Source organism: Erinaceus europaeus, chromosome 4 (genome assembly GCF_950295315.1).
Source record: "Erinaceus europaeus chromosome 4, mEriEur2.1, whole genome shotgun sequence".
NCBI lineage: Eukaryota > Metazoa > Chordata > Mammalia > Eulipotyphla > Erinaceidae > Erinaceus > Erinaceus europaeus.
In genome coordinates this window covers 83,109,378-83,253,556 of record NC_080165.1, presented here as the reverse complement: position 1 = coordinate 83,253,556, position 144,179 = coordinate 83,109,378, and positions in this window count along the sequence as shown.

The window sequence follows — 144,179 nt, the reverse complement described above, 5'->3', positions numbered from 1 at the left end:
TGCATGTTCTAGCATGCTAAGATAAATAAATAATATATAATATATAATAAATAGTTAAATAAAATATCTGTTAATCACTTCAATAAGTGATAATTTCAATATTAAATTACTAGATGCATAGCTTGATCTCTACATGTGTATCCTGTATGCACAAATATATAGGCACAGAAAAAGTCAAACTCATAATAGTAACCAAATATAGTCATGTAACAAATGCAACACAGAACAACAGTATGATAGGTGATGTTTTCTTTACTTTTTTTTCCTTAATTTTATTTATTTATTTATTTTTTAATTCTATTTAAGAAAGGATTAATTAACAAAACCATAAGGTAGGAGGGGTATAACTCCACACAATTCCCACCACCCAATCTCCATAACCCATCCCCTCCCCTGATAGCTTTCCTAGTCTCTATCCCTCTGGGAGCATGGACCCAGGGTCATTGAAGGTTGCAGAAGGTAGAAGGTCTGGCTTCTGTAATTGCTTCCCCGCTGAACATGGGCGTTGACTGTTCGGTCCATACTCCCATTCTGCCTCTCTCTTTCCCTAGTAGGGTGTGTCTCTGGGGAAGCTGAGCTCCAGGACACATTGGTGGGGTCTTCAATCCAGGGAAGCCTGGCCAGCATCCTGGTGGCATCTGGAACCTGGTGATTGAAAAGAGAGTTAACATATGAAGCCAAACAAATTGTTGAGCAATCATGGGCCCAAAGCTTGGAATAGTGGAGAGGAAGTGTTAGGGAGGTACTCACTGCAAACTCTAGTGTACTTCTGCTTTCAGATATATATTTTGCAGTAGTTTATGGATACGTGTGAACATAAGCTCTGTCTCACAGAAACTGGTGTATATCTAGGTTATGGGACTTTGTTAGAAAGTGAACCACCTGAGATGAAATTAGAGTGTACTATGAAAGGAAAGGTCTCACCCGAGTAATGAAGCTGAAGGGTTGTCATTCCACACGTGAAGTCTCTGGACACAGTCTGAGGTGAAGCATGTTGAGGTGGCAATCGTTGCATTGATTAGGTTGTGATCGGCGGATGCAATATTATTTGGTATGGATTGGGAGAGGCATACAGGAAAGTGGGCCCTATCCAAGGGTTCCAGGACTGGGGGAAGTAGGGGCTCTATAGTGGAGATGTGAGGTTCCTGCTGTCTTAGGGTTCAAAAAGACAATCGATAGTTAATGTTATCATCACATTATTTGTTAATTGGATTAACTTTGAAAAGTCCTTTTGTTATGGTTTGCTGTACAGTATCCAGTATCTTGTATATAGCTGTGGTATTGGCTGCTTCTAATCTACTTGGTCTAGGCTTTTTAATATATAGGCTGTGTATTTGATATGTTTTCTTTTTTTTATTTGATGTTTTCTTTTTTCTATTCTTCTCATTGTGATTCTGTTGGATATCAGGAAGGATATGAAATTGTTCCTGATACACAGAGCAAAGGCATAAATAAAGCAAACAAAGAAAAATCAACATCTCTCAGAAGATCAGTTTACTACAACACCAAATTTTTTATTCATGAAGTTTGATCTAATTGCCTCAGCACTAAGTATATTATTTTTATGGATGTATAAATGTAAATATATTAGTGATTTTCACATATTAGAAAAATAATGTCTGTCTTTAACTGTGAGACAGTGTTTGATTACTTTGAAACACAACCTATAAATTTCATACACATTAAAATTATCATAGTTGCTTCAATTGTGTATGATCTTGTTACAAGTATAAACTCTAAGCATTGTATATATTGTTTTCATCATATGTAAGGTTTCAATGTGTATAGGTAAATATATAGTTCATATACTTTATGATTAACATGACTTAATTTTTGTTTCCTTTTCCATAAAGTTTTTAAATTTGTTAAAATTATTTTCATTCATTTATTGAATAAAGACAGCCAGAAGTTGAAATAAATGGGGGGGAGACAGAGGAGGAGAGAAGCTGAGTGACACCTACAGCAAGTTAGGGAGGAAACAGACCTCTAGGAGTATGGACCAAAATTATGGGGTCCAAAAGGTCTGGATTCTGTAATTGCTTCTCCACTGGACATGGGCATTGGCAGTTCAATTTATAATACCAGCCTATTTCTATGTTTTCCTAGCGGGACAGGGCTCTAGAGAAATGAAGTTCCAGGACACATTAGTGAGGTCATCTGATCAGGTTTAGAATAAAATCATAATAACATATGAAACTTGTTGGATGAAAGGCAGTAAGACAGAAAGCAGGGCAAAATGTTTAATAAACATGGACCAAAAAGTAGAAATAGAAGACATGAGGATAAGAAATTTAGCATAAAAAGAAGCTAGGAAGTCTATTTTAAGTATGTTCCTAGGGGTCCATGACTTTAGTAATTTTTGATGGAGCTTGATAAATAACATGGAGGAGATCTAAAAATATTGTCTTGGAAGATGGTGGCAGAGTAGGATGACCCAGCCTTCATTTGGAGAGTAGGGCAATCCTTACAATAGTGATGGTCTGGTCCTGAAGAAGCCCACAAGATGTTACTGATGCAAGTGACCAGTGATTGTGGAGAAAATGTGTATTAAAGTTCCAGGCCCACTGAAACTATGGGAGACCTGACTAGGGCCCTAGGTGTTGTGGTGGGCTGGCGGTAACCAAAGACCATTATTAAATTAGTATACAGCTATATTCATAGCAATACAATTTATAATAGCCAAAAGTTGGAAGCACCATAGGTGTCCAATGACCAATAATTGGACAAGAACATTAAATTCAGTATTTGTCCTTCTCCATTTTGGCTTATCACACTTAATGTCTTCAAGTTCCATCAAAGAAGACACAAAGGAGATACCTTCATCATTTTTAACAGCTGAGTAGTATTCCATTGTGTATATAATCCACCCTTCTTTATTGAGAAAGAGTAAGAAGGAAAAAAAGCATCACCCTGGCCTATACAATGCTAGGAACTTGGTTCTACTCACCAAGCCATCTTCCTAGTCACTAAAGTATTATTAACTTCAAAAATTGTTAAAAAAAATAAATAAACATCTTAGAAAACACTTAGAATTGCCAAAAACATCTTGAGGAAAAGAAACAGAAATGGAGGCATCACACTCTTAGATCTCAAACTATATTATAAAGCCATCATCATCAAAACAGCATGTTACTGGAACAAAAATAGGCACACAGACCAGTGGAACAGAATAGAAAGCCCAGAAATAAATCCCCACACCTATGGACATCTAATCTTTGATAAGGGGTCCCAAAGCATTAAATGGAAGAAGGAGGTTCTCTTCAATAAATGGTGCTGGTAAAACTGGGTTGTAACATGCAGAAGAATGAAATTTAACAACTTTATCTCACCAGAAACAAAAATAAACTCCAAATGGATCGAAGACCTGGATGTTAGAGCTGAAACAATCAAATACTTACTTAGAGGAAAACATTGGTAAAACACTTTCCCACCTATACCTCAAGGACATCTTTGATGAAATAAACCCAATTGCAAGAAAGACTAAAACAGAAACAAACCAATGGGACTACATCAAATTGAAAAGCTTCTGCACAGCCAAAAGAAACTATCACACAAACAGAGACCCCTCACAGAATGGGAGAAGATCTTCACATGCCATCCATCAGACAAGAGACAAATAACTAGAATATACAAAGAGCTCAGCAAACTTAGCACCAAAAAAGCAAATGACCACATCCAAAAATGGGCAGAGGATATGAACAAAACATTCACTTCAGAGGACATCCAAAAGGCTATAAAACATATGAAAAACTGCTCCAGGTCGCTGCTTGTCAGAGAAATGCAAATAAAGACAACATTGAGGTACCACTTCACTCCTGTGAGAATGGCATATCAAAAAGGACAGTAGCAACAAATGCTGGAGAGGCTGTGGGGACAGAGGAACCTTTCTGCACTGCTGGTGGGAATGTAAATTGGTCCAGCCTCTGTGGAGAGCAGTCTGGAGAACTCTCACAAAGGCTAGACATGGTCCTTCCATATGACCTAGTAATTCCTCTCCTGGGAATATACCCCAAGGATTCCATAATGCCCAATCAAAAAAATATGTGTACCCCTATGTTCATAGCAGCACAATTCATAATAGCTAAAACCTGGAAGCCACAATGGAATACTGGAATGGAATACCTGGAAGCCATACACAATGGAATACTACATAGCTATTAAGAACAATGAACCCACCTTCTCTGACCCATCTTGGATGGGGCTAGAAGGAATTATGTTAAGTAAGCTAAGTTAGAAAGATAAAGATGAGTATGGGATGATCCCACTCATCAACAGAAGTTGAGAAATAAGAACAGAAAGGGAAACTAAAAGTGGGATCTGAGGAAAATGAGAGTAGGGCACCAAAGTAAATACCCTGTGGTGAGGGGGAGGGTGGACATTCAGCTTCTTGAGGCAGTGGGGGGTGGGGGGTGGGTGGGTGGAATGGGACACAATCTTTTGGTTGTGGGAATGCTGTTTATGTATTAAACTATTAAAGTGTAGTCATATAAATCACTAATTAATATGAGAGGGGAAAAATTGATTGTATGTCTTGAACTTTTTAAAACACAGACTGAGTCTTTTTAATACATAGGTTGAGTCTTTGATATGTAGACTCTCTCAAAATCCTAGACCAGGTAGAACAGAAGCAACTGGTGGCACAGCTATATACAAGATGCTGGGTATTGTAGAGCAAACTATAACAAAGGGACTTTTCAACCCAATTACCAAATACTAAAATTAGTTAACCCAATTACCAAATAATGTGATGATAACAATAACTATCCATTGTCTTCTTGAATCCTAAGACAGTAGGAACCTCACATTTCCACTAAAGAGCCTATATTTCCCCCAGTTCTGGAACCTTAGGGTGGGGCCCACTTTCCTGCATGCTTCTCTCAATGCATATCAAATAATATTGCATCCACCAATCAGAACCTAATCAACATAATGAGTGCCACCCCAGCTTGCTTCACTTGAGACTGTGTCCAGAGACTTCAGGTGTGGAATGACAACCCTTCAGCTTCATAATTTTATTATACGATCCCAAACAGCCAGGCTCTTTTCACAGTGCTAGTTGGAATAAAGACTCGTCACCCGACCTGTGCTGGATTAGCACAGTCAACGGCCAAGCCTTTCCCGCTACGAGACAAGTTCTCAAGATCTTCCCGCACAGTCATCACCGCCCAGCTATCATCCACATTGTTCTCCAGCTCCTACTGATTCTATGCTCGGAGAAACTAAGATGGAACTTTCGGAAAGCAAACTGGCGTCTGTTCAGTGATCTTACCAACAAATCTATTCCTGCAATTCCAATTAACTCTATCCCCTCTGAAGATTCCTACAGGTGCTTCCGCCAAGCCATCTTCAAAGCAGCTTCCCAAGCCATTACTCGTGGGAGACGTGCTAACTATATGCCTTGTCTTGATGCTGAATGCGAGCAACTACTAAAGCAGTATGATGAGTCGGGCGACCCAGATGTGGCTGACCATCTCATTGCCTCCCTGGATGCAGCACACCAAACACGCTGGCAACAACTCATGGAAAGTCTGAACTTCACCCATTCAAGTAGGAAGGCCTGGAAGCTTCTTCACAGACTGGGTGCCAGTAGCCAACCCCCTCCCATCTCCCATCCTCCCGTATCTCCAAACTCAGTGGCCAGTCACCTAACTCAAGTTGGATGTGCTAAGATCGACCCAATCTGGAAAAGAGAAATTTCCCATGAGTGGTCATCCCACTTCCGCTTATCTTGTCCATCTCCAAAACTCTCTCCCTTTACACTGTCTGAACTGGAAGACGCTTTGAAGAGGGTTAAACCGGGAACACTGCTGCCTGTGATCACATCACCCCAGAACTCATTCTTAACTTGGGTCCCGCGGCAAAGAAGTGGCTCACTTCATTCCTGTCCCACATCTTGGAATCTGAATCTATGCCCAAAATTTGGCGTCGTGAGAAGATAATAGCAGTTTTGAAACCAAAGAAAGACCCAACACTGGCCACCAGCTATAGACTAATTTCTCTCCTCTCCGTGTGTTACAAACTCCTTGAGAGGCTGCTTCTGTCACCTATTTCTCCTCTTACAGAGAAATTCCTATCACCTGCCCAAGCTGGTTTCCACCCAGGAAGATCTACCTGCGAACAAGCCCTGGCCCTCTCAACTTACATTGAAAATGGATTCCAGAAGAATTTAAAGATGGGTGCTGTCTTTGTTGATCTCACAGCAGCCTATGACACGGTCTGGCTCCGTGGTCTCCTAGTCAAGATCTCAAGATGTCTGCCTCCATGGGTGGCCAACACTATATCGTTTCTTCTCCAAAACAGAAGATTCTGGGTGCATCTAGGTGACAAGTCTAGCAGATGGAGACTTGTCTCAAGTGGCCTCCCCCAGGGCTCTGTTCTGGCTCCTACGCTATTTAATATTTACATCAATGACCTCCCAGAAACTTCTTCAAGGAAGTTCATCTACGCCGATGACATCTGCTGTGCAACTCAGGCATCCAAGTTCGACATCCTCGAGGAAACACTCACAAAAGACATGTCTCTGATATCTGATTACTATAAAAAATGGCGACTAATCCCTAGCACTGCAAAAAACGGTATCATCTGTTTTCCATCTACGCCATGCCTCGGCCTCACGTGAGCTTAATGTGCAGCTTGGCAATATGAGAATCCGGCATGAAGCCCAGCCAGTCTATCTTGGCGTTACTCTCGATCGCACTCTGTCATCTCATAAAAACTGCAGCAAAGGTGGGCGTGAGGAATAACATCATTGCAAGACTGGCCAGCTCCTCATGGGGCACGAGCGCTTCCACACTACGATCATCATCTCTGGCATTATGCTATTCCACTGCAGAATACTGTGCCCCAGTATGGATCTGTAGCCTCCATTTCCACTTGGTCGATTCCAAATTATATTCCTCCATGAGGATAATTTCTGGAACCATCCGTTCCACCCCCGTTCCATGGCTGCCAGTTCTTAGCAACATCGCCCCGCCAGATATTCGTCAGGATGTGGCATCATCTAAGTTCATTTCCCACGTCTACGCTCTAACGGACCTGCCAATATACGTGGATATCTTCGCTCACCCTGTCCAATGCTTGACGTCTCATCACCCAATCTGGTCCCCTAGGCCTACACTGAACTTCTCTGTTCCAGACTCTTGGAAACAGAGTTGGCAGTCAGCTGAGGTAAAGAACAAACACCTCATAACAGACCCCTGCAAGCGTCAACCCGGCTTTGACGTAGCACGTTATGATTGGGCCCTCCTCAATTGCTATTGAAGGGAATGAATGTAAAATAGAAAGAGAAAAGTAATGAGAATTTAGTTGTAGGGCCGACCAATATTAAGACATGAAAGATGAGGGAATCAAACTATCAGTAGTTTTGAAATGAATAACCAATAACAAAAAATAAAACAAGAATGTGTGGTATCCTAAAAGTCAAGAGAAGAGAGTCTGTAGATAGGAAGTGTTGTTTTCGATGGGCTGGCTTCACGGGCAGGTAACAGACGACCAGGGACTCATGGTTGAGCTGTACGCAGTATCTCTTTATTCGTGCAGGACACAGCGCAATCTATACCAAGCTAGACTAAACTAAAACTAAAAACTAAAATAATATACTTGCCAAATAGGGTGTAAACAGGATGTGACGTAGAGAGGGTGGAGAGAAAAGTGACTGGTGAAAATCAGGGTATGACAAGGAGAGGGGGCGGAGCAGGCAAGAATTCTACCACTGAACCACCAATGCCCTGGAGGGAGGGTGGTGCTTTATGTAAATGAAAAAGTGATTTATGTAAATAGACGGCAGCTTTGAGTGCGATCAAACCAATCCCTATACAGGCAGTGGTTATGTAAATAGAATACAGTTGTTATGTAAATAATATACAGTGTTAAGTAGAGGGTATTAAACCAATGAAACAGAAGGGGTTTTTAGAAGCATACCAACAAGGAAGAAATGTTTTCAGTGTGAAATACTGCTAATGATTTAAGTAACACAGCTGAGAAATGAACATTAGATTCAGTAACATAGTGACTATTGATGACTTTAAAGGTCTGGAATATCTGGTTCTCCTGTTTTTTATATACTTAGAGTATCTGATTTTGTGTTATATGCCTCCAATTTTGATTTTTCTGATCTACACAGTAGTATTTTCATCAGTATTTATACTTTCATTATTCATAGGTTCATTCATATAAAAAATTCTTGATTAACGTTTACTATGTAACAATCATTGTGTCAAACTTTATAGATAAATACTGCACTGAATAAGGAAATTATTTGCCTTCATCAAAATTAGTCTATGGGAGAAATTACTCATTTACTGTCCAAGTGCAATTCACTTCTTATTCCTTCCATTGAGCATCTTTAATTTTCCAGATATTGAGCAATTTTACTCTGGACTTATTCCAAATCACAAAGGAATACTGTCACCATTCACATGACAAAACTGTCCCTCTATATAATTGCTAGCTAAAGAATTGGCATGTCAATCACCCATGCCCTGTGAAATCTGAGAAAAAGTCTATGAATATACTTCCAAAAAGATTTCAAGATTTTAAGAAAACTATTAATGAGAGTAAATAATTCTTTTAAATTATTTTCCCTTTTTTATTATCCATTTTCTACTTCCCATCTTACCCTTCCACTACAGAGTATCATTTTAAAGTATTTTTCTTCTTTATTAGAGTAGCTGAGGTTATATAGATTATAGCACTGCTGTTGACACATGGCTACAATTTCTCATCTCCTTGTGAAAGGTGTCTGTAAAACATTTTCACCCCCAAGTTAAGTCCTTCTCCACCGCCATACATCATAACTTCAACAGCATGCAGCTTCTTCCTTTCCTCTTCTAGAGTCCTTTGCTTTGATTCAATATACCAAATCCAGTTCATGCTTTATTTTTGTGTTTTTCCTTCCTGTCTTTATCTCGAGTTAACATTTTTAATTGGCTTTTTTTGTTTCTCCTTCCATTATTAAAAGTAATACAAAAATATACATTTATAATCCTCCTTTTTTACATGGAAGATAACATGCTGTACATGTTACATAGCATTTTGCAGAGTTCTTTTGCAATGACATAAGACTTCATCATTTGGGTGTACCATTATTTATTATACCAGCTCCTTATTAATAAACATTGTAGTGGTTTTCAAAGTTCTAATATTAAGAAAAAACACTAAGAAGAATAACCTTTTTCATGTGTCATTTTGTATTTTTCCCCTGCTTATGATACATTTATAGGAAGGTGATTGAAATTTCCTTGGTTTAATGCTTATGTAATTTCACTAGATATTCAAATTTCCCTTAAACATTTTTATTTTTATATGCATGACCAAAGCTCTTACATGCACAGCTTCTTCATTCCAGATGATTTTTTTTTAGATAGGGAAGGGCAAAAAGGCTGAATAAAGAGAGACAATCACAGAGAGAAAAAAAAGAGATATGCAGAAGCCTTCTGCAATATCATGACACATCCACTGTGGAGTGTGAATGACTTGAACCTGGATTGTGCTTATGACCAGGTTTCCCCCCTACCAGATTAACTAATTTTCAGCACAACTGTGATATCACTTCTGGATTCCCAGCAGTGATGTATGAAAAATGCCTGTTTCTAAGATCTTTGTGCTTCAGAATTAAGGATAATGATGGGAAAGAGGGAATACTACACAAAACTAAGGCACACTCGTATGTGGCGTGTTTTTAGCTATAAAATCTTGACAAAAAAAAAGATGGAAGAAAATTCTGATCCTCTATTCTATTTTTTTTAAACATAATAAACCTTCAGATGAAATATGCTGTCCCAATTCCTGAGGAGAGGAACATTTTTTATCTCTAAGGAAAAATGACTACTAAAAAACACTTGGTAGAACAGATCTTGCTAAGTTTCCTCCAGTATACTTATGGCATCTGCTTAAGCTATAGGGTCCTGTATACATCCATTCATCATCAAGGCTACCATTAAAATGCTCAGTATAATTGTTTCATCATATCTTCATTTGCTTCATTGATTCTTTGTCACCATGTCATGTAAAATTATATTTATATGTTTCTCTTCTTTTTTTTTTTACTTTTTAAAAAATATTTTTTATGGGAGTCAGACTGTAGCACAGTGGGTTAAGTGCAGGTGGTGCAAAGCACAAGGACCGGCATAAGGATCCCGGTTCGAACCCCGGCTCCCCACCTGCAGGGGAGTCGCTTCACAGGCAGTGAAGCAGGTCTGCAGGTCTTCCCCTCCTCTCTCCATTTCTCTCTGTCCTATCTAACAATGACAACAACAATAATAACTACAACAATAAAACAACAAGGGAAACAAAAGGGAATAAATAAATAAAATAAATATTAAAAAAAAGATTTAAAAAATATATATTTTTATTTACTAATGGATAGAGACAGACAAATTGAGAGGGGAGAGACAGAGGAAGGCAGAAAGAAACTGAGAGGGGAGGGAGAAATAGGGAGAGATACAGATACCTGCACTACTTCACAGCTCATGAAATTTCCCCCTGTATATTGTTTCTCTTCTAACAATTGTGCTATTACCAACAAGTCACTGTAGGAAGGAAAACTTAAAAAAATTATGAGATAGAAACAGGAAAAATTAAACTGAGGTTATTCAGACAACTTGTAACTTTTTTTTTACTGAGACAATAAACTTGTTATTGTGTGAATACTATTCAGATATGTCTACTACTGTCAAATAAATCATGACATCAATTTTGTTGCATAAATAAAAAATGACCAGTTCATTGGAGAATATCTAGAGAAACTATGAGATAAGGGAAAAGTAATGAACTTAGTGGTTGAAAAAAAGAAAGTAATTAAAATAAAATAAGATGTATTGTAGTTTTTTTTTTAAAGGGGGGGTAATGAAGAAAAGCAGAGGGAAATAGTGAAGTCAGTTCTGAAAGAAATAAAATACTCCCAGAGGGTTAAAGAATAGGAAAGCTATCAGGGAAGGGGATGGGATACAGAGTTTTGGTGGTGTAAATTGTGTGGAGTTGCACCCCTCTTATTCTATGATTTTGTCAGTGTTTCCTGTTGGGAAATTCTGCAGATGTGGTTAAGTTAGGCAGGGCCCGCAAACCACCCTATGCTAGTATGACCAGTCCCTTTATCTACATAGGAATCTTCTGCTTTATTTTATAAATGACTAAAGATCTCCTCCCCACCACATTATCTCCTCAGGGTATTGCTAATTCCTGCCAGCTAAAACCACAGTAATGGTAGCTAAGGAAGTTCCCAGTGTGCCTTTTTTTCTCTACCCCCTTTCCTAGCCATCTCCATTCTGACTTGCCACTTTCAGTTTTATCCCATAAAACCTGCTTCTGTTCCTGGTTTTGCTCTCTTCTCTTCTTCTTTTTTCTCTCCCACATCCTGACCTGGAGAAGGGCTGTCGTGCAGAGCAGGAGGTAGCCATTTCGGTTTGGCACCATGTGCCTTAACCCACTGTGCTCACACCAGACTCTGGTGCTCCCGCACAAATAAAGAATTGTATTACCATGACACCATGAGTTCCTGGTCTCTCTCTGGTGACTCTAGCCTGGCAGTTTCCTTTTTATAAATAAAAATTAAAAATAAAGAAAACAACAGTCACAATTTTTTTTTACTATTCTATTAAGTGGTTAATAGTTTATAATACAGACGTTGACACCTGGGTACAATTTCTCATCTCCCCATGCTAGGTGTATGCAAAACACTGTCATCTCCAACTTTGGTCAATTTTTTAAAAAAATTTTATTATTATTTATTTTCCCTTTTGTTGCCCTTGTTGCTTCATTGTTGTTGTTGCTGATGTCATCATTGTTGGATAGGACAAAGAGAAATAGAGAGAGGAGGGGAAGACAGAGAAGGGGAGAGAAAGATACCTGCAGACCCTGCTTCACTGCCTGTGAAGCAACTTCTGGGCAGGTGGGGAGCCAGGGTTTGAACCAGGATCCTTATGCCAGTCCTTGCACTTTGTGCCACGTGTGCTTATCCCTCAGAAATACTGAATGACCCCCAACTTAGGTCCATTTTTACTTCCATCCACCCCGTCCTCAGCCCTCTTTTTTCGGAGGCCTTTACACTGGTGCAATACATCTAACTCTAAGTTTTATTTTGTGTTTCCCTTTCTGTCCTTATTTTTTAAGTTCCACCTATGAATGAGATCAGCTGGTATTCATTCTACTCTTTTTGGCTTATCTCACATAATTTCTTCAAGGTCTATCTAAGATGAGGCAAAGGAGATTATTTCATCATTCTTAGCAGTTGAGTAGTATTCCACTGTATATATGTTAATAAGACTATGATAGCTGAATTAGTAACACAAATAAATTATATAACTCACCTACTGGTCATTTTTCCTCAAAGAAGAAATCATATATTGGAGATCTCTGTCACACAAGTAGACTATTTGCAGAGTGAATTCTAATATTAACCTAGAAATACAAATATAGGATGAAAAGAGTTTGATAAATCACAAAACTAGTGTCTCTATTTACCAAGAAATACCACATACATTCATTTACAAAGTTCTTTCAAAGTTTGTGTGGTTTAATATAATTTCAAGAGCTGATTTAGACAATGAAATTGCATAGTCTTCTTCAACCTAGTTAAATTAGGATTTACTAATTCAAAACTTATCTGAAAAAATCTATCCTGGACCTACAAAACAGTGTGAAAACATTGGAAAGAGCACTTGCTAAAAGTGAGTATATATCGAGGTGCAATAAATAAAGCAAAATGGAAGAGGTAGAAATTCACTTGATCAGGTACTTATAATTATCTTTTAGCTATATAGAAGCCTAGACTGAGACTTTTAAAAAAATGGGAAGTGATTGCTTTTATGCCATTCAAATTCTGGTTTGAGGCTCTATATTTTAGCAAGAACTTTTTTTGTGTCACTATTAAGAATCCTTCAAAAGTCTGTCAATCATCTATTCTTACTATAAAATAAATTTTAGGATAAGGAATCTTACAGATTTTACCCTTTAGTTTCACTGGATTTGACTTCCATCTTCATTGAGTTAAGAAAACAATAAAATCATATTTTTGGACATTGAAATATTTTTAATCCTTAACAACTTGAAAATGGTTTGTAACATATGTCAAGTTTATAGCAATGGGTCACACTATTTAATTGTTCACAGGGAAAAATCTACCATGAGGAAACAAGGAATGTGATAGGAAGAGATGCTCATTTCAAATGGTGTTGTATTTAAAGCTATCCCAAGATTTGATATTTTTGGGAAAAAGAATTTGAGATAATTTATGATTTAATGATTCAACAAGAACACTTTACATATGGACACCTTATTTGATTTTCAATTTAATCAATTTTATTAACTACTTCACATAGATGAAGACATCTCCCCCTCCTTTATTTTTCTTGGTAGTTTCCAGAGTTTTAAGAGTTTCACCTCTCCAAGATGAAGTTTTGTTTGTTTTATTTTATTTTACTATTTTAATTTATTTATAAAAAGGAAACACTGACAAAACTATAGGATAAGAAGGGTACAACTCCACATATTTCCCACCACCAGAACTCCATATCCCATCCCCTCCCTTGATAGCTTTCCTATTCTATTTTTAAAAACTTTCTTAAAATTTTATTTATTTCTTTCCCCTTTTGTTGCCCTTGTTGTTATTATTGTTGTCATTGTAAGATAGGACAGAGGGAATAGAGAGAGGAGGGGAATAAATAGAGGGGGAGAGAAAGATAAACACCTGCAGACTTGCTTCACCGCCTGTGAAGCGACTCCCCTGAAGGTGGGGATCTAGGGGCTCAAACCTGGATCCTTACTCTGGTCCTTGCATTTCGCGCCACATGTTAACCCGCTGCATAGCCACCCAACTCCCAGCTTTCCCATTCTTTAACCCTCTGGGAGTATGGACCTAAGGTCATTGTGGGATGTAGAAGGTGGAAGGTCTGATTTCTGTAATTATTTCCCCGCTGAACATGGGTGTTGACAGGTCGATCCATAGTGCCAGCCTTCCTCACTCTTTCCCTAGTTGGGGCAGGGATCTGGGGATTCAGAGCTTCAGGACACATTGGTGGGGTTGTCTGTCCAAGGAAGTCTGGTAGCATCTGGAACCTGGTGACTTAAAAGAGAGTTAACATATAAAGCCAAAAAGGTGTTGACTAATCATGAACCTAAAGGCTGGAGTAGTGCAGATGAAGAGATGGGAGGCTGAGTTCTCTGATTTGTAGCTAACTAATAGGCATATTAAAGTTATATTCCAAGGGCCTAAAGCTATACTAGTTTTTTTTTTCCCTTGAGCCTGAAATCTGATATGCAGATGGATCCAAATTATTGTCTTGGGAAATGATGTCATGGCTGGAAAAGGATCAGAAAGTTGGATCTGGGAAGAGAGTAGCTCCCTAGTATGGGAAAGGTGTTTAAATATTTACTGTAAACCCCTTCAATTTGATGTGATCTGAGGCCCATATTCAACTTAGGAGCCTATATGACCTCTGTATCCCTGTAGATCTGAGCTCACATTCTGTAGTCTTGAGTATGAACGTTCCATACAGCCCCAATATCAGGACCCATCTACTTCAGGTGTAACATAGAGTATGTTGTTCATCCTCCCTTCAGAGGATGGAACATTCTCTACTTTTGTTGATCCAAGTTGAGGGCAAGGTCCTATGGGAGTCCACAAAGGGGTCTGTTGTTTTGTTCCTGATGCAGATGACCAGTAACAATGGAGAGAAGGATTTATTCAAGGTCTTGGCCCATTGTGTCTGTTTGGGAATCTCAGGACTCTCCGAATAGGGCGTCAGATGATGGGATGGGCTGTTAATGACTAAAAAGTCATCATTAAAGTATACCAGTCTCTTGCCCTTATTAAGCTTTTGCAGTCCTTGCTTTGATAAGTATAGCTTAGGAGTGAGTGAGGGAAGTATAATAGGGAGTAGGTGAGGAGGGTATCTAAGTCTAGGAAGACACTATTTCATTATGAACTTCACACTGACTCACTGTAGACTATTGTGCACTTTTGCTTTCAGGTATATATTTTGTCCTAATTTATGGATACAAGTAAACATATGCTCTATCTCATGGGACCTGATATATATCTATGTTTTGGGACTTTGTTAGGGAGTGAGCCACCTGGAATGGAATGAGAGAATGCTATGAAAGGAAAAATCTCACCTGAGTAATGAGGCTGAAGGATTGACATTCCATGCCTGAGTCTCTGGACACAGTCTGAAGTAAAGCATTCAAAGTTGGTATTCATTGTGTTAATTAGGTTGGGATCAGCAGATATGATATGATTTGGCGTGATTTGAGAGACAGGCTAACATTTTAAGGTGAAAGAACTAGACAGAAAGGCAGGGAAAGAAACCATTTCACTAAAGCTCTCTTCATGTAAGTACCATTCGCTAACTGTACTACTGGAGCTCCTCAAGTTTCCTTCAATGCTGGTGTCAGGCTTGATTGAACCTGGAAAAGCTGTGTACTATGCGGCCAGAAGCCATTTATCTGCTTGACAGAAGCTAAGCCTTGAAACAACAGAAGCCCTCGAGATAAGTTTCTAATTCCCGTAGGAAGGATGCTTGCCAGAAACTAAGTGACATACCATATAGTTATAATGACATACCATACAGTTATAGTTTAACAGAAATAGTTGTAAGGGACCCTCCACAGCAATCTCTCCCCCTTCCCAGTATGGTCCCCCTTCCCCAAAGCCTTAAAATGCCTGTGAACACAATAAAAATTTGCAGCTTGATCAGAGTCCTGCCTTGCTGTCGTTCTTTCATGTCTCTTGTCCCTGTCATTCCAGGTCCTGAGGTTCCTAGCCCCTGTTCACCGCCCCGCTGGCCGGGGCATTCTGGCGCCTGAACATGGGGCGAAGAAGCCTTCTGGACCTAGGAACACCGCTGATTGAGAGGGTAGGCCTACCCGAATTCACCGAGTCACCACGGCCGAGGGGGTAATGCAAAGACTCGCATAGATCGCATGGAACTACCCGACCGTGAGTTGCATCAGGAGGAGTGTCACAGCAGCTGAGGTAAGCAATACCATGGGACATGAATTCAGTAAACAAGACTTGTTCATTAAAGGACTCAAGGAGTCCCTCAAGACACGAGGAGTAAGGGTTAAGAAAAAGGATTTCAAGAAGTTTTTTTAATTTTTATTTTGTGAGTGATGTTTGTCCGTGTTTTCCCTTAGAGGGGACCATTGATGAAAAAAGATAGGCTAGAGTAAGAAACTGTTTAAGAGAATTTTATGAGACCTTTGGTCCAGAAAAAGATTCCAGTCCAGGCTTTTTCTTATTGGAATTTAGTAAATGATATACTCAAAGTCAATAAACATTGTCCTGATGTACAGGGAGTCATGAGAGAGGGAGAAAAAGTCTTACAGGGACACTCCCGGCCACCTTCTGTTTGTGAGTCTGTCTCTATTCCCATGCCTGATTCAGGAGACTCGCCCCTGAGGCTGCCTGCTAAGTGCCCTCCTGTTAAGATTTGCCCCTCTTTGACAACCTTAAGACCCCCTGCCAAAGATGGGCCTGATGATAGTCTTTCTCCTAAAGAGGCCTTATCCCTTGATGAAGAGATGGCCAAATATCATAATCCTGACCGGCCACCCCTACGCTCTTCCTTGTCCAGACTGCCTCCCTACACCACCGCCCCTCCGTTTTGTGCTCCGGTCCTTGACTTGGCCAATAATACTGATTAGACCACCAAGGCTAAAACTCAACTAGCACAAAAAACAGCTTCCCTTAGAAAATTAATAGAAGAAAAATGAGAACATTTACAATTAGTTAAAGAACTGTGGGCTCTTGATTTGGCATTATCTTAAAACTAGCCAGCAAAAAAAAGATCCAGGTTTTTCCCTCTGGCTTCCCTCAGAGCTCTCAGAAAGCGTTAAACCAATTCTGAGTGAGATCTTATCTGGCTAGCAAGCTATTAAGAGAAAGAATGAAATCAATCAAACAAGACGTTCTCTTTAACTTAAAAGCTATTAATCAGAGAACCAGTACACACTTTTGATAGAAATTTAATGATTTGCTTCTTTAAAACTGTAAAATGTACCTTAGCCTAGAAAAAGAACTTTCAAAGATTTTTCTCCGTGCTTCTCCGTGTGTGGCGGAAAACTAAGCCCACCTGTTCTGCCCGCACAGCCAATCACTGCACAGAGCTCCTGTTCCACAGATTGGCAAACACTTCAGTCAATCATTCTTAGCCACAAACACCCCTCCTGGGAGGCTGTGAGTTAGAAATCCAAAAGCCACTTTTCAAAGGGAAATTTTTTCTTTTCACCAAGAATGTCTGTTTTAAGTCTGTACCTTGTTTTCATTAATGTGTGTTAACCCCTAAGTAACTAAAGTTTGTTTTAAGTTTTAAATAAGATTTAGTTAAGCTAAATGTGGTTTTAAAGATCCCGACTCATAGAGTTGGCACACCTTTACCAAAGTAAAATATAGGACAGTTTCGTCCTTCTGATAGCTAATATCAGCATCAATTCATTAGTTAAAAGATTTTCTGAGATCTCTAGGCATGGTAAAATGCCTCTGCAGTCTCTCTCACTCTTGTAAAAATTCTAAATATTACCAGCACCCCAATACCAACTGCCACTGTTTGTTAATTTGTTAATTCCATGCTTGAACTGGCTTTCTAATAACCCAGTCAGTGTAGAGCAGTGGCCTTGCCAAGAAAAAAAGGGTTAAACATGATATTCCTGGCCTGATAAAAAATTTTTATTCAACAGATGTGATTCAACAAAATTATTTAGTGTAAAATGGTCATCTAAAAGAAATGTTAACAGTAAAAAATTATTTTAAACATTTCAGCTATAAGGTTTATTTTAGCTTTTTAAGTTACCTATCCAAATCAAAGTGAAAGATCATTTAAGTTGTGTACCCACCCTTGTTCATAGCTGCCCTAAGGGTGTGATAGCTTTGTGATAAACAAAGATACTAACAAACAAAGTTTAACATTTTACTTAAAATTGTTTAAGACTGGCTTGGGTTAGTAAAAGATAACACAATGGTTATGTTAATTATTTACATGCCAGAGGCTTCTGCTCTGGTTTTCCTCTTTATATCTTTCTGCTTTTAATAATTATCTGGTTTGTTTTAAGATGCTGTCAGAGATTTATTCTTGGCAAATGGTGTTTTTGGTCTGATAGAAGATTTGTTTTGGCAAATCCTGATGTAAAAAATTATTATTTTGAACATTTAAGCTATGAGGTTTTATTTTAGCCTTTTAAGTTGCCATATTAGAGTTCTAAAGAGCAAAATCTATTAAGAGTTTTATATCTATGCTTACTCATGATAGCCTTGTGATGAGTAAAGATCTTATTAAACTAAAGGTATAATAGTGTGCTTAAACTGTCTAATCAGTTTAAAATAATCCTAAAAAATGGTAAACATTTTATCATGTCAACACATTAGGTATTGACTTTCTATAACATATTGGTATATTCTAATAAAGAGCCTTCTAAAATCATATGAAAGAACTCAAGCCAATTCTAACCATTAGATCATCAATTAAGTTGGTACAAGTTCTCTCCCTAAGTAAATAATTATAGGTACATCTGCACATGAATAACTGACTGCTCATATGGTAAGATTTAAAACTAAACATTTTTAGTTTTTTATTTATGGGTGTGTGATGACTCCTAAAGTCACTCATATCCTAAAATTTTTCTCATTTTTTTACAAGCCTCTTAAAATTTTAACGCTTGACCTGCCATAGTGACAGCACTTTACTGGCTCCTGCATTGTTTAATTAATATCTTGCTATTCAGACTTTTAAGATTAATCTCCATTGATAAAAGCCAATGCTCTCTGGCAGATTGATGTAATTCACCTGCCCATGTTTAGTAAACAAAAACATTTTTTTCTTCTCAGTTGATATTTTTTCCAAATTTATGTGGGCTACAGCTCAAACAAGAAAAACTAAAACCCTTAAGGTCAATTAATTAAAAAAAGGGGGAATGCACCCCCCAGTATTCAGTTGGCTAAAGTGTCAATGAAGTAACTATACTAAACCTTCTTAATATTTACAAAAATTCGAATTGTCCATTTATTGTATTTCATTGACAAAGCCACCCACTTTTCCAGTCACAGAGTCATATTCTTTTTCTCTTTTTAAACACTGGATGTCCATGTTTGTTTTCCTTTTATTATGGTGGATGACATTATTGCTCTTACAAAATCCACAGAGTCCCTGTTGGCAAGTCCTTACCACAAAGGACACCATGGCAGTATATACTCCATCTAACCTCACCAGCCTATCCAAGTCTTCTCTTTATGCTGACCTACCACTGCTGACTTCATCTTTGCATGTTTATTGACTGCTCACTTTTCTCAAAATATTCCTCATGTTCAAGGAACCTCACCTAATGTGTATGTACCTCCTCTGTATTTTGGTACAACACCATCCTATATTTTCATGTCAATTCTTCTCTACCTGGTCCTTGCCTCCTAGTTTTGCTTATTCCACAGCTGACACTCTGTGAAGAAGAAAAATTTCACCACCAGAGGACCAGACGTGCTATGTTTCTTAGGACCCTTTATTTTTAATAAGATTACTGATTTTATAAAACGGCAGATTGACTCCTTGGCATCAAAACCTTTGCAAATACATTATCATAGACTTGATTTGGCTGACAGAGGCTTGGCTGAACCTGAGGGTGAAAGACCTCCTTTTCGGATGGTCTTAAACTCAGAATTATAAAACTCAGAATTATGCATTGAGGCATCCAACCTTGGCAGGGCAAGGACACCAGTAAGGGGTGTAAGGCAAAGCACTGCAGGGGGAGGACCTTATAGTCCACCTCTGCGTCCCCCGTGAAGCAAACCTGATTTGCATGGAGGTTGGTGTCAGCAACAAAAGAACTTCTGCTTTGAAGTTGTCTGCACCCTGGAAACCATGGCTCTCCCTTCCCTCCCCAAAAAGTCACCAAGGGCCTTAAGATGCTGGAAGATTGTTTTTACAGTCACCCCACGGGAGGAATCGGGTCAATAGTTCTCCCCTCTGGTTATGCCCACCAAACCTGCTGTTAAGGTCTCTGCCCCTCAGCCGCAATAGCCTGCCTCAGTTAAATTATAACGAAAGGAGGAGATGCCAGAAGTCATTTCTCTGCTTGACAAAAGCTAAGCCTTGAAACAACAGGAACCCTTGAGATAAGTTTCTAATTCCCGTAGAAAGGATGTTTGCCAGAAACTAAGTGACATACCATATAGTTATAGTGACATACCATATAGTTATAGTTTAACAGAAATAGTTGTAAGGGACCCTCCACCGCAATCTCTCCCCCTTCCCAGTATGGTCCCCCTTCCCCAAAGCCTTAAAATGCCTGTGAACACAATAAAATTTTGCAGCTTGATCAGAGTCCTGCCTTGCTGTCGTTCTTTCATGTCTCTTGTCCCTGTCATTCCAGGTCCTGAGGTTCCTAGCCCCTGTTCACCACCCTGCTGGCCGGGGCACTACACAAATGAATTTTTTTGCTGGGTAAAATTCCTCTTCTAGAGGAATTGACTGATAAATTCCATTTATTTTTAAAAATGTATTTGTTGAGCAATTAATGATTTACCGTTTGTAGTAGTTTGTACAAGCTTAACATTTCCCAGTTTTCCACATAAGAACCCTCCACTTCAGAGTAGATCCAAAAGGCTATCAAACATATGAAAAACTGCTCCAGGTCACTGCTTGTCAGAGAAATGCAAATAACGACAACATTGAGATACCACCTCACTCCTGTGAGAATGGCATACATCAAAAAGGACAGCAGCAACAAATGTTGGAGAGGCTGTGCAGACAGAGGAACCCTTCTGAACTGCTGGTGGGAATGTAAATTGGTCCAGCCTCTGTGGAGAGCAGTCTGGAGAACTCTCACAAGGTTAGACATAGACCTTCCATATGACCCAGTAATTCCTCTCCTGGGGATATACCCCAAGGATTCCATAATTCCCAATCAAAAAATATGTGTACTCCTATGTTCATAGCAGTACAATTCATAATAGCTAAAACTTGGAAGCAGATGAGTGGCTGAGAAAGCTGTGGTATATATACACAATGGAATACTATGCAGCTATTAAGAACAATGAACCCACTTTCTCTGACCCGACCTGGACAGAGCTAGAAGGAATTATGCTAAGTGGGCTAAGTCAGAAAGACAAAGATGAGTACTGGATGATCCCACTCATCAACAGAAGTTGAGAAAGAAGAACAGAAAGTGAAACTAAAACAGGATCTGAATAAATCGAGAGTAGGGCACCAAAGTAAAAACCCTGTGGTGAGGGGGAGGGTGGAGAGTGGGAAAGGGGGGGAAGGCTGGGTGGGATGGGACACAGTCTTTTGGTTGTGGGAATGGTGTTCATGTACACTCCCATTAAAATGTAGTAATGAAAACCACTATTTAATTAATATGAGAGGGGAAAAATTGATCATATGTCTAGAACTTTTTAGAACACAGACTGAGTCTTTTTAATACATAGTCTGAGTCTTTGATATGTGGACTCTCTCAAAAGCCTAGACCAGGGAGAAAAGAAGCAACTGGTGGCACAGCTATATACAAGATGATGGGTATTATACAGCAAACCCTAACAAAGGGACTTTTCAAAGTTAACCCAATTACCAAATAATGTCATAATAACAATAACTATCCACTGTCTTCTTGAACCGTAAGACAGCAGGAACCTCACATTTCCAATATAGAGCTTATATTTCCCCCAGTCCTGGAACCTTAGGGTGGGGCCCACTTTCCTGCATGCTTCTCTCAATTCATATCATATAATATTGCATCAGCTAATAGCAACCTAATCAACTCAATGAGTGCCACCCCAGCATGCTTCACTTGAGACTATGTCCAAAGACTTCAGGTGTGGAATGACAACCTTTCAGCTTCATCACTCGAGTGAGACCTTTCCTTTCATAGTATTCTCTAATTCCATTCCAGGTGTTCCACTCCCCAATAAAGTCCCCAAACCTAGATATAGATCAGGTCCCCTGAGATAGAGCATATGTTCACACATGTCCATAAACTAGGGAAAAATGTATACCTGAAAGCAGAAGTACACAAGAGTCTGCAGTAAGTACCCCCCCCCCCAATACTTCATCTACACTATTCCAGCCTTTAGGTCCATAATTGTTCAACAGTTTGTTTGGCTTTGTGTATTAACTCTCTTTTCAGCCACCAGGTTCTGGATGCCAGCATGATGCCGACCAGACTTCCCTGGACTGACGACTCCAGCAATATGTCCTGGAGCTCTGCTTCCCCAGAGACCCACCCTACTAGAATAAGAGAGAGGTAGACCTGGAGTATGAATCGACCAGTCAATGCCCATGTTCAGTGAGGAAGCAATTACAGAAGCCAGACCTTCCACCTCTGCAACCCACAAGGACCCTGGGTCCATGCTCTCAGAGGGATAGAGAATGGGAAAAGGGAGTGTATGGAACATAGAGATTGGGTGGTGGGAATTGTGTGGAGTTGTACCCCTCCTATCCTATGGTTTTTTTCATGTCTCCTTTCTTAAATAAAAATAAATAAATAAATAAAAATAATTCAACCCTCACTAGGTCCTCCTGATATATTCAATTTACTTGAAAGTTTCAAGTGAGTTTATATGTAGAGGGAGGAAAGTCTAGTCATCTTAACAGATACTTTCACTATTCTAGGTTGATTAAAAAAGAAACAAGTTTTTATTTCAGAACATTGAACTTCACACATTCCTTTTCATTTCATTTTTTAAGTTCTAAACTAAGTTTCAAGCAAAAATACACTAATAGCCTATATAAAATAAAACTGTACCCCACCTCTTTAAAAACATTTGAAATTGGAATTGAACTATAGCACAGCAGGTTAAACACACGTGGCATCAAGTGCAAGGATTGGAGTAAGGTTCCCGGTTCAAGCCTCTGGCTCTCCACCTGCAGGGGAGTGCTTCACAAGCAGTGAAGCAGGTCTTCAGATGTCTATCTTTATCTCCCCCTCTGTATCCCCTTCCTCTCTCCATTTCTCTCTGTCCTATCCAACAATGACGACATCAGTAACGACAACAATAATAACGACGACAACAAAAAAGGGCAACAAAAGGGAAAATAAATATAAAAAAAACACTTGAAGTTTCTGCTAAATAACTCTCAATTTATATTCTAAAAGATGAAAAGCAAGTATATTATTAGGTATTAGCAAATAAAATAGAGTTCTTCCCAGTGAAACCTAGATTCCAATGATTCAAGTTTCCAAGAAATTTAGACCTTGAAATAGACAGCACATAACTGTGATAAAGTGATTATCTAGCATGAAAATTTTAACAACTGAAAAAAAAAACCAAGTATTTTACAAAAGATTTGGGAAAGCAAACTGGCTTCTCTCAACCTTTTGTTACAGGAGGGCTAGTAAAATAGAAAAAAAAATAAGAGCAATTTTATAACATAATTCCAATGCAGCATTCATATAAAACTCATTTTATTGAACAATCTACATATTATGCCCAGAAATAGAATGAAAATATCTATTTAAATGGTCAATCCTAAAGACTAGTTGTAAAAGGAAAATGGAGAAAAATGCAAAGGTGGGATAGAATTCTATGTTTAGTACTTTATTCTTACCCACCAAAGAATAATTTTGAATGAATGTTCTCCAAATGTCTTATAGTTAAGAGGTAATTCATTTAGAAGAGGTCATAAAGGCAGACTCCTCATGATGGGATTATTGCCCTTACAAGGACAGAAAGAAAAAAAAATTGCTACTTGTGCACACACTGAAGAAAAGCCAAACCCATGATTGTTTATAAAGTAGAGCCCTTATCATAGACAGAATATACTGTTAAGGTTGAGGTTCTGGCTTCTGTAACTAGTTCTCTACAGGACATTGACATTTTTAAGTAGATTCAAAGCCCCCAGCCTATCTTTCTTTAGTGGGGTAAGGCTACAGAGAGGTGAGGTTCCAGGACATCTTGTTGAGGCTGTCTACCCAGGGAAGTCAGGATAGAATCGTAGTAGCATCTGAACTTAGTGGTTGAAAGGCAGTAAGATACAAATTATATCAAAATATTTAATAAACAGGAATTTAAAAGTAGGAATAGAGCTTATGGTAATAGGGATCTTAGGGTGGAAGGAAGCTAGAAAGTATATTTTAAAAATGTACATTGTTGTTAAAATTCGGTAGCTCTTGCTGGCTGGGCTAGCTTCATGACGGGTAACAGAGATGCGGAGACAATGGCTGGGCAGGGAAGCTGTATTTCTTTATTCAAGAACGATTCATAAACTAAGACAAACTAATCACCAAACAGAACTCTGCTGTCTCTTTGCGGCAGCGCAAGCACTCTCTCTTACTCTGGAACTCAGGAACTCTCTCTTACTCTCAAACTCTCAAACTCTCTGAACTCTGGAACTCTCGCGGGGTTCTTTCGGGGCAGGGCCAAGCAGGCCTGCGAAACTAACTGGACTGATCCAATTCTCTTGGCGGGGGAGAACTACCCAATGTAAAGCATACAACAATTCCCCCTTTTCTTTTTAACTAAATGACTATAGTATCAAGGGTGTGGGATGAACAGAAACCTATATCGTACAGGCATTTTTAAAAAAAGAAACTGGCACAAACATGGAGAAACATGTAAGCAAGTAACAAGAACCAGTGTGCTGCCAAGGGAAAGCCTGAGGGGGCCATTTCTGCCTCTGTGGGCAAAACGTTATCAGCTTAAAAAAACATTTCTTGCCTCTGGGGGGCGTACTTTCTTGCCTCAACGGGCATTTGCATGGGGGCGGGGAACGGCCTAGAGTCCCAAAGGCAGCTGGCTGCAATTTGCTTACTATGAAACAAAACTTGTTATTAGCATATTTCTAATAGAGAAGGAATTTGAGACTTTTACATATCAACAACGTCTTTTAACCTTTTGTTACACCCATTCAAGATGGAGTCAGGAAAGGAAACCTCAGGCATGAGAATAATTAGCATAGCCATTGTGCGATCTACCATTTCTAATAGAGAAGGTAATGGAGAGTTTTACACATCAACAAGTCTATTTAACCTTTTGTTTAGACCAACTTAGTTAAAATATATTGCTTGTTAACTAATTTTTACCTCAGATTTTAAATGTAAGTTAATTTTATCTTTATGAGAATTACGTTGAAAACCTTTTTCATTTAACTTTGTCTAGTAAGAATTTAGCCTTAAAGTTATTGTTTACCAAACTTTAAACATACACATAAACATGGTCATTAATACACAAGGAGAGAAACCTTTGTTACGAAGACATGTCATTTTAAACATGAATTTAAATCTGTACTGTCTTAGTTATTGGGGGGGGTTCACCATCCGGAGGTGGCTTCTCATGCAGCTTCACTTCTAGGAATTGTAGGTTGCGATCTCTGCACGAATCTCTGCGTACTCCAGCTTGTCTGCCTTCAGACCGGACTGGCAGCTGGAGATCTCATGTGCCCAGTTTCGGCAGGGAGCCCGGGGGTCCGGGAGGTCTGGGATCATTCCAGAATTCATAGCAAGAAGGCAGGCGGGCCAGTTTTGTAGAAGGCGTGGGCCTAGGTGCCCGGAGGTGGTGGCCATGATGGGCCGCTGCGGCCCTGTCCCATGGCCCTGCCATGTCTGCTGCCCTGCTCGCAGTGGCCGAGCAGCGTGGAGGGATCACGCATCCAGTGCCCTGCGCCACCGGTGGAGAGCCGGCTTCTGTGGGCTGGCCTGCGTGTTGGCATTGGGCTCCTGCGTGGTGGCATCGGGCTCTTGAGTGTTGGCATCGGGCTCCAGCGTATTGGCATCAGGCTCCTGCATGCTGCAGGGCTGCGGGGCTGCGGGCATGGTGCGCGGGGTTGTCTGGGTGCAGCCGGCTGGCTGGCTGTTTAACCAGGTGGAAACAGCATCTCCGCGCCTCGCCTCCTGCCCACTGGCTATTCCCGCTGGCTGTTCTGAGTTCTCCCGAGCGAGTGGAAACCACAGAGTGGTCCAGAGATAAATGTTCCAGAAACAGCAAAACAGTCTCGTGAAGAAAGAGCAGAGGCCTTTGGAGATCTCTTCACAAGCAGAAGAGAAGGCCATAGTGCATAGGTAGCCAAGTTGTCTTTACATATCTGAGAGACGTGCAGGTCAGGTCCACGTGGGCGCCATTTGTTGTTAAAATTTGTACGGCTCCTGCTGGGCGGGCTAGCTTCATGGGCGGGTAACAGAGACGTGGAGACAACAGCTGGCAGGGAAGCTGTATTTCTTTATTCAGGAACAACAATTCATAAACTAAAACAAACTAATCACCAAGCAGAACTCTGCTGTCTCTTTGCGGCAGCACAAGCACTCTCTCTAACTCTGCAACTCTCCAACTCTCAAACTCAGGAACTCTCCAACTCTCCAACTCTGGAACTTTCAAACTCTCTCTTACTCTCGAACTCAGGAACCCTCGAACTCTGGAACTCTGGAACTCTCATGGGGTTCTTTCGGGGTGGGGCCAAGCCGGCCCACGAAACTAACTGGACTGATCCAATTCTCTTGGCGGGGGAGAACTACCCAATGTAAAGCATACAACAGTACATGACTTTCATAATCTTTACTTGAGCTTGATAGCTAATGTGGAGGAAGTGACCAGTGATGGTAGAGAGAGTGATCAATAGAGGTCTAGGCCCCCATTGTATCTATGGGGAAAGCCAAGGAAATGACCAAAAAGGCCATCATTAAGTGAGCCAGTCTTTTGCTTCTTACCAGCTATTGCAGTCCTCTCTTTATCCGATGAGCTTAAGCTTTCTCATAGTTGTTAAAGTTTTGAGTGCCATTTGTTGTATCCAGATTGGTACTAGGTTTATGGGGTCTGGTCTCAATTTAGGGAGGAAATAAACTTAGGATTTTAGTGGAGCTTAAGTTAGCCAAGCTTTCCTTTGAGTTGCCCCTAATTTAAGATATAGGATCTAGCCTGTATCCAGAATCTGTAGCTTTGTTAGAAAATGTGTAATCTAAAATGGAATTTGGTAGCCCCATGTATTAGGAAAAATCTCACCAGGTTAAAGGAGTTGGGAGGTTGACTCTCAAGGTTTGTCCTCTTCCTCAGCAAAAAGACAGTAGCAGCATAAAGTCATATGTTGGCACTAGTTGGTTTTATTTAGTTCAAATCAACAAAGGCAACAGGGTAAGGAATCAGGAGAAGAAAGATTAAGAAATATGAGCAAGTTCCAGAGATTCTAGGAATAGGAGAAATAGAGATTTTAAAGAGAATGGGAAAAGCTCCTTGTAGTTTTAGAGTTTAAAATAGAAACAGTTAATTATTGTAATAACCAAGTTAATTATTATAACCAAAGATTTATTTGAAAATCCAGTGGTTAGAATTTACCATAATATACTTGACCTCACCATGTTTCATGTATTTAAAGATATCTACTAATAATAGGAACAGATACTGACAGACCGAATGGTTTTGATCTATCTGACCTAACATAGTAGGTAACTTGAGTATTAAAAATTATTTTTAGAATTTTTTAAGCAATTTAAGCCCAGTGCCAAAAAATTTGTTCAGCTTACATATCTGAAATAATACATTATATATACTTAGGCTGAAAATATATTACTCAGAAATAAAATCTATGTAGTTAAATAACTTGAAATATTAAATCTGTTTTTCTTGACATACTGAATAATGATTTACAATATTATAATAGGAGTATATTTTCATACCACACCCACCCCTCTATAATTGATACAGTTCTTCCACAGTCTTAAGTATGCTTTTTTCCCCCTATGTTCATGTGTACAATTCTCTCTTTCTCTTTGCCTCCAGGATTATCACTGGGGCTCAGTGCCGGCACTATACATCCAATGCTCCTGGCATACATTTTTTTTCCATTAAAAAAAAATATTGGATAGGACAGAGCGAAATTGAAAGGGGAGGGTAAGATAGAGATGGAGAGAGAAAAATAGGCACTTGAAGACCTGCTTTGCAGCTTGTGAAGAGTCTCCCTACAGATGGGGAGCTGGGGCCTGGAACCCAGATCTTTGCATGAGTCTTTGCACTTAGTACTATGTTTGCTTAACTGGATGTGAAAGCTTTCTGTAGTTGTCCTTTACTTTCTTACTAACTTCATTAAGCATAGTCTTCTCCAATTCCATCTGTTTTTATCCAAAAGAACATAATATCATCTTTTTATTTTATCCCATTAAGTATATGTCCTATGACTTTGTTTAACCCAGTCTTCTGTTGAAGGGTACTTTGGATGCCTCCATATTTTAGTTATTGTGAATGCATATATGAACATGGAGTTGCATGTGTCCCTTTGAGTTAATGTTATTATCTCCTTTGGGTAAATACCTAGAAGTGGAATTGATAGATTATAAGGTATTTCCATTTGTGATTGTTTAAGGAGTCTCCATATTGTTCTCCACAGTGGTTGCACCAGTTTGCACTCCTACCAGCAGGTATACATTTCTTCTTTTTTTTCTTTTCTTTTCTCTTTTCTTTCTTTCTTTCTTTCTTTCTTTCTTTCTTGGTACCTCCGGGTTACCAGTGGGGCTTGGTGCCTGCACTATGAATCCACTGCTTCTGTGGTCATTTTTTCTATTTTTTTTTTGATAGGGCAGAAATAAATTGAAAGGGGAGGACAAAATAAAAATAAAGAGAGAAAAAAGTAACACATGCAGACCTGCTTCACTGCTTGTGAAGTGACCACCTGTGGGTGGGGTCCACATCCTTTCCAATACTTATCCTCTACTATTTTGCTGATGAATGTCATTCTCACAGGTGTGAGGTGTAATCTCAGTTTGGTCTTACTTTGAATTTCTCTAATATTAAATAAATTGGAGCATTTTAACATGTCTGTGGGCCACGTGCATCTCTTCTTTAGACAACTGTCTATTCATATCTTTTGCCCACTTTTTATTGAGTTGTAAGATAAGTATTTTATGTTGTGGTCCAGTTTCAATAAATTCAATAATATATTGAAGATAATTTGTGAACATGTACACGTTAAGTGTGCATCAGTGTTATATAAATGCATGGCTTTTGCATTTTATTCATGAGTTGGCAGTATGTTGCAGAAGTATAAGATCTCAAAGGACTAATTTCACATCCACACAGTGTGTGCAAGTCACCATGCTCTTTACCAAAGTTTTGTGCAAGCATACCTACACCCCACCTACACCCTTATCACCATAGTTCTTTCAAAATCCAAGAAACAGTTTGGTTAACATTGCATTTTCATGAGTGGCTCCACAGTTTTCCTTATGGTATCAGTAGAGACATTGGGTACCACATTTTGATAAGTCACAGATACTTGGAAAAATTTTTGAATGATTAGACTGTTTATTTATTTTAATTGGTTTCTAGGAAAATTTTAATTTCTTCTTCTACCCAATAATTATTAAAGAGTATAGTACTGAGTTTCTATATTTGGGGGTTCTTTCTAGCATTCTGTTAGTTCAACTATACTGTTCTTAGAAGATGCTTGGAATGATTTTGATGGTTTTGAATATTTTGATGTTTATAAGTAGTTTAATGGTTATTTAATCAAGAATGTGTTCTTCTTTTGCTCTTTACTTCCTTATGTCATGCTGATAATTCTAATGTTTCTCTTCAGGGCATTACACATGCCCCTAGTGTTGTTTTCATTATTTCTTAATTCCTTCTCTAGGTTTGTCACTCTTTTGATAGTTTTTACAGCACAGTCTTCACATTTGCTGATTCTTTCTTTAGTCTCTGTTGTTCTGTTTGCAGTTTGCTCAAGTTTATTAAATTCAGCCATTTTGAACTTTTTTTTTCAGCTATTGTAGCTTTTGGTTTAATTGTTTTAGTTTTTACTTCATTTATTGTAAAGTCTGGCTCAACTATTGTGGCCTTTAGCAGATGGTGAAATTTGATTTTAAAATATTGAGCTATTCTATATGAATTAACACATATATTATACATATATGTAATTATGAGCTTATAGTTGATATTATATTTTATTTTAATGAGAGAGAGATACAGAGAGAAAGACCAGAGCCTCCCTAGCTCTGGCTTATGGTGGTGCTGGGGATTGAAACTGGGACCTCAGTGTCTCAGGCCTTTTGCAGAACTATTATGTTGTTTTCCCAGCCCATTAGGTCATATTTGAATATGCTTAGTGGAAATCTATTACAAGTTTTTTTTAAGTCATTGTGAAGAAAAAAGAAAGAATAAAAATATTCTATTTAATGCATTCAGATGAGATGCAACATGTAGCTATTTGTAAAATTCTAATTTCACTTATTTCTCCAGTTGAAAATGAGTTACATGGAACAATATATGAGCTACAGTTGAAATGAGGTACATGAGGCCCCATGTGCTGTGAGTCTACAAGTTTCATCAAGGACTCTGTGTATTTGAGGTGGGGCTCACAGATGCACAGTGGGATTATATGAATCTCATCTGAATTAAATCAAAAAGCCTTTTAATCCTAGTTATCTAAGTAAAATTTTAGGTTAAATATAATGTTTGAACTTTGAAGAAAATATTAATGTTAGTTCCTTGTGAGTTACAGTATCTTATTAAATAATGACTTTCAGGGTTAAATGATGAATCATTAGTTGGCCAGCAATAGAGAAGAAACAGTACTTTATTTGAAAATCTTCCATAACTATATTTGGTAAGAGTATGTCACAATTATTTGATATTTTACATTTTTCAGTAAAATTAAGTAACACTTATTATATTTCTGTAAAATCCTGTGAACAGCACAAACCTCAAGTCCTGTCAGCAAATATAGTTTCAGAAATGAGTAATTTCAAGTTGGCAAAATATATGCATCTTGGAAAAAAATGCATTATCTATGTCCCCAATCTGTCACAAAGACTTTTGTGATGAACACTATATAGTACCATGTTATACTACATGGGATAATTAGAAGTATAAATAAAATTTGATTACCATAAGTAGTGTATAGAACTGATTAAGCCCATGTTCAGTGGGGAAGCAATTACAGAAGCCAGACCTTCAACCTTCTGCATCCCACAATGATCTTGGGTCCATACTCCCAGAGGGTTAAAGAATAGGAAAGCTATCAGTGGAGGGGATGGTATACGGAGGTCTGGTGGTGGAAATTGTGTGAAGCTGTACTCCTCTTATCCTATGGTTTTGTCAATGTTTCCTTTTTATAAATGAAAAATTAAATTAAAAAAGAACTGATTAAAGTAATTATTGCTGCACCTTATCTTACTAAGTGCTCACATTTTCTGTAGTAATGTTTATTTAAAAAAATACTTAAGCAGAATTCTATAAACTTCCTATTTTAAGTAACAGAAGGGAAGTATCTAATTTTGAACAGTCTGCCTTTTTAGTATGATAGGAACAGGAAATAATAGTATACAGTTTGGATGATATATTCTTTCTCTCTGTTTACATATATGCATAAATATCTCATTTACATATATACATAAATATCTGCAATTACTTATTATCTGGGGCCTATGTAGAGGTTCTAAATTATAGAAACATTCAGAACACTACTAGTGAAGTAAAGACAGAAAATTAGACTAATTTAGGAGAATTAGATGAGGGACACAGAAGGTTTTCTTTTTATTCTTGCCATTTATGTGTAGTAAATAGTATCCCGCTACACCATAATCCTTATACCACTTTCTTTCTCTATACTTTTCTTTCTCTAGCTAATAAAAATTTGAGGTAGTGGGGCCAGGTGGTGGTATACCTGGTTAAGCACACACATTACAGTGTTCAAGGATCCCAGCCCCCTGGTCCCCACAGCAAGGAGACCTTCACAAGTGGTTAAGCAGGGCTACAGGTATCTTTCTGTCTCTTTCCATCTCTGTCTCCCTCTCTCATAACAATTTCTCTTTGTTACATAGCCAATAATAAGTAAAAATTTAAAAAATTGAGGTAGACTCAACAAAAGTAATGGAATGAAAATAACTTAGGCCTAATAATTTTATGTGCCTAAATTATACCTCTATAATGATTCTGCATATCAGAATGGCTTCAGTAAAATGTTAGCATAAGCACAAGTGTGTGAGCACATTCAGATGTATTCACACACAGGAAATGCACATTAGGAAGCAATGTTCAAAGTGTGTTGTGAGAGAATCTACAAGTTTCATCAAGGACTCTGTGTGCTTGAGGTGGAGCTCACAGAAGTACAGCAGGATTATGTGGATCTTTTCCCACCCTGTCCAACACTTGACGTCTCGTCACCCAATCTGGTCCCCATGCCTACACTGATCTTCTCTGTTCCAGTCTCTTGGAAACAGAGTTGGCAGTCAGCTGAGGTAAAGAACAAACACCTCATCACAGACCCCTGCAAGCGTCAACCCGGCTTTGACTTAGCACGTTATGATTGGGCCCTCCTCAATCGCTATCGAACAGGCCATGGCCGGTGCACCGCTATGTTCCATCGCTGGGGAGCCAAAGATAACCCGAACTGCCCCTGCGGCTACAGACAGACTATGACCCACATAGTCAACAACTGCCACCTCTCCAGATTCAAAGGAGGTCTTGAAACTTTACATCAGGCTCAACCTGACGCTGTTGAATGGCTACGGAAGAAGGGCAAACACTAGAAGAAGAATGTGGATCTTGCCTGATTTAAATCAGGAAGCCTTTTAATCCTAGTCAGCTAGGTAAAATTTTGGGTTAAATATAATGTTGGAACCTTGAAGAAAATTTGACAATTAGTTCCTTATGAGCTGTGTTAGTTACTAATAATGAAGTTCATATCCCATAAAGTATATGTGAAAGTGATGATGTATAGTTATTAAATGGCCTTAAAGTCTATTGTTATTTATAAGAATTTTATGATGTCAGGAATTAAGCCTAGGTATCCCCACATGTGAGCTACCAATGCTTTATAGACTCCAGAGACTACTATTTTTCATTCTTTATTTTAGAGGAAGAAAGAAGAGAAGAAAATAGGTGAGATAAAGAGAGAGAAAAGCAAAAGAAAAGAGGAGAGAAACCTTTATCATTCCTTCCACCATTCAGACCAGTTAGCTAGTTTGTCAGTGTTGTTCTGGAGGTAATTTCTAAAGACTACTTCTGACTTGTGCATTAAATCAAATCAAGATAAAATATGTGCGTGGGGGGTGGGGCACAGTATAGGGAGCAGTCGAGGAAAGATGAAATACACCATGTGAAAGCACACAATTTGCATAGATGAGGTTTCAGTGGTCCCATGTTCAACACTAGGGAACCAGCATGTTGACACAAATGACACCATGGTCCTGGGAAATGAGAACCAGTATGAATTCTAAAATAATGTATTCCTACTTTTCTGCAATCTGTTTAATGTCAGTGCTTTCTGACAATGGCAGTGGATCTGATAACATTAAAAAAAAAAAAAAAAAAAAAAACTTCCACTGCTTGAACATTGACTTGTTTTTGAGGAAATTCTTGAGCAGAATATAGAGTTTCTGGGTTAGAGAGCTCTTCACATCACTTCTCTCTCCTTTCTGGTTCTTAAAGACTGGAACACTCAGTCTACTTTTTAATTATCATGTATGGAAAGGGAAGAAATCCACACTTATACAATGAAAAGCTTGCAGGGACATTAAATTATAACATTGTTTCAGAGTGGGCACAGAGCCCAAGAGACTAAGACTCATTATGTTCCTATTAAAAAGTTATAACCAGAAAATGGAAACCTTCAAACTTCAGGATGAATACTTTATTTGAACTAAAAGTACTTCAGACTAAGAAGAAGGAAGTTATACATTAGTTATGATGGTTTCACTATTAAAAATAACCAGCCAGGATGAAATGAGTTGGATGTGAAAAAAAAAGTTACATAGACTCCATAAAATTTAAGGGATTCACTATGTTGTTGAAGGGCATTTTAAGTAAAGCTTTGTAGAAATAAATGAGTATTATTGTTTTTATATTAGAAAGAAAAATTTATAAAAATTCTGTCCACACATAACCTTGGGAATAAAAAGAATCATTAAAATGACTGTGTGTGTGTGTGTGTGTGTGTGTGTGTGTGTGTGTGTGTGTGTGTGTGTGTGTATTCTATTTCACATTTACTTCAAAGACTAAGAAATAAATGACATTTTAGTTAGGGAAAAAAACTCAACTGTATATCTTTATCCACTTCAAAAATACCAGTAAGAATGTCTTTTATTGTGCACTTACCTATGTAAATAGGTACTGAGAGGAATAGATGTCTTCCAAACTCAACATTTTTTTCATGTTATGATATAAAGAATTTATCATGGAATGGTTCAACAAATTCCTTAAAGATGCAAGTAGCTGGAGTAAACACAAGACTCCTAATTTGCAAATGCTTGAGTATTGGGACAAGTAATATATACACAATTATTAACTTCAGGTCTCTATGTATGTTACTTATCTATGCCATAATTTTTCATTTTTATTTTGTACAATTTCTTCTCTCCTACAGTGGTTAGTCAACAGAAGGGCAGAAATAAGAAAAATATGGATCATTGATTGATAAATTTGGGTTAAATTTCAATTTTTTGCTTTCAAAATATAAAAATTAATATAATTATTTAAACTTAATCTAGCAATGCTATTTATAAAATAGTGAAGTAGTTTATTACATTTATTTTGGTGGATGTCAATAATTAGTTTACCCCAACTACCTAATTATACGCAACCAATATTTTGTCAGTAATATTTTAGAATTATCTTTTAGTAGAGTTCAGTTTCAGGATAATTTTAAGGTATAAATTATCTTCTTTTGGATTATTCCTCTCAAATTTTTATGCTGCCTTTCTACCTGACAGATCAATCAGAAATGCAGTCAGGTTTTTGGCTTATAGGCCCTTTCTTTTTTATTTTAATTTTTCAGTATTCTGAGATGCTATAATTAAGTTAATCTTGTTTATTTATTTATTTTTTATTTAAGAAAGGATAAATTAAGAAAACCATAGGGTATGAGGAGTACAACTCCACATGATACTTACCACCCCATCTCCATATCCCATCACCTCCCCTGATAGCTTTCCCATTCTCTATCCCTCTGGGAGCATCAACCCAGGGTCGTTGTGGGCTGCAGAAGGTGGAAGGTCTGGCTTCTGTAACTGCTTCCCCGCTGAACATGGGCGTTGACTGGTCGGTCCATACTCCCAGTCTGCCTCTCTCTTTCCCTAGTAGGGTGGGTCTTTGGGGAAGTGGAGCTCCAGGACACAATGGTGGGGTCCTCAGTCCAGGGAAGCCTGGCCAGCATCCTGATGGCATCTGGAACCTGGTGGCTGAAAAGAGAGTTAACATACAAAGCCAAACAAATTGTTGAGCAATCATGGATGCAAAGGTTGGAATAGTGGAGAGGAAGTGTTGGGGGTACTCACTGCAAACTCTAGTGTACTTCTGCTTTCAGGTATATATTTTGCACTAGTTTATGGATACGTGTGAACATATGCTCTCTCTCACAGAACCTGGTGTACATCTAGGTTTTGGGACTTTGTTAGAAAGTGAACCACCTGGGATGCAATTAGAGTATACTATGAAAGGAAAGGTCTCACCCGAGTAATGAAGCTGAAGGGTTGTCATTCCACACGTGAAGTCTCTGGACACAGTCTGAGCTGAAGCATGTTGAGATGGCAATCGCTGTGTTGATTAGGTTGCGATTGGCAGATGCAATATTATTTGATATGGATTAGGAGAGGCATGCAGGAAATTGGGCCCTATCCTAAGGTTCCAGGACTGGGGGAAATATAGGCTCTATAGTGGAGATGTGAGATTCCTGCTGTCTTAGGGTTCAAAAAGACAATGGATAGTTAATGTTATCACATTATTTGGTAATTGGGTTAACTTTGAAAAGTCCTTTTGTTAAGGTTTGCTGTATACTACCCAGTATCTTGTATATAGCTGTGCCATTGGTTGCTTCTAAACTACTTAGTCTAGGCTTTTGAGAGAGTCCACATATCAAATACACAGCCTATATATTAAAAAGACTCAGTCTGTGTTTTAAAAACTTCGAGACATACAATTAATTACTGGTGATTTATATGACTACACTTTACTAGGATTGTACATAAACACCATTCCCACCACCAAAAGACTGTGACCCATCCCTCCCACCACCACCACCCCCCTGGCCCAGGAAGCTGTATGTCTACCCCTCACCACAGGGTTTTTACTTTGCTGCCCTACTTACAATTTAGTCAGATCGTGCTTTTAGTTTCCCTTTCAGATCTTCTTACTCAACTTCTGTTGATGAGTGGCATCATCCCATACTCATCTTTATCTTTCTGACTTGGCTCACTTAACATAATTCCTTGTAACTCTGTCCAAGATGGGTCAGAGAAGGTGGGTTCGTTGTTCTTGATAGCTGTATAGTATTCCATTGTGTATATATACCACAGCTTTGTCAGCCACTCATCTGTTGTTGGGCACCTGGGTTACTTCCAGGTTTTAGCTATTAGGAATTGTGCTGCTATGAACATAGGAGTACACACCTCTTTTTGGTTGGGTGTTATGGAGTCCTTGGGGTATATCCCCAGGAGAGGAATTACTGAATCATATGGAAGGTTCATGTCTAGACTTGTGAGAGTTCTCCAGACTGCTCTCCACAGAGGCTGTACCAATTTACATTCCCACCAGCAATGCAAAAGGGTTCCTCTGTCCCCACAGCCTCTCCAACATTTGTTGCTGCTGTCCTTTTTGATGTATGCCATTCTTACAGGACTGAGGTGGTATCTCAATGTTGTCTTAATTTGCATTTCTCTGATAATCAGTGACCTAGAGAAGTTTTTCATGTGTTTGTTAGCCTTTTGTATGTCCTCTGAGGTGAAAGTTTTGTTCATAGCCTCTGCCCATTTTTGGATGGGGTCATTTGCTTTTTTGGTGCTAAGTTATCTGAGCTCTTTATATATTTTGGTGATTAGTTTCTTGTCTGATGTATGGCATGTGAAGATCTTCTCCCATTCTGTGAGGGGACTCTTTGTTTCTTTAATAGTTTCTTTGGATGTGCAGAAGCTTTTCAATTTGATGTAGTCCCATTGGTTTGTTTCTGCTTTAGTCTTCCTTGTAATTGGGTTTATTTCATCAAAGATGTCCTTGAGGTATAGGTGGGAAACTGTTTTACCAATGTTTTTCTCTAAGTATATGATTGTTTCTGGTCTAACGTCCAGGTCTTTAATCCATTTGGAGTTGATTTTTGTTTCTGACGAGATAAAGTGGTTCAATTTAATTCTTCTGCATGTTAAAACCCAGTTTTCCCAGCACCATTTATTGAAGAGAGCCTCCTTTTTCCATTTAATGCTTTGGGCCCCCTTATCAAAGATTAGATACCCATAGGTGTTGGGATTTATTTCTGAGCTTTCAGTTCTGTTCCGCTGGTCTGTGTGTCTATTTTTATTCTAGTATCATGCTGTTTTGATGATGATGGCTTTATAATATAGTTTAAGGTCTGGGAGTGTGATGCCTCCATTTCTGTTTCTTTTCCTCAAGATGGTTTTGGCAATTCTAGGTGTTTTCCGGCTCCAGATAAATGATTGTAATGTTTGTTCTATTCTCTTAAAGAAGCTTGGTGGAACTTTGATGGGTATTGCATTAAATTTGTATATGGCTCTAGGGAGAATATTCATTTTGATGATATTTATTCTTCCAATCCATGAGCATGGGATATCTTTCCATTTCTTGGTATCAGTTTCTGTTTCCTTGAGTAGCGACTCATAGTTTTAAATATACAAGTCTTTCACTTCTTGGTCAACTTTATTCCTAGGTATTTTATTGATTTTGCTGAAACAGTAAATGGGAGTGATTTCTGGATGTCTTTTTCTTCAGATTTAGTGTTTGCATAAAGAAATGCCACTGATTTTTCTACATTGATTTTGTAGCCTGACACCTTGCTAGATTGCCTAATAACTACCAGTAGTTTTCTGTAGGATTCTTTAGGTTTTTCTATGTATACTATCATACGATCTGCAAATAGTGAGAGCTTGACTTCTTCCCTTCCAATCTGTATTCCTTTGGTTTCTTTCTCTTGCCTGATTGCTATGGCAAGAATTTCAAATACTATGTTGAAGAGTAATAGTGACAATGGACAGCCCTGTCTAGTCCCTGATCTGAGGGGAAATGCTTTCATCTTCTGACCATTGAGTATGTTGTTGGCTGTAGATTTGCTATATATGGATTTCACTATCTTGAGGAATTTCCCATCTATTCCCATTTTTTGTAGGGTTTTGAGCAAGAATGAGTGTTGGTTTTTGTCAAAGGTTTTCTCTGCACTTATGGAGATAATCATGTGGTTTTAGGCTTTGCTTTTATTGATTTGATAAATGACATAGATTGGATGTTGAACCACCCTTGAATTTGAAATCCCACTTGGTCGTGATGAACAATCTTTTTGATGTGCTGTTGCATCCGGTTAGCCAAGATCTTTTTTAATATTTTGGCATCTATGTTCATCAGAGATATTGGTCTGTAGTTTTCCTTTTTTGTTCTGTCCCTATCTGCTTTTGGTATCAGGTTGATTGATGCTGGCTTCATAGAAGGTGGAAGGCAGTATTCCTGTTTCTTCAATCTTATCTAAAAGCTTAAGAAGTATGGGTTCTGTTTCCTGAAAGTTTTGTAGAATTCGTTTGTGAAGCCATCTGGTCCAGGAATTTGTTGTTGGGGACATTCTTAATAACAGTTCCAATTTCTTTGTCTGTGATTGGTGCCTTTAGGTTTTGTAGTTCTTCTTGGTTCAGTTTTGGAAGGGCATATGTTTCTAGGAATTGTTGCATTTCTTCCAGATTCTCTAGCTTGGTAGCATATAGTTCTTCATAGAAGTTTTGCATGATTCTCTGGATATCTGTGGTGTCAGTTGTGATATCTCCTCCATTGTTTATAATTTTATTAATCTGAGTCTTCTCTCTTTTTTGTTTGGTGAGTCTGGCTAGGGGGTTGTCAATTTTGTTTAATCTTTCAAAGAACCAACATTTGGCTTCATTAATCTTTTATATGGTTGTCTTATTTTAGATGTTGTTTATTTCTGCTCTAATTTTAGTAATTTCTGTCCTTCTGGTTGCTTTAGGGTTTCTTTTTTCCTCTTCCTCTAAGTCCTTGTGGTGAGCAGTAAGGTCATTTATTTGAGCTTTTTCTTGTTGTTTAATATGTGATTGTATGGCTATGAGTTTCCCTCTCAATACTGCCTTAGCTATGTCCCAAATATTTTGATAGGTTGTGTCTTCATTTTCATTTGTTTCCAGGAACATTTGAATTTCCTGCTTGAGTGACTCTCTGACCCAGTGGTTACTAAGCAGTATGTTGTTTAGTTTCCAAATTCTGTGACTTTTAATAATTTTCTGTTTGTTGTTAAATGTTAGTTTTACTCTGCTGTGGTCTGAGAAGATACTTGGGATAATTTTGATGCTCTTGAATTTATTGATTCTGTCTTTGTGGCCTAAGATGTGGTCTATCCTTGAGTATGCATTATGTGGATTTGAAAAGAAGGTGTATTCCAGTTTTTAGGGGGTGAAGGTCTTTGATAATGTCCAAGAGGTCTATTCTGTCAATCTGTTCATTTAATTACCTTGTATCTTTGTTGACTCTCTGCTTTGTTGATCTAAGTGTGAGAGTAGGGTATAAAAGTCTCCCATTATTATTGTATTACTATTGATGTATTTTTGAAGTTCTTTCAGTAGATGCTTGATGTATTTAGATGGTCCCTCATTGGATGCATAGATGTTAATAATTGTTAAGTCTTCTTGGCTGATTGATCCTCTAATCATTATGTAATGTCCTTGCCTATCTTTTATTACTTTACTTAATTTAAAATCTATTGTGTCTGAGATGAGAATGGCTATTCCTGCCTTTATTTGTGGTCCTTTAGCCTGTATGATAGTTTTCCATCCTTTCACTTTAAGTCTGTGGTTAACTTGTTGTGTCAGATGGGATTCTTGCAAACAGCATATGGTTGGGTTGTGTTTTCTGATCCATTCCCCCTCTCTGTGCCTTTTGATGGGTAACTTTAAACCATTGAAATTTATTGATATTATGGACTTAATGTATTGTAGTGCCATTGTTCAACAAATTTTGTTTGCTCTGATATATTGCAAGTATTATAGTGATGTCCTTGTTTTTAAGAGGTCTTTTAGAACATCTTTCAGGGCCGGGTTTGTGATGGTTGCCTCCTTTAACTGCTGTATGTCTAAGAAGGTTTTGATGCCTCCATCTAGTTTGAATGAAAGTCTAGCAGGATATATTATCCTTGGTTTAAACCCTTTTTCATTCAGGGCCTCTTGAATCTTGATGTCCTTTCTATTATTCAGGTCTGGGAACTTTTCTTCTATAATTTCCTCTAGAATGTTTCCTTCCTGTTCCTCTCTTTCTTCCTCTGCAGGCCAATTATACAAATGTTACTTCTTTTGTGATCATCCCATATGTTTCTGTTGCTGTTTTCATTGTCTCTCAATCTCATTTTGAGCTCTTTCACCTCTTTCTTAATTTTCTGTAACTCATCCTCTGTCTGACTAATTCTGTTTTCTGCTTCTGTTAGTCTGCTTTCCCTTCCCTCAGCTTCTTTCCTCAGTTCAGCTATTTCAGCTTTCAGTTCTCTAATTGCCTCAAGATAATCTGTATTTTCCTTGGGGGTCTCAACTGTGGTTTTGCTAATACTGCCATTCCTTTCCTCCAATGTTGTTTTCAATTCTGTGATTAATAAGTTTATTATTGCTTGCATATTTTCTTATCTATGGTCACTTCTGGCTGATTTGTAGTTTCTTCTGGGCTCTTTTCTTCATTCATTGGAGTAGCAGTTTCATTTTTTCTTTATCTACACATGTTTTTATTTATGTGTGTCTTATTTTTATGTTCTATTGTTCTTCAGTTTTTGTGTTTCATGTACATGCAAAACTGTACTAAATACCTTTATGTAAATGCAATCACCAACCTCAGGAATTACAATAGCAACTGAAGCAAGGATTGAAGCAGTTTAATCACTACCAGTTAGCCCAACAATGTCTCCAGTCTGTGAAAAAATAGCAACCAAGTCTAAGTGAAGAAGAAATAGAAAGGAAAGAAGGGATAGCAAGAATACACAGTTATGCAAATCTACTATCCACTGTATATTCTAGGGGTAGTAAGAGGAGAGAGTGAAGTAGAGCAGAGATACACACATAGAGGGTCCACTATGAGTCATATTTCTTCCCCCAAATAATTCACAAATGAATATCAGTGAATTCAGAAAGACAAAGAATAAGGAAGGAAGAAATGGAAGACAAGTTAAACAAAAAAGAGAAAGAAGAGAGAGAAAAGAAAAAAGATAAGAAAAAGAGCTGTAATAAAAGAGTAGTAAAAGGAAAATTTTTAATTGATTAATTTATTTTTTATTTTATTTTTTTAATTAGATTAGAAGAGGGAGTATGGGAGAGTCTGTAGAAGAGGTACGAGTAGTGAGACAAGTTCCTTTCACAATGGATAAGATGCGCAGTACCCTAGCAATGAAAGATACCCTATGAGTCAATGCTTGTCAACCTAAAGGAGGGGGGGAAAGAGATACAACTTTATATAATGTCAATAATAAAATAACGCATGGTAAAAAACCTGTCCCAGATTGTCTCAAGCCTCCTGAGAAGAGGCAGCTGATTGTTAAAAAAAAAAAGAAAAGAAAAGAAAAAACCTCAGGACTAGACAAGAGTAGCAGGAATAGGCAGTTATACAAATCTACTATCCACTGTATATTCTAGGGGTAGCCAAAGGAGAAAGGGAAGTAGAGCAGAGATACATGCAAACAGAGTCCACTCTGAGTCAGATTTCTTCCCCAAAATAATTCCCTAAAGTGAATTCAGAAAGCTGAAGGAGGAAGAAAGAAAGGATGACATGAGAAAAAAAAAGAAAAAAAGAAAGAGAGAGAGAAAAAAGGAAAAGAAAAAGAACATTAATAAAAGAGCAGTGAAAGGAAAGAGTTATCTATTTATTTACTTATTTAATATTATTTAATTAGCTATGCGGGGGGGGAGAGAATGGGTAGGGGCAGTAGGAAATGTGAAACAAGTTATTTTAGCAGTGAATAAGACACTCAGTCCCCTAGCAATGGAAAATACACTAAGAGTTAATTCTGGTCAACCTGAAGGAGAGGGGAAAAGGGGTATGTATTTATCTTGTATTGATAATAAAATAGAACAGAGTAAAAAACGTGTCCTTTCTTCAGCTTGGATGGCTCCAGATTGCCTAAGGCCCTCGGAGCAGAGGCAGCTGATTGGCTACTTAGAAAGAAAAAAGGCCAAAGGTTTCAGAAGGGAATAGAATTGGAATGAATGACACCCCCTGGTGGGACAGGAATCTTGGTAAAGAAAGAAGCTCAGCAGGGGAGCCTGCTAGGAGCAGATCTCTGGTCCCCAGGGACTGGTTATGTGGGGGGAGGTGGGAAGGTGTGTGCTTTGGGAATAATAATTTAAAAGAAAAAAATTTTTCCCTTTCTTTTTACTCTACTTTCTAACCCAAATTGAGTTATAGTCACCTCATTGGTGTCACCGTTAGGACCTCTTATTGACTGGCCTACTAAAGGCAAAAAATCCTACTGTTTCCAGTAGATTTGGACAGAGCTCAAGCCACTAGCAGCTTCTCATTCCGCCATCTTCCGGAATCCCCCCTCATCTTATTTATTGTTAATCTCTAAGCCACTCTTTCTTTTTTTTTTTTTTAATATTTATTTATTTATTTATTTATTTATTCCCTTTTGTTGACCTTGTTGTTTTATTGTTGTAGTTATTATTGTTGTTGTCGTTGTTGGATAGGACAGAGAGAAATGGAGAGAGGAGGGGAAGACAGAGAGGAGGAGAGAAAGATAGACACCTGCAGACCTGCTTCACCGCCTGTGAAGCGACTCTCCTGCAGGTGGGGAGCCGGGCTTCGAACCGGGATCCTTATGCCAGTCCTTGTGCTTTGCGCCACCTGCGCTTAACCCGCTGCGCTACAGCCCGACTCCCTTTAAGCCACTCTTTCTTAGCTATATGTTTTCAGAATATTTTTTTAAATTTATTAAGGGGATTAATGGTTTACAGTCAACAGTAAAATGTAGTAGTCTGTACATGTTTAACATTTCTCAGTTTTCCACATAGTAATCTACCCCTACTTATGACCTCCTCTGCCATCATGTTCCAGGACATGAACACTTCCTACCCCATCCCTGAGTCTTTTTCTTTGATACAATATTCAGGATATTTTTTAACCTTTTCCGAATTCATAATATTCACCTTTAAAGTCAGAATAATAATAGTATTTGCTCATTGTTTATCAGAAAATAGTACTTGCTGGGAGTCCTGGGGTAGTGCAGTGGGTTAAGCACAGGTGGCACAACGTGCAAGGACCAGTATAAGGATCCCGGTTGGAGCCCTCAGTTCCCCACCTGCAGGGGAGTCGCTTCACAGGCAGTCAAGCAGATCTGCAGGTGTCTTTCTCTCCCCCTCTCTTGTCTTCTCCTCCTATCTCCATTTCTCTCTGTCCTAACAACAACAACATCAATAACAACAACAATAACTACAAAAACAATTTTAAAAAGGGCAACAAAAGGGAAAATAAGTAAATATTTTTTTAAAAAGAAAATAGTATCTGCTAGTATAATAAGTACTTAAGAGTTAACTATTTCATCATCTGAATAATGAATGTCCTTTCAACAAGCTCTCCATTGTAATATAAAGAAAATAAAACTGATTTATTCTTGAGGAAATTTAGCATTGAATATGTGAGTGTGCAATCTGTAAGGACATCATAATGAAATTTTACACCACTTACACAATAAGCCAAAGAAAGACTAAACTAATTTATTTGAGAGATAAATGCTTACTTCTAAAGAAAGATTATTAAATTAACTCTGAATATAAGGTCATTTTTCTGGAGATGATGAGGTCTATTAATTTGAAATATTCTCTATATTATAAAACTAGAGAAATTAACTTATATTCTAGAAAGTTACAATTAGGATTCAGTATAATTATAGTCTCAAGGACACCCGTGCTATCACCAATATCATAGTGATTATTTTAATCAAAGTTCAACATGTTACTTTGCAAATGATGTTTAGATGATAAGTTGTTATCTATTATTGCTTTGATTATGGAAAATGGAGGTAGAATTGGAAGTTCAGCTACCTTATTATTTATGTATGAGACTCTATACCATTTCTAGTTTGTGGCTGAGAATCAGTTGTTCATTATTAAAATGTGTTTTATTTTTGTTTATATATTCACCTATTTTAATGCAATGCTGGGGTCTCACATGTGGTGCAATGCCACCATTTCCAGGCTAACTTTTCTATTCCTTTATATTAGATAAGAGGGTGGGGTTGGGGGAGGGACACAACCACACCACTGTACCCTCTCCAGAGCTTTCCTTAGTGCTGGGTTATTGCCATTGGTGCCTGGATTCTATCCTAGGACCTCTTGTGTGGTAAGATGCATACTCTACCAGCTGATTCATCTCTCAGTTCCTTTCTTGCTTTAAAAAAAAGTATCATTGGGAACAGGAGCTTTATGAGCCATCTTCACTCTACATTTTACTTAGATTAAATTTTATTCCACTTGTGTATGTTATGTAACATTTAACACTTTCAATTAATCAAAAAAAAAAAAAAAAGAGAGAGACTGAGTATGACTGCTCTCATTTATATGTAAACAGTTACTTCAAGGGAAATTGCTGCTGAAAATACTTGGTAGTTGCTGACAGCATTCGGCTCTACCATCAACACTGCTGTGTGCTGAACATACAAGTGCTATTAAAAATGACCAATGCTGATGCATCCCTATTGAAAGCTATGGGATGCATATATTCATCTTATATAAAAACAAAAGGTAACTTGAGTGTCTAGTGTTCTGTAGTCAACCACCACCAGTTTTAAAACAACACATTTCTCACAGTGGTATCATACATTTAGGAGGGATGAAATTCTACAAATTAAGAATTCTACAAATTAACAATATGTCACTTAAAACTTCCAGCTTACTCTTTTGAGTTTTTCTCCAGAAGCTCATCTTAGTTTCTGTAATCATCACCAGAATGAATCACTTGGTCCTTGGTAAGCTTTTATCTCTATGAAGTGAAGGTGACAATGAAACACTTTTCTGTAAGACCTACTTGGCAGCTATTCCACAACAACTGCTCTCCTGTTTTCATTTCATTCAATATGTCCACAATTTAAATATAGATATGGTTCTGTAGTGAGCTATTCATACAAATTCATTCTAATGGAATGTGTAAGTGCAGTATCTCATAGAAGAAATCATTGTTGGATGGTGGAATGAGAAGCTGCTAGTGGCTTGAGCTCCCAACACAACTACTGGAAACAGTAGGATTTTTTGCCTTTAGTAGGCCAGTCAATAAGGGATCCTAGCAGTAACACTAAGGAGGTGACTATAACTCAACTTGGGTTAGAAAGTAGAGTAAAAAGAAAGGGAAAAAATTTTTTCTTTTAAATTATTATTCCCAAAGCACACCCCTTCCCACCTCCCCCACATAACCAGTCCCTGGGGACCAGAGATCTGCTCCTAGCAGGCTCCCCTGCTGAGCTTCTTTCTTTACCAAGATTCCTGTCCCACCAGGGGGTGTCATTTATTCCAATTCTATTCCCTTCTGAAACCTTTGGCCTTTTTTTCTTTCTAAGTAGCCAATCAGCTGCCTCTGCTCCGAGGGCCTTAGGCAATCTGGAGCCATCCAAGCTGAAGAAAGGACACGTTTTTTACTGTTCTATTTTATTATCAGTACAAGATAAACACATACCCTTTTTCCCCTCTCCTTCAGGTTGACCAGAATTAACTCTTAGTGTATTTTCCATTGCTAGGGGACTGGGTGTCTTATTCACTGCTAAAATAACTTGTTTCACGTTTCCTACCGCCCCTACCCATTCTCTCCCCCCCCTGCATAGCTAATTAAATAATATTAAATAAGTAAATAAATAAATAACTCTTTCCTTTCACTGCTCTTTTATTAATGTTATTTTTCTTATCTTTTCCTTTTTTCTCTCTTTCTTTTCTTCTTCTTTTTTTCATTCTTGTCATCCTTTCTTTCTTCCTCCTTCAGCTTTCTGAATTAACTGATACACTTTAGGGAATTATTTTGGGGAAGAAATATGACTCAGAGTGGACTCTGTTTGCATGTATCTCTGCCCTACTTTCCTTTCTCCTTTAGATACCCCTAGAATATACAGTGGATAGTAGATTTGTATAACTGTCTATTCCTGCTATTCTTGTATAGTCCTGAAGTTTTTTTCTTTTCTCTCTTTTTTTTTTTTTTAATTAGCTGCCTCTGCTCAGGAGGCTAGAAGCAATCTGGGACAGGTTTTATACCCTGCTCTAATTTATTCTTTATATTATATAAAGGTGTATATCTTCCCCCTCCTTTAGGTTGACCAGAATTAACTCATAGGGTATCTTTCATTGCAAGGGGACTAGGAATCTTATCCATTATGAGAGGAACTTGTCTCACTATTCCTAGCACCACTACAGACTCTCCCCTTCTCCCTCCTCCTAGCTAATTAAAAAAATAAAATAAAATAAAAAATAAACTAATCAATTAAAAAACTTTCCTTTCACTGCTCTTTTATTATAGCTCTTTTTATTATCTTTATTCTTTTCTCTCTCTTGTTTCTCTTTTTTATTTATCTTGTCTTCCATTTCTTCCTTCCTTCCTTCTTTGTCTTTCTGAATTCACTGATGCTCATTTGTGAATTATTTGGGGGAAGAATCTGACTCAGAGTGGACACTATATGTATGTATCTCTGTTCTACTTCCCTTTCTTCTATTGCTACCCCTAGAATATACAGTGAATACTAGATTTTCATAAGTGTGTATTCTTGCTATCCCTTCTTTCCTTTCTCTTTCTTCTTCACTTGGACTTGGTGCTATTTTTTCATGGACTGGAGACATTGATTGGCAAACTGGTAGTGATTAAACTGCTTCAATACTTGCTTCAGTTGCTATTATAATTCCTGAGGTTGGAGATTGCATTTGTCATAAAGGTATTTAGTACAGTGTTGCTTGTACTTAAGACACAACAACTGAGGAACAACAGAACATAAAAATAAGAAACACATAAATTAAAAAAATGGGTAGATCAAAACCAAATACAACTGCTACTCCAATGAATGAAGACAAGAGCCCAGAAATCAAGTCAGCTACAAATCAGCCAGCAGAAACCATACATAAGATAAGAAGCAATAATAAACTTATTAATCACAGAAATGAAAACAACATTGGAGTAAAGGAATGGCAGTATTAGGGAAACAACAGTTGACACTCCCGAAGAAAATACTTATTATCTTGAGGCAATTAGAGAACTGAAAGCTGAAATAGGTGAACTGAGGAAAGAAGCTGAGGGAAGGGAAAGCAGACTAATAGAAGAAGAAGACAGAATTAGTCAGACAGAGGATGAGTTAGAGAAAACTAAGAAAGAGGTGAAAGAACTCAAAAAGAGATTGAGAGACACTGAAAACAGAAACAGAGACATATAGGATGATCTCAAAGGAAATGACATTCGTATAATAGGCCTGCCAGAGGAAGAAAGAGAGGAAGGGGAAGGAAACATTCTAGAGGAAATAATAGAAGAAAAGTTCCCAGACCTGAATAATAGAAAGGACATCAAGATTCAAGAGGCCCAGAGAGTTCCAAACAGAATCAACCCAGACCTGAAGACACCAAGACACATCATAGTCACAATGAGAAGAAGTAAGGATAAAGAAAGGATCCTAAAGGCTGCAAGAGAAAATCAAAAAGTCACATACAGGAGAAAACCCATAAGACTATCAGCAGACTTCTCCACTCTAACTCTAATGGCCAGAAGAGAATGGCAAGATATCTATTGAGCCCTGAATGAAAAAGGGTTTCAACCAAGGATAATATATCCTGCTAGACTCTCATTCAAACTAGCTGGATGGATCAAAACCTTCTTAGACATACAGAAGTTAAAGGAGGCAACCATCACAAACCCGGCCCTGAAAGAAGTTCTAAAAGACCTCTTATAAACAAGAACATCACTATAATACTTGCAATATATCAGACCAAACAAAAATTTGTTGAACAATGGCACTACAATACATTAAATCCATAATATCAATAAATGTCAACAGCTTAAACTCACCCATCAAAAGGCACAGAGTGGGGGAATGGATCAGAAAACATGACCCAACCATATGCTGCTTGCATGAATCCCATCTGACACAACAAGATAAACACAGACTTAAAGTGAAGGATGGAAAAATATCACACAGGCTAAAGGACCACAAAAAAATGCAGGAACAGCCATTCTCATCTCAGACACAATAGATTTTAAATTAAATAAAGTAATAAAATATAGGCAAGGTTTCTTTTGCTGTGAAGAAGCTTTTTAATTTGATGTAGTCCCATAGGTTTATATTTGCCTTAGTCTTCTTTGTAATTGGATTCGTTTCATTGAGAATGTCTTTAAAATTTATGCAGAAAAGAGTTATGCCAATATTTTCCTCTAAGTATTTGATAATTTGTGGTCTAACATCCAAGTCCTTGATCCACTTGGAATTTACTTTTTTATTTGGTGAAATACAGTAATTCAGTTTCATTCTTCTGCATATTTCAACCCATTGTTTACAACACCATTTGTTGAAGAGACTCTGCTTTCCCCATGTAATAGTCTGGGCCCCTTTGACAAAGATTAGCTGTCCATAGGTGTGGGGCCTCATTTCTGGGCTCTCAATTCTATTCCACTGGTCAGTGTGTCTATTCATCTTCCAGTACCAAGCACTACATCAAAATAAAAAGCTTCTTCACAGCAAAAGAAACCACTACCCAAACCAAAAGACCCCTCACAGAATGGGAGAAGATCTTTACATGTCATACATCAGATAAGAGTTTAATAACCAACATATATAAAGAGCTTCCCAGACTCAACAACAAGACAACAAATAACCCCATACAAAAATGGGGGGAGGACGTGGACAGAATATTCACCACAGAAGACATCCAAAAAGCTGAGAAACACATGAAAAAATGCTCCAAGTCTCTGATTGTCAGAGAAATGCATATAAAGTCAACAATGAGATTTCACTTCACTCCTGTGAGAATGTCATACATCACAAAAGGTAACCGCAGCAAATGCTGGAGAGGATGTGGGGTCAAAGGAACCCTCCTGTAGTGCTGGTGGGAATGTAAATTGGTCCAACCTCTGTGGAAAACAGTCATGAGAACTCTCAGAAGGCTAGAAATGGACCTACCCTATGACCCTGCAATAACTCTCCTGGGGATATATCCTAAGGAACACAACACATCCATCCAAAAAGATATGTGTACACATATGTTCTTGGCAGCACAATTTGTAATAGCCAAAACCAGGAAGCAACCCAGGTGTCCAACAACAGATGAGTGGCTGAGCAAGTTGTGGTATATATACATAATGGAATACGATTCAGCTGTAAAAAATGGTGACTTCACCGTTTTCAGCTGATCTTGGATGGACCTTGAAAAAATCATGTTGAGTGAAATAAGTCAGAAACAGAAGGATGAATATGGGATGATCTCACTCTCAGGAAGAAGTTGAAAAACAAGATCAGAAAGTAGAACCTGAACTGGAATTGGCCTATTGCACCCAAGTAAAAGACTCTGGGGTGGGTGGGTTGGGAGAATACAGGTCCATGAAGGATGATAAATGAAATAGTGTGTATTGTTAAATGGGAAACTGGGGAATGTTATGCATGAACAAACTATTGTATTTACTGTTGAATGTAAAACATTAATTCCCCAATAAAAAATAATTTAAATAAAAAAAAACCAAAAAATAAAATAAAATATAGGCAAGGACATTACATAATTATTAGAGGATCAATCAGCCAAGAAGACAACAATTATTAACATCTATGCACCCAACGAGAGACCATCTAAATACATCAAGCAACTACTGAAAGAACTTCCAAAATACATCAATAGTAATACAATAATAGAGGGAGATTTTAATACCCCACTCTCACATTTAGACAAATAAACAAAGCAGAGAACCAACAAAGATACAAGATAATTAAATGAAGAGATTGACAGAATAGACCTCTTGGACATTGTCAGAGTTCTTCACCCAAAAAAACTGGAATACACCTTCTTTTCAAATCCACATAACACATACTCAAGGATAGACCACATATTAGGCCCAAAGACAGGATCAATAAATTCAAGAGCATTGAAATCATCCCAAGTATCTTCTCAGACCACAGCAGAGTAAAACTAACATTTAACAACAAACAGAAAATTATTAAAAGTCACAGAATTTGGAAACTAAACAACATACACCTTAGGAACCACTAGATCAGAGAGTCACTCAAGCAGGAAATTCAAATGCTCCTGGAAACAAATGAAAATGAAGACACAACCTATCAAAATATTTGGGACACAGATAAAGCAGTACTGAGAGGGAAACTTATAGCCATACAATCAAATATTAAACAACAAGAAAAAGCTCAAATAAACGACTTTACTGCTCACCACAAGGACTTAGAGGAAGAGGAAAAAAGGAACCCTAAAGCAACCAGAAGGACAGAAATTACTAAAATTAGAGCAGAAATAAACAACATCGAAAATAAAAGAACCATACAAAAGATCAATGAAGCCAAATGTTGGTTCTTTGAAAGATTGAACAAAATTGACAACCCCCTAGCCAGACTCACCAAACGAAAAAGTGAGAAGACTCAAATTAATAGAATTGTAAACGATGGAGGACATATCACAATTGACTCCACAGAAATCCAGAGAATCCTGCGAAACTTCTATAAAGAACTATATGGCACCAAGCTAGAGAATCTGGAAGAAATGGAACAATTCCTAGAAACCTATGCACTTCCAAAACTGAACCAAGAAGAACTACAAAATCTAAATGCACCAATCACAGACAAAGAAATGGAAACCATTATTAAGAATCTCCCCAACAACAAAAGTCCTGGACCAGATGGCTTCACAAATGAATTCTACAAAACTTTCAGGAAACAGTTAATATCCATACTTCTTAAGCCATACCATAAGATTGAAGAAACAAGAATATTCCATTCCACCTTCTATAAAGCCAACATCACCCTGATACCAAATGCTGGTAGGGACACAACAAAAAAGGAAAACTACAGACCAATATCTTTAATGAACATAGATGCCAAAATATTAAACAAGATCTTGGCCAACCGGATATAGCAACATATCAAAAAAATTGTTCATCATGACCAAGTGGGATTCATCCCAGGAATGCAAGGCTGGTTCAACATCAATAAGTCAATCAATGTCATTTACCACATCAATAAAAGCAAAGCCAAAAACCACATGATTATTTCAATAGATGCAGAGAAAGCCTTTGACAAAATCCAACACCCATTCATGCTCAAAACTCTACAAAAAATGGGAATAGATGGGAAATTCCTCAAGATAGTAGAGTCTATATATAGCTAACTTACAGCCAACATCATACTCAATGGACAGAAGCTGAAAGCATTCCCCCTCAGATCGGGGACTAGACAGGGCTGTCCAGTGTCACCGTTACTCTTCAACATAGTATTGGAAGTTCTTGCCATAGCAATCAGGCAAGAGAAAGAAATCAAAGGAATACAGAATGGAAGGGAAGAAGTCAAGCTCTCACTCTTTGCAGATTATATGATGGTATACATAAAAAAAACTAAAGAATCCAGCAGAAAACTACTGGAAGTTATTAGGCAATATAGCAAGGTATCAGGCTACAAAATCAATGTACAAAAATCAATGGCATTTCATTATGCAAACAATAAATCTGAAGAAAAAGACATCCAGAAATCACTCTCATTTACTGTTGCAGCAAAATCAATCAAATACCTAGGAATAAAGTTGACCAAAGAAGTGAAAGACTTGTATACTGAAAAGTATGAGTCGCTACTCAAGGAAATAGAAACTGATACCAAGAAATGGAAAGATATCCCATGCTCATGGATTGGAAGAATAAATATCATCAAAATGAATATTCTCCCTAGAGCCATATACAAATTTAATGCAATACCCATCAAAGTTCCACCAAGCTTCTTTAAGAGAATAGAACAAACATTACAATCATTTATCTGGAGCCGGAAAACACCTAGAATTGCCAAAACCATCTTGAGGAAAAGAAACAGAAATGGAGGCATCACACTCCCAGACCTTAAACTGTATTATAAAGCCATCATCATCAAAACAGCATGGTACTGGAATAAAAATAGACACACAGACCAGCGGAACAGAACTGAAAGCTCAGAAATAAATCCCAACACCTATGGGTATCTAATCTTTGATAAGGGGGCCCAAAGCATTAAATGGAAAAAGGAGGCTCTCTTCAATAAATGGTGCTGGGAAAACTGGGTTGTAACATGCAGAAGAATGAAATTGAACCACTTTATCTCCCAGAAACAAAAATCATGTCCAAATGGATCAAAGACCTTGATATCAGACCAGAAACAATCAAATACTTAGAGAAAAACATTGGTAAAACAGTTTCCCACCTACACCTCAAGGACATCTTTGATGAATCAAACCCAATTGCAAGGAAGACTAAAGCAGAAACAAACCAATGGGACTACATCAAATTGAAAAGCTTCTGCACATCCAAAGAAACTATTAAACAAACAGAGAGACCCCTCACAGAATGAGAGAAGATCTTCACATGCCTTATATCAGACAAGAAACTAATCACCAAAATATATAAAGAGCTCAGCAAACTTAGCACCAAAAAAGCAAATGACCCCATCCAAAAATGGGCAGAGGATATGAACAAAACATTCACCTCAGAGGAGATCCAAAAGCCTAACACACATATGAAAAACTGCTCTAGGTCACTGATTGTCAGAGAAATGCAAATTAAGACAACATTGAGATACCACCTCACTCCTGTAAGGATGGCATACATCAAAAAGGACAGCAGCAACAAATGTTGGAGAGGCTGTGGGGACAGAGGAACCATTTTGCATTGCTTGTGGGAATGTAAATTGGTCCAGCCTCTGTGGAGAGCAGTCTGGAGAACTCTCAGAAGGCTAGACATGGACCTTCCATATGTTCCAGTAATTCCTCTCCTGGGGTTATACCCGAAGGACTCCATAAAACCCAACCAGAAAGAGGTGTGTACTCCTATGTTCATAGCAGCAAAATTCCCAATAGCTAAAACCTGGAAGCAACCCAGGTGCCCAACAACAGATGAGTGGCTGTCAAAGCTGTGGTATATATAGACAATGGAATACTATGTAGCTATCAAGAACAATGAACCCACCTTCTCTGACACATCTTGGACAGAGTTACAAGGAATTATGTTAAGTGAACTAAGTAAGAAAGATAAAGATGAGTATGGGATGATGCCACTCATCAACAGAAGTTGAGTAAGAAGATCTGAAAGGGAAACTAAAAGCAGGACCTGATCAAATTGTAAGTAGGGCACCAAAGTAAAAACCTTGTGGTGAGGGGTAGACATGCAGCTTCCTGGGCCAGTGGGGGGTAGGAGTGGGTGGGAGGGATGGGTCGCGGTCTTTTGGTGGTGGGAATGGTGTTTATGTACACTCCTAGCAAAATGTAGACATATAAATCAGTAGTTAATTTATATGAGAGGGGGAAAATCAGTTGTATGTCTCAAAGTTTCTCAAAACACAAGCTGAATCTTTTTAATATATAGGCTGTGTATTTGATATGCGGACTCTCTCAAAAGCCTAGACCAAATAGATTAGAAGCATCCAATAGCATAGCTATATACAAGATCCTGGATACTGTACAGCAAACCCTAACAAAAAGACTTTTCAAAGTTAACCCAATTACCAAATAATGTGATGATAACATTAACTATCGATTGTCTTTTTGAACCCTAAGACAGCAGGAACCTCACATCTCCACTATAGAGCCCCTACTTCCCCCAGTCCTGGAACCCTTGGATAGGGCCCACTTTCCCATATGCGTCTCCCAATCCATACCAAATAATATTGAATCCGCCGATCACAACCTAACCAACTCAATGATTGCCACCTCAACATGCTTCACATTAGACTGTGTCCAGAGACTTCACATGTGGAATGACAACCCTTCAGCTTCATTACTCGGGTGAGACCTTTCCTTTTATAGTACACTCTAATTTCATCTCAGGTGGTTCACTTTCTAACAAAGTCCCATAACCTAGATATACACCAGTTTCTGTGAGAGAGAGCTTATGTTCACACGTATCCATAAACTACTGCAAAATATATACCTGAAAGCAGAAGTACACTAGAGTTTGCAGTGAGTACCTCCCTAACACTTCCTCTCCACTATTCCAAGCTTTTGATAGATGATTGCTCAACAATTTGTTTGGCTTCATATGTTAACTCTCTTTTCAATCACCAGGTTCCAGATGCCACCAGGATGCTGGCCAGGCTTCCCTGGATTGAAGACCCCACCAATGTGTCCTGGAGCTCAGCTTCCCCAGAGACACACCTTACTAGGGAAAGAGAGAGGCAGACTGGGAGTATGGACCGACCAGTCAACGCCCATGTTCAACGGGGAAGCAGATACAGAAGCCAGACCTTCTACCTTCTGCAACCCTCAATGACCCTGGGTCCATGCTCCCAGAGGGATAGAAAATGGGAAAGCTATCAGGGGAGGGGATGGGTTATGGAGATTGGGTGTTGGGAATTGTGTGGAGTTGTACCCCTCCTACCTTATGGTTTTGTTCATTAATCCTTTCTTAAATAAAAATTAAAAAAAAAATTCCCCTTTTGTTGCCCTTGTTGTTTATCATCATCGTTGTTATTGTTGTTGTTGTTCATGTCAGCGTTATTGGATAGGACAGAGAAAATGGAAAGAGGAGGGGAAGACAGAAAGAGGGAGAAAAAGACAGCTGCAGATCTGCTTCACTGCTTGTGAAGCGACCTCTCCTGCAAGTGGGGACCTGGGGGCTCAAGCCAGGATCCCTATGCCGGTCCTTGCACTTCATACCATGTGTGCTTGTATATTCTTTTTTATGTATTTTAAAAATTTATTTATATTTGGTATGAAGAAACAACTCATTTTATCAATGGTTACACATTTTTTCATAACACTAACAATTAACTTCAAATTCAGTCACAAAGATATTTTTTGTATTATAATCTGTTTTTCCTAAGTGATACATAAACTCATTCCAAAAATTGTTTTAATTCAAACCTTACCATAATGATAGCTATATATCTCAATGTCTATTACCAAAACAAATTTTAAAAATCTTATAGAGTTTATAGTTAAATATAAGTGGAACAAAATTATTGATTTATGAATATTAATTTAGTTCTAGCACATCAATTCTTTTTATTCTATCAATTTCCTAGGTAGCAAAAACAATTTATAAATATTCTTTTTAGCCTCTAGGTCTAACCCTGCTTGTGACAAATGTTGAGAATTTAATAAGTTCTGTTAAATTACTATCTAAAATAGATATGGCAAAGTTTTCAAGAAAACAACAAGCACAAAATCATTGGAGAGATTTTTTTTTTTAAAAAATGAAGTTAAGATACATATTTCAGCATCAACTTTTGCTACCACAATTTTATAACTGTTTAGTTCTTTGGCTAATTTTTAATTGGCTTATGTTCACTTCTTTTGTAGATCTATACAAGTTCTGCATAAATGTTTAACATTATTCATTTATTAGTTGTTTCATCTATAATTATCTTTTCCCATTTACAAGGTTGCCTGTTTATCCTTATGCAGTTTGCTTTTGATGTGTAGAAACTCTTTAGTTTCATGTAATCCCTTTTACTTAGTTTTGTTTTCATTTCCCATTCCCAGGGGTTTAAGTTTAAATATATCTTTGATGTGAAGATCTTGCAAAGTTTCAACAACATTTTATTCTATAAACTTTAGTTTCTGATTTAATATCCAGATATTTAATCCATTTTGAGTTGACCTTGGTGTATGGTGTTGTGTGGTGGTCTAATTTCACTTTTCTACGTGTGACTGTCCAATTTTCTCACTACAATTTGTTGAAGAGAACCTTTTTTCCCTATTGAGTAGTTTTGGCCACTTTGTTATATATTGGATTATTGTATATGTGTGGTCTTATTTCTGGGGTCAACATTTTCATGCAGTGAAGCAAGTCTGCAGGTGTCTTTCCCTTTTTTTCTCTGTCTTCCCCTCCTCTCTCCATTTCTCTGTCCTATCCAACAAAGATGACAACAATAATAACTACAACAGTGAAACAACAAGGGCAACAAAAGGGAATAAATAACTAAATAAATATTTAAAACAAAAAGAAAGAAAACTAAAGTACTTTCTGAATGTGGTATTATTGATTCACTTCATAGACACTTTTGCATCTGCCTTCTATCTTGTTGATAATCCAGCAGCATACTAGTCATGTTTTTCAAAACTGTACTGGAGGAATGCTAACTTATTTATTAACATAAAAAGTCTAAATGCCATTTTTAAAACAAAGAGTTTAGGTTCTTCTTTTTTTTATTTTGTCTGTACTTTATTCCTTAGGACACATGTCTGTATTTTTCTCTTTTTTATTTATTTAAAAAAGAAGACATTAACAAAACCATAGGATAAGGGGGTACAACTCCACACAATTCTCAACACCAGAATTGCATATCCCATTCCCTCCCTTGATAGCTTTCCAATTCTTTAACCCTCTGGTAGTATGGACCCAAGGTCATTGTGGAATGCAGAAGGAGGAAGGTCTGGCTTCCGTAATTGCTTCCCTACTGAACATGGGCATTGACAGGTCAATCCATACTCCCAGCCTGCCTCTCTCTTTCCCTGGTAGGGTGGGGCTCTGTGGAAGTGGAGCTCCAGAACATATTGGTAGGGTTGTCTGTCAAGGGAAGTCAGCATCCTGCTAGCATCCGGAACCTGGTGGCTGAAAAGAGAGTTAACATACAAAGCCAAACAAATTGTTGAACAATCATGGACCTAAAGGCTGGAACAGAGCAGATGAAGTGTTGGAGAGTCCTCCATTTTGTAGATAGCTAGTAGGCATATTTTAGTTATATTCCAAAGTGCCTATAGCTATACTAGCTTTTTGTTTTATTTTCTCTGAGCCTGAAATCTGATATGCAGGTGGGTCCAATTTATTGTCTGGGGAGGTGATTCCATGGCTGTAAAAGAGACAGAAAGCTGGATTAGGGAAGAGAGTAGCTCCCTAAAATGGGGAAGGGGTATAAATATTGCTGACTGTAAACCCCATTGATTTGATTTAGTCTGGGGCCCATATTCAGTTTAGGAGCCTATGTGACCTCTGCATCCCTCTAGCTCTGAGCTCACATTCTGTGGTCATGAGTAGGAACATTCCAAGCTGCCCCAATATCAGGACCCATCTTCCTCAGGTGTAGCACAGAGTATGTTGTCCATACTCCCTTTGGAGGATGGAACATTCTCTGCCATTGTTGATCCAAGTTGACAACAAGGTCCTATGGGGGGCCTACAAAGGGGTCCTTTTTGTTGTTCCTGATATAGATGACCAGTAACAATAGGGTCTTCTTATATAGCATCACAGTCTCTCTGTGATAAGTGTGAATGCTGACACTGAAGTGATAGATGGCACCAGTGTCTATTACACATAGTAACACAATCCATAACCTTTGAGTCACAGCTCAAGGTAACTTTCAACTCTACACATGAATTTTACTAATGAGATTACTCAGTATATTGGCTTTAAAGTAAGTTTCTACACTTGTATTTCACTGCTTAGATTTCTAATTCATAACGTTGTACTTTTATTTTAGCAGAGGGCAAAGCATATTCAAGGGAAGGGAGGAAGTCTATTCAAAAGTGAATGAGAAAAAAGAAAGGCTTGATTGATAAGTACTTCAATAAGCCTAGAAGGATTTTTATGTTTAACTTCTTCATCTTATAAACAGTTCAAGATGTCATACGACAAAAGTACACACACAATAAAACAAAAACCAAAGCAGCACAGGGAAAGTTTTAGAGATAAAAGTTGTAGCTACTGGAGAGTTGAACGGCAGCAGTGCATCAGGTTAAGTGCACGTGGCACAAAGCACAAGGACCTGCATAAGGATCCCAGTTTGAGCCCCTGGCTCCCCACCTGCAGTGGAGTTGCTTCACAGGTGGTGAAGCAGGTCTGCAGGTGTCTATCCTTCTATCTGTCTTCCCCTCCTCTCTCCATTTCTCTCTAATAACTACAACAATAAAACAACTAGGGAAACAAAAGGGAATAAGAAATAAATATTCTTTTAAAAAAGTTGTAGCTATCATTTTGATTATGGCTTATTAAGCATGCACATATTTCTACTCACCAAATTGTGTGCACCAAATATATTTATTTATTTACTTATTGCCTGCAGGGTTATCGCTAGGGCTTGGTGCCTGCACTACAAATCCACTGCTCATAGAGGCCACATTTTTTCTCACTTTTGTTGCCATTGATGTTGGATAAGACAGGGAGAAATCAAGAGAGGAGGGGAAACAGAGAGGGGGAGAAAAATATAGAGACCTGAAGATCTGCTTCACCACTTGTGAAGCAACCCACTTCAGGTGGGGAGCCATTAGCTCCAACCAGGATCCTTAGGCCTGTCCTTGTGCTTTGCACCATGTGCTCTTAACCCGCTGAGCTACCACCCGAATGACTAAAGATGTTTATTTTAATTTTATTTTTTTAATTATTTATTTAAGAAAGGAGACATTAACAAAACCATAGGATAGGAGGGGTATAACTCCACACAACTCCCACACCTGATCTCCATATCCCATCCCCTCCCCTGATAGCTTTCTCATTCTCTATCCCTCTGGGAGTATGGACCCATGGTCATTGTGGGTTGCAGAAAGTGGAAGGTCTAGCTTCTGTAATTGCTTCCCCACTGAACAATGGAGTTGACTGGTCGATCCATACTCCCAGTTTGCCTCTCTCTTTCCCTAGTAAGGTGGGTCTCTGGGGAAGCAGAGCTCCAGGACACATTGGTGGGGTCGTCAGTCCAGGGAAGTCTGGTCGGCATCGTGCTGGCCTCCAGAACCTGGTGGCTGAAAAGAGAGTTAACATACAAAGCCAAATTGTTGAACAATTATGGACCTAAAGATTGAAATAGAGCAGGTGAAGTGTTGGGGGGTACTCACTGCAGACTCTTGTATACTTCTGCTTTCAGGTATATATTTTGCCCTAGTTTATGGATACAAGTGAACATATGCTCTCTCTCACAGAACCTGGTATATATCTAGGATTTGGGACTTTGTTAGGAAGTGAACCACCTGGAATGGAATAAGAGAATACTATGAAAGGAAAGGTCTCACCTGAATGATGAAGCTTCTTCTACTTCTAGCGTTTGTCTTTCTTCCGTAGCCAGACAACAGCGTCAGGTTGAGCCTGATGTAAAGTTTCGAGACCTCCTTTGAATCTGGAGAGGTGGCAGTCGTTGACTATGTGGGTCTGTCTGTAGCTGCAGGGGCAGTTCGGGTTGTCTCTGGCTCCCCAGCAATGGAACATAGAGGCGCACCGGCCATGGCCTGTTTGATAGCGATTGAGGAGGGACCAATCATAACGTGCTAGGTCAAAGCCAGGTTGACGCTTGCAGGAGTCTGTGATGAGGTGTTTGTTCTTTACCTCAGCTGACTGCCAAGCCAACTCTGTTTCCAAGAGTCTGGAACAGAGAAGTTCAGTGTAGGTGTAGGGGAGAAGATTGGGTGACAAGACGTCAAGTGTTGGACAGGGTGGGCGAAGATATCCGCGTATATTGGCAGGTCCGGTCGAGCGTAGACGTGGGAAATGAACTTAGATGATGCCGCATGCCGACGAATATCTGGCAGGGCGATGTTGCTAAGAACTGGCAGCCATGGAACCAGGGTGGAATGGATGGTTCCAGAAATTATCCTCATGGAGGAATATAATTTGGAATCGACCAAGTGGACATGGGGGCTACAGAACCATACTGGGGCACAGTATTCTGGAGTGGAATAGCATAATGCCAGAGATGATGATCGTAGTGTGGAAGCGCTCGCGCCCCATGAGGAGCTGGCCAGTCTTGCAATGATGTTATTCCTCACGCCCACCTTTGCTGCAGTTTTTATGAGATGTTCGTGAAATGACAGAGTGCGATCGAGAGTATCGCCAAGATAGACTGGCTGGGCTTCATGCTGGATTCTCGTATCGCCAAGCTGCACATTAAGCTCACGCGAGGCCGAGGCATGGTGTAGATGGAAAACAGATGATACCGTTTTTGCAGTGCTAGGGATTAATCGCCATTTTATATAGTAATCAGATATCAGAGACATGTCTTTTGTGAGTGTTTCCTCGAGGATGTCGAACTTGGATGCCTGAGTTGCACAGCAGATGTCATCGGCGTAGATGAACTTCCTTGAAGAAGTTTCTGGGAGGTCATTGATGTAAATATTAAATAGCGTAGGAGCCAGAACAGAGCCCTGGGGGAGGCCACTTGAGACAAGTCTCCATCTGCTAGACTTGTCACCCAGATGCACCCGGAATCTTCTGTTTTGGAGAAGAAATGATATAGTGTTGGCCACCCATGGAGGCAGGCATCTTGAGATCTTGACTAGGAGACCACGGAGCCAGACCGTGTCATAGGCTGCTGTGAGATCAACAAAGACAGCACCCATCTTTAAATTCTTCTGGAATCCATTTTCAATGTTAAGTTGAGAGGGCCAGGGCTTGTTTGCAGGTAGATCTTCCTGGGCGGAAGCCAGCTTGGGCAGGTGATAGGAATTTCTCTGTAAGAGGAGAAATAGGTGACAGAAGCAGCCTCTCAAGGAGTTTGTAACACACGGAGAGGAGAGAAATTGGTCTATAGCTGGCGACCAGTGTTGGGTCTTTCTTTGGTTTCAAAACCGCTATAATCTTCGCACGACGCCAAATTTTGGGCATAGATTCAGATTCCAAGATGTGGGACAGGAATGGAGTGAGCCACTTCTTTGCTGCGGGGCCCAAGTTAAGAATGAGTTCTGCGGTGATGTTATCATAGCCAGCAGCCGTTCCCGGTTTAACCCTCTTCAAAGTGTCTTCCAGTTCAGACAGTGTAAAGGGAGAGAGTTTAGGAGATGGACAAGATAAGCGGAAGTGGGATGACCACTCATGGGAAATTTCTCTTTTCCAGACTGGGTCGATCTTAGCACGTCCAACTTGAGTTAGGTGACTGGCCACTGAGTTTGGAGATAAGAACAGGCCATGGACGGTGCGCCGCTATGTTCATCGCTGGGGAGCCAGAGATGACCCGAACTGCCCCTGCGGCTACAGACAGACTATGACCCACATAGTCAACGACTACCACCTCTCCAGATTCAAAGGAGGTCTCGAAACTTTACATCAGGCTCAACCTGACGCTGTTGACTGGCTACGGAAGAAGGGCAAACGCTAGAAAAAGAAGTCATTCCCTTGATGATCTTTCCTCCTTTAAACTTCCTTCAGTTGCTAATGAATATCCAAGCTTCTCCAAAAGGCTGATTTTTAAATACATTTTCCTTATTACTTGATTTTTATAGATGAAGGTAGAAAAAGACAAGAAAATGAAATAAAGTTGTTCATCTGATTATGTAATCCATTGCAGTCTTTGAAGAAACATATCCACTGAGAGATATGACACAATGTAATCCAGTAAATTTTGTGTTGTGCCTACTATGTGAATGACACAGAGCTAAGAAGTCAAATGGGAATAAGTCTCATTCTCAAATTCTTGTAACAGGATGTGAGGGTGATCTGGCTGAGACATCTATCACATCATTGAAAGCCAAGTTTGATTCAGCTGATCTGGCTACGTGTACATCCCTCCAGAAGCTGCTCTCAGTCTAAGAAGGACATCTTCAGTGGAGAGTATGCAAGTAGCTGGGCTCCCCTGCTAGAAACTTCAAACAAGCTCTCAAGGTTCAAAGTTCTTATAACAGTGTACAAATAATATCAAAATACAAATAACTATAACTATAATGAAAGCAAAATAATCCCTAGTTCCTCTTCTTTGTCTATAAGCTTAATTCTTGTCTTCTTTACCTTAAAAACAAAACAACAACAACAACAACCTGCAAGGGCACTTTCTTTTCCAGAATTGCTTTCTACACTATTCTTTGATTTGAAACCGTAGAAGGCATTGTTCTTACTTATTTTATTTATTTATTTTTTATTTAAGAAAGGATAAACTAACAAAACCATAGGGTAGGAGGGGTAAAACTCCACACAATTCCCACCACCCAATCTCCATATTCCACCCCCTCCCCTGATAGCTTTCCCATTCTCTATCCCTCTGGGAGCATGGACCAAGGGTCGTTGTGGGTTGCAGAAAGAGGAAGGTCTGGCTTCGGTAATTGCTTCCCCGCTAAACATGGATGTTGACTGGTCAGTCCATACTCCCAGTCTGCCTCTCTCTTTCCCTAGTAGGGTGGGTCTCTGGGGAAGTGGAGCTCCAGGACATATTGGTGGGGTCTTCAGTCCAGGAAAGCCTAGCTGGCATCCTGATGACATCTGGAACCTGGTGACTGAATAGAGAGTTAACATACAAAGCCAAACAAATTGTTGAGCAATCATGGACCCAAAGCTTGGAATAGTGGAGAGGAAGTGTTAGGGGGTTACTCTCTGCAAACTCTAGTGTACTTCTGCTTTCAGGTATATATTTTGCACTAGTTTATGGTGAACATATGATCTCTCTCACAGAAACTGGTGTATATCTAGGTTTGGGGTCTTTGTTAGAAAGTGAACCACCTGGGATGTAATTAGAGAATACTATGTAAGGAAAGGTCTCACCCGAGTAATGAAGCTGAAGGGTTGTCATTCCACATGTGAAGTCTCTGGACACAGTCTGAGCTGAAGCATGTTGAGATGGCGATCACTGTGTTGATTAGGTTGTGATAGGCAGTTGCAATATTATTTTATATGGAGTGGGAGGGGCATACCAAAAGTGGGCCCTATCCAAGGGTCCCAAACTTGGGGAAGTAGAGGCTCTATAGTGGAGATGTGAGATTCCTGCTGTCTTAGGGTTCAAAAAGACAATGGATAGTTAATGTTATCATCATATTATTTGGTAATTGGGTTAATATTGAAAAGTCCTTTTGTTAGGGTTTGCTGTATAGTACCCAGTATCTTGTATATAGCTGTGCTATTGGTTGCTTCTGATCTACTTGGTCTAGGCTTTTGAGAGAGTATGCACATCCAATACACATCCTATATATTGAAAAGACTCAGTCTGTGTTTTAAAAACTTCAAGACATACAATTAATTTTCCCCCTCTCATATTAATTATCTAGTGATATATGACTATAATTTACTAGGAGTGTACATAAACACCATTCCCACCACCAAAAGACTGTGACCAATCCCTCCCAACTACTCCAACCCCCCACTGGCCCAGGATGCTGCATGTCTACCCCTCACCACAGGGTTTTTACGTTGCTTCCCTACTTACAATTTAGTCAGATCGTGCTTTTCGTTTCCCTTTCAGATCTTCTTACTCAACTTCTGTTGATGAGTGGCATCATCCCATACTCATCTTGATCTTTCTGACTTAGCTCACTTAACATAATTCCTTCTAGCTCTGTCCAAGATGGGTCAGAGAAGGTGGGTTCATTGTTCTTGACAGCTGCATAGTATTCCATTGTGTATATATACCACAATTTTCTCAGCCACTCATCTGTTGTTGGGCACCTGGGTTGCTTCCAGGTTTTAGCTATTGGGAATTGTGCTGCTATGAACATAGGCATACACACCTCTTTTTGGTTGGGTGTTATGGAGTCCTTGGGGTATATCCCCAGGAGAGGAATTACTGGATCATATGGAAGGTCCTTCTGAGAGTTTTCCAGACTGCTCTCCAGAGGCTGGACACATTCCCACCAGCAATGCAAAAGGGTTCCTCTGTCCCCACAGCCTCTCTAGCATTTGTTGCTGCTGTCCTTTTTGATGTATGCCATCCTTACAGGAGTGAGGTGGTATCTCAATGTTGTCTTAATTTGCATTTCTCTGACAATCAGTGACCTAAAGCAGTTTTTCATATGTTTGTTAGGCTTTTGGATCTCCTCTGAGGTGAATGTTTTGTTCATATCCTCTGCCCATTTTTGGATGGGGTCATTTGCTTTTTTGGTGCTAAGTTTGCTGAGCTCTTTGTATATTTTGGTGATTAGTTTCTTGTCTGATATAAGGCATGTGAAGATCTTCTCCCATTCTGTGAGGGGTCTCTCTGTTTGTTTAATAGTTTCTTTGGATGTGCAGAAGCTTTTCAATTTGATGTAGTCCCATTGGTTTGTTTCTGCTTTAGTCTTCCTTGCAATTGGGTTTGATTCATCAAAGATGTCCTTGAGGTATAGGTGGGAAAGTGTTTTACCAATGTTTTTCTCTAAGTATTTGATTGCTACTGGTCTAACATCCAGGTCTTTGATCCATTTGGAGTTTATTTTTGTTTCTGATGAGATAAAGTGGTTCAATTTCATTCTTCTGCATGTTACAACCCAGTTTTCCCAGCACCATTTATTGAAGAGAGCCTCCTTCTTCCATTTAATGCTTTGGGCCCCCTTATCAAAGATTAGATACCCATAGGTGTGGAGATTTATTTCTGGGCTTTCAGTTCTGTTCCACTGGTCTGTGTGCATATTTTTATTCTAGCACCATGCTGTTTTGATGACGTGGCTTTATAATATAGTTTAAGGTCTGGGAGTGTGATGCCTCCATTTACGTTTCTTTTCCTCACGATGGATTTGGCAATTCTAGGTGTTTTCAGGTTTAGATAAATGATTGCAGTGTTTGTTCTCTTCTTTTAAAGAAGCTTGTTGGAACTTTGATGGGTATCGCATTAAATTTGTATATGGCTCTGGGAAGAATATTCATTTTGATGATATTTATTCTTCCAATCCATGAGCATAGGATATCTTTCCATTTCTTGGTATCAGTTTCTATATGAGTAGCGACTCATAGTTTTCAGTATATAAGTCTTTCACTTCTTTGATCAACTTTATTCCTAGGTATTTTATTGACTTTGCTGAAACAGTAAATGGGAGTGATTTCTGGATGTCTTCTCTTCAGATTTAGTGTTTGCATAAATAAATGCCACTGACTTTTGTACATTGATTTTCTAGCCTGATACCTTGCTATATTGCCTTTGTAGACTGACAACTTGCCTAATAACTTCCAGTAGCTTTCTGCTGGATCTTTTAGGTCTTTATTTGTATAGTATCATATCATGTGCAAATAGTGAGAGCTTGACTTCTTCCCTTCCAATCTGTATTCCTTTGATTTCTTTCTATGCCTGATTTCTATGGCAAGAATTTCCAATACTATGTTGAAGAGTAATGGTGACAGTGGACAGCCGTGTCTAGTCCCCGATCTGAGGGGGAAGGCTTTCAGCTTCTGTCCATTGAGTATGATGTTGGCTGTAGGTTTGCTATATATAGATTGCACTATCTTGAGTAATTTCCCATCTATTCCCATTTTTTGTAGAGTTTTGAGCATGAATGGGTGTTGGATTTTGTCAAAGGCTTTCTCTGCATCTATTATGATAATCGTGTGGTTTTTGGCTTTGCTTTTCTGGATGTGGTGAATGACCTTAATTGACTTATGGATGTTGAACCAGCCTTGCATTCCTGGGCGCATCCTACTTGGTCGTGATGAACAATCTTCTTGATATGCTGCTGTATCTGGTTGGCCAAGATCTTGTTTAATATTTTGGCATCTATGTTCATCAGAGATATTGGTCTGTAGTTTTCCTTTTTTGTTGTGTCCCTATCAGCATTTGGTATCAGGGTGATGTTCCACCTTCTATGATGTTCATAGAAGGTGGAAGGGAGTATTCCTGTTTCTTCACTCTTATGGAAAAGCTTAAAAGTATGGGTACTAACTGTTTCCTGAAAGTTTTGTAGAATTTGTTTGTGAAGCCATCTGGTCCAGGAATTTGTTGTTTGGGAGATTCTTAATAACAGTTCCTATTTCTTTGTCTGTGATTGGTGTAGTTAGATTTCATAGTTATTCTTGGTTCAGTTTTCGAAAGGCATATGTTTCTAGGAATTGTTGCATTTCTTCCAGATACTCTAGCTTGGTGGCGTATAGTTCTTCATAGAAGTTTTGCATGATTCTCTGGATTTCTGTGGTGTCAGTTGTGATATCTCCTCCATCATTTACAATTCTATTAATTTGAGTCTTCTCACTTTTTCGTTTGGTGAGTCTGGCTAGGGGTTTGTCAATTTTGTTTAATCTTTCAAAGAACCAACATTTGGCTTCATTGATCTTTTGTATGGTTGTCTTATTTTCGATGTTGTTTATTTCTGTTCTATTTTTAGTGATTTCTGTTCTTCTGGTTGCTTTAGGGTTCCTTTGTTCCTCTTCTTCTAAGTCCTTGAGGTGTTCAGTAAGGTCGTTCATTAGAGCTTCTTCTTGGTGTTTAATATGTGATTTTATGGCTATAAGTTTCCCTCTCAGTACTGCTTTAGCTCTGTCCCAAACATTTTGATAGGTTGTGTCTTCATTTTCATTTGTTTCCAGGAACATTTGAATTTCCTGCTTGAGTGACTCCCTGACCCAGTGGTTACTAAGCAGTATGTTGTTTAGTTTCCAAATTCTGTGACTTTTAATAATTTTCTGTTTGTTGTTAAATGTTAGTTTTACTCCGCTGTGGTCTGAGAAGATACTTGGGGTGATTTCGATGCTCTTGAATTTATTGATTCTGTCTTTGTGGCCTAACATGTGGTCTATCCTTGAGTATGAGTTATGTGGATTTGAAAAGAAGGTGTATTCCAGTTTTGGGGGTGTGAAGGACTCTGAAAATGTCCAAGAGGTCTAGTCTGTCAATCTGTTCATTTAATTCTCTTGTATCTTTGTTAATTCTCTGCTTTGTTGATCTAAGTGTGAGAGTAGGGTATTAAAGTTCCCACTATTATTGTATTACTACTGATATATTTTTGAAGTTCTTTCAGTAGATGCTTGATGTATTTAGATGGTCCCTCATTGGATGCATAGATGTTAATAATTGTTAAGTCTTCTTGGCTGATTGATCCTCTAATCATTATGTAATGTCCTTGCCTATCTTTTATTACTTTACTTAACTTAAAATCTATTGTGTCTGAGATAAGAATGGCTGTTCCTGCCTTTATTTGTGGTCCCTTAGCCTGTATGATAGTTTTCCATCCTTTCACTTTAAGTCTGTGTTTATCTTGTTGTGACAGATGGGATTCTTGCAAGCAGCATATGGTTGGGTTATGTTTTCTGATCCATCCCCCCACTCTGTACCTTTTGATGGGTGAGTTTAAGCCATTGACATTTATTGATTTATGGATTTAATGTATTGTAGTGCCATTGTTCAAAAAAAATTTTTTTGTTTGCTCTGATATATTGCAAGTATTATAGTGATGTTCTTGTTTATAAGAGGTTTTTTAGAACTTCTTTCAGGGCCTATTTGGTGATGGTTGCCTCCTTTAACTGTTGTTTGTCTAAGAAGGTTTTGATGCCTACATCTAGTTTGAATGAGAGTCTAGCAGTATATATTATCCTTGCTTGAAACCCTTTTTCATTCATTGGTTGAAACCCTTTTTCATTCAGGGCTTGCCATTCTCTTCTGGCCATTAGAGTTTGAGTGGAGAAGTCTGTAGATAATCTTATGAGTTTTCCCCTGTATGTGACTTTTTGTTTCTCTCTTGCAGCCTTTAGGACACTTTCTTTATATTTACTTCTTCTCATTGTAATTATGATGTGTCTTGGTGTCTTCAGGTCTGGGTTGATTCTGTTTGGTACTCTCTGGGCCTCTTGAATCTTGATGTCCTTTCTGTGTTTCAGGTCTGGGAACTTTTCTTCTATTATTTCCTCTAGAATGTTTCCTTCCCATTCCTCTCTTTCTTCCTCTGGCAGACCAATTATACGAATGTTACTTCTTTTGAGATCATCCCATATGTCTCTGTTGTTGCTTTCAGTGTCTCTCAATCTCTTTTTGAGCTCTTTAACCTCTTTCTTAGTTTTCTCTAACTCATCCTCTGACTAATTCTGTTTTCTGCTTCTGTCAGTCTGCTTTCCCTTCCCTCAGCTTCTTTCCTTAGTTCAGCATTTCAGCTTTCAGTTCTCTAATTGCCTCAAGATAATAAGTATTTTCCTCGGGAGTGTCAACTGTTGTTTCCCTAATACTGCCATTCCTTTACTCCAATGTTGTTTTCATTTCTGTGATTAATAAGTTTATTATTGCTTGCATACTTTTCTTATGTATGGTTTTTCTGACTGATTTGTAGTTTCTTCTGGGCTCTTGTCTTCATTCATTGGAGTAGCAGTTTTATTTGGTTTTGATCTACCCATTTTTTTGCTTTATGTGTTTCTTATTTTTATGTTCTGTTGTTCCTCAGTTGTTGTGTCTTGAGTACAAGCCAAACTGTACTAAATACCTTTATGACAAATGCAATCTCCAACCTCAGTAATTACAATAGCAACTGAAGCAAGGATTTAGCAGTTTAATCACTACCAGTTTTCCAATCAATGTCTCCAGTCCATGAAAAAATACCAACCAAGTCCAAGTGAAGAAGAAAGAGAAAGGAAAGAAGGGATAGCAAGAATTGACTATTATGCAAATCTACTATCCACTGTATATTCTAGGGGTAGCAAGAGGGAAAAGGGAAGTAGAGCAGAGGTACACACATAGAGAGTCCACTTTCTTTGGGGACTTTCATATTTCTTTGTGGAGGAAATCTGAGTCAGATTTCTTCCTCAAAATAATTCACAAATTCAGAAAGACAACGAAGGAAGGAAGAAATGTATGACAAGATAAAAAAAAGAGAAACAAGAGAGAGAAAAGAAAAAAGATAAGAAAAAGAGCTGTAATTAAAGAGCAGTGAAAGGAAAGTTTTTTTAATTGATTACTTTATTTTTATCTTATTATTATTATTTTTTTAATAAGCTAGGAGGAGGAAAAAGGGGAGAGTCTGTAGAGGAGGTAGGAGTAAAGAGACAAGTTCCACTCACAATAGATAAGATGCCCCCTACCCTAGCAATGAAAGATACCCTAAGAGTTAATTCTGGTCAACCTGAAGGGGGGAGATATATGGCTTTATATAATATTAATAATAAGATAGAGCAGGGAAAAAACCCTGTCCCAGATTTCCTCAAGCCTCCTGAGCATAGGCAGCTGATTGTTAAGAGAGAAAGAAAAAAAACCTCAGGACTAGACAAGAATAGCAGGAATAGACAGTTATGCAAATCTACTATCCACTGTATATTCTAGGGGTAGCTAAAGGAGAAAGGGAAGTTGAGCAGAGATACACTCAGAGAGAGTACACCCTGAGTCAGGTTTCTTCCCCAAAATAATTCCCAAATGTGTATCAGTGAATTCAGAAAGCTGAAGATGGAAGGAAGAAAGGATGACAAGAATGAGAAAAAGAAGAAAAAAGAGAGAAAAAAAAAGAAAAGAAGAGTAAGAAAAGAGCAGTGAAAGGAGTTATTTATGTTTTATTATTTAATTAGCTATGTGGGGGGGGAGGAAGAGGATGGTTAGGGTTGGTAGGAAAAGTGAGACGAAATATTTTAGCAGTGAATATGACACCCGGTACCCTAGCAATGGAAAATACACTAAGAGTTCATTCTGGTCAGCCTGAAGGAGAGGGGGAAAGGGGTATGTGTTTATCTTGTATTGATAATAAAATAGAACAGAATGAAAAGCCTGTCCTGAAGCTTGGATGGCTTCAGATTGCCTCAGGCCCTCTGAGCAGAGGCAGCTGATTGGCTACTTAGAAAGAAAAAAGTCCAAAGGTTTCAGAAGGGAATAGACTTGAATGAAACCCCCTGGTGGGACAGGAATCTTGGTAAAGAAAGCTCAGCAGGAGTGCCTGATAGGAGCAGCTATCTGCCCCCCAGGGACTGGTCATGGGGGGGAGGGGAGAGGGGGTGCACTTCGGGAATAATAATTTAAAAGAAAAAAATTTTCCCTTTCTTTTTACTCTATTTTTTAACCCAAATTAAGTTATAGTCACCTCCTTGGTGTCACAGCTAGGACCCCTTATTGACTGGCCTACTAAAGGCAGAAAATCCTACCGTTTCCAGTAGATGTGGTTGGAGCTCAAGCCACTAGCAGCTTCTCAGTCTGCCATCTTCCGGAAACTCTGTTCTTACTTACTTTACTCACTCCATAGTGTCCTACTACCATAGATTTTCTTTAAATAATTTATATTTATTTATTTCATTTTTTTTGCCCTTTTTGTTTTATTGTTGTAGTTATTATTGATGTCATTGTTGTTGGATAAGACAGAGCAGAAGTGGAGAGAGGAGGTGAAGACAGAGAGGGAAGAGAAAGACACCTGCAGACCTGCTTCACCACTTGTGATAGACTCCCCTGCAGGTTGGCAGCCAGGGTTAGAACCAGGATCCTTACTCCAGTCCTTGTGCTTTGTGCCACATGTGCTTAACTCGCTGCGCTACTGCCCGAATCCCCATAAATTTTTCTTATACTGACATTATCCTCTTACAGCTGAGTGAGCACTGATCACCATGATACAAGTCTTCTTTTTCACTTTAGAGCCTATCTTCCTCAATCTCCCTGCTGTCTTTAACATGGTGAATCTCTTTTCAAAAACTCTTTTGTTTTCTCTTTTTTAATTTTATTTTTCACCTTTCACTTCTTAATCTCAAAGTGTGAAATTACTGGCTTGACACAAATAATTGTCAAAATATTTTATTTGACCTTAAAATGATGAAGACCTCAGCAATATAAAATATTGGTGAAAATTCCTATCTAAGTTTATATTGATTGTGTTAGAAGGTACATGTTTAAGAGGTATGAACCCATTTATATGTGCCCCTGTGAAAGTAGCCATGTAGGACACTGAGGGAACATATAAAGCAAGTCATACAACAAATAATGAATGATACAGGAAATATTTAGGTCATCAAGAGATATAGCACGAATATAAGTAAATGTGTACATAGATGCATATATAATATACTACATATAATATAGTTATGTGCATTAAATATATATGAAAGTTTCTGAAAAGGGGTTTTGCTTTGGGTGGGGACTTGAACTAAACAAAAACCATGTTGAAAGAACATGATGAACAAATCATTAAAATAATAAAATTTATGCATGCTTTCAAATTATAATATAGAGGTCTTTCAATGTACATTTCTATACTCGTGTCTTGGATTTGAGAACAAGGTTATGAGAGGTACTTGTGCTATTTTGACTTGGGGGTAAGCTTTGCACAAGAAATTCTATCATTCAGTATGGAGTGTATAATATTTATAGGGAATCTATTTGGAGAAAATTGAACAAAAGATAAAGTACTAAATTTTGTGTGTTTTGGTTAGAAAATTTATGACATAAAATTACTAATTAAAGCATTTGAGGGATAAATGAAAAATAATGTAAAGACTGTTAGCAGTTAATGGTTGTGTTATTATAAGGTTTGTATGGCACTCTATTTCAAGGCACAGTATGTAAAAAAACATAAACCCTATTGCACTTTCTTAGAATTAAACTTTTACTTTGAACTATCTAGTATATATGTGCATAAATATATACATATATGGGTATTTACTATGTATATATTATACACATTTTCTTTCATCTGAAAATTCATCATTTGCACATTTTATATATAAAATCATAGACATGTGAAAAAATATACATAGACTTAATTTCTCTAGCAAAAAGAAAGAGTAAACTTCATAGCTAGGGAAATAACTGTTAGACAATCCAATTTGCATATTTGAAGTCCCTGGTTCATATCTGGGGCCACATGTATGCTTGTCTCTCATTCTTTTCCTCTCTGTCTCATGAAACTCTTCATCTCATTCATAAGTAAAACACATAATTTTTTAAAAGAATAAATCCAATTCATAGTTTCTTTTGACTTCTTCCTATCTACATTCAGTTCCTCTTATTTGACATAGTCTATAGTTCCAATATATATATATTCCCATAACAAAATCATTGAGTTTAACTGATTTTCATTCAAAGCATAATGAATACTAAGCAAATATTTTTTAACACAATATTCATTGTTTACTGCACACAGTGAGAAAAGGAGACTAGGGAATTTAGGATACGAAATGAGCACAGTGTTATAAATACAGTGGTTTCAATGAATCAGCTACAACATATTAACTATGAAATAGCAGGTTATCATAAAATAAAAGTCAACTAATTAAAAAGTGACAATTTAGGAAAACACAATTTCATAATAATAATTAGTTATACTAAGAACATTTTCTTCTATAAGGAAATAAATGATGTCATTAACTTGGTTAAGGTGTCTATTAAACACTGTTACTATTAAAGTATTTTGGGAATCTTCTATGTACTGATTCTCTTGCTTATATTATGATAGTGCTCAACTTAGAAAGGACAAATTACAGTATTTTACAAGCACTTCAAGGTCATGTTTCAATATGAGCTTTCATTAAGCCTTGTTTATTTTTCTGACATATGCATTAATTTCTATTACCAAGCTACAGATTAATAACTATGACTAATACTAGATTCACACTATTAAAAAATCATCCCATACAGTACAGCCTATAGAATCAAGGTAAAACTCTATTTATATATAAATAGACAAAATTCTTACAGTCCTTTATAGTTTTAGTTCCTGCTCCAGAGACTACTGGCTGGATTGTAAATTCCCTGAAAGCAGGAATGGTGTGGATTGGATATTTAGATTTCATACTATGCTTACTCTAATATTTAGTGCAGAATTTAGCATGGCAAAATCACTATTCTGATTTCTTAAGGTTTAGAGGCATGTGTTTTATGTTTTCCTGATACTAAAGCATTGCTAATGTATATCCACAAAACATGAAAATACATTAGCATTTCACAGTAACACTGGAGATGCTTGCCATTATTAGTACAGTACTCCATGACGTTCTGTGACTCCTGACAGTAGGTCATGAAGCCCTCTCCCATGAGAGCAATAACATTTTTCTCCTCCAAGTTACTAGATAACTGCTCTATAACTCTAGTGATGTGGAATGAAATCCATGGTATCTTTCCTGACAGATATTCCACTGGATAATAAAATAAATCTTTGAGTTTATGAAATCATTATCCAAAGCCCTTACAGGCAAAGAGTCATGTACTGGGTTTATCCAAAAACCGAAGTGAAATAATCTTTATTCATTTTGAGGACAATAATACATTTCCATACTATGTTTTTAAGTGTTCTGGAAGCTGAGTGGGTGATGGTTCACCAGGAAAAGCACATGTGTTACCACGTGTGAAGGCCAAGGTTCAAACCCAAGGTCCCCAACTTCATGAGGGGAAGTATCATGTGTGGTGCAATAGTGCTACGAGTGTCCCTTCTCTCTTTTTTTCTCTAATCTTCTACCAAAAATCCTGAAATGACCTGCTGGATCAGTGAAATTCTGTAGACAAAGAGCTTCAGAAACCACTCATCTGGCAAAAAAAAAAAAAGGCAAATTTTGTCATATAATGAGTTCCTTAAGTTGGATTATCTCATTAGTCTTGGTTATTAGATATTAGTTATCTCTGTTATGATGATTAAAATTGTTAATTTTTACAAATTACATAGCATACTTTTGATAAATAAGTATTCATATAGATAGAATCACAATGATAATAATAATGATTTAGCATGTTTTCCCTATTCTATCTTAATCAAGTTAATGAATGATGAGTCAGTCAGTGTACACTGCAATTTAGTATGGTTCTTTCCTTATCTTGTATATGAACAACTTTCTTTTCTCATCTACCATTGACTATCACATATTTTTAGTTGCAAAGCAGATGTCCTTAGACTCTCACGTAATTAATACCTGAAAGCACATTTGAAAATATTTAATAATTGTCTCTGATATTGATACAATTATTTGTATTGAAAATGCATTAGATATTTGCTAACATTTCTCAAAGAAGAAGGTTTATATTACCTCTCCACTCAAGGGGATTTTCCAACCAAATTTTTATGTCTCATACCTCATTTCTTAAAATCTATATAGTAAGAGAAATCAGTGATAAAAACTGCCATGGAAATAACTAACAGAAAAAAGGAAATAATTGACAGATATTCCTGAAATAGAAAAGATTGAAAAAAAATGTTGTAGGTTAAAGTTGGTGTATTATCTAGATTCAGATAGTTAAGTATTTTTTTTTGTTGTTGTTCTTTCAAATTTCATTATTGGGGGATTAATGTTTTATAGTCAACAGTAAATACAATAGTTTGTACATGCATAACATTTCTCAGTTTTACATACAACAATACACCCCCCACACGAGGTCCTCTGCCATTTTAGTTTAGGTCCTTTTCCAGGACCTAAACTCTCCCCTGACCTATACATAGAATATTTTACTACAGTGCAATATACTAACTCCAGTCAAAGTTCTGCTTAGTGTTTTCTCTTCTGATCTAGTTTTTCAACTTCTGCCTGTGAATGAGATCATCTCACATTCATCCATCTCTTTCTGACTTATTTCACTTAACATGATTCCTTCAAGCTCCATCGAAGAAGGGCTGAAAATAGTAAAATCACCATTTTTAATATCTGAGTAGTATTTCATTGTGTATATATCTCACAACATGCTCAGCCACCTATCTGTTGGTGGACACCTGGGTTGCTTCCAGGTTTGGCTTTTATAAATTGTGCTGCTATTAACATAGATATACACAAATCTTTTTGCATGGGTGTATTTTGGTTCTTTAGGATTCTCCTCAGGAGAGGAATTGCAGGGTCATATGGTAGGTATTGCTATTTCTAGTGGGTTACTATGCTATTTAGTGACACAGTTTATATTTTCACAACCATAGTATGTTTTTAAGCTTTGCTTTTATTCTATTCATAATGACAGAATGAACAATATAGCTAAAACAGCAATACACCATGACTATACTAGTTTGTTTTGTTTTTTCCCCCTGAGTCTGAAATGTGAAATGCAGGTGTATCCAAGTTCTTGCCTGAGGAGATGATGTCATGTCTGGAAAAAGGATCAGAAAGCTGAATCAGGGAATAAAGTCGCTCCCAAATATAGGAAAGGTGTGTAAATATTTTTTTATTATAAACCCCAATGATTTGATGTGATCTGGGGCCCATATACAGCTTAGGAGCCTATGTGACCTCTGCATCCCTGTAGATCTGAGCTCACAAACTGTGGTCATGAGTAGGAATGTTCCAAGCTGCTCCAATTTCAGGACCCATCTCCCCTGGGTGGAGCATAGAGTATGTTGTCCATCCACACTTCAGAGGATGGAGCATTCTCTACCATTGGAGATCAAGGTCCTGTGAGGGCCCACAAAGGGCTCTGTTTTGTTTTTCCTGATATAAAGTACTGGTAATATTGGAGAGAGGGATTTATTCGAGGTCTATGACCATCATGTCTGTTTAGAATCTCAGGACTCCCTGACTAGGGCTCCAGCTGATGGGGAGGACTGATAGTGACTAAAAAGTCATCTTTAAAGTATGCCAGTCTCTTGCCCTTATTCAGCTTTTGCAGTCCTTGCTATAATAATGTTAGCTCTGGAATGAGTGAGGGAAGTGTAATAAGAAGTAGGTGAGGAGAATATCTAAAATAACTAATACAGTCACGGGCCCTTTGGAATATAACCAAAACAGACCTACTAGCTATACAAAATGGAAACCCCCCAACACTTCATCTGTACTATGCCAGCCTTTAGGTTCATGATCAGTCAACAACTTGTTTGGCTTTGCATGTTAACTCTCTTTTCAACCACCAGGTTCCAGATGCTACCAGGATGCCAACCAGATATCCCTGGACAGACAACCCCACCAATGTCCTGGAGCCCTCCCTCCCCAGATTCCCACCCCACTAGAGAGAGAATTGGAGTATGGATCAACCTGTCAACAACCACGTTCAGTGGGGAAGCAATAACAGAAGCCACACCCTCTACCTTCTGCACCCCATAATGACCCTGGGTCCATACTCCCAGAGGGATAAAGAACAGGAAAGCTCAGTCAAATTTTGCTTTGAGTTTCTTTTTCTGTTCTTCTTTCTCAACTTCTGTTTATGACTGAATTTGGAGTAGGGCAGCAAAGTAAAAACCCTGGGTTAAGGGTAAGAGTGAATGTTCTGCTTCACATGGCAGTGGGGGTATGGGGGAGGGGGAAGGATGGGATAGGACATAGTCTTTTGGTGGTGGGAACAGTGTTTATGTACACTCCTATTAATTTGAAGTCATATAAATAACTATTTAATTCATATGAGAGGGGGAAAATTTATTGAATGTCACAAAATTTTTAATAAGCTGAGTCTTCCATATGTTGACTCTCTTAAAAGCTTAGACCAGAGAGAACAGAAGCAACCAGTGACACAGCTATACACAAATAATGTCATAGGACATAAATTATGGAGATGTTGTGTATGATACAGCAAATCCTCAGAGTTAACACAATTGCCAAATAAAGTGATTATAGCAACACCTATCTACTGCCTTCTTAAACCTTAAAAGAGCAGGAATCTCCCTCTTACTCCATAGAGCCTATATTTCCCCCAGTCCTGGAACCTCTAGGATGGGGCTCACTTTCCTGCATGCTTCTCTCAATTCATATCAAATGATATTGCACCCATGAATCCCAACCTAATCAACACAAAGAGTACAACCTCAGCATGCTTCACTTTAGACTGTGTCCAATGATGTCAGGCATGGAATGTCAACCCTTCAGCCTCATTACTTGGGTGAGGCCTTTCCTTTCATAGGATTCTCTAATTCCATTCCAGGTGGTTCACTTCCTAACAAAGTCCCAAAACCTAGATATAGACCAGGTCCCATGAGATAGAGCATATGTTCACATGTATCCATAAATTAAGGCAAAAGTACTCAATAGTCTAAACTGAGTCTGTATAAAGTTCACAATGAAATGGTGTCTACTTAGACTTAGATACCTTCCTCACCTACTACCTATTACATTTCCCTCACCTACTCCAAGGCTAACCTTATAAAATCAAGGACTGCAAAAGCTGAATAAGGGCAAGAAACTGGCATACTTTAAGGATGACTTTAGTCACTATCAGGCCACCTCATCAGCTGGGGCCCTAGTTGGGAAGTCCTGAGATTCCCAAACTGACATGATGGGCCTAGAACTCAAATAAATCCCTTTCTCCATTGTTACAGGTCATCTTTATCAGGAACAACACAATAGACCCCTTTTGGGTTCCTATAGGATCTTGCCCTCAACTTGGATCAACAAAGATAGAGAATGTTCCATCCTCCAAAGGGAGGTTGGACAACATACTCTATGCTCCACCCAAGGAAGATGGGTTCTGAGTTTGGGGTAGCTGGGAATGTTCCTACTTACAACCACAGAATGTGAACTTGGATCTACAGGGATTCAGAGGTCACATAGGCTACTGTAATGAATATGGGCCCCAGATTACATCAATTTGATGGGGTTGGTAGTCAACAATATTTATACACCTTTCCCATAGTTGGAAGCGACTCTCTTCCCAGATCTAGCTTTCTAGTCCTTTTCCAGCCATGACATCATCTCCCCAGAGAATAACTTGGATCTACCTGCATATCAGATTTCAGATTCAGGGGAAAAAAAAAAACTAGTATAGCCACAGGTCCTTTGGAATATAACTAAAATATGCCTACTAGTTATCTACAGAATGGAGATCTCCCCCCAACTCTTCATCTGCACTACTCCAGCCTTTAGTTTCATGTTTAGCCAACAACTTCATTGGCTTTATATGTTAACTCTCTTTTCAGCCACCAAGTTACAGATGCTAGCAGGATGCCAACCAGACTTCCCTGGACAGACAACCCCACCAATGTGCCTTGGAGCTCTGCTTTCCCAGAGCCCCACCCCACTAGGGAAAGAGAGATGCAGGTTGGGAGTATGGATTGACCTGTCAATGCCCATGTTCAGTGGGGAAGTAATTTCAGAAATCAGACCTTCCACCTTCTGTATCCCACAATGACCTTGGGTTATTCTTTAAGGGTTAAAGAATAGGAAAGCTATCAGGGGAGGGGATGGGATACAGAGTTCTGGTGGTGGGAATTGTGTGGAGTTGTAACCCCCTCTTATCTTAAGGTTTTGCCACTGTTTCCTTTTTATAAATAAATAATAATTTTAAAAAGTTAACAAAGTAGAAACCAAAACCTCTACATGGTAAATAAAACCAATATGCAACATAACTGAAAAAGATACTCACAATGACATGGAAAAAAAAACCCTTTCAGCTCCATATTGCAAATGAGGACTAGCATTCTGAAATACAGAGCAAACATCATATGTAACTTTCAAACATAGGCATTAGAAGGAGCAGAAACACAAATGAGAAATATAAATGGTACTTCAATTGAAAAAAAAAAGAGTTTCATATTCCTTTGGTCAAATTTATGTTTGCCTTCAGGCACATTTGTTGTAATGTACATTAGTATAATTCCAAGGAGAACACTCTGACTGGATGATTAATATTAATTACAACATTCACCTTGGGTCTCAGCAAGTCTACTTTTAGGTATTTGTCCTACAAATATTCCTTTTTTTACATAAGATGCTATGTGTAGGAAGCTTTTTAGTTTTGAGTTTGTTAAACCAGGCCAATAAAGAGGACTAGTTAAACATATCCTGTGCATCCCAAAGTGGGAAGTGTTTGCCACTGTAATCATGCCTGGAAGTATAGAGGGGAGCAGGCAGAGCTCAGAATGTGTATCCAAGGCAGGGAATAAGAGTATACATTCATGTCCCAGTGAATTTATAAAATGGGTGTGAGGATTTTATACTCTCCAGGATACTGAAAAATAGTCCCAAAAGTACATTCTAAAAACCACTTTTTTACACTTTTAAGGGGGAAAAAAAGCAAACTTTATTTAAAAAAACAAAAGATCCATTGGCCAATGTAAAATTATAATATTCCTAAGGATATAGTCCTCCTCCTTTGGTTCTCTTATCTCTTTCACTCTGAATATTGTTTTGGTTTGGACAGAGAAGAGGGAAGGAATGAAATACACCTGAGGAGGAAGTAATAATTGTGTAATAGATGTAGAAAGGACTTTAGAAAATGTAGAGAACACATGGGAGAACAGAAATTCACTAGAAATAGTAAGGTGATCTAATCTAGCCAATGAAAGTTCATTCAATGTGGGATAAGGACAAAGGATATATCGGGGAAAAGAATATTGCAGGGAGTCACATTCTCAGTCATCCTCTCAGTCTCAGTCTATGCATGAGCTATCTGTTTGTCACTGAACAAAATCTGTGTTTGCCACAGACCAGTGAATAAAATTGAGGATCCAGAAATAGGCCCCCTCATCAATGGACAACTAATTTTTGACAAAGGGGGCAAATCATTAAGTGGTGAAAAGAAAGTCTCTTCAACAAATGGTGTTGGAAAATTAGATTGAAACATGTAGGAAGGTGAAACTGAACCATCACATATCACTAAGCACAAAAGTCAACTCTAAGAGGATCAAGGTCATGGATATTGAGCCATAAACTATCAAATACATAGAAGTGAACATTGGCATGATACTTCACAACCTATGCTTCAAAATAGCTTTCAAGTATTCAAATCCAATAGCAAAGAAAACAAAATAAAATAAACCAATGGGACTACTTCAAACTGAAAAGCTTCTGCAAAACAAAGGCTACCACTACCCAAACAGAAAAACATCCTACATTTTGGCAGAAGATCTTTACATAAAACACCTCAGGCAAAGGACTAATAATAAAAATACATAAAGAGCTCAGCAAGCTTAACACCAAACAAACAAACAAACAAAACCAGGCAACCCTATTTGAAAATGGGGCCAAAACATCAGAAGGGATAGAAACAACAAATGTTGGAGAAGATGTGGGGAGATAAGGGAACATGATGAGAGTGTAAAATGATCCAGCCATTATGGAAAACAGTTCAGAGACTTCTCAGAACATTAGAAAGCAATTCACCAGGCAGAGGGTAGATAGCATAATGGTTATGCAAACAGCCTCTCATGTTTTAGGTTCCAGAGTCCCAGGTTCAATCCCCCATACCACCATAAGCCAGAGCTGAATAGTACTCAGGAAAAAAAAAAAGGAAATACTAAAAAAGAAAAAATAAATCAATTTACCTTATGACACATTAATTTGTCTCCTGGGAATATACTTAAAGGAAATAAAAACACATATTAGAATACATGTGATGTAGGGACATGGTGGATTGAGCCTGGTTGGAACCCCAGATACCTCTCTGTGAGGATGGGAGGCGTTCACCTATAAGCCTCCCCACCCCTCCTTGACCTCCATCTTGTTATACCCAGAGGCTGTAACTGTTCCCCTTCCACCTGGTCTGGATAAACCTGATTTCCTCAATGGAATGTGGATAAACTGGAAGAGCTACTTCCTCATTCTTAAGTCCCATACCCTGGGTAAGGGGAAGTCAAGAGACAGACTCATTAGAAGGAAGCTAGAGTCTAAAAATATCTGATTGGTTCTTGCCTGTCAAACATTTGCCCTGGCACCCTGCCCCAGCACCTGGCTTCTTTTTACCCCATATAAACCCTGACTTTTTCTTCAATAAATGTATTATCTCCTGCCATAGTGTCCAGAGTCATCACTTTGCGCACTCACCCCCCATGGCCTGTTTTTCTTCTCCTCTACAACACCTCTTTGGGGGCCAACAGAGTAGTAGACGTGGGGTGGACATAGCAGGCCTTCCAGAGCTTGCCCCATAATGTATGTGTACCTGTGTTCAAAGCAGCATAATCTTTAATTGCCAGAACTGGAAGCAACCAGGTGTACAACATCAGATGAGTGGCTTAAAAAATTGTGATATGTTTTGCTCTGGGTCCATGCTCCCAGAGGGATAGAGAATGGGAAAGCTACCATGGGAGGGGGTGGGTTATGGGGATTGGGTGGTGGGAATTGTGTGGAGTTGTACCCCTCCTACCTTATGCTTTTGTTCACTAATCCTTTTTTAAATAAAAAATTTAAAAAAAAATTGTGATATGCTACTCAGCTGTCAAAAATGGTGAAGTCATCTCCTTCATGTCATCTTTGATGAAACTTGAAGATATTATGTTAAGTGAGACAATCCAAAAGGGGAAGGGAAAATACCAAATGATCTCACTTATAAGTGGGAAGGGAGTCGGGCAGTAGTGCAGCAGGCTCCCCACCTGCAGGGGAGTTGTTTCACAAGTGGTGAAGCAGGTCTGCAGGTGTCTTTCTCTCCCCCTCTCTCTCTATTTCTCTCTGTCCTATCCAACAACAATAATAACTACAACAATAAAACAACAAAGGCAACAAAAGGGAATAAATAAATGTTAAAAAATAAAAATAAATTAGTGGGACTTATAAGGGGAAAGGGAGGGAAAGAAAAAAGTGAAATGTGGACTGGATAAAGTGTTTTGTATCAAAGTGTTTTGATTGAGTTCTCCACTGTGAACTAAGTTATCAAAAGTCAAAAATTAATATTTTATACAAATGTAACATCACTATTTGCTTTTGCAAGTAACTTGCCATCAATTCTTGTTTTACTATTTTTTTTTTTTTTGCCACTATGGTTGTTGCTGGGCCTTGGTGCCTGCATGGTTAATCCACATCTCCTAGTAGCCATTTTAACTTTTTTTCCTTTTTATTTAGTATAACAGAGTGAAATTGAAAGGAGAGGGGATCAGAGAGGCAGAAAAAGACAGAGATAACTGCAGCATTGCCTAAGTGCTTATGAAGCTTCCAGACCTCCAGCAGATGGTGTATGGGGACTTGAACTGGGGTCCTTGAGTGTTGAAATGTGTGTTTAGCCAGGTGAACTACAGCCCAATTCCCTAAATATGCTATTATATTTGAATGGAATGTTCACTTTATGTATTTGTGTAATGTGGTGTTGGAGAGTGACATGCTGTTTACCTCCAAGATAGAAAATCATCTCTCTACTACCATTAATACTCTCATCTGTTGCTATTGATCAAACCCATATCTCACGCATAAAAGACAGGACTCTGTGCCACCCCAGCTCTTTTATAGTTCTTTTATAGAACTTATTGCTTCTCTCTTCCCTGAATCCTTTGTCCATACTCCATTTACACACAGAAGATATCTTACTTTAGTTATAGATCTAGTTATAACATTGTGCTTAGGATGCAGTAATCTCAAGAAAATGTAGAACATAGTAGTAAAATACGCACTCTAAAATCATGACTCTTATGATTCTTATTATAATGCTTTGTATATATATATATATTGTATAATATATAGTATAATGCATTATTATGTAATTAATACTACATTTTATATGTCATATAATATCTTAATATATAATTTTATAATTACAAAATGTAATGTATAATAATACATAATACACATAATTTTGTCATAATGTATTGCATTATAACAATTGTAGTAATTTATAACCATATCCCATCCTGTTTCTTCAAACCTGTTCTTATTCATGTAAAAATATATGAGTGGAACATACATTCACAGCCCCTCAGATTAACTGTAACTACTGTTCAAGTGAGTGCTTTATCTTAAAATTAATAAAATAAACCTAGTAGTTTTATTCAGAACAAGAATGGAATGGAGGAATAGAATTTGATTGGAAGGAGTTTAAGATTCAAATTCTGTCATAGTGGAATTTTTAGGTATCTTACAGAGATTCTCTTTCTGAAAGATTATACTTTGAGGCTTGCAAGGCCATGTTAATCCCATGCCTATAGTTAGAGCAACATTATAAAGATTAGGAAATCAAAAGGGTTATCATCCTGGTGATTTACAGAGAACACTATAACTTATTTTTTCACTTAGAAGATGTAGAGGCATTTAAGTGTTTAAGAGGTTAACTCTATGAGAGATAATTTCTCTTCATCAAAGCCACAGACATCTGTGATCTTATTATCTAAAGATGGACCTTTTAAATAATATAATTACCAGTACTTTAGACTGTGAACATCTGCTGTTGTCTGTGTTACTTTTGTATTACACTGTGGTAATCTTTTTAAAATTTTTTATTATCTTTATTTATTTATTGGATAGAGACAGCCCAAAATCAAGAGGAAAGGGATGATAGAGAGGGAGAGAGACAGAGAGACACTTTCAGCACTGCTTCACCACTCACAAAGCTTTCCCCATGCAGGTGGAGACCAGGGCCTCAAACCCAGGTCCTTGCACATTGTAACGTGTACGCTCAACCAACTACAGAATTAGTAAATTTATTTTTAAATAGCAAGAGTAAAAAAAATGAATGTTGCAAATATGTTGGTATCCACAAAGTGTAATTATACAATCTTATTTATATAAACAACTTTCTTAAATATAGCATATAGTTTTAATTCTAGGAGTCATGCACAATAACACTTAACATATGTCTCTAGAATAAGAAGTTATTTAGTTCTTATAAGTTACTATAATCATAATCATATAAGTTATTATAACAACCAGTATCTGGATTTTCATAAACCAATGAAACTAGTAGAATTTAGAACTTCATTAATAAACTTTGGAAAAGATATATTTTAATTTTATTTTATAATGTATTTATATAAAAAAAAGTTCCCTGGTATTTTCCCTTCCTTTCTAATAACTACTAATTGTAAAAGCAGGGGTTTTGAAAGTCAAATATTTCATTGTAAACTCAGCATTCCTAGTTGTCTGCCTCCTCAGTTTGTACAACTTTTGCTCCAGGGGGACCTTCCCTGTTTCTTAGCATTCCTCCAGCTACATGGCAGCAACACTGCTGCTCCTGAGTACTGCATGTTTTGCAGCAACCACTTCACACTTTCAAACTGTCTTCAGAAGCTGAGGGTTGAGCTGGAACTCCCTGAGGCTTGGAATCCTGCCTATTTGTCAGGCAGGGAGCCAATCAAGTCTATTTTCTCCATACCCAGTACTACATGAGAGGCACAGTGACACCAAAGGGATTGTCAGTACTATGATATTTCTTTCTCTTCCTTTTCATGTGAATAAGAAGAGCAGAGTAGTGAAATCACATATGTACAAAGTCCCACTTACAAGGAGGAGGAGGAGAAAGAGGAGGAAGATGACTTGATAGGTATAGTTTTGCTTCTTCAGAAACTAGAATTTGAATATGTATATATCAGATTGTCTATAGTGTGTGTTTTACATCTTTTACAACCTTCCATTCTGTTTTTTACTTAAAATCACTTGGAAATCAATGATATATTCAAATACTATATTTTCATATATTTATTTCATATTTTTAAACAGCCATAAAATATTTTAAGTTTAGGGTTAAATTCCTTGGAATAAATCAAGAAGCATAAAAATATGAATATCATCTGAGAAGATAGAGTTTAGAATATGGCTAGAAAGCTAGGTAGGACAAAGAGTAGTTCCCAAACATGAGAAAAGCATGTAAATAGCATTAACCCCATTGATTTGAGCTAGAGCCCATTTATAATCCTACTTAACACAGGATCTGTTTAGCCTGTTTGATCTCTGAGTCCCAGTCAATCTAAACTCACTGTCCATGGTCACAGTTGGGAACCTTCTAGACTGCATTCACTTTAAGAACAGTCTTCCGTCTTTCCAGACAATATTTTTAGTCCACCTGAGTGTTAGCTCAGGAAAAAATTACTGGTCATGATCCCATTGGAATGTACCTAAAATAGACTTCCTAGCTTCTTTCCATCTGAAGTCCTCTAATTTCACCTGCTGTATTCCTACCTTTGGGTGCCTGTTTATTAAATAATTTGTCCTGCTTTATACTTGCTGCCTTTCAGCCACCAAGTTGCATACTGACATCCCTCAGCAGACCACCTCACCAATGTGTCCTAGAACCTCACTTTTCCAGGGCCCTACCCCACTAGGGAAAGATAGAAATAGGCTGAGATAACCTGGATGGACCTGCCAAAGTCTATTTCCATTGAAGAATCAATTACAGAAGCCAGACCTTCCACCTTCTGCACCCCCATAAAAAAATTTGGTCGACATTCCCAGAGGGATAAAGAATAGGGAAGCTTCCAATGGTGGGAATGGGATCTTGAACTCTGGTAATGGGAACTGTATGGAATTATATTCCTGTTGTTTTATAGTCTCGTAAATCATCACTAGATCACTTACTAGATAAAAAAACAAATCATAAGAAAAATTATAAATATCATAAAAATGAATATTTTAAAAATAAACTAAAAAATTAAACATGCTCACAAACTCTTATGTATATTTTAGAATAAATCATTTTCCATATTTTAAGGATTGACATTTTATAGTGTTATGAAAAGCAATTTTATGATAGCAAAATAATAATAATAATAATGTTATTATCCGTGATGTATATGTATGTACATACAGTGGAATCTTCATTTAATTTTTTTCTATTTAGACAAAATAATTTACTCTTGTGAAAACAAAAATTTGCTTTCATCAAAAGTCATTCCCAAAATAGCTGCCTTTGAAAGGAATTACAGAAAACTTTGAAATATTATGATCATAATATATCTTTGTTTCCATGAAGTCAAATTATAATTATAGACCTATGCATTTATTTATTTTATTTTTTTTAAATTTTTTATTTAAGAAAGGATTAATGAACAAAAACATAAGGTAGGAGGGGTACAACTCCACACAATTCCCAACACCCAATCTCCATAACCCACCCCCTCCCATGATAGCTTTCCCATTCTCTAGCCCTCTGGGAGCATGGACCCAGGGTCATTGAGGGTTGCAGAAGGTAGAAGGTCTGGCTTCTGTAATTGCTTCCCCGCTGAACATGGGCATTGACTGGTCAGTCCATACTCCCAGTCTGTCTCTCTCTTTCCCTAGTAAGGTGTGTCTCTGGGGAAGCTGAGCTCCAGGACACATTGGTGGGGTCTTCAATCCAGGGAAGCCTGGCCAGCATCCTGGTGGCATCTGGAACCTGGTGATTGAAAAGAGAGTTAACATACGAAGCCAAACAATTTGTTGAGCAATCATGGATCCCAAGCTTGGAATAGTGGAGAGGAAGTGTTAGGGAGGTACTCACTGCAAACTCTAGTGTACTACTGCTTTCAGGTATATATTTTGCAGTAGTTTATGGATACGTGTGCACATAAGCTCTCTCTCACAGAAACTAGTGTATATCTAGGTTATGGGACTTTGTTAGAAAGTGAACTACCTGAAATGAAATTAGAGTGTACTATAAAAGGAAAGGTCTCACCTGAGTAATGAAGCTGAAGGGTTGTCATTCCACACGTGAAGTCTCTGGACACAGTCTGAGGTGAAGCATGTTGAGGTGGCAATCGTTGCATTGGTTAGGTTGTGATCGGCGGATGCAATATTATTTGGTTTGGATTGGGAGACACATCTGGGAAAGTGGGCCCTATCCAAGAGTTCCAGGACTGGGGGAAGTAGGGGCTCTATAGTGGAGATGTGAGGTTCCTGCTGTCTTAGGGTTCAAAAAGACAATCGATAGTTAATGTTATCATCACATTATTTGGTAATTGGGTTAACTTTGAAAAGTCTTTTTGTTATGGTTTGCTGTACAGTATCCAGTATCTTGTATATAGCTGTGAGACCTATGCATTTAATTCAATTGTTGGAAACCCCTGATTTCTTACTGTATGAAACTTGTTTCCCCTGATTTTCATCTTTCTCTGATCATGCATGCCTGCTGTTTTTCCCTGGCTCACTTTCTTTGTTCAAAACTGTCAGGCATGCCTCTCAGGCTCTTCTGTGTTATAATTCCTACTCTTGGATGTAGGAGTCTCTGGATAAATCACAGATCCAAAAGCCACAGCCTTAATTCAAATACTCCAACAAAAACCAGGACACTTCTTGGATTCTGGAATAGCATAAAGGTGGCCCAAGATTAAACTCAATATTCCTTATGGTATAAAGAGTCTTCTTAGATAATGGCATGCACAGTTAGATTTTAAACACCCTTGTACCCTGATACATGTACCCTGGCATTGTACAGTCATCTCACTGATGGATAACTACCCTTATGCATGTATTTTGACATTTACTTCACGGATATATATATTCTTGAAAAAAAATTGTTGTTCCTCATCCTTCTTTGATAATCTCTACCTTGATCAATAATTCTGTTGGAGTTCTGGTTGGTGTCACTTGACACAATCCCATCACTGGTGTGGGTGGGTGCTCATCTCCAAACTTTTTACACTGTCTGAAGTGAATCTTTCTCATTCCTGGGAGAAGACAGAACCCAGGATGCTAGTTTGTGGTCCCCCAATATTAAATTATAACTGGTATTAGTTAGAATATATTAAAACTATTAGGGAAAATTTAACTACTATGTATTTTCACTTTTATAATATTCTGAAATATTTGTGATTGTATGGATATTTTCATAAGAATAACGAATTTGAAAAATACCTTAGGAAAATTTGATTTACTTTTGCGAAAGAATCAAGTCTAAAAGTAGTTTTTAATTGTATGTGTTTAAGAAAGTTACATAGGGACCAGAGCACCTTTCTACCATGCTATGTGGACTAGTATCTCTAATATTATTTCTTGTTTGGCTAACAGTTACTCTCACAAGTGGAAAACATTTTTTCTCCAAGGGGGTGAGATATATAGAAAGATAAATAGACCAAGAGAAGTAGAAACATCTACAGAACTGTAACATCACTTATGAGTTTTGCCCATTTGAAAGTGGGAACCAGGGGTTTAAATTTGGGTCCTCATGTATGGTGACAGGCACATTTTACTGTATGCACCATGTTGGGGTTCAAAGTCAGGACTCCATGCTTAGAAGTCCAATGCCCTCTTTCCTGGGTCACCTCCTGAACAACCCAATTGTTATTCTGTATTAGAGTTTTTGCATCTAAATTTACAAGGAGACCTATCTGCAATTTTTCTTTAATTATGATGTTTAATTATAATGTTTCTTTAATTATGAGTTAGGTTAAGTAGTTACCCCACCAATAAAAATTGTTGGAGAAGTTAGGAAACAGTTGGCTCAGTAGCATTGCCATACAGAAGGCCTGGGGTCAAAGCTCCAATGTGAATGTGACACTGGAGAGAAAACTCACTGATTATTGAGCAGTGCTGTATAATATCTCTCTCTCTCTCTCTCTCTCTCTCTCTCTCTCTCTCTTTCTTTCTTTCTCTTCCTCTCTATCTCGGAAACATAAAATAATGAAAAGGCTTGGGTGAAGTGAAAACAAAATAGAAAATTCTCTGTCTTTTTCTATTTTCTAAAATTGTTCAAGACTGAAATTACATGTATTTTAAGGGTTAGAGCAAGCCTCTAAAATCTGATCTTTTGCTACATGGTCATTTATAATATCTTCATGTTTGTCCACCAATGCAGACATTGTTGCTTTTAATGGTTATATTAGGATGTCCAGGTTGACTCTAACATCTCTAAAAACAGTCTTTTTACTGATATTTCATTTTATAAATGTCTTAACACAATAGCTGTAAAGGTTATATTCTGCAAATAAGGCAAAGTATTATATTGATGTTGAACATCTTTATAGATAAATATGAAAATATGGAGACTCATGCTTGCAAACAAACTTATTAAATACAAATGCAACACACATGACAAAAATCTCTTCTAGTTTCCTATATATAGTTAAAGTCCAAATAACCTACAGTCCATCAGATATCTTTCCAGAGAATTAATGTCATGAATTTTCCTCAGCTTGCTAAAAATAGTTATTTGACCCTGCTTAAAGAAGCATGGAGCCTACTCTAAATATCTTGTTACTAAGGAGAGAACTTTATGGTAGATTAGCTTAGCTCAATGCAAAATATAGATTTATTTAGAGAAGCTTCAATAAGAAAATTTCAAAAAGAGCTTGCTACCATTTTTTTTTCACTTGGCCTGATGAGACAAATCAAGTCCATGATGGTGATTTAATGGTGCAATCAGCAGTGTGTCAAACCTGATTGATGTGTACCTTCGGAGTCTGGCAGGCATCTTGATCACCAACGTCTCAGACAAATTTTCTCCAAAGACCCCCTGACTAACTATACCCAAAGAGATTCTTTTCAGTCAACTGTCTTTTGTTTTCATCCTTGAAGCAAACCATTTTTCTTTTTATTCTAACCCTCTGATTTGAATTAAATAACACACAAGTGACCTCAAGTTGTTATTTATGATAGAGAGCTACACATACCTTTCAAAATGTCAAATGTGTACTCAGGTGGCAAAAAGTGATTTCTCTGTGGAGACTTCAGTTAGAGAGTAATAAATGTAATTTTCACAAAACACCAGTTTTAATAGCTATCAGGGTGTTATAAATACAATGAAATTTACAATTGGTACTGAGTCAGCATCCAATTACCTTCTTCTATTAACTCTCACCTCCATGGATGTAGGCTTGCTGCTTAGGAAACAGCAAACACATGAACAATTTACACAATATCTAACTCATTGTAATTTAGAGGTGAAACAAATGACATGGTCTCAAAAATAATGTTTCATTTCCTTATCATCTGTATATTTTGAAAAATTTTGCTAAAAGTTATTCAAAGCTCAAGGACATCTACTCAATTTGGTAGACATTTTCTACTCTGCCTCAAGGAGCTTTCTTACATGGAAGAATAGCAGAAAGGAAATAGTTTATGGTGACCTGGAAGTAAAATGAATGGTATTTGGTTTGTCTAAAGTCTTGCTACACAAAGTACACTTTTTGAGTGAGCAACATGAGCATTACTTGCAAGTCTGTAACAGATGCAGACAGGTAGATCTATCCTAAGACTAATGATTTGGAGCCATTTTTTTAATAATATCCACCCATTGAATTGTATGATCATTAAAGCTATATAAAACATTAATGTGAAAATTTACCTTGATGAACATGGAGATAGTATAATGATACCCTTTCTGAGTCTCAGGTTCCATATCAGTTCAATAACTAATATATCATCTGTGCCAATGCTGAATGGAGATCATTGTGAAACATAAATTTATTTGACAAGGATGTTGTAGCTTATTAATTGTTGTTATCTTTATTAATTTTTGAATAGAGAGTTTTCATTTCACCAGAGCAGAAATGTTGACATTTTCCATTACTCCTTATAATTTACATATGTTTTTACTATAATACTATAATATTATAAGTATTATATTACTTTCAAATCATTGTTATTATTATTATTAATTTACCACCAGGGTGCCTGCACAATGAATCCACCTCCTGGTGGTCATTTTTTTCTTAATTTTTCTTCTTTTTTCTTTTATTTGATAGGAAAGGAAAATTGAGAGGGGAACAGAAATAGCTACAGCATCATTTCACTGCTTGTAAAGTTTATCCTCTGGGGATTTTAATGTGGGTCCTTGAGCATTTCAGCATGTGCTTTCAACCAGGTATACCACAACCCAGCTCCTAATGTTTTAATAATTTTACTATAATTCTATAATATTAATCTAGTCCAAATTTATTTCATCTTTGCTGCCATATATACGGTAAGATTTTACATCAGTGTTCCCAATCCTTCTAACATGAGACACACACACATATACAATTAAGTCTGTGCATTCAGAAGTTTTAGACATTCAATCTATTAAAAGAAAAAAGTAAACAAAACAGTTAATATAGCTTTGAAATTCATAGTGAGAACATTAAGAAGGAAAAAGAAAACACAGGCATGCAATTTTTAAAACCTAGAAAAACTAAAGATTCCACTGAAATATTGTTAGAAATATAAATTAATACAGTAAAATGTCAGTCTATGAAGTCAGCAAACAACAATTTGTTTCACTTATAAGTAAAAATAATCAACTGGAAGTGAAAATAGTATAAAGAAAGTAAGGGAGGCGGGAGAGAAGAGCAGAAGGAACTGGGCGTGGCATGCAGTTCAGCACATATGATACCAAGTACAAGGACCTGAATTCAAACCCATGGTCTCCATCTGTGGTGGGAAGCTTCATGAGCAGTATGCAAGTTCCTCTTGTTCTTGTCCCTTTTCAATTCTTCTCTGTCCTATCAAATAAATTAAAGAAAAAAATTACTACTGGAGAGGCACTGAGCCCAGCAATAACCCTTGTGGCAAAAAGAAGTTAGTTAAATAAATTTAAAATAATAAAATATATACTATTACAATAAAACCATATATAAATTATAAGGGGTAATAGAAAATATAAACTTCCTGAATAATACAACAGTACTGTAAGTGTTCCTCTGTCTTTTGTCCTACCTCCACTTTCCTGCTCCCTCTCCACCAAGTAAGTTTCAAAATATTAAAAAAATAAAACATAAAACTTGCTTACAATCACAGTAAAGTGAAATCATTGCCTAGTAAAAAAAATGACGAATAAAATGAAATACAGATATAGTAAAGGTTATAATATATTGTTAAAATAAATAGAAAACACAAGGAACTAGAAAGATACTTGTGCAGGATTAATAGTAATAATCTTCTTGTGGAAGGCACCTGCACACATGGCTGAGTGAACATTCTACCATGCACAAGACCTAGGCTTAATATCCCAGGCCACATCTGCAGGGAATGGTAGTGGGAGGTGCTTCAAAAGCAGGTGATCAGTGATGCCTGTATCTTTGATATTCTCCATTTTTGTCTCTCCCTCTGGTCCTAATTTCCTTCTGTGATACCACATAGAAAATTAAATAAATTTATTTTAAAAAATTAATATTCTACTTACTGAAATCAATTTGCTAATTTAGTGTAGTACCAGCCAAAATTTCAATGACGTTCTTCAACAAAATGCAACAAATATTACAAAAAAATCTATGAAGCCAAAAAATACACCGAATTGCCAATAAGATAGTGTGACAAAAAAAAATGGAGATATTTAACATGCAGACTTCTAACTATAGTGAAAAATAACAGTAATCAAATGGTAGGACACTGGAGTGAAAATAAATACACAGAGTAAAAATAGATATACAAATCAATGTAACAAAAATAAGAATTAAGAAATAAATTCCTCTATTATTTGCAAGTCATCTATCAAAATTACAGTAAAAAGACGTTTTTATAAACGTCTTATAGTTGGATTATCTAAAATAGGATTCAAAACAAGGGCTGCATATCACTTAATTGAGCAGCATCTCATGCCTCTTTTAAGTCACTTTCCCCTGACCTTTCCATTGATATTTGCTTGTTAATGAATATGAATCATTTAGCCTTTTCCTTTTTCTTATTTCTCTATTTCTTTTTTTTTCTTTATAAAAAACATTGACAAAACCATAGGATAAGAGGGGTACAACTCCACACAATTCCTACCACCAGAACTCCATATCCCATCCCCTGATAGCTTTCCTATTCTTTAACCCTTTGGGAGTATGGACCCAAGGTCATTGTGGGATGCAAAAGGTGGAAGGTCTGGCTTCTGCAATTGCTTCCCCACTGAACATGGGCATTGACAGGTCAATCCATACTCCCAGTCTGCCTCTCTCTTTCCCTAGTGGGTTGGGGCTCTGGGGAAGTGAAGCTCCAGGACACATTGGTGGGGTTGTCTGTCTAGGAAAGTCTGGTCAGCATCATGCTAGCATCTGGAACCTGGTGGCTGAAAAGAGAGTTAATATACAAAGCCAAACAAATTGTTGAACAATCATGGACCTAAAGGCTGGAATAGTGCAGATGAAGAGTTGGGGGGTACTCCATTTTGTAGATAGCTAGTAGGCATATTTTAGTTATATTTCAAAGGGCCTGTGACTATACTAGTTGGTTTTATTTTTCCCTGAGCCTGAAATCTGATATGCAGGTGGATCTAAGTTATTGTTTGGGGAGATGATGTCATGGCTAGAAAAGGAACAGACAGCTGGATCTGGGAAGAAAGTAGCTTCCAAATATGGGAAAGGTGTATAAATATTGTTGACTACAAACCCCACCGATTTGATATGATCTGGGGTGCATATTAAGTTTAGAAGCCTATGTGACCATTCTGCATCCCTGTAGATCTGAGCCCACATTCTGTGGTCATCAGTAGGAGCAATCCAAGCTGCCCCAATATCTTCCCATCTTCCTCAGGTGTAGCACAGAGTATGTTGTCCATCCTCCCTTTGGAGGATGGACCTTTATCTACCTTTGTTGATCCAAGTTGAGGGCAAGGTCCTATGGGGGGGTCCTGGTAGAGATGACCAGTAACAATAGAGAGAGGGATTTATTCAAGTTTGGAGAGTGTTGGAAGGAGATTGGGGACACTATGGTGGAGAAAGATGTCAGTTGGTGCTCAGTGTGGTATATGGACACATATCACAGGAGGATTAGAAATGGTAAAAACCTTACTCATTCCTTATACTACTTTTTGTTTTTACCTTCTACCAATCATCTTATAATTCCATCACCCTAAATTGACTTTATCTGTTTAATGTTCAAGACTGCTTATTATCATGAGAAAACATAACATGCATAACTTGAGTTTAAAACTACCTGGGTCATAGTAGTAGTATTTTTTAGTAAATTAATGGCTGCCTCAGTTTTCTGACAGTAACTGAAGATGACTTCTGGGACTTGGAAATGTCAGCTCTTATGTCTTCCCCCTGGCATAAAGGATGACTGCAGTATAAGGAATAAGTAAGGTTCTTAGTTATATTGTTCATAATGTAACTTCTATGAATAAACAGTATTCAAGGCAGAAGAAACAGCATAAGATGAAGCATTAAAATTTAATAGGTTCACAAAAATTGTCAGCTGAACAATGTGCCTAAAATGAGTCTAAAGCTGTAAAGCATAAATTGAATGTAATATACTAAAGCATAAGATTAGTTCGCTGGGATGAAAGAGACCCAATAAACAGAAATGAGTGTCTTCACTTATAGTATAAGTATTTCAAAGGAGTTTTTAGTATATTTACTAAAGTGTTGAAATTTAATAACCAGTCAATTCCTTGTCAGTAAGCAGCATCTCAATACAAAAACTATCTGACAGTCCCAGATGTAGACTTTATCTCTAGATATTAAAATTTTTCATCTTTATCCTTATCCTTATATTATGGAAATATTCATCATGAGATATTATAAACAAATGAAAGACAGTCTACTAGTTTTGTGAAAAATATAGATAAAAAGGATAATCCCCAAAACATCTGAGTTTAAGAGAAGTTTTTAAAAAGTCTGCTTCCAGCCTTTAGGTTCATGATTAGTCAACAATTTGTTTGGCTCTATATATTAACTCTTTTTTCAGCCACCGGGTTCCAGATGCTCACATGATGCCAACCAGACTTCCCTGGGAAGACGACACCACCAATATATCCTGGAGCTCCATTTATCCGGAGACCCACCCTACTCAGGAAACAGAGAGGCAGGCTAGGAGTATGGATCGACCTGTCAATGCTCATGTGGGGAAGCAGTTACAGAAGCCAGACCTTCCACCTTCTGCATCCCACAATGACCTTGGGTCCATACTCCCAGAGGGATAAAGAATAGGAAAGGATAGAATACAGAGTTCTTGTGTTGGGAATTTTGTGGAGTTGTACCCCTCTTATCCTATGGTTTTTGTCAATGTTCCCTTTTTATAAATAAAGATATAAAAAAAGGTCTGCTTTTTCCTCTCCAACCTATTTGGCAGGGACATCTATGTTTGCATAGCCAAGCTTTAGATATAAATAGTTTATTTATATTAAAATCTAGAGACGCCTTTTAGTCCAGCTGATATTTAAAGCTTTGTTAGTATTTTATTTTTATCTCTAGGGTAAATTTGAAGGTCAGCTTTTACTTAACAAACCTAAATTGTACACAACTGCTAGCAACACTTGCTTTAATGAGTCTAACTTTATATTACTGCAGTCCATTTTCTGTAATTCTGAGTTTATTTTTATTAGTCTATGTAGCTAACTCAGCACTGAAGCTTGGGTATAGAGTAAAAAGGACACTGTGAGAAACTTTTTTTGTCACCACCTCCAATATTTAGGAAGTGCTTGAAAAATAAAGCACTGAAATTATTAAAGGTCTACTGAAAATTACTTTTCTTCTGTAGATATGCTGTAATACTTTACAGAAGAAGTTTTTTTAATGACTTTGATCATTCTTGTAAGAATTTCAGAATTTCTTTCATGTTTGAATGAAACCTACCTTCTAAGTGTTTATGCATAGATTCTGAACATCATTTTGAAAAGGAGAATATTATGCCCATTTGTTTGTCTCTGTGCAGGGTAGCAGGAGACTCTATGACTCTCGGAGCCAGAAGGCAATCCCATGTGTGTTTAATCAGAAGAACAGCTGTATTTATACTCACCAAGAAGGAAATAGTAGGGTGGAAAACAGGATGTGATGTAGAGAGGGTGGAGCAAAAAGAGAGTGCAAAGTATTGGTGGAAAACAGGGTGTGACTGGGAGAGGAAGTGGAGCAAAAAGAGTGTGAATCAGTGGTGATTAAACCAATGCCCTGTAGGCAGGACGGTTCCCAGGTAAAACAGTGATTATATAAATAGACCATAGCATTAATCAGGGGGGAGCTGGCACACTGCCCAACATCTCCCCCTTTCTTTTTAACTAATGGCCATAGTGTCAGAAGTGCAGGGTACTTTGTGAGGCAGGGAGACTGATAGGAGGAGGCACACCTTTGGAGTTCTACTGTCTCTCCTTGTTCAACCTCTTGGTAGAGAGAGAGACTAACAGGATTGACATACCCCTCAGGCTCAAACCCTTCCAAGCTCAACCACATTTCCCAACATCTCCCTCTTACTTAATGGCCATATATAAATGGGTGAATGTCTGTAAAAGGCTCCATCTCTTTCAGGGGAATAGCAGTGTAGAGGTGAACAGAAACCTGTTGGGAAGAAACCTTAATTATAGTGTGTAAGCGTCTTCAAAAAGAACTAGCACAAGACAGGGAGGGATAAGTAAGAGTAGCAAGGGACAGAGTGAGGCTGAATAGAGGTCTTGTAGGCGGAGAGGAGGGCTGCCTGATGGGTGGAGGAGTGAGAGGCTGATAAGCCAAGGGGCAAGAGGGGTGATCTGGCATTGCAAAGTCCAGAGACAGCTGGCAGAAAGGTCCATGGACTGCTACAGTCAGTCCTCAAGAAGTCCAGCAGTGTAAACGGAGTGTCCAAAGGTGTACCAGCAAGTTCGATAGAAGCACCTGTCCAATGTCAATGACCAGGGAAAAAATGCTGCACGGCTATCTTGATGGAGGAGGACAGCCACTGTAACTTTTCTTCTCTGTAGAGAGTGAGCTGGAACTGCCAAAATGTGACAGGTGAAGCAGAAGCAAGAAGAGCAGACAGCAATGGGTGAGAGAAAGGCGGTAGGAAAGTCTTGTTCTTTGGAGTCCATGAATCAGGTTCTCCAGATCGTGTCAGGTCACATCATGGGTTTTTTTTTGTTTTTTTTTTGAGGGGGGTAGCTGTAGTTGTGGTTGATGTCAGAGGATGGGTACAAGATGGATTTTTGGAGATTCCATATTAGCAGATGCTACTTCATGTGAAGGCTTGACATAGCTGTAGTCAATTATTTATGAAGAAAAAACTTGTAACAAATTAGAAGTTTACTATAATTGATAATTCGATGATAATAACTGGTTTAGGTATCTTTATAATTTTGTTTAAAGGTCATCTTATGTGACCTCATGTAGCAGTCTCTGTACAGCAGAATTTTCAGACCAAATTTAGGTAAAATATATATTGATTTTTAACTATTTTTTACATTGGGCTATTAACTAAACTCAGATTACTTAACACATGTTAGTGACAATGGTTTTCTTTTTTGAATATTTATAATGTCAGATTGATGCCAGATTTGTTGTGGATTAATTTCCACAAGATTAGCTTATAGGGCATTTTGTGGGGCCCTCCAAAAATGTCCTGTATAGAGAATTTGTATTTTAATTTGGAGATGATGAATTTTCATGTTGAATATTTAGACTTTTACCTTAAATAATCAGTTTTTCTGTGAATTAATTTTACCTTTATAAGAATCATGTTAAAACTCCTTCATATAACTCTGTTTGGTATGAATGCAGCTTCAAAGTTACACTTTTAACTGTTAAATTAATGTTTACAAAAACTTGAAACACAAACATGAACATGTAATTTATAACACAAAGGAGAAAAACTTTTGTAACTAAGACATATCATTTCAAACACAAATGTAGATCTGTACTGTCATAGTTGAACCCTCTTTACTCACACAGTTTAAGACTAAACGTTTCATATTTATACCAAGACTAAAAAGAAATCAAAAAGAGGGAAAAAAAAACATTTTTGAACTGTTTCTGGACGTCTCCAGAAACCATGGCTGCATCCAGCATTTTTATATAAAGTCAATTAAATTTCAGAGTACTCTGAGCAAAATGGGTCATACAAAAATTTTTGGTCACTCAACTCAATCAATTTTTTTTTTCAACTTACTCATTCACAAAACACAACTGGCCAGTCATAGCATAAGACATTGGGGGGGGGGGAGCCCTGTGAATCAGATTTTTCAGATTCTGCCATGTTGTATTATGGATCCTGGGGTGCGTCCTGCAGCCAGTCCTCTTGTGGTGTTTCTTGTTCCTCAGGGATATCATGTGGGTATTGCCAACATGGAGGGCAGGAACCCAGACAGGTTTGGAGTAATTATGTGGAAAAATTCATACAAAACCCCTCCACATAGTCAATAGGAGGTCAGGCCCTTTCCAAACTTTATCAAGTAGGTCTTTCCATTTGAATTTAATAGCTGGGAGGGTGGATGGTGTTTGCCAATGAAGAATAATAGGAGGTTGGTCCGAGTTTTTGTAAATATTAAAGAGATTTAATGTAGCTGAAGCTTTTGCTAGCTGGATATTGGGGGTTACATTTCCCCCTTTTCTCTATTCAATTGTCCCTTAAGGGTTTGACAGGGCCTTGTCCCTGTGGATTATAGGGAATGCCTGTAGTATTAGTAATGTTCCAGAGGGAACAAAAATCTTAAATTGTTTGCTGGTAAAAGCATTCCCATTGTCAGTTTTGAGTTGAAGAAGTAAGCCCATTACAACAGAACAGGAGAGTATATAGATTATAAGCTTTTTTGAGCTTTCTCTCGTCTGAGCTGTCACCCACATAAATTTAGAAAAGGTATCAGTTGAGACAAACACATATTTTTGTTTGCCAAAGTTGGGTAAGTGGGTGACATCAATTTGCCAAAGAGCATTGGCTTTTAAACTTGGGGGGTTAACCCCAAGAGTTTGAAGAGCAGATGTCTTGATTAGACATGCACAGGAGGAGCACATAGCAAGAATGCATTTCAACTGTGCCTGAGGAATATCAGAAAATCGAGCTCGAAAGTCTTTAAGATTAACATGGGTTAGGGAATGAAAGTCAGCAGGATTAGAGACAGAGGCTAGGAGAGTTCCTGTGGGGGTAAGGTGGTCAGCTGCAGCATTCCCTTCAGACAGGGGACCAGGAAGAGGGGTGTGAGAATGAAGGTGATGAACATACAGTGGTTGGGTTCAAGAACAGAGCATAGAGGCAATTTGAATTAAGACAGGAAAAAGTGGGTTGTCATCAATTTTCAAATAAGATACAAGCCATGGAAGTAAGTTAACAGTATACACACTGTCAGAAGAAAGGTTTAAGACTTCTGGTACAGCTTTTAATGCAAGGAAAACAGCATAAAGTTCTTTGTACTGAGGGGAATTATCAGGAAGCTCAGTAAAGAGAGGTTTAGGGTTGTTGTAAATTAACTTAAAAAGAGGTGTGGGGGTTGGGCTGCTTGTGGCACATATAGAAGAATTCACAGCAGGAGCTGGGCACTGGTTTAATCAATACACGGTTTATTAGGGTGAAACAGGTGAAAGGCAAAATAAGCACTTAGCATCAAGGGTTAGGCCTATGCTAGGTCTACAAAGTCTGAATATGGTTATCAAAGTTGAGTCCCATAAGATAAATAATTATAAGCTCCGGTAAAGATTGCTCATGGCTGTAGAGGGGTCTAAAAGTTTACTGGCTAGCAGAGTCACACATTTTCAGTTCCCAAGAGAAGCAGCCATGGCAGATACCTGACCAGAAGAAGCTTCTGACCAGAAGCAGCAGCAGCAGCCAGCCAAAAAGAGTCATGTGCTCCAAGTCCATTGCTTTTATACATTCCTTTCTCTGAAGCACCTCCTCAGGGTGACTTCATTTGTATGCTAATAGTCCCAAACTCCTGCTGGGGTCACCACAATTCCCCACTTCTGATTATATACATGGACAAGATGTACAGTCTGTATGAGCATAGGAGAAATAAGCAAATCTTCAGTGATTCTAGGGTTACCCCTGCAAGCTCTGTCTTCACCCCCCAGAGTGTGGGCACAATAACTGGGTATCAGATAAGGCCCTGTTAGCCTGAATACCTGTGGTCTAGTATCTGTGTCTAACCCATCACTCAGGGAGGCTCAGAACAGAATCTTACAGTGGCATCCCCAAGTTCAATTAGCTCCTCGGTGGCAATCATGGCATATCCAGGTTGTTAGACTGTTGCAATCCATGCATCAGCTCGTGTTCTTGTGAGGAGTTCACATATGAGAGGGGTTTATCTGCTCAGCATGGGTCCAAGCAGGACCTGTGAATGAGAAACTAGAACAAACACACCCTATGCCTCAAGTTAGTAATTTTATTTCAGTCACAAAGACTAGACAAATCACGAGGCATCCGCTGGAGAAGAAATAGCTCTGTGGAGAAAAGTAATGCTTAGCAGCTATCTGATTAAAATTATGCAGTACAAAATTTAATATATATAAAGCTCCTTGTATTCTGTTCATGTCTGAGAAATAGTCCTTTAAGGGTACATATAGCCTTCCACAATTATTCATCTAGTGGGGTAGTAAGGCATGCAAAATGCATGTTTAGAAGAGGGCCATAGTCAGTCTAATAAGGAATACCTCAGCAGCAAAGGCAGAGAAACCCTGGGTTGCTTTCTGTGCAACAGGTGGCATATAAATCCTATAACAGTGTCTACAGAGATAGGAGTACAATGCAACTTAGCAAACTGAGGGATGTGTGAAACATCTATTTTTCAGAATCAACATTAAAAAGGTATACTGAGATAAACACCCATAAAGGGAGGAGTCACACCAGTCTAGGCATAAAGAAACAATGGCTCATGCTATACCAGAGAAATATCCAGTCATTTAACTAGAGCTTAGCACTTAGGTTCTACAATGTGCTTGAACTGAAGAGGTTAAATAGAGCACAGTAACAAAATATCTGTAAAAGCAATGGGGAAATGACACCAAACACTGGTGGATATAGTTTCTATTCTTTCACTTTTGGTCAAGTGACTCAGGTGTGTATAACAGCATACCATGATCAACAACAGCTTTAGGATAAACTTGTGTCAACACATACATACTTAAATATCTCATACTCAAAACTTTCCTAGAGTCTAAAAGGCTAAACACAAGTTACACAGTTAAGCAATCTATTAAGATTCATGCCTGTAATAAATGACTATCATTTACCCAGTAGTCCTCATAGCTCTGTGGGCTGGAGGGCCAGGACCCCACTTTTTGTAATATGGCAGAGAATTATCTCCTGCATAAGTTTTGGATGGACAGTGGATTGCCCAGTGAAAGCCTTTTTTATAGCTTGGACATTCAGTGGATGGGGATTTTGAATATCTATTATTTTTATTTGATCTATAGTTAGGCTGCAGGAAATTAGCTTTGCAGTCTCTTTGGATATGACCCTCATTGTTGCACTTAAAGCAAACCAGCCTAGCCTCTGCTGAGCAGGTGACAAATGTGGCATGATTTACTGCTGCTATGACCTGTGCCTTATGGGTTTGCATCCCAATTGCACTACATGCCTTTATCATTTGAGCAATATTTGAATTTTGACCCTTAAGTGGTCCAAGGATGCCCTTACAGTCTTGATTTGCATTATCATAAGCCAATTGCTTGATAAGGATTTCTGCGACTTCTTTGTTATCAGTTTGTCTGTCAATCGCCTCCTGTAATCTATCAATAAAATCCATGTAGGATTCTGTAGCATCCTGGAAGATATCACTGATGGAACAAGCCGCCTTGCTTTGGATCAGGAATTTTATTCCAAGCTTTAACTGCTGCCTGGGCAGCAAGCCACATCCCCTTTCATCCAAGGTTCATCTGTTCACTAGGAGAGGCAAAGTTACCCTCACCCACTAATTGATTGGGGGGAACTTCGTTCTCTATAGCTAAAGCTGTTGCGAGCTCCTTATATTCATGAAACTACAGAGTACTCACAGAATTTGGCATTACAGTTTTCACCAGTTGCTTCCAATCATATGGGAGAAGACAGTAAGTGTCTGCAATGTATGTGACACAGCCCCTAGTAAAAGGAGCCTGTAAGCCATTCTGCTTAACTGACTATCTGAGATATTTATAAACCTGATAGGGCAAGGCTTCATATTTCATCTCAGCCCCTTCCCCTGTAGTGAGGACAGGAAAAGCATTAAATTCAGACAAACCTTTTTTCTTAAGTCCTTCTTCTAAACATCTCCCTAATGCAGTTTTGAAAAGGAATTTTCTGTTTTCATAACAGGTAGTAGGCAAATCCGAGTCTATAGCAGGTGAAGTCAAGGAAAAATGAGGAGGAGGAGGAGGAGTTAGGAAGGGGTTGAGTGAGTCATGTGGCACAGCAGGAAGAGGTGGTAGTTGTAAGGATGGGTTAAATGGTGTGGAATTACAGGGGGTAGCCTGAAGTGTGAGTAGAAGGGGTTGGTAAACACACAGGAAGAGGGGGTGGAGGTGGGTGCACCACAGGGGGTGGAGGTGGAGGCTCTAGGGGCTGCATGGAGGAAAAAAGGGGGTCTGGGATTAGGAAAGAATTTCCATGGATCAAAAATTGTGGTGGCGGGGTGGTGTATGGAATTGCAAGGCAGTATAGATAAGGTCCATATAAAGGCAGGTTAGCTGGTTTAGGCTCAGTAGAAAAATGTGAGAATGTTTGGGTTTCAGGTGTGATAGAAACAGTTTGTGCCTGAGAAAAGGAGGAAGGAGAAGTGGAATTGGAAGTTTTAGGATTTAGGGAATAGTACTTCAAAGAAGCCTGTAATTGATTTAGAGCAGAAAGGCAGAGCTTATAAGTCCGATGTTGTTTTGTTGTGACTATACCAATGTTTTTCAATAAATAATCTCTAATTTGTGTCCATATCTCAACTGATATAGCTGTATTTTGGGGAAGAGGTCCAGTGATCACTTCTATTATATTTAACAACTTTCTTAATTGTTGGCCAGAACACTAAACTTTACATATCTTTAAAGTTTTTTTCAACTGTCTGAGGTGAAAACTGTCTTCTTTAGAATGCAATATACCCATTGTGGCAGTTAGAAAGGGTGAGAATAAAAGAAAGCTTAAAATTGTCACTTACAAAGAATTAGCATATGTGTGTTGGGTCATTAATCAGCTTAAAGCAAAGTTAAGTGGTAAAGGACATGGGGGCAAAAAGAAAAAAATTAACACATGGTAAATAAAAGTCAAGGATAAAAACTGCCTTGAGCAGAAAAACTAACAACAACAACAAAAAGGAGTAGGTAACCATAGAAACACATGGGATCAGATTAAATTCAGAGCCACATGGGGTGGGTTAAAACTTTAAAACACTTTTTGGAACCCCCAGTGGGAAAAATCAAAGTGGACCATACATAGTAACTCAATATGTGGGAGGTAAAGTTAAGCCACATAGAGCAAAAAGTGGGTAGGGCGAAACAAATAAAATAGGGGTGGGATAAATAAAATTGCCACACGTTGGTCGCCATTTGTTGTAAATTAACTTAAAAAGAGGTGTTGGGGTTGGGGCTGCTTGTGGCGCGTATAGAAGAATTCACAGTAGGAGCTGGGCACTGGTTTAATCAATACGTGGTTTATTAGGGTGAAACAGGTGAAAGGCAAAATAAGCACTTAGAATCAAGTGTTAAGCCTACGCTAAAGTCTGAATATGGTTATCAAAGTTGAGTCCCATAAGATAAAAACTATAAGCGCTGGTAAAGGTTGCTCATGGCTGTAGAGGGGTCTAAAAGTTTACCAGCTAGCAGAGTCACACGTGTTCAGTTCCCAAGAGAAGCAGCCATGGTGGATACCTGACCAGAAGAAGCTCTGACCAGAAGCAGCAGCAGCCAGCCAAAGAGAGTCATGTGATCCAAGTCCCTTGCTTTTATACATTCCCTTCTCTGAAGCACCTCCTCAGGGTGATGTCATTTGTATGCTAATAGTCCCAAACTCCTGCTGGGGTCACCACATAGGGTATTGCTGGTCTGGATAATATCTAAGGGCAGCAGCTCCCTTTTTTCCACCATCAGTGAAGACTGCAGGAGCAGAGGTGATGGGATCTCTAGAGGAAAGTTTAGGTACTAGTAGAGGCAAAAGAGGTAAAGAAGCTATACAATTATTAGAGGGAAAATGATTATCTAATTGTACTGGAAAACCCATTAAACTTATGGCAAAACGTTAATGGTGGCATATGAGCAACTCTATCTGTGAGAGAAAAGGGAAGAATCATTGAATCAGGTTCCCTTCCTAAGACCTGAACAGATCTATTTCTTCCTTGGCTAACCATAAATGCTAAGGCATCAATCTCCGTAAGACATCTTGGAGCTCCCCCTACTGGCATATGAAGCCATTTGAGAATGCCATGATTTTACCACAATGCCCCAACTACCATGGGGGTGGAGTTAAATATTAGAAGATTTACCAGAGAGGAGGGGGAGAACCGAATGAGGTGCATGTCCTGGAGAACCTGGTTAACACTTACCAGTGCCAAGGAGGCTTCTGGGGTTAATATATGTTTTGAGTAGGGCTGTATGTTTTCTTTTAACAAATCAAACATCAGTTGCAGGCAGCTAGTAGGGAGATAAAGATACTGCCTAAGCTAAATTAAATTTCCAAGAAAACTTTGTAAAGAAGCAAGAGTGAGATTAGAAGGAAAAGTAACACAAGGTTTTAAAGGACGAATCTGTGTTAGGGAAATCTCTGAGCCTATGAAAGATATTGGAGGAATTAGCTGTACCTTCTCAGGAGCTACATTAAGGCCGCTTTTCTTTAAGGCAGGGATGAGAAAATCATGGAGGGCAGAGAGATCTGTATCTAATTTTCCCCATATTAAAAAGTCATCCATATAATGAAAACCCTTAAGGCCCTTATGAATATGTGGAAAAAGGGCAGATTTAACAGCCTCTTGACAAACAGTACGACTATAAGCCATGCCCTGGGGCAGTACCATCCATTCATATCTATCAGCAGGGCTGGCATTATAAATAGAAGGAACAGAGAAGGCAAAACGTTTACAATCTTGTGGGTGCAAGGGAATAGAGAAAAAACAATCCTGTATATCAATACCTATGATGGGAATTACTGTGGGAATTGCAGAAGTAAGAGGCAAACCCCTTTGGGGGGAGCCCCAAACCTGCATGGTTTTATTAACTACACAGAGATCTTGGAGGAGGTGCCAGTATCACAAATGTGGGATTTTACTCCTCTTAGGCCAACTTTTTTCACTCTTTTATGTGAGACACAATGAGGGAGACAGATAATACAGCAAAGGAACCTGCCCTTGTGCCATAGCATCTGTATGTGGTTCCTAGGTTTAAAGCCCAGTAAAGAACATGATAAAATAAGTACCTAAGATATTAGGTGAGACACTCCCTTATGCCCTGGAGATAGTATTTTAAAATAAGACAACACTATATAAAAGGAACAAAACATTAGCTTAAATATAAAGTCTAAATACATACTAATATACAAATATCCTTATTTAAAACCATTTTCATCTTATCCCACTCAACAGAAATTGCCACTAACCAGTGGTAAATAAATTTCCAAGTCAAATGGGGAAAGTAATAATTATATGTGGTATGCATCTACTCTCTAGCCAGGTTAATTTACACAGACTTTTTTTATTTGTCTCTAGGCTGCAGTTAAATATTAGTTTCTAAAAATCTGATGAGTCATAATATTTCAAATTAATGTATAGATTGCATAGTTTACTAATTTTATAGAAATAAAAACTGAATTTTATATAATTAAGTAAATAAGATATGAAGTTATTCACTGTTATAACTTCATATGAATTTTAAAACTTATTCATGTGTAGTCAAAAATGAGATTTTTTAAAAAATTTATTTCTTTATTGGGGAATTAATGTTTTACATTCAACAGTAAATACAATAATTTGTACATGCATAACATTCCCCATTTTCCCATTTAACAATACAACCCCCACTATGTCATTTATCATCCTTCATGGACCTGTATTCTCCCCACCCACCCACCCACCCCAGAGTCTTTTACTTGGGTGCAATATGCCAATTCCATTTCAGGTTCTACTTGTGTTTTCTTTTCTGATCTTGTCTTTCAACTTCTGCCTGAGAGTGAGATCATCCCATATTCATCCTTCTGTTTCTGACTTATTTCACTCAACATGATTTTTTCAAGGTCCATCCAAGATCGGCTGAAAACAGTGAGGTTACCATTTTTTACAGTTGAGTAGTATGCCATTGTGTTTATATACCACAACTTGCTCAGCCACTCATCTGTTGTTAGACACCTGGGTTGCTTCCAGGTTTTGGCTATTACAAATTGTGCTGCCAAGAACATATGTGTACACAAAATTTTTTTGGATGGATGTGTTGAGTTCCTTAGGATATATCCCCAGGAGAGGAATTGCAGGGTCATAGGGTAGGTCCATTTCTAGCCTTCTGAGAGTTCTCCAGACTGTTCTCCACAGAGGTTGGACCAATTGACATTCCCACCAGTAGTGCAGGAGGGTTCCTTTGACCCCACACCCTGTCCAGCATTTGCTGCTGTTACCTTTTCTGATGTATGACATTCTCACAGGAGTGAAGTGATATCACATTGTTGTCTTTATTTGCATTTCTGACAATCAGGGACTTGGAGCATTTTTTCATGTGTTTCTCAGCCTTTTGGATCTCTTCTGTGGTGAATATTCTGTCCAAGTCCTCCCCCCATTTTTGGATGGGGTTATTTGTTGTCTTGTTGTTGAGTCTGGCAAGCTCTTTATATATATTGGTTATTAAACTCTTATCTGATGTATGGCATGTAAAGATCTTCTCCCATTCTGTGAGGGGTCTTTTGGTTTGGGTAGTGGTATCTTTTGCTGTGAAGAAGCTTTTTAATTTGATGTAGTCCCATAGGTTTATATTTGCCTTAGTCTTCCTTGTAATTGGATTCGTTTCATTGAAAATGTCTTTAAAATTTATGCGGAAAAGAGTTCTGCCAATATTTTCCTCTAAGTATCTGATAGTTTGTGGTCTAACATCCAAGTCCTTGATCCACTTGGAATTTACTTTTGTATTTGGTGAAATACAGTGATTCAGTTTCATTCTTCTGCATGTTTCAACCCATTGTTTCCAACACCATTTGTTGAAGAGATTCTGCTTTCCCCATGTAATAGTCTGGGCCCCTTTGTCAAAGATTAGATGTCCATAGGTGTGGGGCCTCATTTCTGGGCTCTCAATTCTATTCCACTAGTCAGTGTGTCTATTCATGTTCCAGTACCAAGCAGTTTTGATGACAATGGCCCTATAATACAGTTTGAGATCTGGGAGTGTGATGCCTCCCATTCTGTTCTTTTTTCTCAAGATTGTTTTGGTAATCTTTGAGTAGGGACTCATAATTTTCAGTATACAAGTCTTTCACTTCTTTGGTTAGGTTTACTCCTAGATATTTTATTGTTTTGTTGCTATAGTAAAAAGAATTGTCTTCTGGATTATAATTTCTTCTAACTTAGTGTTTGCATAGAGGAATGCCACTGACTTTTGAATGTTAATTTTAAAGCCTGACACCTTACTGTATTGCCTGATGATTTCCAAAAGCTTCTTGCTGGATTCCTTAGGTTTTTCCATGTATACTATCATGTCATCTGCAAATAAGGAGAGTTTGACTTCTTCTCTTCCAATCTGTATGCCTTTAATTCCTTGCTCCTGTCTGATTGCTATGGCAAGAACTTCCAACACTATGTTGAATAGTAATGGTGATCATGGGCAGCCCTGTCTAGTACCTGATCTGAGGGGAAATGCTTCCAGTTTTTCACCATTGAGTATGATGTTGGCTATAGGTTTGCTATATATAGACTCCACTATCTTGAGGAATTTTCCATCTATTCCCATTTTTTGTAGTGTTTTGATCATAAAGGGATGTTGTATTTTGTCAAAGGCTTTCTCTGCATCTATTAATATGACCATGTGGTTTTCGGTCTTGCTTTTGTTGATGTGGTGGATCACATTGATTGATTTACATATATTAAACCAACCTTGCATGCCTGATATAAACCCCACTTGGTCATGATGGACAATCTTTTTGATATACTGCTGTATCCGCTTGGCTAGAATTTTGTTCAATATTTTCGCATCTATGTTCATCAGAGATATTGGTCTGTATTTTTCTTTTTTAGTTTTGTCCCTGTCTGCTTTTGGTATCAGGGTGATGTTGGTTTCATAGAAGCTGGCAGGGAGTATTCAATTGTCTTCAATCTTCTGGAAGACTTTTAGAAGTAGAGGTATTAGTTCTTCTTTGAAGGTTTTTTAGAATTCATTTGTAAAACCATCTGGTCCAGGACTTTTATTTTGGGGGAGATTTTTGATAACTGTTTCAATTTAATTAGCTGTGATGGGCCTGTTCATGTTATCCACTTCCTCTTTACTTAGTTTTGGAAGTTGGTACGTGTCTAGGAAATCATCCATTTCTTCCTGGTTCTCTAGCTTGGTGGCATATAGTTGTTCATAGAAGCCTCGCATGATATGTTGAATTTCTGCGGCGTCTTTTGTGATATCTCCTCTTTCATTTACTATCTGATTTATTTGGGTCTTCTCCCTTTTTTGTTTTGTGAGTCTGGCTAGAGGTTTGTCGATTTTGTTTACTCTTTCGAAGAACCAACATTTACTTTCGTTGATCTTTTGTATGGTTTTCCTATTCTCAATGTTATTTATTTCTGCCCTAACTTTAGTGATTTCTGTCCTTCTGGTTGCTTTAGGGTTCCTTTGTTCTTCTTCTTCTAGGTCTTTCAGATGTGCAATCAGGCTGTTTATTTGTTCTTTTTCTTGTTTCCTAATGTGTGCTTGTATAGCTATGAACTTCCCTCTTAGGACTGCTTTAGCTGTGTCCCAAATATTTTGACAGCTTGTGTCTTCATTTTCATTGAACTCTCGAAACATTTTGATTTCTTCCTTGGTTTCCTCTTTGACCCAGAAGTTGTTAAGAAGTTTACTGTTGAGCTTTGGCACTGTTACTAATTTTTTTTTTGATTGTTAAGTGTTAGTTTAATTCCACTGTGGTCTGAGAAGATGCTTGGGATGATTTCAATGCTCTTGAATTTGCTGATGCTGTCTTTGTGGCCTAATATATGGTCTATCCTTGAGAATGACCCATGTGGATTTGAGTAAAATGTGTATTCCAGTTTCTTGGGATGAATGACTCTGAAAATGTCCAGTAGTTCTAGTTTATCTATCTTTTCATTTAGTTCCTTTATGTCTTTATTGATTTTCTGCCTGTCAAGTTGAGAGAGTGGGGTGTTGAAGTCCCCTACTATGATTTTGTTACTGTTAATATATTGCTTTTGCTCTTTCAGTAGAAGTTTGATGTATTTAGATGGCTTCTCATTGGGTGCATAGATGTTAATAATTGTTAAGTCCTCTTGATTGACTGATCCTCGGAGCATTAAGTAGTGTCCATTCCTATCTTTTTTAATCAAATCTATTTTAAAGTCTATCATGTCAGATATGAGAATAGCTGCTCCTCCCCTTTTTTGTGGGCCATTGGCTTGTATGATAGTTTTCCATCTTTTCACTTTAAGTCTGTATTTGTCTTGTTGAGTTAGGTGTGTTTCCTGTAGACAGCATATTGTTGGGTTGTGTTTTCTGATCCATCTTCCTACTCTGTGTCTTTTAATAGGTGAATTAAGGCCATTGACATTTATTGATATCAAAGATTGAAGATATTTTAATGCCATTTTTGTAGAGTTTTAGAGTGTTTTGATATATGTCCTATTTGTGGTGGTCTGGTTGTTTATAGGAGACCTTTCAGAACTTCTTTCAGGGCAGGCTTGGTGATGGTTGATTCCTTCAACTGTTGCTTGTCTGAGAAGGTTATGATGCCTCCCTCTAGTCTGAATGACAGTCTAGCAGGATATAGTATTCTTGGCTGAAAGCCTTTCTCATTTAGCACTCAATAGATATCTTGCCATTCTCTTCTGGCCTGTAGTGTTTGTATGGAGAAGTCTGCTGCTAATCTTATGGGTTTTCCTTTGTAGGTGTGTTGTTGCGGCGGTCTCGTGTCGGGCTGCACTGCGGAGAAGAGAGCGGACGTCCAGAGCAAAGGGGTACACAAATCTCAGAGAGGGAGAGCCGAGAGCCCAGAGAGAGAGAGGAGAGGGGTGAGGGGGATTTTTATTGGGCAAAAACCAGGGGTGATGTGTAGGGCCAGGATTGGTTGAAAGGGGGCACTCTAGGATTTAGCGGGGCATAGAAAAACCTGGGGGCGGAGCCAGGATTGGTTGAAAGGGGGCACTCTAGGATTTAGTGGGGCATAGAAAAAACTGGGGGCGGAGACTGCGTCAGAATAAGTCCTCAGCAACATCTCCTATCCCTTTATATCTAAATGGACACAGTAAAGAAAAATGGAGCAGGCTTAAATGTTTTAGAGGAATGCCATGCTCAGGTGGGAAGATGTAGGACTTTCTTTGGGGGAGGGAAGGCTTAAATCGCTGCCAACCTTGTGAGATTTATGCGTCCTCCTGTGCTCAACCCCTCTTTAGAGAGAGAGACTTACCTGGAGAGACTCATCTCATAGGTTTAAGCGCAGCCTGCTCAACCATCTCTTCACAATATCTCTACATCTTTTCTATCTTTCTACCTAGTAATAGCATAAGATGTACAAAGTCTATAAAAGACTATCATGGGGCAGAAACCTTTTGGGCATAAGCCTAAATGATATAACAAAATTGGAAGAGACAAGTAGGGGAGAAGTAAAAGCCAGTGTGGTGTGAAGGGAAGGATTGGTGTGTAAAGGAGCATTCCCTGTTTGGGTGGGGAAAGGGGCAAGGGTACATAATGAGGGGGAGGCGGGAGGCATGACCCACCAAACAGAGGGGCTATTTGGCTTTGTATAGTCCTCAAGGCAACAGTCTGTAAAGTCTATGAATTACTCAGGATCAGTCTATGAAAAACCAGCAGCGTGAAGGGAAATAAGCTGCTTCAAAATTGTGTAAAATGTATATAGGGTATGTCAGAAAGTCCGATACAAGTCTCAGTCCGAAGTAGATGGCTAGGGGGAGAATTGGCAGGGGATGCAACGCTGCATGAGGGAGGTCAGCTGCTGGAATGTTGTTCTTTTGTAGATAGCTAGCTGGAACTGCCAACACGTAACAAGCAGGTCAGAAGCAGGAACGGTAACCAGGCATGAAGAAAGTTCTGTCCTTGGAGTTTGTGTATCAGGTTCTTCAGATCGCGTTGAGTGACATCTAGGGTTTCGGGGTGTGCCACGGTAGTCGTGCCATCTAGTGAGTGAAATCAGGGTGTGCAGGGGTTCAGATGGTTTTTCCGGGATTCCTGTGAAAGAAACATAAACAATCTGCTTCTCATGGTTAGCAGGGCATCTGATTTGAATGCTTTATAGAAAAAGAGGTTTGGTCCCTTGACCAACTGAGTATTGGGGGATGTATCTTTCCTATTCATTTATGATTATATTTTATATTATTTGTCATGGTAGTCAGCCGTTTATCTGGAAGGTCCTGGTTGATTCATGGGGAAAAAGACCTTATCTTTTAACAAAGACTCTAAGGTGTAGGGAAGCGGGAACTATCTTATCCCTTTTTTTTTTTTCTATCTTGCCTTTTGTTGCCCTAGTTGTTCTTGTTGTAATTATATTGTTATTATTGCTGATATTGTGGTTGTTGGATAGAACAGAGAGAAATGGAGAGAGGAGGGAAAGACAGAGGGAGAGAAAGATACCTGTAGACCTGCTTCACCGCCTGTGAAGTGATTCCCCTGCAGGTGAGGAGCCAGTGCTCAAACTGGGATCCTCAAGCCAGTTCTTGCTAAACCCGCTGCACCACCACCCGATTCCCAGGAACTATCTTTCAACATAAACTCTATGGCCATGCCAATAGCAACCTTGAGGGCACATGTGGCTCCCCACATGTCCCCCTGTCTTATATCATGTTTTGATGTTTGGCGGACTTTGTTTTGTGGCAGGGTGGACTGTGCCTGTCTTAGGTTGGGGATCAGCCTTCCGTCTTACCCGTCATTGGAACACCTGGTCATTTTTTCCCAGTAGTACCAGATGCCCTGTCTTAGGTTGACTGGATAGCGCTAGTTTCATCTTACCTGTCATTGGCTAGCCAGCCCTCTACATGGTGGACGTTCTGATGGAGGAGGGCAAATCCTCCACAGCAACTCAATATTCTGCCATGTCCAGCCTATGATAGTGACTTTGTATAGGTTGCATCTTTATGGCATCAATCTGTTGCCACAAAAGGCCATGAGCTTGTTAAGAATTATAGGACTGTGGTCCGGGAGGTGATGCAGTGACTAAAGCCTTGGACTCTTAAGCATGAGGTCCTGAGTTCGATCCCTGGCAGCACATGTACCAGAGTGAGTCTGGTTCTTTCTCTCTTTCTCATTAATAAATAAATTTAAAATGTTGAAAAAAAGAATTATAGGACCTATTGTGAGCAGAAGAAGTAAAACAAGCTACGGTCCCACAACTAAGGGTATACAGGTAAGGGAGGGGGAATGTATCCATTGATATGAAGAGGTAGGATCATATCTCAAGTCTAAGGGAAGCAGTCAGTGAATGTGATGTCCAGGGGAACAGCCATTTGTCTTTGGAGGTAGTAAAGGATGTCCGTGGCATGGGTGATGTTATAAAGGGAAACATCTTTAAATTGTTGGCTGACAAAGGCAGGCCTATGGTGGCAAGACAAGATACACCAGTTAAGTTTACAAGAAAATGTGAATGTTGCTAATTCACATAGGTTGGATATGGAGGAACTTCTTACAGTTTAATACCTTACCATATGAACAGATGATTCCTCATATGAAGGCTTGATAGCTGTAATCACTTACTTGTGAAAAACAATAAAACTTGTAACAAGTTAGAGGTTTACTATAATTGACTTTGGACTATAAGCAGACTCAGGTTACTTAGAGAGTTAATGCATGTTAATAACAATAGTTTTAACATTTAGAGTACTTCTGAGCAGATGGGTCATACAAAAATTTTTGGTCATTCAGCACACTAACTCACAAAACACAACTGGCCATTCATAACATAAGACATTCAGGGAAGGGGTAGGAGAGAGGGCTCTGTGAGCCAACTTTGTAGGTTCTGCCATGCCATATTATGGATCCTGGGATGTATCCTGCATCTAGTCCTCTTGTGTTATTTCTTGTTCTTCAGGAATAACAGCGCCATCCTGCGGGTATTGTCAGACATGGCGGGCAGGAACCCAGACAGGTTTAGAGAAATTTTGAGGGAAAATGCATGCGAAACCCCTTCCCATGGTCAATAATGGGTCAGGCCCTTTCCAAACTTTATCGAGTGGGTCTCTACATTTGACCTTAATAGATGGGAGGGTAGATGGTGTTTGCCAGTGAAGAGTAATAGGGCGTAAGGCCGAGTTATTGTAAATATTAAAGATATTTAACGTAGTTAAGGCTTTTGCTAGCTGGATATTTGGGGGATATGTTCCTCCTTTATCTTTATTTAGTTGAGCCTTCAGAGTTTGATGGGCCCTCTCGACAATGCCTTGTCCCTGTGGATTGTAGGGAATGCCAGTGGTATAAGTAATATTCCAGAGGGAACAAAAATCTTTAAATTGTTTGCTTGTAAACATAGGTGCATTGTCTGTTTTCAAAAATAATGGGACCCCCATAACGGCAAAACAAGAGAGCATATGGCTTACAAGCTTTTTAGCACTTTCTCCTGTCTGAGCTGTAGCCCACATAAATTTAGAAAAGGTATCAATTGAGACAAACACATATTTTTGTTTGCCAAAGTTTGGTATGTGGGTGACATCAATTTGCCAAATAGCATTAGCTTTTAAACCTCGGGGGTTAACCCCAACGGTCTGGATAGCAGGTGTCTTTATGAGACTTGCACAAGAAGAGCATGTAGCGAGGATATGTTTTAGCTGTGATACAGGAACATCAGGGAATCGAGCTTGAAGGCCTTTAAGATTAACATGGGTTAGAGAGTGAAAATTAGCAGGATCAGAGACAGAGACTGGGAAAGTTCCTGTGGAGGCAAGGCGGTCAACTGCAGCATTCCCTTCGGACAGGGAACCAGGAAGAGGGCTGTGGGAACGAAGGTGTTGAATATACAGTGGTTGGGTTCGAGAACAGAGCATAGAGGCGATTTGAATCAAGAGAGGGGAAAGTGGGTTGTCATCAATTTTCACATACGAACGAGCAAGCCATGGAAGTAAGTTAACAGTATACACACTGTCAGAAAAAAGGTTGAAGGATTCTGGTACAGCTTTTAGTGCAAGAAAAACAGCATAAAGTTCTTTGTACTGAGGGGAATTCTCAGGAAGCTCAGTAAAGAGAGGTTTAGGAGATTGTTTGTCTGGGTAATATATAAGGGCAGCAGCTCCCCTTTTTCTGCCATCAGTAAAGATTGTAGGAGCAGAGGGAATGGGATCCCGAGAGAAAAATTTAGGTGCTAGTAGCGGCAGACGAGGTAAAGAAGCTATCAATTTATTAGAAGGAAAATGGTTATCTATTTGTCCTGGAAACCCCATGAAGCTTATGGCAAAGTGGGAATGATGGCGTATAAGCCACTCTGTATCTGTGAGAGAAAAGGGCAGAATGATTAAATCCAATTCTTTCCCTAAGACCTGCACAGACCTATTTCTCCCTTGGCGAACCATGAATGCTAACGCATCTAACTCAGTGAGGAGTCTTGGAGCTCCTCCTACTGGCGTGTGAAGCCATTTGAGAACCCCATGGTCTTGCCACAGTGCCCCTACTACTGTGGGGGTGGAGTTGAAGATTAGAAGGTTTACTGGAGAGGAGGGGGAGAATCGAACAAGGTGCATGTCCTGGAGGGCCTGGTTAACCCTTTCCAGTGCCAAGGAGGCCTCAGGAGTTAACTTACGTTTTGAAGAGGGCTGTTTGTTTCCTTTCAACAGGTCAAACAGTGGTTGGAGGCAGCTTGTGGGCAGATAGAGATACTGCCTAAGCCAATTTAAATTTCCTAGAAAACTTTGTAAAGAAGCAAGAGTAAGGTTAGAAGGGAAGGTAACATTAGGTTTTAAGGGACGAATTTGTGTTAGAGAAATCTCTGAACATAGGAAAGATATTGGAGGGATTAGCTGTATCTTCTCAGGGGCTACATTAAGGCCGCTTTTCTTTAATGCAGGAATGAGAAAATCACGTAAGGCATAGAGATCTGTATCTGATTTTCCCCATATTAAAATATCATCTGTATAATGAAAAATATTAAGGCCCTTACGAATATATGGGACAAGGGCAGATTTAACAGCCTCCTGACAAATTATAGGACTATTGGCCATACCCTGGGGCAGCACCACCCATTCAAATCTATCAGCAGGGCTGGCATTATTAATAGACGGAACAGAGAAGGCAAAACGTTTACAATCTCACGGATGCAAGGGGATAGAGAAGAAACAATCTTGTATATCAATAGCTATGATTGGAATTCCCGTGGGAATTGCAGAAGCAAGAGGCAAACCCCTTTGGGGGGAGCCCCAGACCTGCATGGTTTTATTTACTGCACGGAGATCTTGAAGGAGGTGCCATTTTCCTTAGCGCTTTTTAATCACAAAGACAGGAGTATTCCATGGGCTTCGAGAATGACGAATGTGTCCCAAGGACAACTGCTCTCGGACAAGCTCTTTTAAAATTTTTAGCTTATCCCTAGGTAAAGGCCACTGTTCCACTCAGACAGGCTCATTAGAAAGCCAACTTAAGCGGGGTGTTTGTCTACGAACAGTGGCATTTAGTATTGGGGGTGCTGAATAGACCTGGTATCGCAGGAATGAGTTTTACGCTCTGCAGAGGCGTCTGTGGATATCCTAACATCAAGACATTCCAGAAGATCCCTGCCCAGTAAGTTGGTGCTAATATTAGCTACCAAAGGGCGGAAGTGTCCGGTAGAACCTTCTGGGTCTTCCCACATAAGCGAGTCTCGTGTGCAAAATGCTCTCGTCATCACTCCTATTCCATGTAAACTGGGTCCAGGGATGAATTCCCAATCTTGGGGAACCTCTTCTTGCCTTAAAATCATCTTTGCTGCCCCCGTGTCAATCAAAAATTTAAAAGGAATATTGCCAACCTTTACTGTCATAGAAAGGTGACCTTGTTCTAAAACAGGAGTGGTCCACAAAATCTCAGGCCCCGAATTTGTACCATTCAGGGGCGAACCATCTTTATGAAATTGGGACCGACAATCTCTCTTCCAATGAAACCCCTTACGACATTTTGGACAAACAGTACGTGGTCTCTGGCTCCCTGACTGAAAGCGGGGTTGCTCTGGCTGGAGGCGTGGTTTCCCTGACTGGAGGCGTGGTCGCAACTTATCAGGACAACCAATGTCCTTGGTGACCGCACTGAAAGCAGGCCCCGTTTTGCTTACGTGGGGCAATTGCATAGACCTGTGTCGTAGCGGGTGTCCCATAACTGCCTGATGTAGTTCCTGTGTCGCTAGAATCCAATTATCTGGGTGTAGGTGTTTAAGATTAAGGCATACCTGACGGAATTGTGGTGTCATGCCTTCCCAGACAATAGAGCGCAGGAGCAGTTTGCGGACGTCAGGATTATAAACCTTTCTCTCTAAACTTCTCTTCACCCTTGAGATGAAGCTCGCCAATGACTCATCAGAGCCTTGGTGAAAAGAGTTAATGGGAGCTGATGGATCTACATCAGGTGTGGTCACCCTTTCCCATGCTTGTGTTGCACAGATGCGTACCTGTTCAAAATAACCGGTTGGGAACCTGGCTTCTACCTGCTGAGCTCCAGATTCATAAGCTCCTGCTCCAAACAAAGAATCAAAATTCCATTCTACCTGTTTGTTACTATATTCCTGCGATTGCCTAGAGCACTCATCACGGAAACATACCTGCCACTGAAGATAGAGTGGGTCTGGGAGTGCAGCACGAGCCAGTACTTTCCAGTCTTGTGGTGTATTTAAATGCTGGTAAAAGCTTCTCAAGACGGACTTGGTCCATGGAGAGTGCATCCCGTCCTCCCTGACTGCTTGTCTGAGCGTTCCAATTTCTTTTGAGGAATATGGCTGCCACGACTGAGGGTTTTGTTTAGAAGGGGCCAAGTTTACCGGGAATGTGTGGATTTGGTCCGATGGCACGGGAGAGGGAGCTACAGAAGTGGAAAGTTCAGTAGAAACTGCTGTAGTGGCTGCAGGGGAGACTAAACGCATATCTATGGGGACGGAGCTCCCAGGGTGGACTGCACATGGTTTAAAATCCTTAAATGCTGAAAAAATATCCTTTAGCTCTCGTATCTTAGCCACTAGGTCCCTTAATGGTGACGTATCAGCAGGGGGCAGGGTCAGGGACGAGGAAGCCTCAGGCAGAGCTGAAACCGCGGCAGCAGGGGCCGGGGGCGGGGTCAGGAAAACGGAAGCTGCAGGTGGAGCTGAAACCACGGCAGCAGGGGCCGGGGGCGTAGCTGAAACCGGGGCGGCAGGGGCAAGGGCGGGGTTCAGGAATGCAGAAGCCTCAGTCGGAGCTGAAACCGGAACGGCAGGGGGAGGGGCTAGAGAACCGGAAGCCTCAGGGGAAGCAGGGGGCGGGGCCACAGAAGCAGAAGGAACTGAACACGTGTCTGTGGGGACAGCTGGGGCAGGGGTCAAAGGAGTGGCCAAACACGTGTCTTCAGGGGCAGTGGGGGGAGGGGTCGTGGAAGCGGAAGCTGCCGCAGGAGAAACCGAACACGTGTCTCTGGAGGCAGCGGTTTGGGAGCTGACTGCAGATTGCTTAGGGTGTTTAAGTCCTAAGCAAATATCCTTTAACTCCTGTATCTCAGCCTCAAGGTCACTTAATCTTTTGGCAGGAGGCCTTGTACATATCCTGAAAATAGTAAATATAGCCATGAGAACCCATGGTGTAGCAAAAATTAAAGCGTCTCTGAGATCGAAAGCCTGTCCCAGGAGAGAAGGATAGAATGTCTGGGACACCTCCTCATAAAACGGAAAAAATCCCATGGTGGAGGGAAACGCAGGGCCACAGAAGTGGGTGGATGCCACTTACCTGTGTCTGGGCGGTTTCGGAGACCTCAGGCCAGGCGTGGTGTGGGTACGGAACACGATGGGCGCCAGATGTTGTTGCGGCGGTCTGGTGTCGGGCTGCACCGCGGAGAAGAGAGCGGACGTCCAGAGCAAAGGGGTACACAAATCTCAGAGAGGGAGAGCTGAGAGCCCAGAGAGAGAGAGGGGAGGGGTGAGGGGGGCTTTTTATTGGGTGACAACCAGAGGTGACGTGTAGGGCCAGGATTGGTTGAAAGGGTGCACTCTAGGATTTAACGGGGCGTAGAAAAACCTGGGGGCGGAGCCATGATTGGTTGAAAGGGGGCACTCTAGGATTTAGTGGGGCATAGAAAAACCTGGGGGCGGAGACTGCATCAGAATAAGTCCTCAGCAACATCCATCTTCCTACTCTGTGTCTTTTAATAGGTGAATTCAGGCCATTGACATTTATTGATATCAAAGATTGAAGATATTTTAATGCCATTTTTGTAGAGTTTTAGAGTGTTTTGATATATGTCCTATTTGTGGTGATCTGGTTGTTTATAGGAGACCTTTCAGAACTTCTTTCAGGGCAGGCTTGGTGATGGTTGATTCCTTCAACTGTTGCTTGTCTGAGAAGGTTTTGATGCCTCCATCTAGTCTGAATGACAGTCTAGCAGGATATAGTATTCTTGGCTGAAAGCCTTTCTCATTTAGCACTCAATAGATATCTTGCCATTCTCTTCTGGCCTGTAGTGTTTGTATGGAGAAGTCTGCTGCTAATCTTATGGGTTTTCCTTTGTAGGTGACTCTTTGTTTTTCTCTTGCAGCCTTCAAGATCCTTTCTTTATCTTTATTCCTTTCCATTCTAAGTATGACATGTCTTGGTGTCTTTAGATCTGGGTTAATTCTGTTTGGGACCCTCTGGGCTTCTTGAATTTTTGTCTTTGATGTTGTCTAGACTAGAGAAGTTTTCAGCTACTATGGCCTGGAAAATGCTTTCTTCCTCTCCTTCTCTTTCTTCCTCTGGTAAGCCAATAATGCGTATATTGTTTCTTTTGAAGTCATCCCATAGGACTCTGTTGTTGTTTTCAGCATCTCTTAATCTCTTTTTGAGATCTCTTATTTCTTTTTTGGTTGTCTCTAACTCATCCTCAATCTTGCTAATTCTGTCTTCAGCCTCATAGATTCTATTCTCTCTGCCCTCTACTGTTTTCTGGAGTTCATCTATTTTGTTGCCCTGCTCTGATACTGTTTTAGCTTGTTCAGCTAGTTGCATTCTTAGCTCAGTGATTTCAGCTTTCAGCTCTCTAATAACCATGAGATCATTAGTATTTTCTTCCATATTCTCATTTATTGTTCCTGCGTTTCTGATCACAATTTTTTCAAATTCTTTACTCCTGTTATTATTTCCTTAGCTAATGTTTGGATGTTGAACTCAATATTTTGTGCTTCACCCTCTGGAGGACTTTTAGCTGGACTCTTGTCCTGGTTCAATTCTCCAATATTTTTTCTTGTTGTTTTAACCATTTTATATATTATGTTATGAGTTCCTTTATCAGTACTTTTCAAATTATTGATCACTATTGCCTGGATTGACTTGTGTCTAAGTAAGTTAATTAAAGGGTTCACAGTGGTGGAAGTTAACAGTTATTTCAATCCCTGAGTTGGAGCTCATTGGTTTAAAACCTCTTTCTTTTTTTTTCCTTCCCTGTAGGCTATGGGAGCCTGAGGGATTTTAAACTATCGATAGGCTTCTTAGCTTAATCACTGACTCCTGACCAAGAGATAAAGCAGGGTGTGGCAGAGATAATCCAGTGGTTATGCAAAGAGACTTTCACAGCCCCTCAGCTATGCCACCGAGGTATAGGTCTTCTGAGTTTCCTGGTTAGATCTCTGTCACCTGGTGTCCCTTCTGCTCCAGATTCTGAAGGTAGTAGCAATGGAGACTCAAAGTTGCACTTGGTGAGTCTCTGGGGAGTCCTCTCCTCCCTTAAGCTGTCCCCTTGTTGGTGGAGCAGACTGGAGGTGGTGTCTCCACTGATAAACTGCTGAACTGTTAGCAGTCACTTAATCTCTCCTTAGACCCCTCTCTCCTCTCTGTCACCAGCCACACGTGTTTGTACTCATCAGTGATTTACTGGGTTCCTGTGGTCATTCTAGTCCTGTCTTGTTTCGGTCCCGGGTAGTCTCCTTTGGTATTCCTAGTTGATCCGGGAGAGGAGAGGAGAGAAAGCCATCTGCTGCTTGTAGCTCTGCCTACACCAGTATGTTTTACCAAAAAATGAGATTTTGATGAATACAATAATAAATTAAATATCATTTTAAACATGTAGGTAAACTATCATAATATTGTAACATGCTGAAATTAAAGTAATAGTTAATTCTTGGTAGTTAGTAGTTAATCCTACAGAATATGATTTTAGATAACAGGTAGAATACATATGTATTTATTTTTATACCTTAAAATTGTAAAACAAATCTTAGAACTTTTATACTGTCTTTCAGAAATAAATAATCCTAAGTGGCTTTGAAAACAATTGTTACAGAGCATAGGTTTCACTGTATTAATTATCAATAAAAGTACTTCTAACAGTTCATGTTCAAATTTACAGAAGTTTTAAATAACAATGAAGATTGATGTAAGTTGCTTAGAGACTCTAATGAAGGTAGCTTTTAGGAAACTTATTATCTTCCATATGGAAAAATTATATAGTCTTGACATTGATGTATGCAATGTGTTTTTAAGATGAAATTTACACAATGCTGTTCTTGTCAGTAAAATGTAGCAATACAAAGAAGGGTTGCATAGGGTGGTGCAGTATTATTGAAAAGAACTAATGTTTCAATTTCTGCACTTTTTATATTCATCTACTGAACAAGCCAGCACAATCTTAATGTAGCTATTTTTAAATAATACAGCATTTATGGCTCTATAATATTTATCTGAGAATAACTAGAAGAAGATCATATGTGATTTTGCAAAAATACAGAAAATCAATATCAGACAGTGCTTTCAGTTTGAGTCATTGTAAGAAATCAGTACATTCTGTGCACATGGTTTGCAGCATGATGAATTTTCAATTGAAGTTCAATCATGTAAGTCTAATGCAATAGTTTAAAAAAAGATTTAAGAGTACAACTGCACTCAAGAGAGGTTTTATATAATAACCTTGTATGGATACTGAAGGATCACCACACCTTCCTATCCTCCTGTGGTCTAGTGTAAAGCAGAGGGAAAGAGTTCACAGTTCTGGATTCTATATTATTCATTTCTTACAAACTGTTAAGATTTATTTTTTTATATTTAACTTTAGTGAGAGAGATACTGAGAGAAAGATCGATATATAATAGATTAGATAGGTGATTGAAGATAGATGATATAGATAGATAGATAGATGATAGATGATAGATGATAGGTAGATAGGTAAATAGGTAGGTAGATATATAGATAGATGATAGAGAGACAGATGATAGATAGATAGATAGATAGATGGATAGATTACATATAGATGAAACCAGAGAACTGGTTATCTGTGGCATGTAGTGGGTCTGGGAACTGAGCCTGGAACCTGGGAGCCTCAGGCATGAAAAATGGACATTATGCTGTCTTCTAGCCCTAGTTAAGAAATACGAACAGAGGCGCAGGGCTGGTGATGCAAAGAGATTTTCATAGCTGAGACTCCAAATCCCAGGTTCAGTCACCTGCACCACCATAAACTGAAGATAAGCAGTGCTCTGGTTAATAAATAAACATAAATAGTTAAAAAAAAAAGAAGTAAAAGAAAAGAAATCTGAACATAGTAGTTCTGTGTGCAAACAGGTTTCTCAGATAATGACAATTACTCACCTATTAGTTATTCCTGTGTTAATCTTTTGCACCAAAATTTCATTCCATATGGAAGGAAGTGAAAAGGAAAGGAAAAAGAAAAGAGAAAAAGAGAAAGAGACTGCTGACAAGTCTGTGTCATCATTTGTCTCAGGCATGTAACTCATAGGAGACTTTTGAGTCTAACCTAGCTCACTATATTGTTTCTATTATCTCTCCACTCCTGTGGGGTTTTGAAAGCTGAAGGCAGAAAATATTCTTACTTGAAAAGAAAGGGAAACTCAGCAAGTTCGAGTAAAAGTTCAAGCTGTTTTTTGTTAGTTCCACCAGGGTTGTATCTGGAGGTTGGTCCCTGCTTGAAGACTCCACTGCTTCTGGTGGCCCCCTCCCCTTTTTTCATTTCATTTTTCTGTTACTTTTATTCTGAGAGATACAGGTATAAATGGAGAGAGCATATGCACAAGAGGAAAAAGAGAGTGAGGAAGAGAAAGAGAGACATTTGAAGCACTGCTCCATCATTCATGAAGCTTCCTCTGAATTTAGATTTTGAATCTTAGTGGACTGGGGCTTGAATCTGGGTCCTCAAGCATGGTAACATGTGTGCTCTACTATGTGCAACACCACCCTATCCCTAAAATAAAATGATCTTAAACCAGTCAGTTGTACATGCTGTTGTTTTAACCAGGCTGGCTTCACGGATGGGTAACAGAGACGACCAGAGACACACGGTTGAGCTGAGAATGCAGTTTAATCTTTATTCACGAGCGGGCAAACATGTGCTCTCCTGTCTTTTTCCTCTGGCGGCCAAGAGGGACTCTCCCAGTACGTAGGGTAGGGGGCAGGGAGAAAAAGAGGCTAGAAACTAGCAGGGGCTAAACCACAATCTCCCAGAGGTTGGGGGGGCAAACCAATGTGAAGCATAGCAACAATTTCTAATTGAGAAGGATTCGAGAGTTTTACATATCAACAAGTCTATTTAACCTTTTGTTACACCCTAGGTGTGCGCAGGTTTTTTTTTTTTTTGGCTAACTTAGTTAAAATATGTTGATTTTTAACTAATTTTTAACTCAGACCTTAAATGTAAGTTAATTTTACCTTTATGAGAACTATGTTGAAAACCTTTTTCATTTAACTCTGGTAAGAATATAGCCTTAAAGTTACATTTTTAACCTTAAAGTTAATATTTACAGAATTTTTCCACATTAACTAAAAGTATGTGAGATTAATTTATTTCTTTGTTTCATAGAAAAATTTGGAGTAATAGAAATTTAAACTTTACACAGCAGGTAACAAATGACTTAAATATCTGAGCCTGTGGAATTAGATGCACAATTATATTTTCTTCTCTCTTCCATATCTACTATTCATACTCAGAAATAGCAGCTAACTATAAGCCATTTTCATGTCATGCATACAGAAATATAGGAAAATATATTTAAATTAAATCATCAATGAATTTGGAGTAACATAACACAAATTCATGGAATTCAGGAATTAAATTAGGCTTCCCTCTTCTAAAAGCTATAATTGATGAAATAATTTTTTAAAGATTATTGTTATCATTTTATCTACTCAAAATTTAAAGATTATATATGAAAACTTAGTGGGCTATATATAATCCTCTCAACTTTCGATTGGGCTTTTCTTCCTCTTTAGCTAAGATTTAAAGTGATCTAATCACATGCAAAGTGAATTGCAGATGTGCTTGTTATTCATGATATTCAGATATAGGAACAAATTTCAATAACTGAGTTTTTTAACCCAGTGGGGTTTTATTGCTACAACAATGAATCTTCTCATTAAGTTTCATAAAATATTTGTATCAAATGTGTTTTGAGAAAGTATTTAAAATTTAGAAATAACATATTTCTAAGAGGTTCAATTTGAAATGATGATTATGATTTGTATTCCTTTAAATTGGGACAGACGTTTTATTATGGTTACAGTAAGACATATTATTATAAATTCATTTTCTAATTTAGCATCTTTTTAAGTTTACTGCTCACAGCACAGTAGTGACATGATAGATTACTGTAGGTTCTTCTCATTATTATTAAAGTTAATTATTTTTTGCTCATGCAGCCAAATGTGAACAGTGCCAGCCTTCTAATATAATAATACTGACTATACGGAAAACATGTGCTATCAATTAGACACATTTTATAATAGAAACAATAAAAAGAACCATTAGTGAAAAGTTGTTTGCCTCTCAGTGTACTTGGCACTAGTTAATCAAAGGTATTTTGTGACTTAAAAATATACCTTTATATCTGTACACTGTGATTTATTCTTAAAATTAAGAAAATATTAAAAATAATAGATATATGGATTGATCTTTGTTTTCCAAGTATAGATTTGATTTTCTTCATGTTCAACATATAGCAAATATTGCCTGCAAAAAAAGAAATAAAATAAATGTCATAACTTTTTAGTCAATATTAGGAAAGTTCTCTGTAAGTCTACTTTTGGAGAGATGGATATAGTAAAGATTTTACTAATTTTGCTGGTTATTCTCCACTTCCTCCCACATACATTTTCTTTAAATTTAAGAAATATTTGTTGGAGTCCCTGGCCCTGAATTTGGATGATTTTGGTCAAGAAGAATTAAGAAGTTAAATAGCAGAAAGAAGGAAGTTAAAATTTTTATTTCTGCATTCCCCACACTGGTACTCACTCTGACAGCAGCTACATCCCTCTTCTTATAACTTTTATTTATTTGTTTGTTTGTTTATTATTTATTTATTTTGTCTCCAGTGTTATTGCTGGGGCTTGGTGCCAGCACTATGAATCCAGTGCTCCTGGAGGACATTTTATTCCCTTTTGTTGCCCTTGTTGTTTTTTTTTTTTCCATCATTGTTATTGTTGTTGCTGCCATTGCTGTCATTGTTGTTGGATAGGACAGAGAGAAATTGAGAAAGAAGGGGAAGACAGAGAGTGGGAGAGAAAGATACACACCTGCAGACCTACTTCACTGTTTCTGAAGCGACTCCCTGTAGGTGGGGAGCCTGGGCTCAACCATAATCCATACTCTGGTCCTTGAGCTTTGTGCCATGAGTGCTTAACCCACTGCGTTACCTCCCAGCCCCCAAATCTTTTTTTTTTTTTTTTTTAAATCAAATTCAGGAAAATAGTAAGCTTTCTCAAGAAGTGGTAATGGTTTGACAGTATTGCTAGTCTCTAGATGCTAAAGTATTCATTATTTATTGCTACCTTTATTTGATTGGAGGATCTTTATTGATACCATGTTAATGGATTCTGCTTTCTAGGAAGACATTTACTTATTCAGTCAACATGTATAATTAGTTTTATATAATGATTTCTATACCATTTTCATATGTTATCCCATGAAAAAATCTTCAAACTCAACGATAAAATTCAGCATATTGAAAATTATAAATGGTATGAAGTTTTTGAAGTAAAATTTCCTACTGCATGTGCCTTTTAGAATATTATTTCTTTATTAGTTCTGTTTTATAACCTAAAGCAATAATGAATGCAAACTCAAAAGAATATTAGTCTTAATTTTATTTTGAATAAATGTGATATTATGAAAATGATACCTTTCTTGAAACTTTCAATAAGTAAGGTCAATCTTATTACTTATGAATATTATAATCATGAAACTTAGCAATTTTCATCAATATGTTGGAATGATTGAAATTTCTAAAATAATTATTTGAGGTCTAAAATCCTGTAAGAGTTCATTAAATTTATCTCAGTTTTCTATTTTAACATATTCTGAAGTTTAAAATAATTTTAATATTTATATACTATTTCTGTTGATTCAGAAGTTGGTTGGAAGTCAGTAAAATCTAGAGACAGTCTGAGCCTGCAAAATACTTCACTTGGGTAGTGTGCTTTTTGCCATATATGTAACCTAAGTTAGAGTTTTAGTGCCCCCAGATACACACACACACTGAAGTAAGGTTTGGTTCTTTGATTCCTTTTCTCCCCTCTCTGCCTTTTTTTATCTGAGTCATTCTGGAGCAAAAAAGTTCAGTCATAATAAAAAAGTAAAATTTACAGAAAATATAATTTTACTTTCCAGTACACCATTGTTAATATGTTACCAGTTAGCAATCCTTATTATAGAAGAGATGAGTCAGCTCCTTAACGACTTCATACACTAAAATTTTGTGATAGAGTTGTAGGCAACTATTATTATATTACTCTCAATATTAAAATTTCATATGTTCTATTTCAAAGCTATATATGCAAAGCTATAGCAAATAATTTTATATACATATCACGTTTTTGAAGGACTGTGTTTACGACAAGTATGTGTCCAATTCTGAATGATTTGTAGCCAAAAGGTCTAATATAATTCCTATAACAAATCATGAGTTAATCAAATGCTTAAGTGAATAAATAAATTTCTAAATTGCAGTGTCTTCAAAACATTGATTAATCTTAAAATGATTAAAAAGGTATAATCTGTTTTTAAAAATTCTCTTAAAGAGGTTTTTACTGAAATCACTCAACTTGAATTCAATGAATAATTCTGCTCTTTGCATTTGCATCCACTGATGTCTCCTCAAATCTCAACTTTCACTATAGGTTTATTTTTGTAGGTTTCAATATCATTATTGGAAAAATACTTTGGGGATTTCAAGCTTTGAAGTATTTTCTCTGAAATAATGTTCTTTGCATGGCAAACTCATTTATTACCTTAAATGTTATGCTACCCTTATATATAATTACACATAATCATATCAGTATCATGGTGCCCCAGTGAAAATACATAGTAGGGTTTATAAATTATGCTTTAACCCATCTTTTTCTCTAAATTACTTGAGAGTATATGTTAGGTATTGTACCATTCTATGTCTAAAAGCATTCTAGTCCTCTCCAATCCTACTCTCATGACCCCTCTCTCAAAAATTGACTTTATAGACTGACTTTCAAAGGCTCTTAGCCCTGTTTTATGGGAGACACAAGGAGTCCTAAAGGCAGCAGAAAAAGTGGGACACTAGCTCCCTGCTAGCTAGACTGTGTATCTTCTTGAAAGACCTCTTCTTCTGTTTGAATAACTCCCTGCTAAAACCACAACTATAACTACAGTCTGATTCACTATTCATAGATGCTTTCTTCCTTGATCCTTCAACCTAGAAATATATACAATTTCCTGTAATACTAGTTTGGGATACACCACAATCCTTTATTGGTGTCACATATCCTGTCGATAGCTCTGTAAATAGTTCTTTCATTAAATTCTGTTTTCATTTTCTTCTTGCAAGAACCCTGATGAATTTGAGACATTGTATTAAACATGGTATATTTTAATTAATTTCACTTCTTTCTGATAATTTATTTGTAAATATTATTTATTTACTCTTTTATATATAGAGGTACTCCCACTGATAAATATATTTGACATTGAAAAGTAAATAGTTGACATAGAGTGAAGTAGAATAATGATTATGCAAAAAGATTATCATGCCTGAGGCTCCCAGGTCCCAAGTTTAGATCCTCACATCACCATCAGCCATAGTTAAGCAGTGGTCTGGTGAAAGTAAGAAAGATAGGAAGAAAGAAAGAAATAAAAAAAGAAAGAGAAGGAAAAGTGAAGAAAAGAGAGAGAGAGAGAGAGCAGGAACTTGATTATGGAGTAAAAATTACTTCAGATTGTTCTGATAAACTAGAAAATTAATGAAAAAAATCACCTGAAAACTCAACAAAATACAACTGGGATTGCTTCAGAAACTCACTGAGGCCCAAGTGAGGACAGACATATATGGCCAATAAGTGGAAAAGGGGTTAAGAAGAGATCCTCAGACCCCAAGAAGCCAAACTTAGTGATGGCTAACTCCAAATTGGGAGTGAACCAGCAAAGCATATTGCTGGTGGCAGGAAAGAAGGTCTATCGGATGCTTAACCTGTGAAATAAGCAGCCATAGAACATTTTACTGTCGACATAGACTCACTAGTGATTAAGTAAAAAAAAAAAAAGAAAGAAAGAAAAAGAAAAAACAGCAACAACAAAGAGGTCATGAGTAGGAATGTTCCAAGCTATCCCAATTTCAGGACCCATGTTCCTCAGGTGTAGCATAATAGTCAACGACTGCCACCTCTACAGATTCTAAGGAGGTCTCAAATCTTTACATCAGGCTCAACCTGACGCTGTTGTCTGGCTACGGAAGAAGGGCAAACACTAGAAGAAGAAGAAGAGTATTTTGTACATCCTCCAAAGGGAGGATGGAACATTCTCTACTGTTGCTAGCTATAGTTAAAGCCCCACTGAGGAGCTCAGACTCCCACAGCCAGCTAGAATAATAAATTCCAGCCAATTACATGTCAACAGAGCAAGGGATTAACAGCCATTGTGGTTAAACTCAGTGATTGAGTTAAAGTAACAACAGACAACAAAAACAAACACTCAAAATAGAAATTGTATAAGAGCCTGTCAATTTACAATTGTGATTTTCTATCAGGGGAGGGGATCTCACAGCAGCCTATGACACGGTCTGGCATCGTGGTCTCCTAGTCAAGATCTCAAGATGCCTGCCTCCATGGGTGGCCAACACTATATCGTTTCTTCTCCAAAACAGAAGATTCCAGGTGCATCTGGGTGACAAGTCTAGCAGATGGAGACTTGTCTCAAGTGGCCTCCCCCTGGGCTCTGTTCTGGCTCCTACGCTATTTAATATTTACATCAATGACCTTCCAGAAACTTCTTCAAGGAAGTTCATCTACGCCAATGACATCTGCTGTGCAACTCAGGCATCCAAGTTCGACATCCTCGAGGAAACACTCACGAAAGACATGTCTCTGATATCTGATTACTGTAAAAAATGGCGACTAATCCCTAGCACTGCAAAAACGGTATCATCGGGAGTCGGGCTGTAGCACAGCGGGTTAAGCGCAGGTGGTGCAAAGCACAAGGACTGGCATAAGGATCCCGGTTCGAACCCCGGCTCCCCACCTGCAGGGGAGTTGCTTCACAGGCGGTGAAGCAGGTCTGCAGGTGTCTATCTTTCCCTCCTCCTCTCTGTCTTCCCCTCCTCTCTCCATTTCTCTCTATCCTATCCAACAACAACAACAACAATAATAACTACAACAATAAAACAACAAGGGCAACAAAAGGGAATAAATAAATAAAATAAATAAATATTTTTTAAAAAAGACGGTATCATCTGTTTTCCATCTACACTATGCCTCGGCCTCGCGTGAGCTTAATGTGCAACTTGACAATACGAGAATCCGGCATGAAGCCCAGCCAGTCTATCTTGGCGTTACTCTCGATCGCACTCTGTCATTTCATGAACATCTCATAAAAACTGCAGCAAAGGTGGACACAAGGAATAACATCATTGCAAGACTGGCCAGCTCCTCATGAGGCGTGAGTGCTTCCACACTACGATCATCATCTCTGGCATTATGCTATTCCACTGCAGAATACTGTGCCCCAGTATGGTTCCGTAACCCCCATGTCCACTTGGTAGATTCCAAATTATATTCCTCCATGAGGATAATTTCTGGAACCATCCATTCCACCCCGGTTCCATGGCTGCCAGTTCTTAGCAACATCGCCCCGCCAGATATTCGTCGGGATGAGGCATCATCTAAGTTCACTTCCCACGTCTACGCTTGACTGGACCTGCCAATATATGCGGATATCTTCACCCACCCTGTCCAACGCTTGACGTCTCGTCACCCAATCTGGTCCCCTACACCTACATTGAACTTCTCTGTTCCAGTCTCTTGGAAACAGAGTTGGCAGTCAGCTGAGGTAAAGAACAAACACCTCATCACAGACCCCTGCAAGCGTCAACCCAGCTTTGACCTAGCACGTTATGATTGGGCCCTCCTCAATCGCTATCGAACAGGCCATGGCTGGTGTGCCGCTATGTTCCACCGTAGGGGAGCCAGAGACGACCCGAACTGCCCCTGCGGCTACAGACAGACTATGACCCACATAGTCAACGACTGCCACCTCTACAGATTCAAAGGAGGTCTCGAAACTTTACATCAGGCTCAACCTGACACTGTTAACTGGCTACGGAAGAAGGGCAAACGCTAGAAGAAGAAGGGGAGAGGATGGGATATGGATTTCTGGTAGTGGGAATTGTGTGAAGTTGTACCACTCTTATCCTATGGTTTTTGTCAATGTTTCCTTTTTAAAAATTAAAAAAAATAATAAAATAAGATAAAAAATTCATTGTTATTTGGAAAAAAAAGTGAGGGAGAAACTCTCTAATACTGAAGAAGATTTGATCAGCATCAGTGGGTACCATCTTGCTATTCCAATCCTCTTTTTTCTTCAATTTGAACACAAGAGACCCAATATCTAATCTTCCAATGGCAGTAGTGTCTCTATTTGAAAAACAGCTCTACCTATTCCTGAAATACACAACAAGGTGACTGGCTTCATGGGCCCAGGGACCAATAGAGTAAAGGCCACCTTACACCATAATGCCACAGCAATAACAAGGACACAAATTTTAAAAGACACCAAATAGAGCGGTCAAGCCAAAAATTACTACTAGAACAATGAATGAGGACAGAAGCCCAGAAAATGAACTTAAGAAGCCACATGAAAATAAAATGAGGTAAACATCCAAACAATAATTAATGTGATAATGAAAGAAGTGAGGAGTTATTTTGATGATGATATTATTGGATGGGGAAACAGTAAATGAGACTTTGAAAGAAAACATGAACTATCTCAAGGAAATTAAAGAGCTGAAAGCTGAAATATGTGAATTAAGTGTCCAACTAGCTGAACATTGTAAGAAATATCTGAACTAATAAATGGAACTGAGGGAAGTGAGAGCAGAACAAACTGAGTCAGAAAACAGAATTAGCAAGATTGAGGATGGATTACAGAAAACTAAGAAAGGAGTAAGAGAATTAAAAAAGAGATTAAAACACCTAAAAAAAACAACAGAGACATGGATAACCTCAAAAGAAGTAATATACACATTATTGGATTGAAAAAAAAAGAAAGGAAAAGGAAAAAAGCATACTACAGAAGATAATAGAAGAAAAATTCCCAAACTAAACAACATAAAAGACATAAACATTCAAGAATCACAGAGAATCCCAATCAGGAATCTGAAGGCTACAAACAAAACAAAACAAAATAAAAAAGCCAGATACAAAGGGAAAAAATGATCAGATTACAAGTAGTTTCCAAGAACATTTGAATTTCTTGCTTGAGTGTCTCTCTGACCCAGTGTTTCTTAAGCAGCATGTTGTTGAGTTTCCAAATTCTGTGACTTTTAGTAATTTTCTGTTTGTTGTTAAAGGTTAGCTTTACTCCACTGTGGTCTGAGAAGATACTTGGGATAATTTCAATGCTCTTGAATTTGTTGACACTGTCTTTGTGGCCCAACATGTGGTCTAGCATTGAGTATGTGCTGTTTGGATTTGAAAAAAAATGTATATTCCCTCATTGGGTGCATAGATGTTAATAAATATAAAGTCTTCTTGGTCAATTGATCCATTAATCATTATGTAATGGCCTTGCCTATCTTTTGTTACTTTAATTTAAAGTCTATGGTGTCAGAGATGAGAATGGCTGTTCCTGCCTTTTCTTGTGGTTGATTTGGCTGTATGATAGTTTTCCCTCCATTCAAATGTTCCTGGTAACAAATGAAAATGAAAACACAAGCTATCAAAATATTTGGGACACAGCTAAAGCAGTGCTGAGAGGGACACTCATAAGCCATACAATCATACATTAGAGAACAAGAAAAGGCTCAAATAAATGACCATACTGCACACCTTGAGGACTTAGATGAAGAGGAACAAAGAAATCCTAAAGCAACCAGAAGGATGGAAATCAATAAAATTAGAGCAGAAATAAACAACATAGAATATAAGAGAACCATATAAAAGATCAATGAAGCCAAATGTTGGTTCTCTGAAAAATTAAACAAGATTGAAAAACCCCTAGCCACACTCACTTTAAAAAAAAAAAAAAGGGAGAAGACTCAAATAAATAGAATTGTAAACAATAGAGGACATAACACAAAAGAGACTACAGAAATCCAGATAATCCAGATAAGCTTCAACAGAGAACTATATGCCAACTAGCTAGAGAATCTGGGAGAAATGGAAGAATTCCTAGAAACACATGCCCTTCCAAAACTGAACCAAGAAGAACTACAAAACCTAAATGTAACAATCACAGACAAAGAAATTGAAACAGTTATTAAGAATCTTACCAACAATAAAAATTCTGAACCAGATGGCTTCACAAATGAATTCTACAAAACCTTCACAAAACAGCTAATACCTATACTTCTTTTTTTAAATTAAAAAAAAAATTTATTTTATTTACAAGATAGTGACAGGGAGAAATTGAGAGCAGTGAGGGGGAGGACAGAGAGGGAGAGAGAGAGACAGAGAGGGAGAGAGAGACAGAGAGACACCTGGAGCCCTGCTTCACCACTTGTGAAACTATCACCCTGTAGGTGGAGACCAGGGGCTTGAATGCAGGTGCTTGTGCACTGTAACCTGTATGCTTAACCAGGTGTGCCACCACCTGGACCCAATACCTATACTTCTTGTTGATTGCTGTGGCAGCGGTGGCAAGAAGCAGAAAAAGGAGGTTTACAGCAGAAAGGGAACACAATCCTTTATTCACACAGGGACCTCAGGGTTAGGGTGGGAACACAGCAGTTGGGGCCACGTGGAGCTAGCCAAAATGGCTGCCTCCTGCTATGTGCTGCACCCTTCAGTCACCGAGGTGAAAAGTGGGCAAGAGAGTGAGGGGCAGAAGAAGAAGGGCTTTTGTGGGAATAGCTCTCATGAGAATGAGAAGGGGGAGGAGTAACCAAAGCACTCCTACTATATCGGGGAATTGACAATTCCCTGAGGGCACAACATGGCAGAACAGGCGCTCCGAGAATGTCCCAACTATCCCGGGAACTAGCAATAGCCCGAAGGGACGACATGGCAGATGTGACTGCATCTGCACAATTTCCCAGCAACTTCTAAAGCTCTTCAACAAGAGCAAAGAAACAGGAACACTCCATTTCACCTTCTATGAAGCCAACATCACCCTGATACCAAAAGCAGATAGAGACACAACAAAAAAAGAAAACTGCAGAACAATATCTATGATGAAAATAGATGCCAAAATATTAAACAAGATCCTATCCAACTGGATACAGCAATATATCAAAAAGAGTCTTCATCACGACCAAGTGGGATTTATCCCAGGAATGCAAGGCTGATTCAATATATGTAAATCAATAGGTGTCATTCACCACAACAATAAAAGCAAAACCAAAAACCACATGATTATCTCAATAGATGCAGAAAAAGCCTTTGACAAAATCCAACACCCATTTGTGCTCAAAACACTACAAAAATTGGAATAGATGGGAAATTCTTTAAGATAGTGGAGTCCAGAGGGAGATTCCAGAAGATGGCGGAATGAGAAGCTGCTAGTGGCTTGAACTCCGACTACTCTACTGGAAACGGTAGGATTTTTTGCCTTTAGTAGGACAGTCAATAAGGGGTCCTAGCGGTGACACCAAGGAGGTGAATATAACTTAATTTGGGGTAGAAAATAGAGTAAAAAGAAAGGGAAAATTTTATTTTAATTATTATTCCCGAAGTGCACCCCTTCCCCCCCATAACCAGTCTAACCTACAGATAACATAGGGTGGAAGAGAGATATCACAGTGGTTATACAAAGAGACTCCCATGCCCCAAGGCTCCAAAGCCCCAGGCTCAATTCAGCTTCAGAACCCTGTGACTTTCTAAACAAATCCTGTCTGTACTCCATGGGTTCTGAGGCAATTATTCAATGTGCCTCTGATTTCCTTAGGAGAACAATGTGGAAAGGCTGCCATTGTACAGCCCCAATTTCAGACCACTGGGAGTGTATATCTTCTACTGAGTTGCCTGATCAGGTATCTACCCCCAATGTCAGCACAGGGCCTCCCCACTGCTGCGTCCAGCCTCCAGGGATGGTAGCAGTGGAGACTCACAGTTTCATTTGGTGAGTCTTAGGGGATCCTCTCCTCCTGTCAGCAGTTTATTTGTTAATAAAACAGACCAGAGGTGGTGCCTCAACTGTCAAACTGTGGGAACTGTTACCAGTCGCTCCTGAGTAGGTATAGGTTTTCAGCACCAGGAATCTCTTCTAAGGCCCTGCTCTGTCCAATAGCCACATGTGTTTGCACTCACCCGTGAATTGGTGGGTTCCCGAAGTATTCTGAGTATTGTCTTATGGCGTTCTCAGGTGATCTTTGTTATTTTTAGTTAACCAGGAAGAGGAGAGAGACACAGCTGCTTCTACTCTGTAGCCCCGCCTCTGGAAGTCTAAAGTCCTTTTCTTTTATTGTCTTTATTTTATTATTCTTCTATATTTTTCTGTATATTGTCTTCAGGGTTATTGCTGGAGCTTGGTGCTGACACTAAGAATCCACTGCTCCTAGTGGCCATTTTTTCCTTTCTTTTTTTTTTCTTCCTAATTTTTATTAGATAGGATAGAAAGAAATTGAGAGAGAATGGGGAGCTAGAGAGAAATAAAGATACATACCTGTAGACCTGCTTCACTAGTGGTGAAGGAAACCTCCTGAAGCTAGGGAGCGAGGTCTCAAACTTAGGTCCTTGCACTTGGCATTAAGTGAACTTAACCAGCTGTGCCATCACCTGCTCACAAGTACTTTTCTTAAAGAGACTAATTTAAAAAATGAATCTCCTAAGAGTATTCTAAATAATTTTGTATCTATTCAAAGTTTGCCAATAGAAAATTGCATGGCTCTGGTGACAAAATTAATAGATCTTTTTGAAGGGGATAATATCAAATTTTCAGTCTTTCAGAAAAAATTGAAGAGACTAGTATGTGCTCCTCTTCATTTTATTAGGTTAGTTTTTTATCTTTTTTTATTAATTTAATATTGAATATAGACAGAGAGAAAATGAGAGAGGAGGGGGGATAGAGAGAAGGAAAGGAACAGACAAACAAATGGTGTCCTGATTCACCACTCATGGAGCTTTTCCCCTGCAGGTGGAGACCAGAGGGACTTGAAACCTTGTCCTTGAACACTGTAATATGTGCACTTAACCAGGTGATCCAATGCCTGGACCCTTATAAAGTTAATTTTAAACTAACACCAAAATCATATAAAGATATTACAGAAAGGAAAAAAAAACTAGCAACAAATACCCCCCCCCAAAAAAAAACAAATATTCTGGGAGCTGGGTGGTAGTGCTCATGTTATAGTGCATAAGGACCTGAGTTCAAACCCCTGGCCCTCTGCAAGGGAAGAACTTCTGGAGTGGTAAATCAGGGCTGCTGATGTCTCTCTATCTCTCTCCCTCTCTATCTCCCCTTTCCTCTCCATTTCTTGTTGTCTCTATCCAATAAATAAAGATAGCCAACATATACAAAATAATCTTCACCAGTTAATCAATAATGTTTAGTAAGGATATAGAGCTTTCTGACAAGGTAGATGAATACTGAAGAAAGCTAATATTGCTTTAACATTTGAAAGTCAATTAATGTAATACTGTGTCAGCAAGCCAAGTAGTGACAAATGATCAAAAATATTTTTAAAAAGTCAACATCCATTTTTGATAAGCACTCTTTAACATACTAGGAGTAGAACAGAATATTCTCAGATGTGTGATAGAATAGACACCTTAAAAAGCCTACATTAAGTATCACATTTAATAACATGGCAACTAAGAATGGAAAATGGTGCACTCACTTTGGAAAAAAGTTTGAGAGTTTCTTAAGTCTGCCATATATTACTGTATAACATTTCACTTCTCAATATTAGTCAATAGGAGTAAAATAGCCACAAAAATGAGGTTTAATAAACCTCATGCTGAGATTTAACAAAATGTTATTTTTCATGCAGTTTGGTGTATATAGGGTTTTTAAAAAAATATCTATTTATTTTGTTTTAATAAGTCAGAGGGAAATTGAGAAGGGAAGGAAAGATAGTGAGGAAGAGAGAGACACTTGCAACACTGCTTCACTATTTGTGAAGCTTCACCCCTACTGGTGGGCACCAGAAGCTTGCACCTGGGTCTCTGCACATGGTAATGTGTGTGCTCTACCCTTTGCTCCACCACCTGACCCCAAGACATATGTGAGCTTTCCCTCAGTGAAGTCTTATTAATCTGATAGAATATAGGTAAACAATATGTATATGGAATATTATTTTATCTCATAAACCAACACATATATTTAATACTGTACTGACTCAATCTCAACCAGTTACTGAATTGGCATGCTAGGCCTAAGCTTTATAAAGGTTAATTACATTATATTTTATATTTTTGATTTCTACAAATTACTAAGGCATAAAACATTGCTAATATTAAAATAATTTTCAGATGGTCAGTGATAAATACTAATGACTTATTTCTTGGATATCCCAACTTACTAAAAGTGACTAACACATGAAACATAGGATTCTGAGATAAAATATTTTGTCAACTTTCATATCATTTAAAAAATATACGTGAATAAAATTTATAATTATATGTTTAGGTGAAGTCAAATTGTACCACCCATCCAAATCATCCAAAAATAGTTAAAATAGCAACCAAAATATTCTTTCATATTCAATATTTTCTCTGAAACTACTCAAGGATTGTGTAATACACCATACAAGCTCTTTTAGACAAATGGACAAATTTCAGAAAACTAAATCTAGGACCAGAGAGATAGCTTACTGGATATGATATATGCCTTGCCATGCACCTTGCATAGGTATGAACCCTGACACCACATGGATATGTGTGAGAGCATGGGATATAGTGTTGGGCTAGCGTGAGGGTGTTTCCTCCCAGGCACATGCTCTCTGGGTTGGAGAGAACTCGACTGGAGCCAACCTAGGCTGCTGCTTACTCAGCAACTCGGAAGAGAGACCAGGAACTCCTGGTGAAGTGGGAATGCAATGCATCATTATTGATCAGAGACAACACTTTTATGTATTTAGAATTGGAAGTGGCAAGTCGGAAAAGGAAATGGCTAGGAAAATGGTGGAGAAAAGGAAAGAGCAGGAAGGTAGAAAGCTTCCATAGAAACAGTTGCTAGGGTTTTAATTGGTGGGATTAATGTACCCTGCAGGCAGGGCGGGTCTTGAGGTAGAAAGAAGATAGATCAAGCAAAACAATGATTATGTAAATAGGCCAGAGTGTCAGCAATGGAGCATGTGTGAGGGGGGTGGAGACTGGCTTAAGGCCCACCAATAAAGCTCTGTTGCAGTGGTGTTTCCCAACTCTCTGTTGCTTTATTTGAATGAAAAAGTGAACCGGAGTGAGAAAACTGTGTATGCATAAAATCTAAATCTTATTCATTGGGGAAATAAGAAATCAGAGAGGAAAAGAAGAAATATCACTAACATTGGACACTCATTATAGTTCATGGAACATGTTCTTTGCATATGATGCTTTATCAATAAAATCATTCCAGAGTTCAGTCATTTGTCTCATATGTAATGATAAAGCTTTACTCTAAAATACTGGACCTATTTCAGGACCCAGATACAAAAGTATAACTTATTATTCTTCTATGTTAATACCAATCACAGTGCCTTATTTACTGTGGATGTGCAGCCATCTTTTTTCTTAATAAATGCATGTATTGTCCATTTATGCTACTATGTTCATTTTCTCCTAACAACATTAGACTGAGAGACCGATAATTTGTGTCTGTGGAGTAGATAAGTCTAAGTGGATGGCTAACTACAAAAGCAGACTATGAAAATTATAAATACTGTGGAAAGAGTCTGTGTTCCAGACCTATTACCAAATTTCAAAAGAAATTTAATTTGGTCAGGACAGCCACATTTTTCAGGCTGGGTGATGTGTTCACATTAATCAGTCTCCTGAAAGACTAACCTATAAAACAAATTCCTAATGTATTAATTGAAGTGAAACAGAACATTCAAAGATGAAGAATATTCTTGTCATCTGGTCAGTACATCCTGACCATAGTAATAAAGTCTTTATGGAGACCAGGTATAATCAAAATATTACTTGGTGAGCAAGGGCAATTAGGGATGTGATTGTAATAGTTAGTGTTATCAGGCTGTGATCATCTGAGGCAACCGTTAGAAAATATATCTCCTCCTTGGACAGTCCAGAAATAACTATGATGTATTTCTTCTCTTTTATTATCTTATCAGTGCACTCTAAATAAAAATTGTATCTTTCCATGAAATACTCTTTTCTTTTTAAAAGTGCAAAAAAATATATTAGTTTATACATTTTTATGTATTTATTTTATTTTAGTAATGTCTTCTGAATACTATATTGTAAGCCCTATGACTAAATTTAGGCAATGCCATTCCTTGTTTTCTTTAGGGACATGCTTTTCCATGGCTTTACATTAGAGTGGGATTTCCATGGCATCTGCATTAGAGTGGAATTATAATATTGGTTATTGTCTTTTTTGCAGAGAACTTATTTCACATTTTATAGATTTTGACATCATTTATCTTAAATCCATGAAATATATATGTATCTGGGACACTTTTAGTAAAACAATGTGCTTTGAAATATCCAAGGTTACTAATGAAGAAAACTGAACAGAGTAGTTTATGTACTGAGTCGTGTTTTCCAATAAATAAAAACTGTAGCTGGGATGATGACTCACCTGGTAAAGCCCTGGATTTACACATATGAGGTTCACAATGCATTCCTCCACTCTATATGTACTGGGGTGATACTGTAGCTTCTCTGTGTGTGTTTGTGTCATTCACAACTCTATACCTTACATGATAAATAAAAAACTTTAAATAAACGTGTTTATATAGTTTAACTTGATACATATATATTTATGAAATGAGATATAATCTTAATTTTTAACTATTTTAGAAAGCATTTGGGTTTTTTGTTTTGTTTTATTTTAGCTTTATGTATTTATTTATTTTTTAATTTAATATTGATTTACAAAATTATATGTCAACAAGGGTATAATTCCACACTGTTCCCACCACCAGAGTTTTGAATCCCCAATCCCTCAGCAGTTCTACTAAGACTGCAGAAATGGGTTAACTATCATCTCTACAACTGTCTGTCTACATTTGTATAAAATTGCCTACTTTTTCTACCAGGTCCAATTCTCTCTTCCCCTTCAAGCCACACATAACCCTATTGTTACTACAAATGTCCCTCCCATTTTCCTCCTCTCTCTCTGGGTCCTGATGAAGAGGTTTCTTCTCTTCTTCCTCCTATCACCTCTCCCCTACTAGGAGTTTGGATCAAAATTGTTTTGGGGGTGCAGAGAGTAGGACTTCTGTCTTCTGTAACTGCTTCTCTGCTGGACATGGACATTGATAGGCCAATCCATACCCCCCCCAAGTCTGTTTTTATCTTTCCCTAGTGGAGTAGAGCTGTGGAGAGGTGAGATTACAGGACACATTGGTGAGGTTGTCTGTCTAGTGAGCCTGGATGAAATCATGATAGTATCTGCAATTTGGTATCTGGAAGGTGGCAGGGCATAAAGTGAGACAAAATGGTTAATGAACAGGAACAAAAACATAGGAACAGAGCAGATGATATTAGGGATCTTAGGTTGAAAAGAAACTGGGAAACCCATTTTAGTCATGTTTCTAAAGGCCCATGATTACTGTAGTCTTTAAAACCTCCATGTTCAGTGGGGGAGCAATTACAGAAGCCAGACCTTCCACCTTTTGCAACCCACAGCGACCCTGGGTCCATGCTCCCAGAGGGATAGAGAATGGGAAAGCTATCAGGGGAGGGGATGGGATATGGAGATTGGGTGGTGGGAATTGTGTGGAGTTGTACCCCTCTTACCCTATGGTTTTGTTAATTTATCCTTTCTTAAATAAAAAAAATGAATTAAAAAATGCATTTTGAATGTATGCAGACCCAGAAAATTTTATGTGATAAAAAAACTCAAAAAATTACTATAGCTATGTATATTGATGTTCAGTTGATTTGCATACTAGCATTTGCCTATTAAAAAATGACAGCTTCTGATAAGCAATAGGACATTTTTGATGTTTTCCCAAATTATATTTTCATAGAAATATCAGCTTTATTAATAAGATAGCTTATTCTATTGAGAAGGTACCTAATCCCTTGTTCTTTTCCTCACTATGAGAGCAAAACTATCAAAATTTGAAATTTAACAATGTGAAAGTGTTATGACACAGTGGCAAAACTGATATTTTGCTATCTCTTCCTCTCTGTCTCTCTTGCTGTCTTTATGTAGTATCAATCTGAAATAAAAAAGAATGAACAAGTTGGCTTGGTGTTGAAAGAATGTTCACCAGGTAAAACAAAGAGCTTGTTGAACATTAAATCTTGGATTTGAATTCCAGCACCATATGGAAATACTATGACGAACACCAAGAGAGATCTGTAGATTAAGATATAGTACTTTGGTCTCCTCCCCCTTGTCTCTCTCATTTTCTCACACTCTAATATTAGATAATAGGGGCATGGGAGGTGGTAGAGTGGATAAAGCTAGAAATCTCAAGCATGAAGTCCCCAGTTTGACCCCCTAGAATGATGCTTTAACTCTCTCTCAAATGAATAACAAATAAATAAATAAAACTTCAGAAATAAAATAATTACAGACCATAAACAGTAAAATTTCATATTGTGAGTCACGGGTATGAACAATAAAGAATAAAGAATAAATGTAAACTAAATGTGAAATATGCATTCCATTTGGCATACCAATCCATGTTTATACATCCTTCATAAATGTATTCATTTTTTCAGGAAGAGCTGAAAAAGAACTATAGTTATTATTATAACAGAATGCATGTACAAAGAAGCTTCTAGCAGTATAATTTATTTTTTAAAACAGAGTAACCTAAAATTAATCTAGCACATTACATTCTAAGATATGGAACATCTTAAGTGTATTTCAAAATCATGTGTATACAATGTATACAACGATTTAATAAAACTATGTGATATATTTAACTTCATTAAAAGTTAAGGATAAATGTGAATAAATATATAAGAAGCATGTATACATGTTTCTTAAGTGGAAAATAAAATATATTAACTTGCTAATATAATTATTCAAAGGAGTAGATTATAAAAATGAGATTAAGCTATTATTAAGTGTTCACATCAATTTGTGGAGACAAGCTAGTTTTGTTTCAATTGGGAGAGGAGCTTATGGTTTACAGTAAATACAGTTTAGATACCTGTGTTAAATTTCTTAACTTTAACTCTCACCCCCCAGCCTAAGCCTCCTCCATCATCACGTACCAGGACCTAAATTCTCCACTCCACCCCAGTCCTCAGAGTCCTTTATTTGGCACAACAACCAAACGCAATCCAAGGTCTTTCTAGCTCCCTTTCCTAGTACTTTATTTTTTTCTTATCTTTTCATCTCCACATGGTTTTATTTCATTCACCCAATAATACTTATTGCACACCTGTCATAGTCCAGGTGCCCATGCTCTTGGAAAGGTAACATTCTAATACAAACGGGCAAATGATGCAGTGATCAACCAAAGCAACAAAGGAGGCAAATAACAGGTGGTAATAAGTTCTAGATTAAAAAAAAATTAAATTAAGTTTCCTTTCTGAGTAAGTGACTGTTGTTCAGATTTGTTAGGAGTCAGCTAGCAAATATGGAGGTGAAGGGGTAGGGAAATGGGATAGTAAGTATTTTGAAGGGGTATGTCAAGCAGAAATTGCATTCCAGGCAATCTGAGTCTCTGATGTCCTCTAGTTTTTCTAAATAAAGAAATATTAACTATTTACTCCCCCTCCCTTCCTCTTTCTCTCCCTTCCTCTCATTTTTCTTTCTATATATTTTTCTCTTTTCTAGTTTATTTATAAAATAAAAAAATATTGACAAGACCACAGGATAAGAGGGGTATAATTAGACACAATTCCTACCACCATAGTTCTGCATCCCATACCCTCCCTTGAAATCTTTCCTATTCTTTATCCCTCTGGGAGCATGGACCTAGGGTCATTATGAGGTGCAGAAGGTGGAAGGTCTGGCTTCTGTAACTGCTTCCCCACTAAACATGGGCATTGGCAGGTCCATCCATACTCCCAGCCTGTCCCTATCTTTCCCTAGTGGGGCAGGGATCAGGAGATGTGGGAATACAGGGAACACTGGTGAGGTCCTTTTTCTGAAGGAATCAGGTTGGCATCTTAGTAGCATCTTCAAATTGGTGGCTGAAAAAGCATTAAGATATAAAGCAGAACAAATTGGTTAGTGGTCAGGAATCTAAAGATAAGAATATAGCAGATGAGTTTTGGGATCTCCATTTCAGAAAAAGTTGGTTGGTCCGTTTTAGGTATTTTACGGGAGGTCAATGACTTCACTAATTTTTACCTGAACACAACCTAGTACTTTATTTTTAAGATGAAAGAGTATCTGGGAGACACAGAACACTTTCCTGCATGCTTGTCTCAGTTCATACCAAATAATATTGCATCCGCCGATCCCAACCTAATCAGCATGCTTCACTTCAGACTGTCCAGAGACTTCAGGTGTGGAATGACAATGCTTCAGCTTCATTACTCAGGTGAGACCTCTCCTTTCATAGTATTCTCTAATTCCATTCCAGGTGGTTCACTTCCTAACAAAGTACCAAAACCTAGATATAGATCAGGTTCCATGAGATAGAGCACATGTTCACACGTATTCATGTGCAATATTATTTGGTATGAATTGAGAGAAGCATGCAGGAAAATGTGCCCCACTGTAGAGGTTCCAGGACTGGGGGAAATATAGGCTCTATAGTGGAAATGTGAGGTTCTTGTTGTCTTAGGGTTCAAGAAGACAATAGATGGTTATTGTTATAAGCATGACATCACCTCTCCAGACAATAACTTGGATCCACTTGCATATCAGATTTCAGGCTTAGAGGAAAAAAAAACTAGTATAGCTATAGGCCCTTTGAAATATAGCTAAAATATGCCTACTAGCTAACTACAAAATGGAGGACCTCCCCAACACTTCATCTGCACTATTCCAGCCTTTAGGTCCATGATTGTTCAACAATTTCTTTGGCTTTGTATGTTAACTCTCTTTTCAGCCATCAGGTTCCAGATGCTACCATAATGCTGACCAGACATCCCTGGACAGAGGACCCCACCAATGTGTCCTGGAGCTAGATTCCACTACCCCTAGATGTGTCCTAGAGCCCTACCCTACTAGGGAAAGAGAGAGGCAGGCTGGGAGTATGGATCGACCTGTCAATGCCCATGTTCAGTGCAGAAGCAATTACAGAAGCGAGACCTTCCACCTTCTGCATCCCACAATGACCTCGGGTCCATACTCCCAGAGTGTTAAATAATAGGAAAGCTATCAGGGGAGGGGATGGGATATGGAGTTCTGGTGGTGGGAATTGTGTGGAGCTGTACCCCTCTTATCCTATGGTTTTGTTAATGTCTCCTTTTTTAAATAAATTAAAAAAAGAAAATATTTACTTACCAGCAGTGGTTTACTTTGAAGGATGTAATTCAGAAATTTCCAAATGGAAGAGACACATAGGACAGGGAACAGGGAGTTGTGTAGAACTTCTAGCCCTGAGTGTACCATTCTCCCACCTCATGATATTCATAGACTGAAGCTCTTTGAATTCCATTATATGGAATTTTATAGAGATTTAACTAATTAGATTAAATTAAACTGATTAAATTTACTTAAGCTCCAATCTCTCCCTCTGCTCTCCAGAGGTCAGTGAACAGGAATGAAATTTCCAACTCTCTAATCATAACTTTTGTTATCTTTCTAGTGTTCTGGCTCCTACGTTAAGGGCTCCCTGTCGGTAGTTATCTTTTCCGTATAAATAATGCAATATGAAATTCTTAAATTGGTGAAGTTATATGGACATAACTATGGAAATCCCTCCAAAAATTAAAGTAGAAATTCCATACAATATACTGATCCCAATTCTGGAGATCTACAAAACAAAAACATTAATTTGAAGAGGTATATGTATGTCCATGTTTATATACGAATTACTTGCAATAGTCAAGAACTGCAAACAACTTAAATTTCCATAGACTGACAAGATATAAAAAAAAGATGGAGTTTATCTACACATACTGTTCAGCTATTAATAAAAAGCCTGAAATTTGGGACAACAAGAATGGATAGAGAATTTTATAATACATTAATTAAGCCAGACTTGAGACAAACACTGCATGATTTCACTCATAAGCAGAGTATAGAGAAAAAATGATGAATTTAATAAAGCAGTACAAAATTTTTGAAATATAATACCAATTAGTGGTTACCACAGAGAAGAGAATGAATGGAGAATGGAGTACAGCCTGAGTGAGCATGGAAATCAGAACAAAAGGATTGTACAAGGTCCAAAAAGGATGACAGAGGACCTAGTGGGGCTTGGATTGTTACGTGGAAAACTGAGAAAAGTTATGCATGTACAAACTATTGTATTTAATATCAAATGTAAAACATTAATCCTCCAATAAAGAAATTTAAAAAATAATCGTACATACTGATTCTCAAAGATAGTCACCTAGGGACTAGATAATTGCATAATTCCATGATGTCTTAATTTCAAAAATTCTAAAATGAAAATAAAAGATAAATTGTATGGCACAAGTAACAAAGATAAGAAGTAGAGAATTGCATCATATACTTTATGGGATCTTTATTTCTGTGGTCATATGCACTCTTAATAAGAAGCACAAGAATTAGATCACATCATCTTTACTTTTTATGGACATATATGTATTCAGTTGTTTACCTTTCCAGTAGTAGCTTCACAGTGTGGGGTTAGAAAAAAATGAGGTGTTGAGTCTTTAGGATGGTAATACACACAACATTTTTACAGCTATATTGTTCTGTCATCGCTAATTCAGAATCCTGTACCTTTTTTTTTTTGTACTCAAGAGTACTGAGATTTTGCTATTTCCTTTCATAGCATAATGCATACAGAGGGATAAATATGCTCCTTGAATTTCCCCAAGATGAGATAATTAGATCTAAGTAAATTTTTGTTCATATCCTTTAGTGAGAAAGAAAAAATGGAAAACTGGTTACCAGAAGGCAAACAGATAACAACTTTCACTTTGAAGCCTCCACCACTTTTTTCAGATACTAGTTACTTATCATACAACTTTGAAATTAATGATTAAGACAAGATCTTCTTAACCAATGTCAATGCAATACCTATGTATATATTTATATATACAACAAATTTTCTTTTTGCCAAGAGACAAGCAACTGTTTTTTAGGAAACCATACACCAGTAAAATTTCTCAGGATTTGTATGTTCTGTAGTTAAGAAATTATACCCATGATTAAACAACTGTACTGCAACTATTAACCCTTCAATAAAACAATTTTTAAAAAGGTAAAAAAAATAATAAACAGGAAAAAACTCTACCAGTGAAATTACAGACCAGCCAATGAAATAATTCTAAAAATATACCAATATGAATAAATATGTATATTTATGTGTAGCAGTCATCAAAGTGGTTTCTGTATGCTTCTATGCCAAGAGATAATGATTAAAGTGATATTAAAAAATAAGGTTCAATACATGGATAAGTGTGTGGATTTCCACACAAGACACCCAAGCTTATTGGCTAAAGTGTTCTGTGAAGATAAAGAATACCCAGTCTCAATGGTAAAAAAGGCAAATGATTAAGGTCATTAATAACTTTAGCACCAGCTACATCAATGAGTACTAACTGTGTTTTTTATAATCTTTCATTATATATTTGTAAGTTATTGTTGAATAACAACTAAAATGGTTGTCTATAGAACCCTGAGCCTAAAGAAAGAAAGAAAATAACTTGAATGATGCAACATTTGACTGTATTTCAGCTTAAAAAAATAAAACAAATAAACACTTAAAACAAATTATTTACCTTACCTACTAATCTAGTAACTACTATGACAAATTATTTCATTTA